The sequence below is a fragment of the Oncorhynchus kisutch genome, linkage group LG1, assembly GCF_002021735.2.
Source record: "Oncorhynchus kisutch isolate 150728-3 linkage group LG1, Okis_V2, whole genome shotgun sequence".
Lineage (NCBI taxonomy): Eukaryota > Metazoa > Chordata > Actinopteri > Salmoniformes > Salmonidae > Oncorhynchus > Oncorhynchus kisutch.
The window spans coordinates 68,970,560-69,114,738 of NC_034174.2; the positions used below are offsets into that span (position 1 = coordinate 68,970,560).

The 144,179-nt window shown below is 41.7% G+C and overlaps 1 protein-coding gene across 1 annotated transcript; it reads right to left on the reverse strand.

The window, feature by feature from the left end:
* Positions 1-49,422: 49,422 nt before the first annotated feature.
* LOC109908728 (VPS10 domain-containing receptor SorCS1-like) lies at positions 49,423-115,434 on the reverse strand. Its single transcript, XM_020507790.1, has 8 exons — positions 115,420-115,434; positions 115,224-115,366; positions 111,219-111,236; positions 109,248-109,371; positions 84,416-84,483; positions 56,673-56,780; positions 55,209-55,381; positions 49,423-49,610 (listed from the first exon to the last, which is right to left on the reverse strand). Exons 1-8 carry the CDS (start codon positions 115,432-115,434, stop codon positions 49,423-49,425), a joined length of 837 nt encoding a protein of 278 aa, XP_020363379.1.
* Between the last annotated feature and the right edge of the window lie 28,745 nt (positions 115,435-144,179).

Genomic DNA, 144,179 nt, shown 5'->3' on the forward strand with positions numbered 1-144,179 from the left:
GATATCAGCTGATGTACGAAGGACTATATAAATACATTTGATTTGATTTGATGAATGTTTAATATGACTATTTATGTAGCGATCACCGTATGTTGTGGAATTTCAGCCCGCTACCGGGTTCCATGCGCAGAGAGGTTAATGCAACCGCTGTGTCAGATTTAAAAAAAAGTTTACGGAAAAGGCAACACATGCAATAATCTGAGACGGCGCTCAGAACAGAAGCCAAATTAGCCTCCATGTTAGAGTCAACAGAAACCAGAAAATAGTTGATAAATGTTTCCTTACCTTTGATGAACTTCATCAGAATGCAGTCCTAGGAATCCCAGGTCCACAATAAATGCTTGATTTGTTCGAAAATGTCCGTTATTTATGTCCAATTAGTTACTTTGGTTAGTGCTTTTGGTAAACAATTCCAAAGTCACAAAGCGCGTCCACTATAACGTGACGAAATGTCCAAAAGTTCTGTAACAGTCAGTAGAAACATGTCAAACGATGTACTGAATCGATCTTTAGAATGTTGTTTACATATATCTTGAATAACGTTCCAACTGGAGAATGAAGATGACGTCAGATGAGCAATGGAATGCAGGTCCTTCATCTGTGAACGAGTATAGTGAATGCATGGTCAACTCATGGCAGTGGTGACTATTTCCTGTGTCATTCGACCCCCCTTCACATGAGAGTGATCAGACAAAATTCTAATGACTGTTGACATCTAGTGGAAGGTGTAGGAAGTGAAAACTCATCCATATCTCGCTGTAATTTCAATGAGAGCTTGGTTGAAATTCTGCCACCCCAGAAAAGAAAAAACAGGAAGTGGAATTTCTCAGGTTTTTGCCTGCTATACGAGGTCTGTTATACTCACAGACATAATTCAAACAGTTTTAGAAACTTTAGAGTGTTTTCTATCCAATACTAATAATAATATGCATATATTAGCAACTGAGACTGAGGAGCTCGCCGTTTACAATTGGCACCTTTTCATCCAAGCTACTCAATACTGCCCCTGCAGCCATAAAAAGTTAAAGAATGAACACTGAACAAACTAACAAAATAACGGAACGAAACGTGAAGCTATACAAACGAGTGCTGACATGTAACTACAGATAGACAAGATCCCACAAACACCAAAGGGAAATGGCTACCTAAATATGATCCCCAATCAGGGACAAAGATAAACAGCTGCCTCTGATTGAGAACCATATCAGGCCAACATAGAAATACAAAAACCCCTAGACCTACAAAACACCCTAGACATACAACACCAGAGTACCCACCCTAGTCACACCCTGACCCAACCAAAATATAAAGAAAACAGCAACATTTAAGGTCAGGGCGTGACAGTACCCCCCCCCCCCCCCCCCCCAAAGGTGCGGACTCCGCAAACCTGAACCTATAGGGGAGGGTCCGGGTGGGCATCTACCCTCGGTGGTGGCTCCGGTTCAGGACGCAGCCCCCCCTCTTTATGCTGATCCCTCCGCCTTTGTAGAACCGGACCGTGGATCATCGCCGGAGGCCACGGGCCGGGGACCGTCGCCGGAGACCCCGGATTGGGGACCGTCGCCGGAGGCCCCGGATGGGGACATGGAAATACAAAAACCCCTAGACCTACAAACACCCTAGACATACGAAACCCTCACAATGGATTTCTTAAATCGCAGGCTTTAGCCTGGAAATAATATAATAATACATTTGTGTTCCTTCTTAGGCTACCTGGCTTGCTCCTGACTGATTTTAGAATCAGTATGTTGTTCAACAGCCTGTTGAAATGTTGAACGTCATTTGATAGTGACAGAATCAAATTTTTTCCCTCAGCTATAGAAGGTTGTAGCACAGCCTCTGAATGTCATAGAGACAAACAAAATAAATCCCATATGCATTGGAGTCAGGTCTTTACCTGGGATTTCAAAGCTTGTTTCTAGCATAAAGAATTGCAGACTTAAGCGTCATTATAGATCACTTTATATAATCAGCTCCATAAATCTTTTCCCCAAAATAACAAGCTAACAAGAGGGTAGACCTATGCTTTTTGCCATTTTCTTTAACAAACGCAACAATACCCTCACATACCCCCTCAATTTGAGTTCTGGTTTTAACTTAATACACCAAGATTTTCACTGACACAGATATGAGTGTATGGTGACTGAAGGACTTGACTGACAAAGTCTATGGATAGTAGACTATAATTTAATCTGTCAAACAGGTATCTTATTTCTTAAATAGGAAGAAATAGGCAACAACACAAAGCCCTCTTGTTGTTTGTAGCCTAAAGTCAAATTAAACTGCTGCTGCGTCATAGTAATGTAAATTACTTAAACATGTCTTATTGTAAGGTCAATAAGTCTGAGAAATAGATTCAACTATACCAGTAGCAAGCTCACCTCCAGTCTTCCTTTTCATCTTCACTCTCTCACAATCTTTGTTTTAATGGACAAATAAAAAATCCAGAAGATGTCACGTTCTGACCTTTATTTCCTGTGTTTTGTATTTAGTTAGTATGGTCAGGGCGTGAGTTGGGTGGGCAGTCTATGTTTGTTTTTCTATGATTTGGGTATTTCTATGTTTCGGCCTAGTATGGTTCTCAATCAGAGGCAGGTGTCATTAGTTGTCTCTGATTGAGAATCATACTTAGGTAGCCTGGGTTGCACTGTTTGTTTGTGGGTGATTGTCTATGTTGTAGCTTCACGGTCGTCATTTGTTTATTGTTTTGTATACAGTGTCAGTACTTTCTTTATTAAAGATTTACCATGGACACTTACGACGCCGCATTTTGGTCCGATCCTTCTCGCCTCTCCTCTTCAGATGAAGAGGAGGACGACCGTGACAGAAGAAGCCTTTGACTCACCTCCTAAACTGCATTCGTACACAGCACAGTCATTTGTTAGGCACCACAAAAGGGTTTACATCAGCAAAAGCAGGGCAGGCTCAACACTGGAAAAACAACACTTCGAATAGAAATGCCTATCCATTGCAGTGTGTAATGCAGTGTAATGCAGTGTAACTTTGTTTTATATACACCATCCCAGCAGCACAAGGAAATAAATTTTCTTCTAAATATAACTTTGACCTTTGCTTCTCCTTGCATGCTATTCGTATAGCTTATGCCTGTAGCATACTGTATACGGTGCCTTCGGAAAGTATTCAGCCCACATTACTTTATTTTGTTATGTTACAGGCTTATTCTAAAATTGATTAAATTGTTGTTGTTTTTTATAATCAATCTACACAATACCCCATAATGATGGAGCAAAAACAGGTTTTTAGAAATGTTTGCTACTTTATTAACTACAAAAAAAAAACGAAATATCACATTTTCACATCTGGCTGAGGATGGCACACAATTGGCCCAGCAGTCATTGTAAATTAATTTGTTCTTAACTGACTTGCCTAGTAAACTTTTTTTTAAAATACTCTCAACCTCTGCTGCACAGCTATTTTCAGGTCTCTCCGGAGATGTTGATCGGAATCAAGTCCGGGCTCTGGCTGGGTCACTCCAGGACATTCAGAGACTTGTCGCGAAGCCACTCCTGTGTTGTCTTGTCTGTGTGCTTAGGGTCGTTGTCCTGTTTGAAGCTGAACCTTCGCCACAGTCTGAAGTCCTGAGCACTCTGGAGCAGGTTTTCATCAAGGATCTCTCTGTTAATCTCCCAGTCCCTGCAGCTGAAAAACATCCCCATGGCATGGTGCTTCCACCACCACCATGCTTCACTCTAGGGATGGTTCCAGGTTTCCTCCAGACCAAAGAGTTCAACCGTAGTTTCATCAGACCAGATAATCTTTTTTCTCATGGTCTGAGAGCCTTTAGGTACCTTTTGGCAAACTCCAAGTGGGCTGTCATGTGCCTTTTACTGAGGAATGGCTTCAGTCTGGCCACTCTCCCATAAAGGCCTGATTGGTGGAGTGCTGCAGACATATTTGTCCTTCAGGAAGGTTCTCCCATCTCCACAGAGGAACTCCAGAGCTCTGTCAGAGTGATCATCGGGTTGTTATTCACCTCTTTGACCAAGGCCCTTCTCCCCCAATGAACAGAGAGCTGGTTTCAACATACACGGGAGGAGTAAATTACGGGAAAAACAACACTTCGAATAGAAGTGTGTCACAAAACAAACAATGCCTCACAATGATGGGGTGCAAAGAACTGAACTAAATGTCTGTGATAATGACATACAGGAGTGTGAACAGGGGATCAGAATTCAGGTGATTGGGATCTGGAGAGTGAGCTGCGCTCATGGGATCTATGTGTTTGAGAGTGTGAGCTGGAAAGTGGGCTGGAAAGTGAGCTGCGTTCTGGGGATCCACATGTTTGAGAGTGTGAGTTGGAAGCAGATGTTACACCCGTTTGGGTGGGCGGTTGTTCAAAATTTCTTACATTTAAGAATGATAGAGGCCACTGTGTTCTTGTGAATCTTCTTACATTTTTTTTTTTTGTTTATTTTACCACTTTTCCTCCCCAATTTCGTGGTATCCAATTGGTAGTCACAGTCTCATTGCTGCAACTCCCGTACGGACTCAGGAGAGACGAAGGTTGAGGGCCGTGCGTCCTCCGAAACACAACCCAACCAAGCCGCACTGCTTTTTGACACAATGCCCACTTTACCCGGAGGCCAGCCGCACCAATGTGTCGGAGGAAACACCGTACACTTGGCGATCGTGTCTGCATGCACTGTGCCCGGCCCGCCACAGGAGTTGCTAGTGCACGATGGGACAAGGACATCCCTGCCGGCCAAACCATCCCCTAACCGGGAAGACGCTGGGCCAATTGTGCGCCGTCCCCATGGGTCTCCCGGTCGCGGCCTGCTGCGACAGAGCCTGGACTCGCTTGTGAATCTTCAATACTGCAGACATTTTTTGCTACCCTTCCCCAGATCTGTGCCTAGTCACAATTCTGTCTCGGAACTCTACGGGCAATTCCTTTGACCTGAAGGCTTGGTTTTTGCTTTGACATGCACTGTCAACTGTGGGACCTTATATATATATATATATATATATGTGTGCCTTTCCAAATCATGTCCAATCAATTGAATTTACCACAGGTGGATTCCAATGAAGGTGTAGAAACTCTCAAGGATGATTAATGGAAACAGGATGCACCTGAGATCAGTTTCGAGTCTCATGGCAAAGGGTCTGAATACTTATGTAAATAAGGTATTGCTGTTTTAGATTTTTTATACATTGGCAAAAATGTCAAAAATCTTGTTTTCACTTCGTCATTATAGGGTATTGAGTGCAGATTGCTGATATATTTTTTTTATATTTAATCCATTTTAGAATAAGGCTGTATAGCAAAATGTGGAAAAAGTCTAGGGGTCTGAATACTTTCCGAAGGCACTGTAGTGTTGGCTATGGATCATTTTATTGAGTCAATACTAGGCGCACTTGATATTGTGCGTCCAGCAGAGAATCAGTGATGAGGGGCATCATCGGGCACACATCGAGATACTATAATAAGCAACTAATTCTCAAACCTGAGCAAATTGGCATTTAATCAATACAAAATTCCTGATACTCCCCTGGACTAAATACAAAAATTATAAACCCTCCCCCTGACTGAAATTGAAAAAGCATGACCCTCCCCCATTTTCCTCAGGGTAACAATGTTTTTACATGGTAGATGGTGTACTTACAGTGTTTGCGTAGTTCCAGTAAGCTCAATAGGTTAACATAAGAATGGTTTGACTTGCTGTTCTATGCAAATTTGACATTTGAAAATGATATAATGTCATCCCATGTGCGTTCACTATATGGATTAATATCCTGTATGTGTTTCACAGGGCGAGCCGTGTGTGATGGGCCAGAAACAGATCTATATGAAACGCAGACCAGGAAACTATTGCATGCTGGGAAAAGACTAAGCGAAACTCCTCTCTGCTGAGTCGTGTATCTGTTGGACCCACGATATTGAATGGTAATTATAGTATACTAGTATAATAACTCACAATTGCAGTAAAATAGAAGACATGAAAACATATCCTTTTATCTCAAATCTAAACATGAGTAGATCAAGAGAAGTTTCATTGTCCATAAAAGAGAGAGACATGTTGTATGATGCTTTGTGTATGTTGTCCCATTTAAGCCAATTTAGGATTTATTACACTATTTCAGGATCCCATTAATTAGGTTCATTTTTGGTGTCAGCGCTTCCAATTATCAAATATATTTGGGGATCATTTTACGCAATTTGCTTCTAATGGCTGTCTCTCTGGCTGAGCTTGTTTTGCTATGTTTATAATAATGTAGAGAAGATGAAGGTTGTTAATAGGACTGTGGGTTGTTGTTGTTTTTATCTTCTAAAAGCAGGAAAGAGAAAAGCAATGATACATTTCTATGTAAATACCAGTGGTGTCAGGTCAAACTGTATGAGTTTTAATTAGAATCCATTAGTCTCCTGTGATAGTTGTTTATAATTATTTTGGGACTGAAATTATTATATGCTACATTTCACAAACTTCCTGACCACATGGCATGACATGTCTCTCTGTCTCTTTCTGTCTCTCTCATGCTCCTTCTTTCTTTCTCTCTCTCTCTCTTGCTCTACAGCTGTTTTTTTTTAAAACAACAATCTCGTTGAGAAACTTCAACGTTCAGAGTGAACAACAATAAAACTTTTAATTGACTTTGAAGTGTACACAAAGTCAAGGTCTGAAATGTTTACTGATTCCGTAAAGCATAACAGGGTGACACTGCACCGGCGTGTTGTTCTGTTGGGCTGTGAACAAAAGGTCCAGGGGTTGATTCCAAAGTGGGACAATGACGAGACTGAAATCAGAGGTTATAAACTGAACAAAAATATAAATGCAACATGAGGGTATCAGTCAATTGAAATAAATAAATGAGGCCCTAGTCTATGGATTTCACTTGACTGGGTATACAGATATGCATCTGTTGGTCACAGATAGCTTAAAAAAATGGGCCTCACAATGGGCCTCAGGATCTCGTCACGGTATTCAAATTGCCATAGATAAAATGCAATTGTGATTGTTGTCTGTAACTTATCCCTGCCCATACCATAACCCCACAGCCACCATGGGGCACTCTGTTCACAACATTGACATAAGCAAACCTCTTGCCCACACGACGACATACACGTGGTCTGCAGTTGTGAGGCCGGTTGGACGTAGTACCAAATTCTCTAAAACGACATTGGAGGTGGGTAGAGAAATTTATGTTCAATTCTCTGGCAACAGCTCTGGTGGACATTCCTGCAGTGAGCATGCCAATTGAACGCTCCCTCAAAACTTGAGACATCTGTAGCATTGTGTTGTGTGAGAGAACTGCACATTTTAGAGTGGCCTTTTATTGTCCGCATCACAAGGTGCAGCTGTGTAATTATCATGCTGTTTTATTAACTTTTTGATATGTCACACATGTCAGGTGGATGGAATATCTTGGCAAAGGAGAAATGCTCACTAACAGGGATGTAAACAACTTCGTGCGCGAAATAAGCGTTTGTGCGTATGGAATATTTCTGGGATCTTTTATTTCAGCTCATGAAACATGGGACCAACACTTTACATGTTGTGTTTATATTTTTGATCAGTGTATACATATAACATATAATATAACACTTGATATATTATACTAATAATAAGCGAGGAGGGATTAGTATTAATATGTAACCAAAACACCCTGGGAGTCTGCATGACTGTAATGTACTAAACTGGACACCATACTTTTGTTTGACTTACTGGAAAGAAATTGAATCAATGCATTCCCAAAGCTGTGATTCAGTGGTGCTGTAATGCCCTTAACTATACACTGTACCCTCATTGTCACGTCCTGTTAAGGAGAGGTATATCTATAATTCCATGTGTATAACTTGTATTATCATCTACATTTATGATGAGTATTTCTGTTGAAACAATGTGGCTATGCAAAATTACTTGATGTTTTCGGAACAAGTGAATCTAATAAGCCAATGTAGACTCAGATTTTTTTTATATAAATATGAACTTTATCAAACAAAACATGCATGTATTGTGTAACATGAAGTCCTATGAGTGTCATCTGATGAAGATAATTGAAGGTTAGTGAATCATTTTATCTTTATTTATGCTTTTTGTGAATGCTATATTTTGCTGGAAAATGGCTGTGCTTATTGTGGTTTGGTGGAGACCTAACATAACCGTTTGTAGTGCTTTCGCTGAAAAGCCTATTTGAAATTGGACACTTTGTTGGGATTAAAAACAAGTTTACCTTTAAAATGATATAAAACACATGTATGTTTTAGGAATTGTAATTATGAGATTTCTGTTGTTTGAATTTGGCGCCCTCTATTTTCACTGGTAGTTATCATATCGATCCCGGTATTGGGATTGCAGCCATAACAAGTTAAATAAATAAGAATGTACGCATACCACACTGCGCCTTGGTCCGAGCTTTACAACGAGCGTGACAGAAGAAGTTAGAAACACAGAATTGTCTAGAATGTCCTTGTATGCTGTAGCGTTAAGATTTCCCTTCACTGAAACTAAGGGAACTAGCCCGGACCATGAAAAACAGCCACAGTCCATTTTTCCTCCTCCACCAAACTGTACAGTTGGCACTATGCAGTGGTGCAGGTAGCGTTCCCCTGACATCTGCCAAACACAGATTCGTCCATCGGACTGCCAGATGGTGAAGCGTAATTCTTCAGTCCAGAGAATGTGTTTCCTCTGCTCCAGAGTCCAATGGCGGCGAGCTTTACATCCCTCCAGCCGACGCTTGTCATTGCAAATGGTGATCTTAGGCTTGTGTGTAGCTGCTCGGCCATGGAAACACATTTCATGATGCTCCCGACGAACAGTTATTGCACTGACATTGCTTCCAGAGGTAGTTTGGAACTCAGTAGTGAGTGTTGCAACTGAGGACAGATGTGCTTCAGCACTCAGCGGTCCCATTCTGTGAGCTCGTGTGACCTAAACTTTGCGAATGAGCCGTTGTTGCTAAACGTTTCCAGTTCACAATAACAGCACTTACAGTTCACTAAGGCAGCTCTAGCAATGCAGAGATTTGAAGAACTGACTTGCTGGAAAGTTGGCATCCTATGATGGTGTCATGTTGAAAGTCACTGAGCTCTTCCGGAAGGCCATTCCACGGCCAATGTTTGTCTATGGAGATTGCAAGGCTGTGTGCTCAATTTTATACACCTGTCAGCAACGGGTGTGGCTAAAATAGCCGAATTCGCTATTTTGAAGGGGTGTCCACATACTTTGTATATATAGTGTAACTCTGAGTAGGCTTTTAGATCATAATGAATTAGGTTATACGGACCTATGCTGAATATAAGTCCAGATGCTCTCAATTACAGTGTGTCAACTGGGTTCATGGAAGATCATTGGAGTGAGTCGTCTCCATAGACAGTCAGTCGCTGAATCTCAGGTTGGGTCTAATTGACTACAGTTAACAAACGTTCTGTTGAATAGAAGAAGAATAAAACAACAGAACTGTGTTTGACTATCAAAGCGTGGAGGCATAACAACTTGAAGAGAAAACAACAACGTCATAGGTCTTGAGTTTACTAACAGTCTACAGTGAAGTGATGTAGAAGAAAAAACAACACACAAAACAAAACTAACCAGAATACAACTGTTTCATCTATCTCTCTGATTTGGTCCTGCCGTACATACCTACACGTACGCTACGGTCACAAGACGCAGGCCTCCTAATTGTCCCTAGAATTTCTAAGCAAACAGCTGGAGGCAGGGCTTTCTCCTATAGAGCTCCATTTTTATGGAACGGTCTGCCTACCCATGTCAGAGACGCAAACTCGGTCTCAACCTTTAAGTCTTTACTGAAGACTCATCTCTTCAGTGGGTCATATGATTGAGTGTAGTCTGGCCCAGGAGTGGGAAGGTGAACGGAAAGGCTCTGGAGCAACGAACCGCCCTTGCTGTCTCTGCCTGGCCGGTTCCCCTCTTTCCACTGGGATTCTCTGCCTCTAACCCTATTACAGGGGCTGAGTCACTGGCTTGCTGGGGCTCTCTCATGCCGTCCCTGGAGGGGGTGCGTCACCTGAGTGGGTTGATTCACTGTTGTGGTCATCCTGTCTGGGTTGGCGCCCCCCCCCCTTGGGTTGTGCCGTGGCGGAGATCTTTGTGGGCTATACTCAGCCTTGTCTCAGGATGGTAAGTTGGTGGTTGAAGATATCCCTCTAGTGGTGTGGGGGCTGTGCTTTGGCAAAGTGGGTGGGGTTATATCCTTCCTGTTTGGCCCTGTCCGGGGGTGTCCTCGGATGGGGCCACAGTGTCTCCTGACCCCTCCTGTCTCAGCCTCCAGTATTTATGCTGCAGTAGTTTATGTGTCGGGGGGCTGGGGTCAGTTTGTTATATCTGGAGTACTTCTCCTGTCCTATTTGGTGTCCTGTGTGAATCTAAGTGTGCGTTCTCTAATTCTCTCCTTCTCTCTTTCTTTCTCTCTCTCGGAGGACCTGAGCCCTAGGACCATGCCCCAGGACTACCTGACATGATGACTCCTTGCTGTCCCCAGTCCACCTGGCCATGCTGCTGCTCCAGTTTCAACTTCCACCTGACTGTGCTGCTGCTCTAGTTTCAACTGTTCTGCCTTATTATTATTCGACCATGCTGGTCATTTATGAACATTTGAACATCTTGGCCATGTTCTGTTATAATCTCCACCCGGCACAGCCAGAAGAGGACTGGCCACCCCACATAGCCTGGTTCCTCTCTAGGTTTCTTCCTAGGTATTGGCCTTTCTAGGGAGTTTTTCCTAGCCACCGTGCTTCTACACCTGCATTGCTTGCTGTTTGGGGTTTTAGGCTGGGTTTCTGTACAGCACTTTGAGATATCAGCTGATGTACGAAGGGCTATATAAATAAATTTGATTTGATTTGATTTGATTTCATGTTCTAACGACTACAAAACAGGGGCAGAGAGGTGTGGGGAGACAAATAGAAATAAATAACAAGAGATTGGGCAACTTTCATCCTCCAGGCCTGTTCTCTATTGATTCTGACATCTCATCAACATCACTTCAGATGTGAGAACACTGGAGTACTGTGTGTGACAAGGTTGGGAACAACACTCAACAATGCACAGTCTTGCTCTAGGATGGAAGAAGCAGCAGCCCCCTTGTTGCAGCTTCCATCTAAACCTCCGTCAGTCAGCATGCCTTCATCTGGCTATAAACTCAGACAACAGACAAAGCATTTATACACATCTATTAGGAGGATACCAGGGTCAGGAAACAGAGACAGAGACAGAGACAGAGAGACAGAGACACAGAGAGAGAGAGAGAGAGAGAGAGAGAGAGAGAGAGAGAGAGAGAGACAGAGAGACAGAGACACAGAGAGAGAGAGAGAGAGAGAGAGAGAGAGAGAGAGAGAGAGAGAGAGAGAGAGAGAGAGAGAGAGAGAGAGAGAGAGAGAGAGAGAGAGAGACGATTGGTTCCTACAGCGTTTTCCTGGGTTCAAATAGTACTTGCTATTGGATCCGATGGAATCTGCCCGAGAGTGCAAACACTGCCCATCTGGCACTCCAGACAATTAAATGGCTCAATTAAACGTGGAAAGAAAACAAATACTATTTCAACACTGGTCTGCTATGAAGGCTTCAACTATGTTCCTTTCCTCCACTAGTGCACTTAAATCATCTAGGAGACACAACCAGGAAGGAAGGAATCATCCACACTTGACTGGTGCTAAAAGTAATTTCTAAATATTTTCCTAAAGTGATATAAGAAGAAGAGGTTTCAGTTGAGTTGGTCTTCACTGGGGCAAAATGTGGGCGCTCCAATTTAGAATAGGATGGTCAGTGTTAAAGTACTAAAAGGGGGACTTTCAGTATATTTATTGCATACATTTGTACTTTGCAAGTTGTTCCAAACTCGAAAACGGCATTTAATAATCAACAGATAGTGAAATTAAAAAAGTTTTCTTGAAATCAATAGAAGTACTAACGTATTACAGTACCCACTTTACATAGATACAAACACTGATTTAGGTTATACCTACTGTAAATGTCTGGTGGGGACAGTTGGTTGTTCTACAGCGACTAGGGCCCCTCCTTTATCCAGAAACCAGACGTTGTGCTCCTCCTCGAATATATGAAAGAGGACTCACATGCAATTCAATATAATATAATATTTACATACAGTTTTTACCATATATCTCTGGATGTAATAAACTACAGCAGTATACAGCTGAATACTGAGAGTTTCAAAACACCTCATGATCAAAAGGCAGAGACAGCAGTACACGTCCATAATACGTATCTCCAGACTAGAATATTCAGTGTTTTCCTTGATTAGAATGCCTTAGATTTTACCCCCAGATTCAGTACAAATTCACCTGTCTCCAGTTGTTACCAGCATCAGATGAGATGAACATGGTAGGAATAGAGCAAAGCATGAGTTTTGAGTTGCATCATGTTTGTCAGGTTCACCAACTGATCTCTCTCTGCACCAGCTAACCTATGTGTGTGTGTGTGTGTGTGTGTGTGTGTGTGTGTGTGTGTGTGTGTGTGTGTGTGTGTGTGTGTGTGTGTGTGTGTGTGTGTGTGTGTGTGTGTGTGTGTGTGTGTGTGTGTGAGGGTGCAAGGCCGAGTGATGAACTGGGCCAAATCAGAGGGTTTTGAAGAGATACCCAAACACACACAAACATAATAAATTGTGTCATGTGTTCTCAGTCTGCACTGGCCCACTTAAATAAACCGGGTCACCAAAACCTAAACGTCTGTGAGTAAGGACAACATCAGAAGTGTTATAGTGTGCCTCTGGACAGATTCAGTACATTTATACAGGATCACAGTGGCATAGGGATGTCACAGATCCAGTAAGAGATTAGAGGATAAGAGGAGGGGACAAACTATTGTTTTAGTGACAGAGCAAATATTGTTTGAGGACAGAGATCAAGAAAGCAGATTCATGGATGTAGGTAATTTTTGTTGTCGTTGCTAAGATACAATATTTTCCCACACGGTTGAAGATGAGTTGTTTATAGCAAGACATGCAGATCCCTATCAGTAATGTTAGGGTTTGGATAACCATCATAATAATCACAATCAAATGGAATTTCAGCACTGACCTGGAAAAGATAGACAGCTATTCTCCGTTTGTACCATTACCTGAATTGAATAGATGTCTCTCTATTTAGCCACATTCATATCCACATAAGTGCACAATAAAGTAGTCTAATCTAGTGTTACAGTGGGGCAAAAAAGTATTTAGTCAGCCACCCAATTGTGCAAGTTCTCCCACTTAAAAAGATGAGAGAGGCCTGTAATTTTCATCATAGATACACTTCAACTATGACAGACAAAATAAATAAAAAAATCTGAAATCACATTGTAGGATTTGTAATGAATTTACTTGCAAATTATGGTGGAAAATAAGTATTTGGTCAATAACAAAAGTTTATCTCAATACTTTGTTATATACCCTTTGTTGGCAATGACAGAGGTCAAACGTTTTCTGTAAGTCTTCACAAGGTTTTCACACACTGTTGCTGGTATTTTGGCCCATTCCTCCATGCAGATCTCTCTAGCAAACTTTAGACGGGCCTGGCTTAAGCAGCTCCCAGCTCTCTGCAGGTCATTCACTAGGTCCCCCCGTATGGTTCTGGGATTTTTGCTCACCATTCATGTGATCATTTTGACCCCACGGGGTGAGATCTTGCGTGGAGCCCCAGATCGAGGGAGATTATCAGTGGTCTTGTATGTCTTCCATTTCCTAATAATTGTTCCCACAGTTGATTTCTTCAAACCAAGCTGCTTATCTATTGCAGATTCAGTCTTCCCAGCCTGGTGCAGGTCTACAATTTTGTTTATGGTGTCCTTTGACAGCTCTTTGGTCTTGGCCATAGTGGAGTTTGGAGTGTGACTATTTGAGGTTGTGGACAGGTGTCTTTTATACTGATAACAAGTTCAAACAGGTGCCATTAATACAGGTAACGAGTGGAGGACAGGAGCCTCTGAAAGAAGAAGTTACAGGTCTGTGAGAGCCAGAAATCTTGCTTGTTTGTAGGTGAACAAATACTTATTTTCCACCATAATTTGCAATTAAATTCATTAAAAATCCTACAATGTGATTTTCTGGATTTTTTTCTCATTTTGTCTGTCATGGTTGAAGTGTACCTATGATGAAAATTACAGGCCTCTCTCATCTTTTTAAGTGGGAGAACTTGCACAATTGGTGGCTGACTAAATACTTTTTTGCCCCACTGTATCTATCAAATGTTCATTCTGTATTCTCGTACCTGTGGCCACTATGATTCCCGGTGCTGAAGCCTTGTTTGATATGCTTCCTGACAGTTAGGGATTTTCAGACATCTGCAGTTGGAGATGGAGGGAACAGAAGGGCTGAGGGGTGAGAAATGACAGACACTCCATTATATTTGACGAAGCCATTATGCCAGCCAGGGGTGAGAAATGACAGACAGTCCATTATATTTGACGAAGCCATCATACACTGGTCAATCAAATCACCAATAGTACATAGAACAATACAGGGTTGATCTTTAAAGGTGCACAAAGCATGTGCTTTTTATTTCAAGAGAAGGTCCTTTAGATAAGGAAAATAAATCTGCCATGCTGTCTTTATCAGGCTTTCATGTCAGAAAGCCCGAAGATAGAGCTTAATAGAATCCTTTTGATGCTGAAGTCTTCCAGCGAGTTACATTTACACCAAATGCTAACAACAATGCTAACATAGGCAGTTAACTATACAACAAAACATGAATAAAACTAAACACAAAACCATGCTGTGCCTCCATAGTTTGTTGTAATTTTCGTTATCAGTCATTAAGTGAAGTCTCAGGGGCGAGCCGAGAACAAAGGACAATTATATCTGTTCACGGAGCGCCCCAATTTTTTTTACTTTCATCTTTGTCAATTAATAGCATGACATTGCTGTAAGGGCACCAATATTTCTCTACATAGTCATCCTTTACGGTCCCCTCATGTGGGATGAAAGGAAAGAAAGGGCACATTAAATAATATGGAGTTTGTACACAATTCATCTCATATCATAGCTTAAATGTGATTATGTAAAGTAAATCCATTTCAGTTAAGATGAGTAAGCAAACTCCCTTGAGTGTGTGACATAACGCGACTGTTATCATATATGTATATAACTTGAAGGGACCAAACACATATTCCTGGACTAAAATTAACTTTCAATAGAGATTATCTATTGGGTATGCTTTTTTAGTCCTGGACTAAGCTTAATCTGGGTCTGGTAAGCACCTCAAAGTGTTCAGGCAGTCTTAGATCATGTATGATCAAGACAGCGATGAGCCTTCCCTGTTAGCGTCAGTAAAGTATAACTCACCAGTATATAGTGGATATTGTTGCCAGCCAGGTCTGGCACAGGGGCCTGTAGCAACCTCCAATCATGACCCTTGTTGTAGGTGATGTAGGTCTTCACCTGGTTGTCTAGCCTTCTGTTTGCGATCAGTGTGCCTTTGATACCTGCTACCTAGGGAGAAATAGAGAACAAATTCTAAAACAGAGGCTAAAACTAGCCAATCCAACCACCAAACCACTTGGCATGGTGTTTTAATTCCTTTTCTTTTTTCAAGCACTAAACAGTACCAAAAATAACCCCTGACAGAAATAGCCAAAGCAAGTAGGGTTGCTGAGGGTACTGCAGCACCCCCTGAAAAATCTGAATAAAAAAATAATTACAGAATTACAAAAATATATACAGATGAGGTCAGAGGTTTACATAGACTTAGGTTGGAGTCATTAAAACTGGTTTTACAACCACTAATTCACTGTATCACAATTCCAGTGGGTCAGTGGTTTACATACACTAAGTTGACTGTGCATTTAAACAGCTTGGAAAATTCCAGAAAATTATGTCATGGCTTTAGAAGCTTCTGATAGGCTAATTGACATAATTTGAGTCAATTGGAGGTGTACCTGTGGATATATTTCAAGGCCTACCTTCAATCTCAGTGCCTCCTTGCTTGACATCATGGGGAAATCAGAAGAAATCAGCCAAGACCTCAGAAAAATAATTGTAGACCTCCACAAGTCTGGTTCATCCTTGGAAGCAATTTCCAAACGCCTGAAGGTACCACGTTCATCTGAACAAACAATAGTACGCAAGCATAAACACAATGGGACCACGCAACTGTCATACCGCTCAGGAAGGAGACGCATTCTGTCTCTTAGAGATGAACGTACTTTGCTGCGAAAAGTGCAAATCAATTCCAGAACAACAGCAAAGGACCTTGTGAAGATGCTGGAGGAAACGGGTACAAAAGTATCTATATTTACAGTAAAACAAGTCCCATATCGACATAACCTGAAAAGCCGCTCAGCAAGGAAGAAGCCGCTGCTCCAAAACCGCCATAAAAAAGCCAGACTACGGTTTGCAACTGCACATGGGGACAAAGATTGTACTTTTTGGAGAAATGTCCTCTGGTCTGATGAAACAAAATAGAACTGTGTGGCCATAATGACCATCGTTATGTTGGAGGAGAAAGGGGGAGGCTTGCAAGCTGAAGAACACCATCCCAACTCTGAAGCACGGGGGTGGCAGCATCATGTTGTAGGGGTTCTTTGCTGCAGGAGGGACTGGTTCACTTCACAAAATAGATGGCATCATGAGGTAGGAATATTATGTGGACATATTGAAGCATCATCTTAATTAAGAAATCAGTAGTTAAAGTTAAAGCTTGGTCACAAATGGGTCTTCTAAATGCACAATGAGCCAAAGCTTACTTCCAAATTTGTGGCAAAATAGCTTAAGGACAACAAAGTCAAGGTATTGGAGTGGCCATCACAAAGCCCTGACCTCAATCCTATAGAACATTAAGTTGAGGGCAGAACTGAAAAAGTGTGTGCTAGCATGGAGTCCCACAAACCTGACTCAGTTACACCAGCTCTGTCAGGAGGAATGGGCCAAAATTCACCCAATTTATTGTGGGAAGCTTGTGGAATGCTTCCGAAACGTTTGATTCAAGTTAAACAATTTAAAGGCAATGCTAACAAATACTAATTGAGTGTATGTAAACTTCTAACCCACTGGGAATGCGATGAAAGAAATAAAAGCTGAAATAAATCATTATCTCTACTATTATTCTGACATTTCACATTCTTAAAATTAAGTGGTGATCATAACTGACCTAAAACAGGGAATTTTTACTGGGATTAAATGTATTTGGCTAAGGTTTATGGAAACTTCCGACTTCAACTGAGTATTGAAAATTTAAGTAGTACACTGAGCCTTTACTATTTCTTTATTAGCAGACTGATATACCAGTCTGTAGCGCGGGCAAAAAAAACTCTACACCCACTCCACTGCCCCCGTCGACAAAAACAATTCAGCACCTCCAACCCCTTCCCGCAGCTATGCTGACACACATCAGACTGGTCACAAACCAGTCTCCTTTTCCTTTAATGATCTCAATTTAATTGAGTCTCCATCTCGAGAGAGAGAGCGAGAGAGCGAGAGAGAGAGAGAGAGACACTTGCCTACAGTCTTCATATAATAACCTGGACATGTACTGTTAAGCAGGGGGACACGTCTGGCACTGCAGGATTTGAGTCCCTGGCGCTGTAGTGTGTTACTGATGGTAGGCTTTGTTACTTTGGTCCCAGCTCTCTGCAGGTCATTCACTAGGTCCCCCCGTGTGGTTCTGGGATTTTTGCGCTCACCGTTCTTGTGATCATTTTGACCCCACCGGGTGAGATCTTGTGTGGAGCCCCAGATCGAGGGAGATTATCAGTGGTCTTCTATGTCTTCCATTTCCTAATAATTGCTCAGTTGATTTCATCAAACCAAGCTGCTTACCTATTGCAGATTCAGTCTTCCCAGCCTGGTGCAGGTCTACAATTGCGTTTCTGGTGTCCTTTGACAGCTCTTTGGTCTGAGCCATAGTGGAGTTTGGAGTGTGACTGTTTGAGGTTGTGGACAGGTGTCTTTTATACTGATAACAAGTTCAAACAGGTGCCATTAATACAGGTAACGAGTGGAAGACAGAGGAGCCTTTTAAAGAAGAAGTTACAGGTCTGTGAGAGCCAGAAATCTTGCTTGTTTGTAGGTGACCATATACTTATTTTCCACCATAATTTGCAAATAAATTCATTTTTTTTCTCATTTTGTCTGACATAGTTGAAGTGTACATATGATGAAAATTACAGGCCTCTCTCATCTTTTTAAGTGGGAGAACTTGCACAATTGGTGGCTGACCAAATACTTTTTTGCCCCACTGTATGTGAGAATGCTATTCATTGACTACAACTCAGCGTTCAACACCATAGTACCCTCAAATCTCATCACTAAGCTAAGTGGAGCAGGTTGAGAGCTTCAAATTCCTTGGTGTCCACATCACCAACAAACTAGAATGGTCCAAACACACCAAGACAGTCGTGAAGAGGGCACGACAAAGCCTTTTCCCCCTCAGGAAACTAAAAAGATTTTACATGTGTCCTGAGATCCTCAAAAGGGTCTACAGCAGCAACATCGAGAGCATCCTGACCGGTTGCATCACTGCCTGGTATGGCAATTGCTCAGCCTCCGACCGCAATGCACTTCAGAGGGTAGTGCGTAGGCCCAGTACATCACTGGGGCAAAGCTGCCTGCCATCCAGAACCTCTACACCAGGCGGTGTCAGAGGAAGGCCCTGAAAATTGTCAAAGACCCCAGCCACCAAAGTCATAGACTGTTTTCTCTACTATCGCATGGCAAGCGGTACCGGAGTGCCAAGTCTAGGACAAAAAGGCTTCTCAAAAGTTGTTACCCCCAAGCCATAAGACTCCTGAACAGGTAACCAAATAGTTTCCCAGACTATTTGCATTGTGTCCCCCCCCAACCTCTCTTTTATGCTGCTGCTACTCTTTGTTCATCATACATGCATAGTCACTTTAACTATGCATTCATGTACATACTACCTCAATTGGCCCCACCAACCAGTGCTCCCACACATTGGCTAACCAAGCTATCTGCATTGTGTCCCACCACCCACCAACCCCTCATTTACGCTACTGCTACTCTCTGTTCATCATATATGCATAGTCACTTTAACCATACCCACATGTACATACTACCTCAATAAGCCTGGCTAACAGGTGTCTGTATGTAGCCTTGCTACTGTTATTTTCAAATGTCTTTTTACTGTTGTTTTATTTCTTTACTTACCTACACACACACACCTTTTTCTTTCACACTATTGGTTAGAGCCTGTAAGTAACCATTTCACTGTTGTATTCGGTGCACGTGACACAGGATGGAAGTGTGATGGGGGGGTAACCTGATGACTGGACTTTAAATAAGACCCATACTGCAGCATACAATGAGGGCCTCCAGTTGTATCACACTTCCTGAGGGGCCTCAGGGTCCCTTCCAGTATGAGTGGCTCTAATAGGCGACACGTTTGACATCGTCATAGAAACACGGCGGGCCAGGATGGACACGGCTAATGAGGCGGGAGGTGGCCCCTCCCAAACCTGACCAGACGTGTCAATCACAGCGGTAATAATTGATCATCCCCCACACCCATCCCTCTATCGCCTCTTACTATGATGATTGTTGGCATCAATGTCTCATTGACTATAAGAGTGATATCTAGTGATATGTGTCGACCTATGTATGGCTGTCATCCAGGAATATTACATATGGACCTACAAGTAACTGCCAAAATAAAGGAAACACTTGAGTAAATGAGGATTCTGGCGGCTCTGTTATGGTGTGGGGTGCTTTTTCCTGGCATGATTTAGGTCCACTCAACCCCTTAGAGGGCAAGGTAAATACCAATAAATACACAACCATTCTGAGGGATAAACTTCAACCTATGTTGAAGCAGATCTATCCTGATGGGATGGGACATTCTGTAGCGGCGCCTGAGACGGCGTTTTCCACCACCCTCAACAAAACACCAAATTATGGAATTTATTGTGAAATAATGCTTTCGCATCCCTCCAATAGAGTTCCAGACACTTTTAGAATCTATGCCAAGGTACATTGAAGCTGTTCTGGCTTGTGGTGGCCCAGCGCCCTTAAGATGCTTTACGTTGGTGTTTCCTTTATTTTGTCAGTTACCTGTATGCGCACGTGTGGAAACATCTACGTAGGCAAAATAAATTACTTACAGCACTCTAGTAATATTAAATATCGACGAATATATGCATGTGGATCAATCTACATAGACAAACAAACAACACAACTTTCAGCACAGTAGCACTAGTATGATAAATGACCACTGAGATACCAGATTTCCCTCAGTACATGCACTCGGTCTTCCCGCAGACAGCCTTTTACAATCTCTCAATATGCACTAATGAAGATTTCTGAAATCTATTAGAAATATGGATCCACTGCTGAGTCAGGGAATCTGAGGCTCCAAATGGAGGGAGGGGTAAAGAGTGTTGGCAGAGAGCTAATACACAAACACACACACACACACACACTCACACACACACACTCACACACCGCTAGACTAACAGAAAGGAGCATCATCATCATGACCATTACATTACCTAAATCATCTAGCTAACCCTCCCTCCTTCCAGCCCTATGTTTCCTCCCTCCTACTGTATCAGGCACTCATTCAAAAGCTATTTATTGCTCTGAGTAAGGTGGGAATCAGGTAGTTCATCATTGGACTGTAGGTGATTTGTAGGCCTACCCAGAGGGTTAAACTAGTTAAAACAACATCATACTGAATGGAGAACAGGATTGGCATCATTTCAACCAGTTTTACCCACTGGGTGTGACCATCCATTTTAATACTAAGCCCGTTTTTGTAAACCATTAACACGTATGTTAGAAGGAGCAGCAGTAGTACTTTACCGCTACCTACATGTACAAATTACCTCGACTAACCTGTACCCCTGCAGATTGACTTAGTACCTGTACCCCTGTATATATCTTTGTTATTGTAATTTAATTGTGTTGTTTATTAAATTTTTTACTTTAGTTTATTTAGTAAATATTTTCTTAATAAAGACCTATATCCATCCTGCCCTGTCTTTCTAAAATCTTCGAAAGCCAAGTTAATAAACAGATCACCGACCATTTTGAATCGCACCATACCATATCCACTATGCATTCTGGATTCCGAGCTGGTCATGGGTGCACCTCAGCCACACTCAAGGTCCCAAACATTATCATAACCGCCATCGATAAAAGACAGTACTGTGCAGCCGTCTTCATCGATCTGGTAAAGGCTTTCGACTCTGTCAATCACCACATTCTTATCGGCAGACTCAATAGCCTTGGCTTCTCAAATGATTGCCTCGCCTGGTTCACCAACCACTTCTCAGATAGAGTTCAGTGTGTCAAATCGGAGGGCCTGTTCGCTGGCAATCTTTATGGGGGTGCCACAGGGTTCAATTCTCTTTACTCTGTAAATATCAATGATGTCGCTCTTGCTGCTGGTAATTCTCTGATCCACCTCTACGCAGACGACACCATTCTGTATACATCTGGCCCTTCTTTGGACACTGTGCTAACAAACCTCCAACTCTTTTAAATGCTAGTAAAACTAAGTGTATGCTCTTCAACCGATTGCTGCCCGCCCCCTCCCACCCGACTAGCATCACTACTCTGGACGGTTCTGACCTAGAATATGTGGACAACTACAAATACCTAGGTGTCTGGTTAGACTGTAAACTCTCCTTCCAGACTCACATTAACCCTTTCACACTTACCATCACACGGGTGTGATCGTTCAACAGTGGTCCCTGAAGCGTACAATCACAGCTGTGTGATTAGAACGCTGATTTAGAACGGCCAGTTTTGAATGAGGTAACAATCAGCATTTGAGCCGGCCACACTTTTTTCAGAAACTATTTACACAAACACAGTCCTTACAAATTTATGTCCAGAATGTTCAGATATTCACAGAAGTATCTATAGCATAACACAATCATCCTAACAGGAAAAATGTTGGCTACATTTGTCCTAGTGCTAACTGAAAAAATATTGATGCAACACAAGCGGTCATATTTTCAAACTCTTGGCTGACATAAACTACAATTACTCTGTATAATTAATCACATCACGGGTGAGCTCACCATTGATCGAAATAATTGAGTAAAACACTTTCTAGAAATCGAAAGTATTTTAACAATGATTAATTTCAGCAAGCAGCCATACTTTTTTCCTCACAGAAACCAAAGATAATAAAAGAAGACAAGATGAGTTTAGTCTGTTTATAGTATGCATATTGAAGGGGTGTGTCGTCTACCATCATTCACATCCCACCATTCACTTCCTGAAGTTCTCAAAAAAATTGTGAATCCTTACTCACCTCATTTTTGTTGTAGCATCTTTGTTCCAACAGACGATTACGTGAAACCCAGAATGCATTGTATGTCAACAAACATGGCTCCACACATAGCTGGAATTAGCTAAGCTCATCATAATCAGTACAACCTTCAAAAAAGTATTTTACACACATACTATGTGCCCATTACAATCTATGCAAGAATTGGAATGCAAGATTTATCACCGGTAATTGAAAAACATGTGAATAAAACAATAAATATATAAATAATTACCACAAAACATTTTCTGATATTGATTTAATGACACAAGTCGCGTGTGCAGGCAGCCAATCACCTAACCAGCTAGTCCCACTCTGAGACATTCAGTGTTGTTGTTTATGTATGTAGCTAGTGAGCTAAGCTTTAGCGTTAGCAATGTCTTTCAAAAGGAGACAACTCACAAAATGCGGAAATTCTGTTGATTAAAAATAATTCTGACAATGAGTCTGAAAGTCACAAATCAGATTCTGACAGTGACAGTGAGGATCTGCCCCCCCAGCCATTGAGAACCCTGAATCTGAGGACCCCTTGTCCACTGACAAAGTCCCAGTTCCCTTTGAAGATGCTGGTGGTGATGGAGGCAGACCAACAGTGGATGAAGTACAGGAGTTCTGTGGTAGCTGGAAGGCTGCCAGCCATTTCACCCCTCCTGGCCCTGCTGTTTGCTTTGAGTCCCAGTCTGGAGTGCATCCCCCTTGCCATTTCCATCTGAGGCAGAGTGCTTCAAGTTGTTTGTGACAGAGGAGCTGGTGGGAGACATAGCAGAGACCATTTGCAATGCCTTGGAGATACAGGAGAAGAGAGAGCTAGGAGTAGGGGGGACAACCACAATTAGTGAAATGTATACCTTCCTGGTGACAGTCCTTCTCATGGGGATAGTAAAGAAGAACTCCCAAAGAGAATACTGGAACAGAGATCCTATGTTTGCAACTCCCTTCTTTGCCACACTCTTTTCCCAAGACTGCTTCCTAGTTCTGCTGAGATGACTGCATTTCATCAACAATGCTACTGTCATCCTAAATGATCCTTTATACAAAATAAGAAATGTCAACAGCTGGCAGTAAAGTGACATGACAAACGAGACATCCATGTCCTCTCCACTGTCCATACACAACCATTGCGGCCACAGGGAATGTGGACCACCTGACGGTAGAGAGAAAAATCAAACCAGACTGCATGCTTGACTATAACCTCAAAATGGAGGCAGTGGATAAGGCGGACATGATAAACAGCTTTGTGTAATGCAAGCCAAAACTTCTCTGATGCAATTAGCATTGTTTTACAGAGCTAATAGAAGTATGTAGCTAGCTACATAAGCACGATTGAATATAACACCATAAAGGAGTAACATTACCTTGCGTGTCCACGGTTGTAAGGAATATACACAAATATATTATGCTCCATACACACAGTGAGCTACAGTAGAAAAGGTATAACACAACATACATAAACTATTATAAAGTAATAAGGCACTTACTTTGACAGAAACGCAATCTAGATTTGAGCCTGGGTGTCTGTAGTGACGCCTCTAGCACAGAGACTGTGCCTTAGACAGCTCGCCATTTGGGAGTCATAAGGCCAGGGTAGCTTCAAAATACAACACATGCTAATGCTTCTCTGAAGCAAAACCTGAACCTATTGGGGAGGGTCTGGGTGGGCATCTGTCCGCAGTGGCAGGTCTGGCGCTGGACGTGGCCCCCACTTCACCATAGTCTTAGTCCACTTTAGTAGCGTCCTTTGAGTGGCGACACTCGCCGCCAACCTAGGACTGGCAACCCTACTAAAGGACCCCACTGGACTGAGGGGCAGCTCGGGACTGAGGGGTAGCTCGGTACTGAGGGGTAGCTCGGTACTGACTGACGACTCTGGCGGATCCTGGCTGACTGACGGCTCTGGCGGATCCTGGCTGAATGGCGGCTCTGGCGGATCCTGGCTGAATGGCGGCTCTGGCGGATCCTGGCTGAATGGCGGCTCTGGCGGATCCTGGCTGAATGGCGGCTCTGGCGGCTCCATGCTGACTGGCGGCTCTGGCGGCTCCATGCTGACTGGCGGCTCTGGCGGATCCTGGCTGACTGGCGGCTCTGGCGGATCCTGGCTGACTGGCGGCTCCATGCTGACTGGCGGCTCTGGCGGCTCCATGCTGACTGGCGGCTCTGGCGGCTCCATGCTGACTGGCGGCTCTGGCGGATCCTGGCTGACTGGCGGCTCTGGCGGCTCCGTGCTGACTGGCGGCGCTGGCGGCTCCGTGCTGACTGCCGGCTCTGGCGGCTCCGTGCTGACTGGCGGCTCTGGCGGCTCCGTGCTGACTGGCGGCTCTGGCGCCTCCGTGCTGACTGGCGGCTCTGGCGCCTCCGTGCTGACTGGCGGCTCTAGTGGCTCATGACAGATGGGAGACTCTGGCGGCTCATGACAGATGGGAGACTCTGGCGGCTCATGACAGACGGGAGACTCTGGCGGCTCATGACAGACGGGAGACTCTGGCGGCTCAGGACAGACGGGAGACTCTGGCGGCTCAGGACAGACGGGAGACTCTGGCGGCTCAGGACAGACGGGAGACTCTGGCGGCTCAGGACAGACGGGAGACTCTGGCGGCTCAGGACAGACGGGAGACTCTGGCGGCTCAGGACAGACGGGAGACTCTGGCGGCTCATGACAGACGGGAGACTCTGGCGGCTCATGACAGACGGGAGACTCTGGCGGCTCATGACAGACGGGAGACTCTGGCGGCTCATGACAGACGGGAGACTCTGGCGGCTCATGACAGACGGGAGACTCTGGCGGCTCATGACAGACGGGAGACTCTGGCGGCTCATGACAGACGGGAGACTCTGGCGGCTCATGACAGACGGGAGACTCTGGCGGCTCATGACAGACGGGAGACTCTGGCGGCTCATGACAGACGGGAGACTCTGGCGGCTCATGACTGACGGGAGACTCTGGCGGCTCATGACTGACGGGAGACTCTGGCGGCTCATGACAGACGGGAGACCCTAGCAGCTCTGGACAGATGGGAACACCTGTAGGCGCTGGAGAGGAGGAAGGTTCTAGCAGCGCTGGACAGGCGAGGCACACTGTCGGCCTGGTGCGTTGTAACGGTGCTGGTGGTACTGGGCCGAAGACACGCACAGGAAGCCTGGTACGGGGAGCTGCCATCGGAGGGCTGGTGCGTGGAGGTGGTACTGGATAGACCGGACCATGCAGGGGCACTGGAGCTCTTAAGCACCGAGCCTGCCCAACCACGCCACTTGGTCCTGTTGTGGTGGGTGATTCTGTCACGATCGTCGTATGAAGCAGACCAAAATGCAGTGTGGTATGTGTTCATGATGATTTTATAATAAGAGAAAGCACTGAACATCGAATACAAACTATATAAAACAATAAACGAATAAAGACCGTGAAGCTATAATGAGAACTGTGCTGACACAAGCAACTAACAGACAATCACCCACCACCCACAATGACAAAACAGGCTACCTAAATATGGCTCCCAATCAGAGACAATGACTAACACCTGCCTCTGATGGAGAACAATATCAGGCCAAACACAGAAACAGACAAACTAGACATCCAACATAAAATGCCCACTCAGATCACACCCTGACCAACCAAAACATAGAAACATACAAAGCAAAATATGGTCAGGGTGTGACATACACTCGTAAATTGCAATTTCTTTCAGAAAGAGTGTTTGTTCATGTAAGGTATTAGCAATGTCTATGAGTGTAGTTATAAGCTATGAGTTTTCTCTTGAGCGGTCCACACCCCCTTTCCTTTGTCTACCAATCTGTCACATTCCGTCACTTTTTCTTTGTATCATGTAATACCCCATGTATGAACTAATTGTGTGTGTTTTCATGTATTTCTGTGACTTGATTAGTTAGTTAGTAACTAAATAATTAAACCAATTTGTACATTGCTGATTCATAATTTATGCTAGGGTTCGTAGAGATAACCAATCATTTACAATGTTCAGGTGAGACTGATAGAAGGTAAAGAATAAATAATGACAGATTGATGACTGAAATGTAAGAGATCTTTAGATCTCTAAGAGTTCATTCAGAAGACGGAACTCCTTAAATAAACTTATCCGTGGTGCTCCAGGTTATTAATGAGTTAATTGTTCCATGATTTAATTAAATCACGTAATCAATTAAATGTTAGGTAATCGATTTGATAAAATAGCATGTCATCACATTAAGGATACTAAGGACACAAAATTTTTAACACACTTTTATGAACTGATAACAGTCCATGACTAGATTCCCTGTGTCCGGCATTGTACTTTTACTACAAGCATGTGGAAAGTAAATATACATATGTAGTATATGTAGTATATACAGAGAGCTAACAGATATCAAAAGATAATGTGGTACATGTCCAATCATATTCCCTGTTAGATCGGAGACCTAGACATAGTGGCCCATACAGACAAAAACTCTTAGACAATACCTCATGATATAAGGGCACAGGGCGAGACCCAGATGCAGACACGGGAGGCAGATGGTTCAAGTCTCTGATATTTGTTATAATCCAAGGGTCAGGCAAGAGAATGGTCGTGGACAGGCAAAATATCGTAAACAAGCTCGGAGTCCAGGAGGTATAGAGTGGCAGGCAGGCTCAAGGTCAAGGCATGTAGTATGGTCAGTATGCTCTTTTGGACTAGCAAAAGAGATAAGAAAAAGCAGGAGAATGGAAAAACACGCTGGATGACTTGACAAGATAAGACGAACTGGCAACAGACAAACAGGGAACACCTGAATAAATACCCAGGGACTAATGGGGAAAACACGTGACACCTGGAGGTGGGTGGAGACAATCACAAAGACAGGTGAAACATCTCAGGGTGTGACACATGAAAAGTAAAACTTTAAGAAATGTACATAACCCTCTTCGTAGCTTTTGATGAAGGCTTTGATTAATTAAAGTCCATGAAATAAGACAATTAGGGACTGAACGTTTTACATTGTTTGTAATCCAAATTGTGTAACTGTAGGCCTATGTAGCTCATACTTGTAATTAAAACTTGTCTCGTTGAGTGGATTGATTTCAAAATGTATCGCATAGATGCCATCAAACAAGGCACCCATATTCTTCAGTATAAATCAGGTCCAAGCTATTAAGATTGGGTTTGTGTTTGAGAAATTACAAAAGAAACCAAAAACGTTATTTGAGAACAAATTCTTATTTACAATGACGGTCTACTACAATGACGGCCTTTAAGTCTGTACACATTTGTGGAGTTCCTTCACCAGCTAGTACAGTTAAGAATCTCCCTTGTGCTCTTGCGGGCATTTCCACTCCACTGGCAGGAGAGGCTTTGATGCCTGTGAAACAAATAACTACTTTGACATTGATACGGCCTCTTAATTACTGGGGTTTCATTACAATGTCTTATCAATGCTCTTAAGCTGTTGTTTCATGTGTGGCTGTCTTATTGGCTTGTTTGTTTCTTTCCTACCAGTTGATTTCTTGTAAAGAAACAATATAGACTTTATAACACAATGTAGTGTATACACTGCATGTCAAAGGTCAACATTGTTATACATGGATATATGAGCCATATGTGTTACAGTCCAATAAAAGTAATTTGGACAATGTAGGTGTAATATTGGGGGGGTCTTTCTCAAAAAGGAAGATCAATGCCACCAAATCAGCAACTTGCAAATAACACAATAAACAATGATTTATCAGACTATGTATCTTACGTTTTACCCTGGTGTCCATCTCCTTCTCCATGACTTATTTGGGCACAGAGAACTCACTGAGGGTGATCTTATGTGTGCTGTCACTCTGGTTGACCGAACCGTGCACTGTATATGTTCATCCAGGGGATTTTTCTGCAAGATTGGTAAATGTAGACAGACAAAGCTATGTTAAAATAGGGAATGACTATTCAATGATGGTTCATCCCATTGCCAGCATTTCTCAAAGATGTATATTTCACATTTTTTTCAGAGTTTTTTGACCAGGCTAAATGAAACCCTGGACGTGTTATTATCATGAAGCCAATAGATTTCTATGTAAGAAAATCAATCGATCATTAAATTCCCATATGACAACAATATCTAGTAGTAATATAAGACTGTAATCAGAATGCATATACATTTTGCATAATCTCTGAAAAATCTTTCTTCATTCATATTTATGATTAGAGATATGTGGTTCATCCACTCATATTACAAGTCATTTTGTTACTTAATTGTTTTTCTTTGTCGTGTGTGACATTTCAATACATCTGTTTCCTCTTTAGATTAATGTGGGAATTTCCATATCCATAATTGATGTGTTTTTCACAGACTTTTTCACTATTTCAATAATTCAGCTACTAATAGCCAAAGCACGGCAATAGCATATAAAGCAATTTAATGATAGTTTTCTTCACATAACATCACTGATTCACATGTGCCTCATGTATCGAAATCACTCTAAATCTGTTTACTACAGTACATCTGCAGTATGAATGTCACGCCCTGACCTTAGAGAGCAGTTTTATTTCTCTATTTGGTTAGGTCAGGGTGTGATGTGGGGTGGGCCTTCTATGTTTTTTATTTCTATGTTTTGGCCGGGTATGGTTCTCAATCAGGGACAGCTGTCTATCGTTGTCTCTGATTGGGAATCATACTTAGGCAGCCTGTTTTGCCACCTTAGGTTGTGGGATGTTGTTTTTGTTAGCTCTGTAAAGCCTACAGAACGTGACGGTTGTTATTCTGTTGTTGTTTTGTTTAGTGTTGTGAGAAAATAAAGAATCATGAACAAGTACCATACGACGAGCGTTACAATGAAGGAAGTTAGAGAAGTTACTTCAAAGGAACGTCTTTAGTTTACTGTCGATTGATGCAGGCCCTACCGATCTAGCACATTATTATAATAATACCTATTATTAATGATGATGGCAGGTGATTAGAGCAGTGCTGCGATATAGTGTTTAAAGATATAATAATACAGCACTGTACATACCTCTTGAATTTGTAGATGAGAAACACTGCTAAACCAAGGAATACTACTGATAGGAGCATCCGCATGGCTGAACTGCTGTGTCTCGGGCTGGAATCCACCAATGACCAATGGTGCTGTAACAAAGGGTAGAGGAAGATGAAGGTTAAACATAACAAGAACAGACCAACACAATAAAGGCTAATCTGGGAATGCCTCAGAGATTGACTTGCTTCATTGCCAATACTGATCCTGTACTGTATATCAATGTGTCACTAATAACAACCATGGAGTACAGTTGAGATATACATTTTGCATCACAAGAGTCTGCTACAGTAGGGCTACATACAGTCAATGCATATGCTTTACTATAATCAATTAGTTGAAAACAAAATGGTTTTATACAGGACCACATTGTACAATAAAGAGCTTTGGCGCCACTACATAGTCAAAAAATTATTCCCTTCCGGTGGACCGTATGCAGCACCAAATTGTATTTATTTTGTCTGATGTGTGTGATGATGTAGTGTAGGCCCAAAACAACAGAGCTGGAACAAGGGACATCTCACCTGCCAAGTTTATTCAACAGTAAATAAATCCGGCTATGGATTATGGGTAGATCCACAGCAATGATAGTGTGTTATGAGAACCTGCCCTGTTTTTAATTTCCCAAATTTAGAAGACTGTGGTAGCGTGATATTGCTATTTCTAAATGGTTGCCTTTACTCCAACTAAAAGCCATCTGCTTAAAACAAGCATAGCAACATTCATATTATGGTAAAAACAACCTTTTACAATGACAACTGTCACAAATAAAGTGCAACACAGCAACACTTACTGTGGAATAAACTGGAAGTATGTGGTGCTGATTATACTATATAAAAAACTGCCCTTAGATTATATACATATTTAATATGTTTGAAATCAAAGGAGAGGGAGGTGACAATTAAATAATTTTGGCCTTGACCAAGATGTGGTAATAACCAAATGCAACCTACTCATTCAAGGGTTTTTCTTTATTTTAATTATTTTCTACATTATAATATAGTGAAGACATGAAAACTATGAAATAACACATATGGAATCATGTAGCAACCAAACAAGTGTTAAACAAATCAAAATATTTTTTATATTTGAGATTCTTCAAAGTAGCCACCCTTTGCCTTGATGACAGCTTTGCACACTCTTGGCATTCTCTCAATTAGCTTCACCTGGAATGATTTTCCAACAGTCTTGAAGGAGTTCCCACATATGCTGAGCACTTATTGCCTGCTTTTCCTTCACTCTGCGGTCCAACTCATCCCAAACCATCTCATTTGGGTTGAGGTCAGGTGATTGTGGAGGTCAGATCATCTGATGCAGTACTCCATCACCCTCCTTCTTGGTCATATAGCCCTTACACAGCCTAGAGGTGTGTTTTGGGTCATGGTCCTGTTGAAAAACAAATGATAGCCCCACTAAGCGCAAACCAGAATGCTGTGGTAACCATGCTGGTTAAGTGTGACTTGAATTGTAAATAAATCATAGAAAAATAAAGAAAAAATCTTGAATGAGTAGGTGTGTCCAAACTTTTGACGTGTACAGTATATTTCAAGATTTTACGGCTGTTTATTGATTTTCATTTAACCTTTATTTAAAGACATTTGTGGAGTGGTTGAAAAAGTAGTTTTAATGACTGCAACCTAAGTGTATTTAAACTCCTGACTTTAACTGTACATGTCTGACATCAATGTGTGTTTGTAATTTAGATGGTCAATTTTAGAAAATGTAATATATCATTAACATACTATTTACAAGTAGGCTACGGTGTAATGGAATGATTTGCTTTGTGTGGTAGGTTTTGTAGGTTTTGACACTCATGTAGGTGTCATAACCAGCCTTAAAATCACACAATATGTCACAACATATAATGACACAGTTTATGAAAAGTTGCTTCAGCTGTTAGGACCCACTATGTCCAGGTGTCAAATAAAATGTTATCCTTTTTTCAATCTAATATCAGCTTCCATGTTGTTTTGCAAAAGTATTTCTTTCTTGATGGGAAAAGTATATCTTGCCAAACAACATCTTTTTCCAAGCCTTCAAAATAGCTACTACTAAATGTCTTTCTTTATAATGGCCTTTATTCACTTTAGATTACCAGCTAGGCACGGGTTCCAACCAAGCAATCAGTGTCCATTTTAAAAGCTACTAATGTTTTTATGGGTACTCTATGCGTCTATCGGCGGAAAATGGAGTGGCATAGTAGATGAGTCACATACACTTGACAAACATCAATTATCAAGCCATAAAATCACTATTTGAGTAGCAAAGTAGTGGACAAATAGAGAGCAAGGGAATGACTCACAATGAGGGGAAAGAGGCATAGAAGGAATGGGAGAGGGAAAGGGAAGGGGATGGGATGCAATAGCCACTGTAAAAATCAATACACTCAGGCCATGTTTGTTCTCTTTGCGATCGATTGTTACTCTAAAAAGCCTTCTGGCTCTGTGTGCTTGGGTAGCGCTGGCATTTTATGCCCCCCAAACTCATTGGCTGAAGTGAAAAATCTGATCTGGGTTAGAGGAGGAGAGTAGGTGAGTCAGTCAGATAACTGAATGTTTTGGAGAGAACTTTGTCCATGCCCAATTTTGATTGAAAAACCACCTTTGCAGGGCTGTATCTTGTCGCTTTAATATCGAACAGCAAACAGCAAATGTTTTTGGAGAGGCTTCCTCACAGTCTTACTGTATTCAAAGCTAAGTAAATAAGATGAAACAGTGGTCAATTACTAATTACTATTGTAAACACACCATGATGTGGATTGTGTTTTTCATTTGTCATGAACTTGACAATAATGGGTTATTCAATTTTCATAACTCCTTCCATAGTGCATTATTTCCAACACTGTTGTTAAATATATTCTGTGAAGTAAAGCACTGTAGTTACAAAGGAAAGGAAAGGAAAGGGGGGGGGGGCGAGAGCGAGAAAGGGATGCCCAGAGGAAGTGCATTCTCTTGGGGAAAAAAGAGGACATGTTAACCTCCTGGTGAAACCAGCGGGGGGCTTCTGTGAAAACATACTAAATTATATGAATTTGCAAACAGTCACATTAGGCCATCTTCCATGTTCCACAGGGGGAGGAAAGAAGTATCCGGAGAAACCGGAGATGGAATGAATTCTGAAAATAACTTAAAATAGCCCCTATTACTGAACTCCCCATTCAAACCTCTATTAGGCATTGGGTTGGAATCAGCTGAGGAGCAACAGTGCATCCCTGCCTGACTCTCACTATTGTCAGCCATAGAGCTGTACTGTAATACGGCAACACTGCAGTTTAATGGACCCTGACTTTAATTGCGATGTTGATGCCCCTTCTTCTCCTCAACGTGGCTTTATTGTGTGGAGTTATAGGTTTCATCTTGAAGGTGAACTGAATGCGAACAGCAGAAAAATTCAAATTAATGAAGAAAACAGAATAACACTTTGTATGGTGGTTGTTGCACAATATCTAGGCTATGAACCCTATGTCAACTCTAGCAGTACATGGATTCATAGGCCTGAATATGATTTTCTTTCAGAGGAAGGGAGAAAGAGTGAAAGGAGGGATGGTTTTATAGGATTAAACTGTATATGGACAAGGACATGACACATGAACTAGTTTTCATAAACTCATAGACCCATATACCATATAAAGTATCTATTGTAGGTCCTGAAAGGTTGTATAACAAAATGTTTTATATGAAAAGAGGTGCTGTAACACTCTATTGAGGCTAGCAATTAACAGCCCAAGCTAGATCTCTAGCTTTCTATAACTGAGTGAGCCCCTCAGTTCAACACAGTTCAATTGGCTGGTGCTATACTATACTGCCATGAACATACTATGTGGCTCCCAGGCACCCAGGTGACAAAGTGCACTTTATCCTTCACAAAGCCTCACTGTGACCTCTATCACAGTAGCTCCCTCCACTGGCTCTCAGCCTAGCTTGCCTGAGTCGCCTCTCATGTCAAATCCACTGAGTTGTTGGTGAAGACACAGAGAGACCACAAGTCACACGCAATAGGCCTAAACCTCCACACAAAGTGGAAGAATAACACACTTAACTATGTCATATCAGCGCTAGCCCTCCTCTGCAGATACTACTCACATTCAATGTCACAGTAATGGCTAAGATCTCCTTCATTCCAGGCTAATTCCAAAGAATACATTTCATCTCTCCAACTTCTGAAAATAAGTTATTAATGCTCGTCAAGCTTCCTCGCATTGGGAAGAAGAAGCCGAGCCTCTCGCACCGATGTGATAACGAATCACAGGACAACCCGAGGGCAAACGTTGAGGTGTCTGAGCAGATAGAAAAGGAGAAAAAGAAAGAAGGAAGGAATTTACACTTACTTGGAGCAGAGCCTTCTTAATGACTCTCCCCACATCCTGTTTCCACTCGGGGACGTCGGGGTTGTACTCGTCCAGATTAGGGGAGAAAGATAAAAGCAGAGATTTGAAGAACTCTGTCAGAAAGAGAGAGAGACCCTGGGGAGAAACAGAAACAGACCGTTAATTCAGCTCCTGATCTCGGTGCATTATTCTTAAGGTATCCTGTCCATTCCCCACTGTCATTCGTTCTGGTTGTGTCCCTCCTCTAACTGCATTCTGATGGGTGGGAAAGCTGACAGAGATGTTGGTGTGTGTGACTGTGGGCGTGTGCTCATGTTTTGACAAGGGGAGACGATTGCTCGCACAGTTGCTTTCTTAAATCATTTTGGAAATGTCCCCTTTCGCATATATCCTGACATATTCTAATGTAAAGTACTCCCAACTGTTGCATACGAAGTGAGATGGCTTCTAGAGGTGATAATTAGCATTACATCAAGCAGAATAATTAGGGAGATCTGAGAGAGAGAGAGAGATCCTGATCCTTACCCTGGACTTCTATCGTCTTGGTTTCTTGCAATATTGCGATTGCTGAAGACACTTGGACCGTAACAGTGTTCATTCCCTCGCTGGTGAAGGGGTACGAGATGCTCCCATCTAAGCTGATCACCGGCTGGAGGAAGAAGGAACATGGACAAAATGGATGATCACACTTTGATCAGGTAATAATCCCTTCACCTAAAACATTTACCTAAAACCCCGGACCATGAAAGAAACCCATTTCAGATGATAACAACTTCTCCTCCAACTTCTCACTTAGAGTAGTTGGAGCTTCTGACTTGAGTAAAACCCTACAAAAAACATCCTCCACATACGACCTAGAACCAATGCAGCTAAGGTCATAACTTATGACATACTAATAAGACGTCTGAACAAGATCAGAGACTGCTCCACCTCTATCATAGTCATCTTCAATAATACCATATACATCATGTATACCTCATATACATCATGTATACCTCATATACAGTATATATATATATATATATATATATCCGATACAGTATATATATATATATATATATATATACACACACACACACACATCAGTGGAGGCTACTGAAGCGAGGATAGTTCGTAGTAATGTCTGAAGTGGAATGGAACTGGAAACCATGTCTTCGGTATCATATTTAATACATCATATGTTTTATTATTTTTAGCTTTAATATGAAAAGCACTAGTACATCCAAAATGTATTTTTACAGGTGTATGGGAAAATAGAAATAGCAACGAAGGTAAATTAAGAATTAGAGAAAAGAAGAAAACACTATCAGACCTTAGGATAAGACCCAGATGCAGAGAGTTCAAAATAACAATTGTTTATTTAAGAAACAGGGGCATGCAACAAAAAAAATATATATATATTATTTTACCTTTATTTATCCAGGCAAGTCAGTTAAGAACAAATTCTTATTTTCAATGACGGCCTAGGAACAGTGGGTTAACTGCCTGTTCAGGGGCAGAACGACATCTGCTTGATGACAGGTCAAAGGCAGGAGACAAATGGCTGTGAGACATAGTTTATATGTAAGGTATGGGGCAACAGAAGATGAAAAGCAGAGGGGCTAAGAATCTTGGAGATGGGGAAAGGGTCGGTAAAATAGGTGGAAAGTTTGCGGGACTCAATCCGGAGGGGCATATCCCGAGTGTCAGCCATACCCACTGCCCGAGATGATACCGGGAGCTGGGGTCCGGTGGCAGTCTGCCTGTCGTCAATACCTGGAGGTGGTCTTGACAGGTCGTGCAGGCAGCGACAAACACAGAGACGTCAGGGACCATGGTAAGCCACCAAAGGCGTTGTCACACAAAGGCCAGGGTGTGATGGAACCCCAGGTGGCAAGCAAGCCGGGAGGAGTGGGCCCACTCCAGGACCAAGGGACAGCGTCAGGTACCAACATCCGGTCATCTGGGTCCCCAACCAGATTCCCCTTCCTATGGCTTGCTCAAAGTGTCAACAGTCTTTAGACATAGTTTCAGGCTTTTATTTTGAACAATGAGCGAGAAAGATAACATCGCATCAGTGGAGTTTGCTTGCACAACAGAGTGGGGCAGCCATTGTCTCTCCCTCTCCTATTGAAAAAGCGACAGTCCCGGTTGATATATTATAGATTATATATTTTAAAAACAACCTGAGGGTTGATTATAAAAAACGTTTGACATTTGATACAATTTGGAATCTTCGTCTGCGATGTCATGACCTCTCGAGCCTGTGGATTTCTGAACATAATGCGCCAAACAAATGGAGGTATTTTGGATATAAAAATAATCTTTATGGAACAAAAGGAACATTTATTGTGTAACTGGGAGTCTCGTGAGTGAAAACATCCAAAGATCATCAGAGGTAAGTGATTTAATCTATTGCTTTTCTGACTTTCGTGAGCAATCTACTTGGCTGCTAGGTGTTTGTAATATTTTGTCTACTGAGAGAGATGTTCTAACATATACGCTTGTTATGCTTTTGCCCGAAAAGCTGTATTGAAATCTGACACGCCAGGTGGATTAACAACAAGCTAAGCTGTGTTTTGCTATAATGCACTTGTGATTTCATGAAAATGAAATATGTTTAGTAATGATGATGATCCCGCTAACGGGATGGGTGCGTCAAGAAGTTAAGATGATAGGAGAAGAAGGTGCAGGGATGCAGCTTGAGGTCCAGTGCAGAATGCTGGGTCAGGACATCCCCCACTCCGACATCCGAAGCGTCGGCCTCCATCACGAACTGACGGGACGGGTCAGGATGAACTATTATGGGAGCTTTGGCGAAGCGGTGCTTGAGGCCCCGGAATGCTCGGTCAGCAGCTGGGGACAGCGTGAACGGAACCTTGAAAGAGGTAATTGCAGACGGGGGAAGCCAGGGTGGTGTAACCCCGGATAAAGCAGCAATAAAAATTGGCATATGCCAGGAAGCGTTGCAGCTGCACTCTGGATGTAGGTTGGGGCCTTTCTGGGATCCCTCTGTACATTCCCAGTAGTGATGATGTAACCGAGGAAGGGGTGGGTGGAACGATGGAATTTGCACTTTTCCGCTTTCAGAAAAAGCTGGTTTTCCAGGAGGCGCTGGAGGACATGTCAGATGTGGAGCTCGTGTTCTTGGGCCGAGCGGGAGAAAACTAGGATATCGTCAAGGTAGACGAAGACGAACCTGCTCAACATGTCACGGAGAGCATCATTAATCAGGGCCTGGAACACAGCTAGAGCGTTGGTTAGACCAGATATTTGTAGTGACCACTGGCCATGTTAAAGGCTTCTTCCACTCGTACCCTTCCCGTGTCCGCACCAGGTGGTAGGCGTTCAGTAGGTCCAACTTGGAGAAAATGGTGTCCCACTGGAGCGGCTCGAACGTCGAGGAGATGCACAGGAAAAGGTTTTTGTCCTTCTTCTCCACTAAGAAGAACCCTTCGCCGGCGGGGGAGGCAGAAGGATGAACACACCTTGCAGCCAGGGAGTCCTCAATGTAGGTCTCCATAGGCAATGGTCTCTGGATCTGTCAGTGAATATAGTCGTGTATAGTCGTGAATATAGTTGTGAATATAGTCGTATAGTATAGGGTGGTGTCATAGGATAGGGAGAAGGTCATAGGGTAGGTGTGGAGGAAGCGAAGTAGCCCGGGCCTTACTGAAAACCTCCCAGAGGTCCTGGTACTCTGCAGGAATGGCGGAGAGGTCCGGGGCAACTTCTGAGCACACAGGAAGACGTCCCGGGGCAGGCTGTGCCGACTTTAGGCAATGATGGCACCAGCAGTCCAGTCAATGAGGTGATTGTATCGATAGAGCCAAGAAAACCCCAATACAATGGGAACCTGCGCAGACTTCACTTTTTAAGTTCCTCGGCGTACACAACACAGACAAACTGAAGGTCCACCCACACATGCAGCGTGGTGAAGAAGGCGCAGCAGCGCCTCTTCAACCTCAGGAGGCTGAACAAATTTGGCTTGTCACCAAAAACACAAACTTTTACAGATGCACAATCGAGAGCATCCTGTCGGCTGTATCACCGCCTGGTAAGGCAGCTGCTCCGCCCATCACTGTAAGGCTCTCCAGAGGGTAGTGAGGTCTGCACAACGCATCACCGGGGGCAAACTACCTGCCCTCCATGACACCTACACCACCCGATGTCACAGGATGGCCAAAAAGATCAATGACAACAACCTTCCGAGCCACTGCCTGTTCACCCCTCTATCATCCAGAAGGCGAGGTCTGTACAGGCGTATCAAAGCAGGGACCGAGAGGCTGAAAAACAGCTCAAGGCCATCAGACTGTTAAACAGCCATCACTAACATTGAGTGGCTGCTGCCAACCTACTGACTCAATTCCAGCTACTTTAATAATGGAAAAATTGATGTAATAAATGTACCACTAGCCACTTTAAAAAATGCCACTTCATATAATGTTTACATACCATACATTACTCATCTCATATGTATATACTGTACTCTATACCATCTACTGCATCTTGTCTATGCTGTTCTATACCATCACTCATTAATATATTTTATGTACATATTCTTATTCATTCCTTTACACTTGTGTGTGTATAAGGTAGTTGTTGTGAAATTGTTAGGTTAGATTACTCGTTGGATATTACTATATTGTCGGAACTAGAAGCACAAGCATTTCGCTACACTCGCATTAACATCTGCAAACCATTTGTATGTGATTTGATTTGAGCTGAAGTAACTTCAGGGCAGACTCTCTCCCAGACAATGGAGAATCTTTAACCTTATTTATCAGTAGCAGTAGCCCAGGCGAGAGCCCTCCCAGACGTCAGTGTGATGAGGTACGTAATCTTTGAGTGGTCTGAGGGGAAGGAGGAGGGCTGCAGCTCAAAGATGAGGGAACACTGAGCGATAAACGCCCGAAGCGTTTCGTTGGCGGTAGGCTGGGTTCCCGGGAAGCCAGGGGGGACAGGAGAAACACGCTGCTGACAGCCTGGTTACTGAGGGGCTGGGAGGTTACCGTCATGGTAGGTTGCCTAACCGACAAACCGCGGAATTGCTCCAACAATGTATCCAACGCGCGGTCATGGCATTCGGCCAAAGGTCCCGAAACCTTCCGTAAGACCACAAAGCAACTCCCTGTGCCTTACAATGGTGGCTCCTTGGGAGGAGATGTAGATTTAAATTTTTACATTTGATTTATTTTTCCTTTATTTAACCAGGCAGGCCAGTTGTGAAAAAGTTCTAATTTACAACTGCGACCTTGCCAAGATAAAGCAAAGCAGTGCGACAAAAACAACAACACAGAGTTACACATGGATTAAACAAAAGTACACTCAATAACACAATAGAAAAACTCCTATACACAGTGTTTGTAAATTAGGTAAGATTAGGGAGGTAAGGCAAGCAATAGGCCGTAGTGGCGAAGTATTTACAATTTAGCAATTAACACTGGAGTGGTAGATATGCAGAAGATGAATGTGCAAGTAGAGATACTGGGGTGCAAAGGAGCACAAGGATAAATATCAATATGGGGATGAGGTAGTTGGATGGGCTATGTCCAGGTGCAATGATCTGTGAGCTGCTCTGACAGCTGATGCTTAAAGTTAGTGAGGTTGATATGAGTCTCCAACTTCAGTGATTTTTGCAAATCGACCCAGTCATTGGCAGCATAGAACTGGAAGGAAAGTCTGCCAAAGGAGAAATTGGCTTTGCGGGTGAAAAGTGAAATATATCTTCTGGAGCGCGTGCTACGGGTGGGTGCTGCTATGGTGACCAGTGAGCTGAGATAAGGCGGGGCTTTACCTTGCAAAGACTTATAGATGACCTGGAGCCAGTGGGTTTGGCTGCGATTATGAAGCGAGGGCCAGCCAACGAGAGAGTTTTATTTATTTTATTTTACCTTTATTTAACCAGGTAGGCTAGTTGAGAACAAGTTCTCATTTGCAACTGCGACCTGGCCAAGATAAAGCATAGCAGTGTGAACAGACAACACAGAGTTACACATGGAGTAAACAATTAACAAGTCAATAACACAGTAGAAAAAAAGAGAGTCTATATACATTGTGTGCAAAAGGCATGAGGAGGTAGGCGAATAATTAAAATTTTAACACTGGAGTGATAAATGATCAAATGGTCATGTACAGGTAGAGATATTGGTGTGCAAAAGAGCAAAAAAGTAAATAAATAAACAGTATGGGGATGAGGTAGGTAAAATTGGGTGGGCTATTTACCGATAGACTATGTACAGCTGCAGCGATCGGTTAGCTGCTCAGATAGCAGCGATTTTTGCAATTTGTTCCAGTCACAGGCAGCAGAGAACTGGAACGAAAGGCGGCCAAATGAGGTGTTGGCTTTAGGGATGATCAGTGAGATACACCTGCTGGAGCACGTGCTACGGGTGGGTGTTGCCATCGTGACCAGTGAACTGAGATTAGGCGGAGCTTTACCTAGCATGGACTTGTAGATGACCTGGAGCCAGTGGGTCTGGCGACGAATATGTAGCGAGGGCCAGCCGACTAGAGCATACAGGTCGCAGTGGGTGGTATAAGGTGCTTTAGTAACAAAACGGATGGCACTGTGATAAACTGCATCCAGTTTGCTGAGCAGAGTATTGGAAGCTATTTTGTAGATGACATCGCCGAAGTCGAGGATCGGTAGGATAGTCAGTTTTACCAGGGTGTGTGTAGAGGTGGATCAGGGAATCGCCCGCAGCAAGAGCAACATCATTGATATACACAGAGAAAAGAGTCTGCCCAAGAATTTAACCCTGTGGCACCCCCATAGAGACTGCCAGAGGACCGGACAGCATGCCCTCCGATTTGACACACTGAACTCTGTCTGCAAAGTAGTTGGTGAACCAGGCAAGGGAGTCATTAGAAAAACCGAGGCTACTGAGTCTGCCGATAAGAATATGGTGATTGACAGAGTCGAAAGCCTTGGCAAGGTCAATGAAGACGGCTGCACAGTACTGGTCACAGTGGTGGGAAGTGTATATGGGGCTTTGGTGACAAAACGGATGGCACTCTGATAGACTGCATCCAATTTGCTGAGTAGAGTGTTGGAGGCTATTTTTTAAATGACATCGCCAAAGTCAAGGATCGGTTGCATAGTCAGTTTTACGAGGGTATGGGGGGGTAGCCAGGTGGAAAGCATGGAATCAAGGCGTAATGTACAAACAAGGGTATGGTAGAATGTGAATACAGTGGAGGTAAACCTAGGCATTGAGTGATGATGAGAGAGGTTTTGTCTCTACAGACACCATTTAAACCAGGTGAGGTCACCTTATGTGTGGGAGGTGGAACAAAAGGGCTAGCTAAGGCATGTTTAGCAGGGCTGGAGGCTCTACAGTGAAATAAGACAATAATCACTAACCAAAACAGAAATAGACAAAGCGGCATGGTAGCCTAGTGGTTAGAGCGTTGGACTAGTAACCGGAAGGTTGCAAGTTCAAAAACCCCAAGCTGACAAGGTACAAATCTGTCGTTTGCTCCTGAACAGGCAGTTAACCCACTGTTCCTAGGCTGTCATTGAAAATAAGATGTTGTTCTTAACTGACTTGCCTAGTTAAATTAATAAAGGTAAAGGCAGAGCTGGCCTGAGGCTGCTGGGTCAGTCAGTGCCAGTTCGTACTATCAGAGCTCAGGATAAGACCTGGATGCAGACAGCTCGAAATAACAAATGTTTATTTACAAAACAGTGGGCAGGAAAACGACAGGTCAATGCCAGTAATTTAGGGCAGAGTCCATAAGGTACAGAACAGAAAGCAGTCTCAGGGTCAGGGCAGGCAGAATGGTCAAAAACCAGGAGAACTAGAAAACAGGAACTAACAATAAACAGAAGTACAGGAAAAAACACTGGTAGAGACAAGATGAACTGGCAACAGACAAACAGATAACACAGATACCTGGAGGGGGGTGGAGACAAGCACAAAGACAGGTGAAACAGATCAGGGTGTGACACACTGCGCTTGCCAGTATCACTTATCATTATCACTGGGGTAGTGCTGTGGGATCTTCTTTTCAAAATGACTACTTTAGCTAAAAAGGGAAGGTGAATGAAATCTTAATCAACAATTATCATAACTGTCATAATGTTTTATAGTTTTGATGGAATTTAGTTGAAGAACAAGATTTATTCTCGACTTAAAACACATTGGCGTTATCGTGTTTTTGACATGACACCTTGTGTGTAATACTGTTGTCTGACATGCTGAGACCTTAATGGGAGTTGACGTGGGTGTACGTGGCATTACCGTGATCTAAGTGGTGAAGGTTCCTATAGCAGAGAGATATAACACGGTATTTTAACAGTAAAAAACTGAGCTTCTGTTAACTCTTATAGCTTTCAAACGCATGTGTGTGTGTGTCCCTTTCCCATGTCTATGCAGATGTGTATGTGCGTATGTGTTGTGTGTGTGTGCGTGTGCGAGTGTGTGATGTGAATCATTTGGACAGCCTGTGTTTCGTGTTAAAAATATTTAATTTTGAATTCTGGCGGCATCGTGCTTGGCCAGCGCTAAAAGCATCACCTGCATTCTCTCTCCGCTGTAAATGACCACAAAATGGCACCTTCACTATTTGACGAAAGCCTCCCTGTTCAAATCAAGAGCCGAGGGGGCAATTCAAACACTGCACCTCAAAGAGCTGGATAATTCTTGAAGCCTTTTAGACATAAGCATGTTATATTTGTCGCTATTATTTACTTGACATTTGGCTGACTTGTTCATTACAAGATGAAAAGAGAGAGGGCATCAAAGTGCTGTACTATGTTGAAAGCATTCTGGTACTTTGCCTTTATCTGGCTCCATTGAACACAGCTGTATACTTAGTAAGGTGGTAATTTACAGAAAAATATGAGGCAGAGATATTTAATTATGATCCTTGAGAACCAAAGCACTGTTGTTTTCCATCCTTTCCCTCCAATCAGGGACTGATTCAGACCAGGGTCACCAGGTGTTCGACCACTGTGCCCAATCAATGTCCAACGTCACAGTAACTGACCAATTATTTACCAGGTACAGTAGAAAATAAAACCAAAAGTACTTCAGTCCTCAATGGTTGGAATTGAATAGCCCTGACACAATAGATGAATGTATAGAGGTGATGCACATATAACATGGATATACAAGGTGGTGGAATCAAATCCCAGGGTGTTCTCCGCCAAGGCTGAGAAACGGAATATCCCAGCCATCTTGTAAACATCCCCTCTTCGATCCAGCTCAGGTTGGAGCAGGAGACTGCCGTGCCATCTTCGGAATCCAGTTGGATGTTGGTTCTCATTTAGTCCCCCTGGAAAACAAGTAAAGTCTCAAGTAAGGACTACAGATGAAGAAAGATAAAGAGTCTCAAACATCATCATAAATAAAAAATAAAAAACACACTTCCATTGTAGTTGAGAGCCCAGCCAGATGCTTGTACTTGTGTTTCGTCTAGACTTAAATACATATCATTGTTGAAATTGTGATCTAAGTGATCTAAGTGGTGAAGGTTCTGAGTGTCTGGTTCCTGTGGTGTGTGATGGAGAGAGAGAGCCACAGGGAGGTCGAAGCAGTGTAGTAATCAAGAGACAGTAGGGTGGCAGGTACACTAGTCAACAGACTGCTGGACTACATTCCCACACAGACACAAGCAGTCATTACCAACCCAACATTGGGGTTGCATCATATTCTACCCCACCGTGAGAGCAGTGTGTTTTTCTGTTACTGCTAATGAGGTGTGCATGTCAGTACTCTGTCGCTACAGTATCTGCAGCAGGTCTACTCAGGGGGGTTACATCTGGCAGTTCCCTAGGATCAACACACACACACACGTGTTTTTGGGAGCTCCAGCTGCTGCTGCGACTGAACTCTCCCACTTATCCCGCCAGTATCCTGCGAGCAAGCACAACTAACTCCCAGCCTCCTCATGGCACATTGTAGTGCAATGCAATTGGGATCTTTATTTGTAACACTGCATTAGCACAAGGGGGCTCCGGTCCAGCAACAAACACAACTATAGCCAAATGTAAAACCGATTATCATGTGTCTCTATCTATCTCTGTCTCTCTGCTTATTCTCTATCTGTTTAACTTCTTTTCAAGCGCAGCAGAGTGTGAAAACACGGGAAGGTTGGCTTTGTGTGGGAAAAGGCTTCTGGGGGTATATTTCTCACAATTATACCCAGAAAATGATAAACTATGAATAAGCTAAAATAAAGAAAGGTAGAATAAAATGGAAGAAAAGAGATAACAGTGGTGGCTATTGTGTGGAACTGTAATGGCCCACAATCCTTTGATAAAATGTCATTCGGAATGGGTTAGGTCTTCGGTGGTAAAGGTGTCTCTCTGGCTTTTGTTTGTGTCCACTGTTGACACTTTCTGGACAATTCCAGATCTCTATCGAGGTGTCCTGGGATCACTAGCTAATCAGCATGAGACTGATGCTGGCCTGCTGGCTAGATGTCACGCTTTGTGTCCGTGGCTACGTGTGTGACTCAGAGGGCCACCAAATCCAAAACGCATAATAAGGTAAGCGTCATGGTCTGGACAGCAGTGTCATGTATTCTGGTTAAGGTGAATGTCAACACACTAAGGATGGTGTAAACCAGGGATTCTCACCTTAGGTGTCATGGGGTCTGGGGAGGATTTTAAGGGGTTGTGGGACTTTTGTAAGAATATAAAACATTTAATATATATTTTTGAAAGGATACGGCCTCACCGCATATTGTTGCTTACTTTCTCTAACGTTACCGCTACACATAGGCGTGCGCTACACCAATTATTGCACTGCGTTAGCAGTGTTGAAATGGCTTGCTACGTTCAGACTTGGAGGGTTTTTGCGCTGCACACACTCACTGACCCCCCCCCCCCCCCCCCCCCCCCACACACACACACTGATCCAATAAATATGTTTTAAATGTGACATGTCCAATCAGATAATACAGATCTTCTTCTGACAGCTATTTAGATTGATAGCTACCTATGCAGATGGTTCTGCAGGCATTGCACGTGTGTATAGTTAGCTGTCATTTAACTCATGTAGGCTAGCTGTCTTCATCTACTGCTGCTTCCAATGTCAACAACAAGGCAGACAAGCGGGTCCCTGTCAAGAAGAAAAAATACGAACCCGAATTCATCAAATATGGTTTTACATATACTGAAGACAGGCTGGGTAAGTGTAGATGTCCTATGCAACGAGCTGTTAGCTAATGAGAGCATGAAACCCTCCAAAATGAAAATCTGGACACCAAGCATCCAAGTCCAGGACATGTCTGAGGGCATAACACGCCAGACATAACACGCCTCAGTGAAAATGGCCATTAAGCACTGCAGCTTGATGAATCCACAGATGTGGCTAACCATGCAAATGGTCTAAGCTAGACACGTGTGGGATAATAACTTCGAGGAGCAGTTCCTTTTTAGTGCTGATTTGCCCACCACCGGCATTGCAGAAGCTGTCTTTAACACAATCGATATGCACCTGGGCTCTGTGGAACTGGTCTGAGATGGATGCGTCGGTGTGACCACTGCCATGACGGGAAAGCACTTCGGAGAGGTAAAGCGTATCCTGGAGAGAGCACCAACTGCTTCCTACACAGGGAGGCATTGGCAGCGAAGGACATGGTGCCTGAGGTCCACGCCACTCTGCAGGATGTGATCAAGTGTGTCAACTATATCAAAAAGAGTTCCACGAAAATCAGGTGTTTCCAGGACTTCTGCAGAGATATGGGGAGCGAGCACCAGCAGGTGTTTCCAGGGCTTCTGCAGGGATATGGGGAGCGAGCACCAGCAGGTGCTTTATCACGCAAAGGTCCGCTGCCTTTCCAGGGGTAAAGTGTTTATTTTATGAGCTTCGAGTGGAGATTGCTGCGTTTCTTGCAGAAAACAAGTCATCTCTGGCCAAACATTTCAATTGTGAGTAATGGCACACCCATGTTGCCTACCTGGCAGATATTTTTGATCACCTGAATTCGCTCAATGTGTCAATGCAAGTGAGGAGGCACAATCAAAAAATGCTACCTATTTGAACAGAGGGACGAAGTGCATGCCTTCTATATGAAGCTTATCATTTGGGTAAATCATGTTTCTAACGGGAGTATTGACATGTTTCCCAATGCTGGTTTCAAGATTCAGAATCTGACCAACAAAGCGCATGGCGACACACTCAAAAAAAACATTGTCAAGTTACAAGGAAAGTTTTGAGACTACTTCCCGGAACACAACAGGAGACAAGACAACTGTATACGGGACCACTTTCGAGTGGAGATGGGAAACGTCACGTTGCCAGGCAACGAAGAGGATCAGCTGGTGGAGCTGTCATTTGACTGCGGACTGACCATGCGCATCCCGGAAATGACATTGCCACAGTTCTGGTGCAACTTGGTGGGAGAGTATCCTGCTCTCGCCTGTCATGCAATCAGAATCATGCTACCGTTCAGCACTACCTATCTGTGTCCAAGTGGGCTCTCTGCTATGGTCACGCTGAAAATTAAAAGCAGAAACAAACTGGACAGCCAGCTTGACCTTCGAGTTGCCCTGTCAACCATCACCCCAGATTTCAAACTGAAAAACACCCCAGCTTTCCCACTGGTAGGCCACGCACGCGAACACGCGCACACACACACAATAAATAAACAGTTTAATGAGTTATTGTCCCACGATCGTCATGAGAAGCGGACCAAAGTGCTGTGAATGCATCATTTTAATGGATGACGAAAACACGAAGTAAACTGAACAAAACAATAAATGAACAACGACTGTGACACTATATATGAAATGTGCTGACACAAGCAACTAACATAGACAATCACCCACAATGACAAAACAGGCTACCTAAATATGGTTCCCAATCAGAGACAACAACTAACACCTGCCTCTGATTGAGAACCATATCAGGCCGAACACAGAAACAGACAAACTAGACATACAACATAGAATGCCCACTCAGATCACACCCTGACCAAACAAAACATAGAAACATACAAAGCAAACTATGGTCAGGGTGTGACATATTATTATGACATTATGACATGTTATTGAACTGGTTAAAAATGTACACCTTTAAAATACTTTTAAGGTTGTTTATTTTTTTTATTTATTTAACCTTTATTTAAGGTTCTGAAACGATTGACATGGTAATTGATGATTGCTGTTTTCTCTATTTTAAAAACCGGTATGTGTTACTGTTCATTAACATTATTGGACTGGTTTTGATGTCATGTTCTGAGTCTGATAACGCATTACACATTGAATTTATAATAAATGTTTCCTCCGTTAGTATGGCTGTGTAATTACTTTCTTTAATACCATAATAGCAGACCTGTGAGACAGAGTCTATTTTGCAAGTGAAGCCTGTCCAAGAAGGCAGCTGCAATACAACATTACAAAATTGAATAATCAACAGTCCATAATATTGGGTCGCGACTCAATTGTCATTTTCAAATTTTGGTCCCCAGGCAAAACCAGTTGAGAACCATTTGTGTAAACGGTGTGATGTCAGTGCTGTCGTGCTGATGGTGTGTCATACCTGGATTCAAATAGTTTTTTCTTTCTTTCAAATGCTTTGAGCGTTTGATTGAGCCTGCCTGGAGAGCTAGATGGATGAATTTGCACTTTTGGTTCGATTCGGTGGACACATGACATGCTATACGGTAGCTAATGGACAGTACATCTGGACAATATGATGACTCCGTACTATGATGTAGTTGACAAATCCACAATCAAGATTTCCACAAATTAGAAACATTTTTGAAGAGGGACTCTATGGAATACAGCAAGTCTGAGACATGTTCTATTTATGCGATATTCAGACAAGTCTACCACCAACAGTGCCAATCTACAATAATTAATCCCTGCATATTACGTAATCCAAGGTTAACACAAGGTCACTTGACATACTGTATGACAGTGCAGATCCTCTCTCAAAACATCAAACGTTCTTCCACTTCCCTCTCCTTCCTTTTGTTATCTTTTTCTGAACAGCCATGTTTACTACCTCGAGTAGCAGTACCACACATTAAATATTTAGGCCCATTTGCTCTCCCCAAGAAATACTGCCATCTCGGGCTTCATGAATATAAATTAAAGTCTGAATTCAACGGGAATGAAGGATTTTCCAAATGCATAACACCGCCCCACCTCTCTCTCTCTTTCATTCCCCCTTCACCTCCATCAGAGGAATCCTCTCGTAATGAAATAAATAGACCCTCATTTCCTCAACTCATCACACTGTAATATGACTGCTGGGCCCGGGAGAGACATTGTGGGAGAGACACTTACTTCTTAGCTGCAGTGCAGGGGGATAGCACCGCCACACCGAGCACTGCCCTACCGCACTTTTTCCACCTGAATTTAATGTGAGGTGGTTGAACAATGTATTGGGAGTGAGGGGAGCGAGGCAAGGTTCTGGCCCCAGAAGGAGGCTACTCTGAGTTTATCACTCTATAACAGGGTCTCCAGGGTGCATCTCTCTAAGGTCTCTCAGCTCGGGGCTCCGGGTCTGTAGCTGTGTGTGGGTGGTGCTATGTTGCAAGTGGCTATTAAACTTTCAGGAGTTGGTGTATATGGGATAATATAACAGGGAAATCATTTCAGGCTTATGTCTGGAGAAACAGCCATGTCAAACATATGGGCAACACATCCATATTTCACTCAGTAACAGGCCTACAGTGAGTGTGTTGTGCACCACAAGCTAGGCCTACTTTTACAACAATGCAGAACAATACAAAACACAGATTTTTCATTCCATTGCTTAAGGTAAAAATCAATGCAACTCATAACATTAATGTATACAATGGCGTCAATTTAGGCTCCTAGGCAGCAGAACAATTAGGAAGCCATTTCGGCTTTTGGCCCAGTCCTACCTCCTCCAGATGCACCAGGAAGGTGACGTTGGTGTGCAGGTTGCCCTATCTGGTGGAGAGAGAAAGGCCTTTTGGAGCATTGTTGGGACACATCTGCTTCCTGGGTGTGTACATGTCCTTGACTCCCTTGATGCAGTTGTTGGACATCACTTTTCGGTACCTTAAGAAGATACTATTTGAATGATTTAGTACATGTTTAGTATGGTTTACTGTGGTTATGGCTTCATGACACTGCTAATTAAAAAGGCTAAGGCATTGGTCACGTTCATCAATGAAGCTTGACATGAAATCGCAAAAATATAATTTTTTACCTCAGTGATTGTGGAAGTGACAGAGCTAGTGAACAAGACTTGCTATTCTTTGACTAAACTTAAAAATGCTTAGTAGTTACTAAACAAAACATGATTTTTAACCCTGAAAGTTAATGTGTGACACAAGACGTATAGTAGTTGTCGGTCACTTTGACAAAACTCCAAAAGGTTTTCTAACTCCGAGACAAAACTTGACTTTTAACCTTGGGGGATTTTGAAATGTGTGATACCTATTCAGGCTTTGTTAACATTGACCATATTATGAACATAATAATGATTTACAAAATGTAATGGAAAACATTTTTAAAAAACTGAAAGATATTTTACCTTTCATTGAGCAGAAATATACAAAAGGGTTGCCTTCACTTAGAATAGACAACATAGAAACGTTAGAAAATAGTGTCCCTATGTGTCACGACTCACGCCGAAGTCGGTCCCTCTCCTTGTTTGGGCGGCGTTCGGAGGTTGACGTCACCGGTCTTCTAGCCATCACTGCTTCACCTTTCATTTTCCATTTGTTTTGTCTTGTTTTTCCGCACACCTGGTTTACATCCCCTGATTACTTTACATGTGTATTATCCTCTGTTCCCCCCATGTCTGTGGTTTTGTTAGTTTAGATTCGTGTGTGACGCTACAGGCTAGTTTTGCGCAGGGTATTGTTTGTAACCCGTGGTTTTGATACTTGTACCTATTTGTGTAATTTCTGCACTCGATTTTTCCTTGGGCCAGAGTGTTGTGATGGAGTTGCGTCCGGCTGTTTTCCTCTGCCTGAATAAATTGTGGCTGTTCACTCATCTCTGCTCTCCTGCACCTGACATCCTTCGACCAGTTGCGCATACGCTGACACTATGTGCAACTCACCCTGTGCCGATGAGGTACTTCTGTCCTTGGCTGCAGCTCCTTGATATGACAGCTGGGTTGAACCAGAATGCTGGTAGACAGTTCCCTTCTCTACGCCGTTCATAGCTATAATCACTATAACAAATCACATACAGAATGTGATCAATATCAACACTTTACCTCTACCTACTGTATATGTACATATCTACCTCAATTACCTCATACCCCTGCATGTCAAATCAGTAAAGGTACCCCATGTATATAGCCAAGTTATCGTTACTCATTACGTATTTATTATTATTGTTCTACATTTTACTCTCTGCATTGTTGGAAAGGGCCCTTAATTAAGCATTTCACTGTTAGTGTCACGCCCTGACCTTAGAGAGACGTTTTATTTCCAATATTTGGTTAGGTCAGGGTGCGATTTGGGTGGGCATTCTATGTTGTCTATTTCTTTGTTTTTGGCCGAGTATGGTTCCCAATCAGAGGCAGCTGTCTATCGTTGTCTCTGATTGGGGATCATACTTAGGCAGCCCTTTTTCCCACTTTCTGTTGTGGGATCTTGTCTTTGTTTGTTGCATGGGTTGCATTCCTAAGCTTTTCGTTCGTTGAGTTGTTCATAGTTTTTTTGGTGAACATTTATATATTAAAGTAAATATGCCTACCACGCTGCTCCTTGGCCTCATGCGAACGCCGGACGTTACAGTTAGTTTACACCTGCTGTTTACGAAGCGTGTGATAAATACAATTTGATATGATTTCTATCGAAAGGACATACAGTATTACTGTGTTATATGTTATGGCTTCTCTTTTCTATCCCTTCAGCACAATACTTATAATTGTCATGACAGATTTCCTCCTCCTTTGAAGAGGAGGTGTAGCAAGGATTGGACCAATATGCAGCGTGGTAGGTGTCCATGTTATTTAATAAGAAAACTCAACATGAACACAAATACAAAATAACAAATTGAACTGGCAACGAAACAGTCCCGTGTGGCACAGACAAAGGAAACAATCACCCACAAAATACCCAAAGAACATGGCTGCCTAAATATGGTTCCCAATCCGAGACAATGATAAACACCTGCCTCTAATTGAGAACCAATCTAGGCAACCATAGACTTACATAAACACCTAGACTAGAAAACACCCCATAAACATACAAAACCCCTAGACCAGACCAAACACATAAATCCCCCATGTCACACCCTGACCTAACCAAAATAATAAAGAAAACAAAGATAACTAAGGCCAGGGCGTGACAATAATAGCAATTGTTTGCACTGCAATGCATCATTATTATATATTGATCATCAGAGGTAGGAAGACTGAGCCCTGGGGGACACCATGTCAATACAGGCTGACTTCCACCGGCTGACGTTAGCTACCTCCCAATCATAAAGTGATATACATCGGGCTAAGCAGGTTAGGCAAGTGCCCATTCTAATGATGACACTGTCATTGATTGATCAATTAATTACCTAGCCTGAATTAACAGGAAGCAACCAACCCTGAGGTCCCTCTAGGAGCCTATGGCCTGTTTTGGCCTCAATGTGATTAGGAACCTCCCCCAATTTATTGACAGGCTGTCAAGTGAAGTTATGGTGTTATGGTTTGTCGGGATAATAGTTATAAGGGACCAAGTGAGTCCAATGAAGGTACAGTGTCCAGTTAAGGACATTACAGCACCACTGAATCATAACTTTGGTAATGTATTGATTCCATTTCTTTCCAGTAGGTCAAACAAAAGTATGGTGTCCAGTTTAGTACATTATAGCCGTGCAGACTCCCAGGGTGTTTTGGTTACATATTAATACTAATCTCTCCTCACTTATTATTAAAAGAATATATCAAGTGTGATATCTATGTGTATACACTGAACAGAAATATAAGCAACTGAAATTAAATATTACAAAAATGTCCATAGATACAAAAAGATGATTTATCTCAAATTGTGTGCACAATTTGAGAGCATTTCTCCTTTGCAAAATGAATCCATCCACCTGACAGGTATGGCATATCAAGAAGCTGATTAAACAGCATGATAATTACACAAGTGCACCTTGTGATGTGGACAATAAAAGGCCACTCTTAAATGTGCAGTTTTGTCTCACAACATAAAGCCACAGATGTCTCAAGTTTTGAGGAATCGTGGAATTGGCATGTTGGCTGCAGGAATGTCCACCAGAGCTGTTGCCAGAGAATTTAATGTTAATTTCTCTACCATAAGCGAACTCCAGCATCGTTTAAGAGAATTTGGAAGTACGTCCAACCGGCCTCACAACGTCAGGTTTTCTGCTGTCAACGTTGTGAACAGAGTGCCTCATGGTGGCTGTGGGGTTATGGTGTGGGAAGGCATAAGCTACAGACAACAAACACAAGTCCATTTTATCGATGGCAATTTGAATACACAGAAATAGCATGACAAGATCCTGAAGCCCATTGTGAGGCCCATTTCATTTTAAGGTATCTGTGACCAACAGATGCATATCTGTATTCCCAGTCATGTGAAATCCATAGATTAGGGTCTAATCATTTTTTTTTCAATTGAATGATTTCCTCATATGAACTGTAACTCAGTAAAATCTTTGAAATTGTTGCATGTTGCATTGATATTTTTGTTCAGTATCAGTATTTCTGTCTAGTCAATATCCCACTTTGGAATCAACCCGTGGACCTTTTGTTCACAGAACAAAAGGCCGCTGCATTGTCACCCTGTTACACAATAAGTAAACATTTCAGCCCTTGACTTTTGTGTATACTTCAAAGTCAATTAAAAGTTGTATTGTTATTCACTCTGAACGTTCCTCAAAGAGATAGTTTTCGTATTTTTTAATTTCAATGTCTATCACCAGAGAGAGAGAGAGATAGAGAGAGAGATCACTGGAGACTAATGGATTCTAATTAAAACTCATAGTCTGACCTGACACCGCTGCCATTTAAATACAAATGTATCATTGCTTTTCTCTTCCCTCCGTTTGAGGATATAAACAACAACAATCTACATTCCTATTAACAGCTCTCATCTTCTCTACCTTATTTTAAACATAGAAAAACGAGCTCAGCCGAGAGACAGACGTTAGGAGCAAATTGCGTTAAATGGTCCCCAACCATATCTGATAATTGGAGCACTGACAACGAAAATGAACTAAATGAATGGGATCCTGAAATAGTGTATTAAATTCAAAATTGGCTTAAATGGGACAACATACACAAAGCATCATACAACACGTATGGACATTATGGACAATGAACTTCTGTTTATCTACTCATGTTTAGATTTGAAAAATAAATACTTTGTGATAAAAGATGTGCTCGGACATGTGTCATATTACACTGCAATTGTGAGTTATTATACTAGTATACTATAAGTACCATTCAAAGTCGTGGGCCCGACAGATACACGACCTAGCAGAGAGGACTTTGGCGTAGTCTTTTCACAGCATGCAATAGTTTCCTGCTCTGCGTTTCATATAGATCTGTTTCTGGCCCATCACACACGGCTCGCCATGTGAAACACATACATATGGGATTACAGTATGTCATTTTCAAATGTCAAATTAGCATAGAACAGCAAGTCAAACCATTCCTATGTTAACCTATTGAGCTTATTGGAATGACCCAAACACTGTAAGTACACTGTATCTAGCATTTAAAAACATTGCTACGCTGAGGAAAATGGGGGAGGGTCATGCTTTTTCAATTTCAGTCAGGAGGAGGTTTTAGTATTTTTTTGTTTAGTCCAGGGGAGGTTCAGGTAATTTGGAATCGATTCAATATCGTATTGCTCAGGGATTGAGACTTAACGGCTTATTATACTGAGTGCCCGATGCTGCCCTTCATCCCTGATTCTCTGCTTGGCGCGCAATATCAAGTGCCACTACTGTGGTCTCAATAAAATGATCCATAGACTATACTATATGCTATAAGCCTAGGCTATATGAAGAGTATGCTAGGAGAAGCACAGGGCAAAGTTATATTTCTTAGAAAATGTACTTCCCTCCTGAGTTTTTGAGCTGCTGGGATGGTGTATAAAAAACTAGGTTAAACTGCATTACACACTGCAATGGATAGGCGTTCCCAATCATGAGCCCCGGCTAGCCCTGCTCTTGCTGATGTAAACCCTTTTGTGCTGCCTAACAAATGACTGTGCTGTGTCAGGTGGCCCCTTAAGAGGCGGGTCAAAGGCTTCTTCCGGATTTGTCCAAAAAATGATATATCGCACGGACTAGGCCTACTGATGCCCTTTTCAGTTTGAGAACGCAAAGATTAAAAGGAGGAGCAGAGGTAAGCTTGCTACTGATATAATTGATTTTAATAAAACTATATATTTTGTTGCTCATAATGAACCTATTTAGCAGAGTTATTGACTTCACGTTAAGCCATATTCAAGCAATTTACATAACCTAAATTACTATGTAGCAGCAGCAGTTTAGTTTGCTTTAGGCTATTAACAACAAAAGAGTTTTGTGTTGGAGCCTATTTCTTCCTATTCAAGAAAGAAGAGATAGGCCTACTTGTTTGACAGATGAAATTATAGTCTACCTTTCATGGACATTGTCAGCCATTTCCTTCAGTCACCATACACTCCTTAAATATCTCAGTGTCAGTGGAGAGCTTGGTATGTTAAAGTTAAAACCAGGGCTCGATTTTCAGGGGGTATTTTGAGGGTATTGTGGCATTTGTTAAAGAAAATGGCTAAAAGCATAGGCCTAACACCTTGTTAGCTTGTTATTTTTTATTACATAAAGCGATCTATAACAACGCTTTAGTCCGCAAACCAGCAGTAAAATGCTGGGGGAGGACGGGACTACAATGCATATGGGATATCTTTTGGTTTGTCTATTTGACATTCAGAGGCTGCACTACAACATTCTAAAGTCGATGAGACAAAAAATGTAGTGATTTAATTGACGTTCTACATTCCAACAGGCTACAACATACTAACTCTAAAATCAGTCAGCAGCAAGCCAGGCAGCCTAAAAAGGAACAATAATGTATTATTGTTATATTATTATTATTTCCAGGCCTGCCATTTAAGGAATCAATTGAGAAACATTTGTGACACGCTACAAGCTGGCAGGGATGCTCAGCATAAAAAAAACACATAAACAGTACTTCAACAACATTTGTTGGTAGTTAGAATTAAATAGAAACACAAGTTTGGCCAGTCTTTGGTTTGAGGATTAGGCTGTGAGCTATGGATGCCTACTTTGTTAATTGAGCCTTTTTTAACCTTTATTTAACTAGGCAAGTCAGTTAAGAACAAATTCATATTTTCAATGACAGCCTACCAGCTGATAAAGGTCCTAGGAAGAGTGGTTTAACTGCCTGTTCAGAGGCAGAGTGACAGATTTGCACCTTGTCAGCTTGGGGATTTGAACTTGCAACCTTTCGGTTGCTACTCTAACCACTAGGCTACCCTGCTAACTCAGCAGAAGCCTAGCAGATGCTCTTATATGCCTATGCCCTAATCCCAGCCAACACAAATCTGTTTTGTAACAACAATATCATGGAATAAAATAGAACATTCTAAGTGCATGTAGGCCTACGTGATGATATGGGGCTGCTGTGTAAATTAATTGATGATCAGATACTTCGGTTGTAACTTGTTCTGTTGTGTTCACTTTTTACAGTTGATAGACAACTTTAGCGTTGTTCCATACTTAGACTATCCTCTTTTTTAACAATAGTCTGTATAGATTCATGCAGTGTTTTTATTATAATGGATACCTTTCACCCCTACCCTTTCATCACTACTCATGTCATCCCTCCATTCCTCCATCGTCCCTAGTCCTGTGATGATCTGGATCTCTGTCCCGGCCTCCACCAGCATCCCTTCCACGAACAGAGGCACCAATGAGAAGCTGTGTCTTGCCCACTGCCGCCCCTCATCAAAAATGACCCTGGAACAGAGTCACAACACAATAATACATTGAATGAATGCCCCAAATGCCACACAAGACCTATAGGGCTCTGGTAGTGTAGGCTACTAAAGTAGTGTAGGCTACTAGTAAATAGGGTGTCATATGGGATGCAACAAATCCTATCCCATACACTACATGACCAAAAGTATGTGGACACCTGCTCGTCGAACATTTCATTCCAAAATCTTGGACATTACTATGGAATTGGTCCCCCTTTGGTCCCCCTCCAATCTTCTGGGCTTTCCAGGAGATGTTGGAACATTGCTGCGGGGATTTGCTTCAATTCAGCCACAAGAGCATTAGTGAGGTCGGGTATTGATGTTGGGCAATTAGGCCTGTTTATGTTTTCAAGCGTTCAGGGATGGTCGGGTAAAAATATATCTTACTGAAGGTTGGGCCAACCATTTTCATTTCAGATAGGTCCGATTTTCTCCAGGTAACCCTCATTAACTACTATGTAAATACGTTGGTATTATGTAATCAGGCCACATATTGATACGTTGGACCTACTTCCTGTTGAAGAGGTCTTACCTTATTGTGAAGGTGCCACGTCTGAAAGTCTCCTTCTGTATATATCCTGTTGAAGATTGACTCGAACCTATGGCTAATGTGTCTGAAAAACCTTGAATAACCAAAGTGAGATACACTGTTCCTTCACAATGAACATGGCAACTGGATGGATACACAAGTTAATATAACTCGACAGGGGTGGTTAGCGCCACAAGTTTTCAACAATTACCTCAAGTCTATGTGTAATTGAAAATTCCTTGTTAAATATGTCTATCAGTCCTAAGCTAACAGACTGACAACCCTTATTAATCAAACCTCATCTCCCATTTTGACGTCTGTTAATAAAAACGAGACATCAGCATTCGTTGAATAAAAATTCCTCTCTCCACCCCCTATATTCATTCCTCCCCATCCTCTCATACCTTCTCTCCAAGAAGAACAGGGTTCCCAAGAGAACGAGGAGAGAAAATACATAAATCCTCCCTTTCACCAAAAGGAACAGTCCCAAAAGAATGGAAGAAAGAAAGATTTAACACATCATATCATTTCTCTCTCCCTTCATCTCCAATAATCCCTCCCCCTTAAAAAAGAATGGGACAGTGAGTTGAAACATATCATCCCTCCATTTCTCCCCACTCCCTCTGCCTCCTCACCAAAAGGAACAGGGTCCCAAAAGAACGGAGGAGAACATCAACCCCCATCTCTAGATCATTCATCACTACTCATGTCATCCCTCCATTCCCCCATCGTCCCTAGTCACGTCATGATCTGGATCTCTATCCCGGCCTCCACCAGCATTCCTTCCATGAACAGAGGCACCAATGAGAAGCTGTGTCTGGCCCACTGCCGCCCCTCATCAAAAATTACCCTGGAACAGAGTCACAACACAATAACACATTGATATAATAACACACTAGAGATACTACTAAAGTAGTGTAGGCTACTAGTAAATAGGGTGCCATTTGGGATGCAACATATCCTATCCCATACACTACATGACCAAAAGTATGTGTACACCTGCTCGTCGAACATTTCATTCCAAAATCTTGGGCATTACTATGGAATGGGTCCCCCTCCAATATTCTGGGCTTAACACTAGATGTTGGAACATTGCTGCGGGGATTTGCTTCCATTCAGCCACAAGAGCATTAGTGAGGTCGGGTATTGATGTTGGGCAATTAGGCCTGGCTCGCAGTCAGCGTTTCAGATGGTGAAGCGTGATTCCTCACTCCAGAGAATGCGTTTCCACTGCTTCAGAGTACAATGGCGGCGAGCTTTACACCACTCCAGCCAACGCTTGGCATTGTGTATGGTGATCTTAGGCTTTTCTGACGTTGCTTCCAGAGGCAGTTTGGGACTCAGTAGTGAATGTTGCAACACTTAGCGGTCCCCTTCTGTGAGCTTGTGTGGTCTACACGTCGCGGCTGAGCCATTGTTGCTAGACATTTCCACTTCACAATAACAGCACTTTCAGTTGACCGAGGCACATCTAGCAGTGCAGAAATTCTATGAATTGACTTGATGGTAAGGTGGCATCCAATGACGGTGCCATTTTGAAAGTCACTGAGCTCTTCAGTAAGACCATTCTACTACCAATGTTTGTCTAAGGAGATTACATGGCTGTGCGCTCAATTTTATACACCTGTCAGCAATGGGTGTGACTGTAATAGCCAATTCCACTCATTTGAAGGGGTGGTCACAGACGTTTGCATATACAGTCCCTTCGGAAAGTATTCAGACCCATTGACCTTTTCAAAATGTTGTTAGGTTACAGCCTTATTCTAAAATGTATTAAATCGCCCCCCCCCCCCCCCCCCCCCCCTCATCAATCTACACACAATACCCCACATTTAAATAAGTATTCAGACCATTTACTCAGTACATTGTTGAAGCACCTTTGGCAGCGATTACAGTCTCGAGTCTTCTTGGTTATGTCGCTACAAGCATGGCACACCTGTATTTGGGGAGTTTCTCCAATTATTTTCTGTAGATCCTCTCAAGCTCTGTTAGGATGGATGGGGAGCGTCGCTGAAGTGTATTTTTCTGGTCTCTCCAGAGATGTTCGATTCGGTTCAAGTCCGGGCTCTGGCTGGGCCACTCAAAGACTTGTACTGAAGTCACTCCTGCGTTGTCTTGGCTGTGTGCTTAGGGTCATTGTCCTGAGCGCTCTGGAGCAGATTTTCAACAAGGATCTCTCTGTACTTTGCGCTGTTCATCTTTGCCTCGATCCTGACTGGTCTCCTAGTCCCTGCCTCTGAAAAACATCTCCACAGCATAATGCTGCCACTACCATGCTTCAAGGGTAGGGATGGTGCCAGGTTTCCTCCAGATGTGACTCTTGGCATTCAGGCCAAAGAGTTTAATCTTGGTTTCATTTGACCAGGGAATCTTGTTTATCATGGTCTGAGAGTCTTTAGGTGCATTTTGGAAAACTCCAAGCAGGCTGCCATGTGCCTTTTACTGAGGAGTGGCTTCCATCTGGCCACTCTACCATAAAGGCCTGATTGCTGGAGTGATGGAGTGATGTGTCCTTCTGGAAGGTTCTCCCATCTCCACAGAGGAACTCTAGATCTCTGTCAGAGTGACCATCGGGTTGTTGGTCACCTCCCTTCCTTCTTCCCCGATTGCTCAGTTTGGCCGGGTGGCCAGCTTTAGGAAGAGTCTTGGTGGTTCCAAACTTCTTCCATTTAATAATGATGGAGGCCACTGTGTTCTTGGGACAATCAATGCTGCAGGCATTTATTGTTTGGTACCCTTCCCCAGATCTGTTGCCCGACACAATCCTGTTTCGGAGCTCTACGGACAATTGAGCTCAATTTCGAGTCTCATAGCAAAAAGTCTGAATACTTATGTAAATATCAAATCAAAATCAAATAAAACTTTATTTGTCACATGCGCCGAATACAAAATGTACAAATACAACAACCTTACTGTGACATTCTTACTTACAATCCCTTAACCAACAGTGCAGTTCAAGAAGAGTTTAGAAAATATTTACCAAATAAGCTAAAGTAAAACATTATAAAAAGTAACCCAAAAACATAACAATAACGGGGCTATATACAGGGGGTAGTCAGTGTGTGGGTCAGTGTGTGGGGGTACAGGTTAGAGGTAATTTGTACATGTAGGTAGGGGTGAAGTGACTATGCATAGATAATAAACAGCAAGTAGCAGCAGTGTACAAAACAAATGGAGGCGGGGGGGGGGGGGGGGTGTAATATTCCGGCGGCCATTTCATTAATTGTTCAGCAGTCTTATGGCTTGGGGGTAGAAGCTGTTAAGGAACCTTTTGGTCCAAGACTTGGCGCTCCGGTACTGCCTGCCGTGACTTGGGTGACTGGAGTCTCTGACAATTTTATGGGCTTTCCTCTGACACGCCTATTATATAGGTCTTGGATTGCAGGAAGCTTGGCCCTAGTGATGTACATACACACGTCTTAAAGAAAAACTAACAGGTCTGTGAGAGCCGGAATTCTTACTGGTTGGTAGGTGATCAAATACTTATGTCATGCAATAAAATGCAAATTAATTACTTAAAAATAATACAATGTGATTTTCTGGATTTTTGTTTAGATTCCGTCTCTCACAGTTGAAGTGTACCTATGATAAACAATTACAGATCTCTACATGCTTTGTAAGTAGGAAAACCTGCAAAATTGGCAGTGTATCAAATACTTGTTCTGCCCGCTGTAGGTGTTCCTTTTGTTCAGATGGGAAAGGGCAGTGTGGGTTGCGATTAAAATTGTTGGGGCAACATGCGAATTGGAATTGGTCTAGGGTATCCGGGGGAGGATGCTGTTGATGTGAGCCATGACCAGCCTTTCAAAGCACTTCATGGCTACTGACGTGCGTGCTACAGCGCGGTAGTCATTTAGGCAGGTTAGTTTCGCTTCCTTGGGCACAGGGACCATGGTGGTCTGCTTGAAACATGTAGGTATTACAGACTCAGTCAGGGAGAGGTTGAAAATGTAGGTTAATGAGATTGTCTTCACATTTTACAGTAGAAAAAGTCGATATACATTTTGTGCAAATAAGGTAAGATAAGGGATATAAGGCAATAAATAGGCCATTACAATATAGCAATTATCCACTGGAGTGATAGATGTGTAGAAGATCAATGTGCAAGTAGAGATACTGGGGTGCAAAGGAGCAAGATAAATAATTAAAACAGTATGGGGATGAGGTAGTTGGATGGGCTATTTACAGATGGGCTATGTGTACAGGTGCAGTGATCTGTGAGCTGCTCTGACAGCTGGTGCTTAAAGTTAGTGAGAGAGATATGAGTCTCCAGCTTCAGTGATTTTTGCAGTTTGTTCCAGTCATTGGCAGCAGAGAACTGGAAGGAAATGCGGCCAAAGGAGGAATTGGCTTTGGGGCTGACCAGTGAAATACTGGGCAGCTCGTGTCTGGGTTTCCCTTTGTAGTCCGTAATAGTTTTCAAGACCTGCCACATCCGAAGCGTCAGAGCCGGTGTCGTAGGATTCAATCTTAATCCTGTATTGACGCTTTGCTTGTTTGATGGTTCATCTGAGGGCGTAGTGGGATGTCTTATAGGTGTCCGGATTAATGACCCGCTACTTGAAAGGTATATCTGTTTGTAATTCTTTTCAAAATTGTCTAAAAAACCTGTTTTGTCAATATTGGGTATTGTGTGTAGATTGCTCAGGATTTGTATTTATTTAATCCATTATAGAATAAGGCTGTAAAGTAACAAAATGTGGAAAAAGTCAAGGGGTCAGAATACTTTCCGAAGGCACTGTGTAGTGTAACTCTGAGTAGGAGTGCTGATCTAGGATCAGTTTGGTCTTTTGAATGAGATTACACGGACCGGGGGATCTGATCTTAGATCAACATTCCTACTCTGAATACGCGCCCTAATGCTCTCAATTACAGTGTGTCAACTGGGTTCATGGAAGATCAGCGGAGTGAATAAACTCCATAGACAGTCAGCTGCTGAATCTCAGGTTGGGTCTTATTGACTACAGTTAACACATGTTCTGCTGAATAGAAGAATAAAAAACATAACACTCTCCGACTATCAAAGCGTGGAGGCATAACAACTTGACGAGGAAACACAATGTCATGGGTCTTGGGTTTACATACAGTCTACAGCGAGGTGGTGTAGAAAGAAAAAACACGACACACAAAACAAAACAAACCAGAATACAACTGTTTCATGTTCTAATGAGTACAAAAACAGGGGCGGAGAGGTGGGGGGAGAGAAATGAAAAACATAAAAAGAGATTGGGAAACTTTCATCCTCCGGGCCTGTTCTCTATTGATACTGACAGCTCATCAACATCATTTCAGATGTGAGAACACTGGAGTACTGTGTGTGACAAGGTTGTGAACAACACTCAACAAGGCAGAGTCTTGCACTAGGATACAAGAAGCAGTAGACATCAGACTGGAGAGAGAGAGAGTCAAACTGTCTTCCTACGATAACCCATCCAGGATAAAGTGTGATGGGGGGAAACCTGACGACTGCGCTTTAAATAAGACCAATACTGCAGCAGACATTGAGGGCCCCCAGATGTATCACACTTCCTGAGGGGCCTCAGGGGCCCTTCCAGTATAAGTGGCACTAATTGGCACCACGTTTGACATCATCATAGAATCACGGCAACCCGGGATGGACGCGGCTAATGAGGCGGGAGGAGGCCCCTCCCTCCCCTGACCAGACGTGTCAATCACAGCGGTAATTATTTATCATCCCCCACACCTATCCTTCTATCCATTGGTGGAAAAAGTACCCAATTGTCTTACTTGAGTAAAAGTAAAGATACCCTAATAGAAAATGACTCAAGTTAAAGTAAAAGTCACCCAGTAAAATATGACTTGAGTAAAAGTCTAAAAGTATCTGGTTTTCATTTCAAATTCCTTATATAAAGAAAACAAGATGACATCATTTTCTTATTTTGCTCCATCACTTGGACATAATTTACAAATGAAGCATGTGTTTAGTGAGTCCGCCAGTTCAGAGGCAGTAGGGATGACCAGGGATGTTATCTTGATAATTGTGTGAATAAGACCATTTTCCTGTCCTGCTAAGCATTCAAAATGTAACAAGTACTTTTGGATGTCAGGGAAAATGTATGTATTAAGAAATGAATAATACATTACGAATGTAGTGAAGTAAAAGTTAATGTTTTCAACAATGTAAATAGTAAAGTAAAGTACAAATACCCCCCAAAATTACTTAAGTAGTACTTTCAATTATTTTCACTTAAAACTTCTTCTGGATCGTAAAGTACCCTGTGGGACGTTGAGCTAATGTAGGCTAATGTAATTAGCATGAGGTTGTAAGTAGCAAGAAAATGTATCAGGACATAGTATCTGATATTGGCAGAATGCTTAAATTCTTGTTAATCTAACTGCACTGTCCAATTTACAGTAGCTATTACAGTGAAATAATACCATGCTATTTTTTGAGCAGAGTGCACAGTTTTAAACATGAACAGTTATTAATAAACCGATTAGACACATTTGGGCAGTCTTGATACAACATTTTGAAGAGAAATGCAATGGTCCATTGGATCAGTCTAAAACTTTGCACATACACTGCTGCCATCTAGTGGTAAAAATCTAAATTGCCGCTGGGCTGGAATAAAACATGATGGCCTTTCTCTCGTATTTCAAATAATCCCTTTCAAATGGTACCAAGAATATGCATATCCTTGCTTCAGGGCCTAAGTTACAGGCAATTAGATCTGGGTATGTCATTTTAGGGGAAAATTGAAAAAAAAGGTCAGATCCTGAAGGGTTTTTAAATACTTTACACCACTGCTTCAATCCCCTCTTACTATGATGATTGTTGGCATCAATGTCTCATTGATTATAATAGTGATATCTAGTAATATGTGTATAGCTATGTGTGGCTGTCATCCAGTAATATTACATATGGACCTACAGGTAACTGCCAAAATAAAGGAAACACTTGAGTAAATGAGGGTTCTGGTGGCTCTGTTATGGTGTGAGGTACTTTTTCCTGGCATGGTTTAGGTCCACTCAACCCCTTAGAGGGCAAGGTAAATACCAATAAGTACACAACCATTCTGAGGGATAAACTTCAACCTATGGTGATGCAGATCTATCCTGATGGGAATGGTCTCTTCCAGGATGACAATGCCCCCATCCACAGGGCATGAGTGGTCACTGAATGATTTGATGAGCATGAACATGATGTAAACCATATGCCATGGCCTTCTCAGTCACCAGATCTCAACCCAAATGAACACTTATGGGACATTCTGGAGCTGTGCCTGAGACAGCGCATTCCACCACCCTCAACAAAACACTAAATTATGGAATTGATTGTGGAAGAATGGTGTAGCATTCCTCCAATAGAGCTCCAGACACTTGTAGAATCTATGCCGAGGTGCATTGAGCTATTCTGTTGCGAGGTGGCCGAATTCCTCATTAAGATGCTTTACGTTGGTGTTTCCTTTATTTTGGAAGTTACCTGTACAGTGCCTTGCAAATGTATTCACCCCCTAGGTGTTTTTCCAATTTTGTTGCATTACAACTTGTAATTTAAATGGATTTTTATTTGAATTTCATGTAATGGACATAAACAAAATTGCCCAAATTGGTGACGTGAAATGAAAGAAATAACTTGTTTAAAAAAAATCTAAAAATTAAAAAACGGAAAGTTCTGCGTGCATATGTATTCACCCCCTTTGCTATGAAGCCCCTAAATAAGATCTGGTGCAACCAACTACCTTCAGAAGTCACATAATTAGTTCAATCAAGTCCACCTGTGTGTAGTATAAGTGTCACATGATCTGTCACATGATCTCAGTATATATAGACCTGATCTGAAAGGCCCTAGAGTTTGCAACACCAGCAAGCAATGGGCACCACGAAGCAAGCAGCACCATGAAGACCAATGAGCTCTCCAATCAGGTCAGAGACAAAGTTGTGGAGAAGTACGGCTCAAGATTGGGATATAAAAAAATATCAGAAACTTTGAACATCCCACGGAGCACCATTAAATCCATTACAAAAAAATTGAAAGAATATGGCACCATAATAAACCTGCCAAGAGAGGGCTGCCCACCAAAACTCTCAGACCAGGCAAGGAGGGCATTAATCAGAGGCAACAAAGAGACCAAAGATAAGCCTGAAGTAGCTGCAAAGCTCCATGGCGGAGATTGGAGTATATGTCCAGAGCTGGGCTTTACGGAAGAGTGGCCAGACAAAAATAAGCAAACACGTTTGGTGTACACTAAAAAGAATGTGGGAAACTCCCCAAACACATGGAAGGAGGTACTCTGGTCAGATGAGTCTAAAATTGAGCTTTTTGGCCATCAAGGAAAATTCTGTTTGGCACAAACCCAACACCTCTCATCACCCGAGAACACCATCCCCACAGTGAAGCATGGTGGTAGCATCATCATCATGCATCATGCAGCAGGGACTGGGAAACTGGTCAGAATTGAAGGAATGATGGATGGTGCTAAATACAGGGAAATTCTTGAGGGAAACTTGTTTCAGTCTTCCAGAGATTTAAGACTGGGACAGAGGTTCAACATCCAGCAGTCCAATGACCCTAAGCATACTGCTAAAGCAACACTCGAGTGGTTTAAGGGGAAACTTTTAAATGTCGTGGAATGGCCTAGTCTAAGCCCAGACCTCAATCCAATTTAGAATCTGTGTTATGACTTTAAGATTGCTGTACACCAGCAGGAACCAATCCAACTTGAAGGAGCTGGAGCAGTTTTTCCTTGTAAAATGGACAAAAATCCCAGTGGCTAGATGTGCCAAGCGCATAGATACATATCCCAATAGACTTGCAGCTGTAATTGCTGCAAAACGTGGTTCTACAAAGAATTGGCTTTGGGGGTTGAATAGTTATGCACGCTCAAGTTTTGTCTTATTTCTTGTTTGTTTCACAATAAAACCTTTTTTGCATCTTCAAAGTGGTGGTCATGTTGTGTAAATCAAATGATACAAACCCCCCAAAAATCTATTTTAATTCCAGGTTGTAAGGCAACAAAATAGTAAAAATGCCAATGGCGGTGAATACTTTCGCAAGGAACTGTATGTAGAAACATCTACGTATGTAGGCAAAACAACAATGTCCAGCACAATAGTAATATTAAATATAGACTGATGTATGCATGTGGATCCATCTACATAGACAAAACAAACAACACAACTTTCAGCACACAGCACTAGTATGGTAAACAACGAGAAACCAGACTTCCCTAAGTACTTTTTTTTCACCTTTAGTCAAACAGGTAGGCCAGTTGAGAACAAGTTCTCGTTTACAACTGCGACCTGGCCAAGATAAAGCAAAGCAGTGCAACACAAACAACAACACAGAGTTACACATGGGATAGACAAAATCTATGTCCAGTGTGTGCAAATGTGGTAAAGTTAGGGAGGTAAGGCAATAAATAGGCCATAGTGGCGAAATAATTACAATTTAGCATTAACACTGGAGTCAAAGATGTGCAGATGATGATGTGCAAGTAGAGATACAGTGGTGCAAAAGAGCAACAATAAAAAATAACAATATGGGGATGTGTAGTTGGGTGTGCTTTTACAGATGGGATGTGTACAAGTACAGTATAAGTCTCCAGCTTCAGTGATTTTTTTGCAATTCGTTCCAGTCATTGGCAGCAGAGAACTGGAAGGAAAGGTGGCCAAAGGAGGTGTTGGCTTTGGGGATGAGCAGTGAAATATACCTGCTGGAGCGCGTGCTACAGGTGGGTGCTGCTATGGTGACCAGTGAGCTGAGATAAGGCAGGGATTTACCTAGCAAAGACTTATTGATGACCTGGAACCAGTGGGTTTGGCCACGAATATGTAGCGAGGGCCAGCCAACAAGAGCATACAGGTCACAGTGGTGGGTAGTATATTAAGCCTAGGCATGCTGCTAGCAGGACATCTTCCGATGAAACTGGAGGACGCTCAATTCAAATAAATAATCATAAAAAAGTATGGATATTAAACATTTAGGAACATACAAATGTCGTATATCGGTTAAAAGCTTAAATTCTTGTTAATCTAACTGCACTGTCTGATTTAGAATAGGCTTTACAGCGAAAGCATGCCATGCGATTGTTTGAGGATTCACAGGAGTCAGGATTCATAAATTCACAAATAGCGATTAAAATATTCTCTTACTTTTTGAAAATCTTTCTCTGATTGGTCGTCCAAAGGGTCCCAGTATGTAGTGTTGTTTTATAAGATAAAATCCTTCTTTAAATCCCAAAAAGTCTGTTTAGTTGGCGCAATCGTTTTGAGTAATCCACTAGTTCAACATGCCAAGATAGGAATCCTAAAATATTCCCCTAAACTTTGTTTCAACAAGTCAAAATATGTTTCTATTTAGTCCTCAGAAACCCTAAAATGTAATTAACTTACAATAAAGGAAAGAAGTTTGTTCAATAGGAAAACAATATTAGTAGGTGCGTATCCTCTTCCCCGCACGCACATACACACATTTCCAAGTCTGGTTCCCTGTGGTAAAACGTATTATTCTTCCTCGTTTTGGAAGAAACAAGCCTGAAACATTGATCATTGAGTGCTGACACCCAGTGGAGAAAATAGGAATTGCATCCTGAGCTAGATTTCAGAATGCCCCTATAGTTTCCATTGTAAGAGCATTGGCTCTCCAAAAAAATATGGTTGGTTTTTCTTTGGACTGTCTCCTACCATATCTATTGTGTTATCGTCTCCTACATGATTTTCAACATTTCTACAAACTTCAAAGTGTCTTGTTTCAAATGGTACCAATTATATGCATATCCCGGATAAAGGTCCTAAGCAACAGGCAGATTACTTTGGGCATGTCAGTCAGGCAGAAATTGAGAAAAAAGGACCATAGCCCTCCCAAGATATGGGGCTTTGGTGACAAAACAGATAGCACTGTAATAGACTACATCCAATTTGCTGAGTAGAGTGTTGGAGGCTATTTTGTAAATGACATCACTGAAGCCAAGGATCAAATCAAATGTAATTTGTCACATACACATGGTTTGCAGATGTTAAAACCTCTACTGACTCCCCATCCCGCATGCGGGAGTGTAATCATCGCCTGACACTAACTAGCATAACACAATGGACATAAATATCCCTAGAAAATATTCCTATTCATGAAAATGACAAATGAAATATACTGAGACAGCTTAGCCTTTTGTTAATCACCCTGTCATCTCAGATTTTCAAAATATGCTTTACAGCCAAAGCTAGACAAGCATTTGTGTAAGTTTATTGATAGCCTAACATAGCATTATACCTTGCTAGCAGCAGGCAACCTTGTCACAAATCAGAAAAGCAATCAAATTAAATCGTTTACCTTTGATGAACTTCGGATGTTTTCACTCACGAGACTCCCAGGTAGATAGCCAAAGTAAAAATTTTCCAAAAATATTATTTTTGTAGGCGAAATAGCTCCGTTTGTTCTTCACGTTTAGCTGAGAAATCATCCGGAATTTGCAGTCACGAAAACGGCAAAAAATAATCCAAATTAGCTCCATAATATCGACAAACATGGCAAACGTTGTTTATAATCAATCCTCAAAGTGTTTTTCAAATATCTATTCGATAATATATCCGTCGGGACAATTCATTTTTCAGTAGGACCGATTGGAGTAATCGCTACCTCTGCATTTTATGCGAGAGTCACCCTGGGAGCCATCAGGTGACCAATTACATAATGTAGCCGCCTACGGCTATTCTTTAACATAAATGCGTAAAACTACGTCACAATTCTGTAGACACCTTGGGGAATACGCAGAAAGCGTAAGCTGGTTGATAGTACATTCACAGCTCAATAGGGACTCATTGGAACGCAGCGCTTTCATAATATGGGGCACTTCCGGATTGGATTTTTCTCAGACAATATCTTTACAGTTTTGGAAACAGTAGAGTGTTTTCTATCCAAAGCAGTCAATTATATGCATATTCTAGCATCTTGTCCTGACAAAATATCCCGTTTAAAACGGGAACGTTTTCTTCCAAAAATGAAAATACTGCCCATAGAGTCGCAACATTAATGCAAGTGTAGTGAAATGCTTGTGCTTCTAGTTCCGACAATGCAGTCATAACCAACGAGTAATCTAACCTAACAATTTCACAACAACTACCTTATACAACAAGTGTAAAGGGATGAAAAATATGTACATAAAAATATATGAATGCAAAGGCAAGATGCAGTAGATGGTATTGAGTACAGTATATAAGTATATGAGATGAGTAATGTAGGGTATGTAACATATAAAAGTGGCATCGTTTAAAGTTGCTAGTGATACATTTTTACATATATTTTTCCATTATTAAAGTGGCTGGAGTTGAGTCAGTATGTTGGCAGCAGCCATTCAATGTTAGTGGTGGCTGTTTAACAGTCTGGCCTTGAGATAGAAGCTGTTTTTCAGTCTCTCGGTCCTTGCTTTGATGCACCTGTACTGACCTCGCCTTCTGGATGATAGCGGTGTGAACAGGCAGTGGCTCGGTGGTTGTTGTCCTTGATGATATTTATGGCCTTCCTGTGACATCGGGTGTTGTAGGTGTCCTGGAGGGCAGGTAGTTTGCCCCCGGTGATGCGTTGTGCAGACCTCACTACCCTCTGGAGAGCCTTACGGTTGTGGGCGGAGCAGTTACCGTACCAGGCGGTGATACAGCCCGACAGGATGCTCTCGATTGTGCATCTGTAAAAGTTTGTGTGCTTTTGGTGACAAGCCAAATTTGTTCAGCCTCCTGAGGTTGAAGAGGCGCTGCTGCACCTTCTTCACCATGCTGTCTGTGTGGGTGGACCAATTCAGTTTGTCCGTGATGTGTACGCAGAGGAACTTAAAACTTACTACCCTCTCCACTACTGTCCCATCAATGTTTCCTGAAGTCCACTGTGGTCTCCTTTGTTTTGTTGACGTTAAGTGTGAGGTTATTTTCCTGACACCACACTCCGAGGGCCCTCACCTCCTCCCTGTAGGCTGTTCGTACATATTTTGTACACATTTAGATGAGATGTTGTTACCTACCCTCACCACCTGGGGGAGGCCCGTCAGGAAGTCCAGTACCCAGTTGCACAGGCCGGGGTTGAGACCCAGGGTACACCACAGGATGTTTTTGTGCTGGTCAAGGGCTGTCAAGTCTGGAGTGAACCAAGGGTTATATCTGTTCTTAGTTCTACATTTTTAGAATGAGGCTTGGTTATTTAAGATGGTGAGGAAGGCACTTTTAAAGAACAAACAGGCATCCTCTACTGACAGGATGAGATCAATATCCTACCAGGATATCCGGGGCAGGTCGATTAGAAAGGCCTGCTCGCTGCAGTGTTTTAGGGAGCGTTTGACAGTGATGAGGGGTGACCACGGGCCCATTATGGAGCCAGGCAATGAGGCAGTGATCACTGAGATCCTGGTTGAAGACAGCAGAGGTGTATTTAGAGGGCAAGTTGGTCAGGATGATATCTTTGAGAATGTCAATTTTTACAGATTTAGGGTTGTACCTGGAAGGTTCCTTCATAATTTGTGTGAGATTGAGGGCATCTATCTTAGATTGTAGGACGGCCGGGGTGCTAAACATATCCCAGTTTAGGTCACCTAATAGTACGAACTCTGAAGATAGATGGTGGGCAGTCAATTCACAGCTTGGGGCTGAGGGCGGTCCATAACAAGCAGCAACAGTGAGAGACTTATTTCTGGAAAGTTGGATTTAAAGAAAGTAGAAGCTCGAACTCTTTGGGCACAGACCTGGATAGTATGACAGAACTCTGCAATATATTTTAATAATTAGAACTGCCAAAGGGGGCAGAGTTATCTTGATGGAAAATGTTGTAGTTGGGAATAGAAATTTCAGATTTTTCAGACTTTGCAAGTACATCAGGGTTGGCAGAGTGTGCTAAAGCATTGAATAAAACAAATTTAGCTAGGAGGCTTCTGATGCTAACATGCGTGAAAGCAAGGCTTATACAGTTACAGAAGTCAACAAATGAGAGTGCCTGGGGAGTAGGTGTGATGCTTGGAGCTACAGGGCCTGAGTTAACCTCTACATCACCAGAGGAATAGAGGAGGAGTAGGGTAAAGGTATGCTAAAGGCTATAAGAACTTGTCGTCTAGTGTAGTGGGAACAGAGAATAAAAGGGACAGATTTCTGGACGTGATTGAATAGACTCAGGGCATAATGTACCGACAAGGGTATGGTAGTATGTGAGTACAGTGGGGGTAAACCTAGGCATTGAGTGACGATGAGAGAGCTTGCATCTCTGGAGACACCAGCTAAGCCAGGTGAGGTCTCCCCATGTGTGAGGTGTGTGACAAAAGAGCTATCTAAGGCATGTTGATCTGGACTAAGGGCTCTACAGTGAAATAAAACAACAACTAACCGAAACAGCAGAAAACAAGGCATTTTGACATTAGAGAGAGACATGGGTAGCCGAGTGATCATAGGGTCCAATGAGCAGCAATAGGTGAGTCCGGGAGCTGTTCGGTAGTCGCTACTATGCTAGGCGAGCGAGAGGCACAGCGTTCAGAAAGCTAGCGAGCCGGTGATAGCAGATTGGTCTTCGGTGACATCGCAACGGAAAAGCCTGTTGAAACCACATCGGTCGTTTACGTCGGCAGACCAGTCGTGATGGATAGGCGGGGCTCTGTGTCGGCAATAAAAGGTCCAGGTCAATTGGCAAAAGAGGTATTGATGCCCACAAATTACACCTCTTCGGCTAGCCGGGAGATGGGCCTAGCTCGAGGCTAGCTCAAGGCTAACTGGTGCTTGCTTCGGGACAGATGCGTTAGCCACTCGATTGCAGCTAGCTAGCTGCGATGATCCGGTGTAATGGCCCAGAGCTTGCGGCAGGAATCCGATGATGTGATCGAGAAAAGCAGTCCAATATGCTCTGGGTTGATATCACGCTGTGCAGGCTGGCAGGTGTTGACCGAACTAAAGGTGAAGACTGCTAGCTGTGGCTAACAGTGACTACTAGCTAGTAGCTAGTTAGCTGACTAGCTTCTGATGGAGGTTCCAGTTATAAAGTATAAAAATATCTGGTCCGTACCACATTGTGTGAGGCGGGTTGCAGGAAAGTATACTTAGATCGTAGATGGAAAGTGAGATTAAATATGTATGAAAAAACCCTGATGAGATCGACTATTTACACGGGACAAGACAAACACACGTCCGACTGCTACGCCATCTTGTACATGCACTCAGTCTCCCTGCAGACAGCCTTTTACAATCTCTCAATATGCATTGACACCTCTAGGGTAGCTGAGACGCTCACGTCCCACCAGGCCAACATCCGGTGAAACTGCAGAGAGCTAACATTTTAAATGCACCATGCGTTGTTTTAAACATTCTTGTAAATACATGTATCTTACATAATTTCAAATATTAACGTCTTATTAATCCAGCCGCTGTGTCAGATTTCAGAAAGCCGTTACTGTGAAAGCAAACATGTTATTTTCTGAGGACGACGCCATGCACACACAAGTATTACTAGCATTTTCCAACCAAGCATTAGCGTCATGAAAGTCAGAAATAACAATAAAATAAATTGCTTACCATTGAAGATCTACCTCTGTTGGCAATGCCAAGTGTCCTAACTACACAGTGAATGTTCGTTTTGTGTGATAAAATCCATTTTTATAGTCTAACACAAAACATTTGTAAACCGCTTGCGTCATGATTTCTGTCTCATTCAACTTTGGAAGATGCATTCGTGGTAATTGCACACACTAAAGAAATGTTTATCCAGTCATGGTTGGTTTCATTGCAATCCTCTGGTTGTTACTTATACACCATACTTCATGGTTCTTTTCCCGGGACACATATACCGATTTGAAGACACCAATCAATGACATCTTGCGCCCCAATGGTAGGACCGGTCTATCGTTGATTGACTATATTTTGGCCCAATGACCACTGATCATCTTGAAATCTAGCTTGGAAGATAGCCAATGAGCTGAGGTAAACGGCAATATGTAATGGTTATACGTTTGAAGACCAGCCTTTGTCGTAAACTCTGGCGCAAAATAGGTTCATTCACCATTGCAAATCTTACTTGACGGAGCTACGGGTGTTACGCATAGCAGTACATATTAAATAGCCTTTTCAACAAGTTTCTATATTTAAAATATGGCGAATAAATCAGGAAAAGCTAAAACAAAGTCTAGGGATACAGATTTATCCCAAATTATAGAGGAAATAGATAGATACGTCTTCAGGCGTATGAAGGATGGTGCCGGGGCATGGACCACAAAAAATTTCCCCATTCCAGCTGCTGTGAAGGACTACAACAAGAGCATGGGAGGTATGGACCTGTCATATGCGCTGATAGGATACCACAATGTTCTCCACAAGACCATGAAATGGTACAAGACATTTTTCTATCATTTCATTGACATTGCTGTGGTGAATGCCTTCATCCTCCAGAAGGAAATGGCTAAGAGCTGTGGACAGCCCCCCATCTCACAGCTAGCCTTCAGGGAGCTGCTCATCCAAGAGCTTGCTAGCCACAGCAAGTCCACTGTAGCACCTTCTGTCCCCTCTATCTCTGTCCCTTCTGCTCCAACCAGTGGTGTTCACCTGCCCAGATTCATCTCTGCAGGCAAGAATGTGCCTCAGGGCAAAACGGGCACAGTAGGGAGACGTCGTTGTGCCCTTTGTCACAGGAAATGCTCCATCACCAGCACCACCTGTTTAGTAAGCCTTTGCTTTACAGCAGAAATAGACTGCTATGGGCAATGGCACCAGCAGCACAATATTCTCTAGAGGACTGAGGGTCTTCACAATATTGTAAATAGAAAATATGTAATTAGTTACCCTTGTTAATTGTTTGTATTATTTTTTATATATTGTGTTTTTATTTATATTGTGTTAGAATAGCATTTATGTATTTTGTATATAGTTCTTTCCTTCAAAATGTATCACTGTACCAATTCAGCCACTTGGGTACATTTGGGTACATTTGTGTGGGACACCTGGTTGACTTCATGCTCAATGTCATGTAGCTCGCTCATTTTTGAAGTTATCTGTCCAAAACTTTGCTCAGCTATTGTTGCCATCTTATGTTCTTCATTCATCCACATCATCCTATCTGTACGTTTGGCTGTTCTTGGTCATTTGAAAGATGATGCAGCAACAATAAAAAACAGAAAGTGTATGCATATTTCCTTGTATTTTCTTCTACCAGATCTATTGTGTTATATTCTCCTACATTCAATTCACATTTTCACAAAATTCAGAGTGTTTCCTTTCAAATTATACTAAGAATATGCATATCCTTGCCTCTGGGCCTGAGCTATAGGCAGTTAGATTAGGGTATGTCTTTAGGTGGAAATTGAGAAGAAGGGGGGGATCCCCCAAAGAGGTTTTTAATGAAGATTTCTGCAATCTATTAGAAATATGGATCCACTGCTGAGTCAGGGAATCTGAGGCTCCGAATGCTGGGGAAATGGGGGGAGGGGTTAAGTGTGTTGGCAGAGAGCTAACACACACACACACACACACAGACCACTAGGCTAACAGAAAGGAGCATCATCACCATGACCATTACATTACCTAAATCATCTAGCTATCCCTCCCTCCCTCCTACCACTCATTCAAAAGCTATTTATAGCTCTGAGTAAGTAAGAATCGGGTAGTTCACATCATTGGGCTGTCATTGATTTGTAGGCCTACCACTCTGATTATTAATTCTGTTAGGATGTTCTGTAATATTCCGTGTTGAAGTTCATACCTCTGGGAAATGGATTTAATCAAAACCTAACACTAAATGGCTAAGTTTAACTCGAAAAACAGAGAAATACGTTTTGATTGAAGGAAAGATTGTCCAGGTTGAATCCAACTGACACTCAAATTATTCCCATCAGGTTAAAGGAAGAATCATTTTTTAATAACAGTATATAATTGATTTGATAGAGCAAAAGCGAGAAAGAAAGAGAATACTGACGAGAAGCAATTAATTATTTAATGAGAGCAGGGAGAAGAGTAAAAGCCTGTTGCGTTCACTCAGTCTCTCTGTTCCCTGTTGAGCTCAAAGTACTTAGTGAATGATTCCTCTCTGAGACCTTGAGGCCACTGGGCTTCTGAAGCCCACAACTCCAGGGTGTGTAACAACAATACCTGTGACTCCTACAATGTACTTTGGTCAGAGTAATATCTACTATATTTTTCAGAGGATCTCTGTCTCTTTAAAAAATATAAAATATTAAAGTGAAACTTTAAAGCGATACATACAGAAAAACTTCAGTTGACAATAGTTTGTGATTAGCACATGCACGCATACGCAGAGGATTAAACTAGTTAAAACAACATCATACTGAATGGAGAACAGGATTGGCATCATTTCAACCAGTTTTACCCACTGGGTGTGACCATCAATTTTAATACTAAACCTGTTTTTGTAAACCGTTAACAAATATGTTCGAAGGAGCAGCAGTAGACCTTTACCCCTACCTACATGTACAAGTTACCTGGACTAACCTGTACCCCTGCAAATTGAGTTGGTATCTGTATCCTATTGCTTCGTTTTTGTAAGTAAGCTTGTAAGTAAGCATTTCACGGTAAGGTCTACACCTGTTGTATTCAGCAAATGGAACAAATAAAATGTGATTAAATTTGATTTGAGTAGTAGACAGCAGAGGTGATCGTTAATGCCTGCTGACTCTGAAGATGAGACCCATATCTAACTCCTCTACCTCCCTCCATCACACCTGCCAGTGTCTGTGTGATAAACTGGGATTTCCTGGTTGACAACTCCACAGTGTTCCCCTCCCAGAGTGCAAAGAACGTGTGACCCTGGAGAACACCCTGTTGTGATCTGCAAACATCAAAGCAGTGACCCACTCCTGCAGGTTCATGCTCTACAACATCTATATATGTTACCTCACACTGGAAGCGGTGCATGTCCTAATCCAGGCAGGTGTCCTCTCCTGTCTGGACTACTGCAACTCACTGTTGGCTGGGCTCCCCGCTTGTGCCGTCAAACCCCTGCAACTTATCCAGAATGCAGCAGCCCTCCTGGTTTTCAACCTTCCCAAGTAATCTCATGTCACCCTGCTCCTCCGCACACTCCACTGGCTTCCAGTTGAAGCTCACATCCACTACAAGACCATGGTGCTTACCTATGGAACAGCCCCTCCCAACCTTCAGGCTGTGCTCAAACCCTACACCCCATACCGAGCACTCCATTCTGCCACCTCAGGTATCTTGGCCCTCCCACTCCTACAGGAGGGCAGCTCCCGCTCAGCCCAGTCCCAAGCTCTTCTCTGTCCTGGCTCTCCAATAGTGCAACCAGCTTCCCCCTGAAGCTAGTCCCTGCCCATCTTCTTCAACCCTACCTCTTCAAACAGTATCATAAATAATCCTCCTCCTCACCTTTAAAAAACACTTTACCAGCACTTGACCCCCCCCCCCCCCCAACTCTGACTCTACTGACAGCTACGTTATTGAGGAATTATGTACTTTCTATGTCTGTGGTATGTGGTTGTCCCACCTAGCTATCTTAAGATGAATGCACAAACTATAAATCACTCTGGATAAGAGCATCTGCTAAATTACTGAAATGTGAAAGTAACATTTTGTAAGGCTACAGTTATTTCTGGAGCTAAATCTTTTTGTTGAAGGGAGAAAACAAGGGGGACATTGTTGGTTACTTCAAATCAAATACAATTTTATTTGGCACATAAGCCGTACACAACAGGTGTAGACTTGAAATGCTTACCTTGAAATGCTTACTTACGAGTCCTTTCCAAACAATGCAGAGTTAAACTTGGCACCACACGTCCCGCTAGGGCACCTCCCCCCACTGCTCAACTGACACAGTAGCACACAGAACGCAAAAAATATTCTTAGAAATATTTAACCTCCACACATTAACAAGTCCAATAGCTCAAATGAAAGATAAACACCTTGTTCATCTAGCCACCAAGTCAGATTTCTAAAATGTTTTACGGCGAAAACATAGCACATATTTATGTCAAACCACCACCAAAGATAGCCATTTTGTAGAACAATAGATGCAATCACAAAAGCAGGATTAAAAGTAAAATAATTCACTAACCTTTTGAAAATCTTCATCAGATGACAGGAATAGGACATGTTATACAGTACATTTATGTTTTTTTCAATAATATGCTAATTATATCCATAAATCACGGTTTACATAGAAGGTCATGGCTAAAAAATGCTACAACAATGCCTGGAGAAATTATGGTAACTCTGCCAGATAACAGAAATACACATCATAAACGTTGACTAAATATACATGTTCTACATATACTTAGAAAGATACACTTCTTCTTAATAAAACAGCTGTGTTACATTTATTTTTAACTTTACAGATTTCGTTCACTAGGCTATAATGTGAGTCGGCGCTCAGGAATTAGCATTTTGGCTCCTCTATCTCGGAGTCCACAGAAACCCAAATTTAACACATAAATGTTCCCTTACCTTTGCTGTTCTTCCATCAGAAGACCTGGAAGGGTTTATACTTACCAAAAACAGCTTTAGTTTTGAAGTCTGTGTCTTTCGGTTATCAAACACGACATATTTCGGTTGAAATGCAGCCAAAAAGTAAAGTTAGTTCGCACCAAAACGTCGAAATTACATATTATATGTCGACTAAACTTGTCAAACTTGGTTCAGAACACAGCGTTAGCATGCTATATAACTTCACCGCAATTCTCAGGACAAAGAGAAACACACGCATCGTTTAATCAATCTTGAAAGAAAGACACCACAGGCGCAGAATGCGCGTGAGTTCTCGCGCGACCGAAAGGATTCGGCCCGTCATTACTCTCGTGAGCGCGCGATTCACACAATGAGAAGCCCCATTGAAAGCGGACACCGCGCTGAAGGCATAGGAACTGTTCCCAGGACTGTAGGTGCTTGGGAAGCGTGGGGGCGATGACGTCAAAGTTGGGCCAACTTTTTGGATGACAAGAGAGAGTTTGGGAGAATGAGTGCCCTGAGAGTTCTGCTTTACTTACAGACATAATTTAAACGGTTTTAGAAGCTTTAGAGTGTTTTCTATTCAATAATATTTATTATATGCATATATTAGCAATTAAAAAAAATTTTTTTTGTCAGTTTACTATGGGCACGCATTTCACCAACGGGGGCAGTATTCTGCCCTAGCCTTAACAGGTTTTAAAAAGTAAGAAAAATTTGCGAAATAAAATACAATATTCAATCTGAATAATTGATTTACTGTATGTATCACCGCCATTCACTGGAGGCACCTGTTTGTCACTGTAAAATGAATGCTGCTTACTTTAGGCACAGAATATTAATACAGTTTGATTTTGAGGAATGGATCCCTCTGCTAGGACACATAGTAACTGGCCTGTCCTGCTGTAGTAACCTGGAACACATTGAGGCAAGACACTGAGTATTCCCTTTGTGTTCACTTCCCTTTGTGTTCTTTGTTTTCAACATGAATTAACTACTTGGATTAATCTAAAACATTCATAAATGTATCAATCGTTACTTATCTTGCAACCATCACCCAAGTGATCATGCATGACATTGTTTATGATGTAAAGATATATACTTCATTGTCAGAGAAGAACATTGTTGCATAAGAAATTTAAATGGCTATTTCCGGACTTTACTAATGAGAAAATAACTATAAAATCTCCTGGCTAGCATACAGACGAAACTGTTCCTCTCCTGTCCTTTTCTGCTGTTGATGCCCTTTGTGGTTATGGAGGCAGACTTGGGTAAATATCTCATAGGGACAATCAATAGCCTCATTATTCTCTGTCAAGAGAAATCTTTAACTTTCCCAAGCAATGCTCAGTGGCCTGTCTTAGGAAAGTCATCCTTAATGATACCAGCGCCTCGGCAAGAAAACATTTGAGCTGTTAGCCTATGCAGTCTAAGCACCGCAAGCATGGAAGAAAGTGCTAGAAACCTGTAATTAGAGCACAGGATTCGGAGGCTATCAGGATAGGAGAACATTTTTCGGCAAACAAAAGTGTGATTGTCCTAGCGTCAGCACCAAGTAGCAATTTATTTAATCCACTTCCTCTTTCGTAATTCCATAATCGAGAATTTATCCACAAAACAAGCTGCTGGCTTTCTGCGTTGGAAAAGGGGGAGGTGTAATAGGCTCATTATTACATGATAGAACCAATTAGGCCTCTTAGCGTGCTTCTAAGTGTACTGTTCAATTGAAGGGAGGGAAGGTGAGGTGAGGAGGGTGTGAGGGAGAGAGAGAAAGACACAGAGAGAGAGCAAGTGAGCGACAGAGAGCGAGAGAGGGGAAGAAAGAGAGTGAGAAATAAATAATTGGGGAGGGAAGATCAGTGAGCACAGTGAACGCTCGCCAGAAACAGTCCCACGTGCAAATTAGTTAAAAAGCTAAAAATCGATGGAGAGTAACCAGGGGCAGATTTGAACTGAAAGAGAAATTGGGATGATGGATTTTTCTTGCCCTGCTTTTGCAGAATCCATTTGTCTGTGAAGCAACGCTAGAAAACATTGTAGGTTCCCTGAATTGAAGATCCGGTCAGAGGTTTAGGTTGAGTGGTTGTGGGTTTAGTTAGGGAGAGTGTGGTCAAACATGGTTGAGGGATCTGGAAGACCACAGATCTTTATTCTCAGGCTGTATTCTGGCAGGATGATTCCAATCATTTGTAAGGCCAGATATTTTCCTGACTATAAAAAGGTTTTGGCCCTGTGTTGGCTATAACTACATGTTTTATGTTATATGTAGGGCCAGGAGTACTTCTTCAACCCCTGACATAGGCTACTAGAGGCTAGAGTTTCCCGGTCAAGCCACACGCTTGAGGAAAAACTCCTGGATCTAACTGAAATAGTTACGACAAGGAGCTTTACTTGACCATGTGACCTGACCTAGAAAAACTTCTGGCCCAAATTCATGTTCTAATAGAAATACATCCATATCTCTCCCCTTCAAATACGTCAAACAAAAAAAAAAGTTATTTATACTGGACTCGATTGGCGGGGTAATTATTCCTATTTACTTTAATTTCATGCATCCTCATTTGCACAATGTCAAACTAAATACGATGCAGATGGCTGGAGCGAAATAACCCCAAAACTGCACTAGCTCTACTTAGAATTAAGCACATTACCATTTCAGATGTCTCTCTCTCTCTCACAAATGAAGATTAATATGACATATTGGGGACTGGTGTGGAAGAATATAAAACTCCCTAGGTTTCACATCTGAATCAGAATAGTGTGCAAATGCAGACTCTTGAATGAAGGTTCAAACAAAAGGTTTGCATATTTTACACATTTTACATATGTCATCCAAGGTGCCTTTTCTTTATACAGCATGTGTCTTTATTGTTTTTTTGACAGTCGAAATGATGGAAAAAGCTACAAATAAAATACCCATTGCAGCATAACAACTGGTGAAGGTTCAGAGGCGAGAATGACATGAATCCATTTACATATTCGGATTGCAAAATGAACAATTAAAAAACGTTGCGTCTTTCAATGGTCTCCAAATCTATTCTAATCAAGAACACACTGCCGTTAATACAATGTGTCAACATCACAATGAATCAGAAATATTATAATGTTTCATGAATTACAGTTGAATCGCTCTATCATACCATTTCCTCACTCCTGAAGATCAACTAGTTGTTATATGTGATGCTGTAAAATATGCAAATCCTCTCCCAGTCCTAGCCAAACCAAGTTGTGCGTAATACAGAACACATGCTTATCCTATGCAATGCATCATGGTCCCTATACAATATGGTACAATATATTCTCCTCAGACAGAGCCTTACCTGTATAAACATATAGTCATCTTGGACCACCAGTGAACTGATGTCGATGTATCCAGGGAAGGGGTAGTTTCTGTTGGGCTCTGAGCACGTGAGAGCCTGGCATGTTACATACTGTATACCTGCCAGATGAGGAGATAGAGATTACTGGAGATCTGGATTAATATAGCTGTGGATCATGTCCCTTATTCCTGGGAATGTGAGGATGCCTGGAAACCGAGGCTATATGTCTGTTGATCTCTGAGCACGTTAGAACTGGCATGTTAATTACTGAATACCTGCAAGATGAGGAAACAGAGAATACTGTATATCTGGATGAATACAGCTGTGGGTCATGCCCCCTATTCCTGGGAATGTAAGGATGCCTGGAAACCGAGGCCATATGTCTGTATGAATTGATCGAGGGAACTTTTGTATGGTTTGTGATTGACATGCAATAGAGGAGTGTTAAACTTGTGACAGTGTACAGATCTTTTTTTATATATACAGTATATATATATAAATACTTGTTCTCCCCACTATATATATATATATATATATATATACATATATACTGCATATATATACAGTGGGGAGAACAAGTAAGTATACAAATGAATTACTTAAAAATCATACAATGTGATTTTCTGGATTTTTGTTTAGGTTCCGTCTCTCACAGTTGAAGTGTACCTAATGATAAAAAATTATAGACCTCTACATGCTTTGTAAGTAGGAAAACCTGCAAAATCGGTAGTGTATCAAATACTTGTTCTCCCCACTGTATATATTTAATAATATCACCCAGCAGTGCTATTTTCAGAGTTAGATCCAGGTAAACGTTGCAATTCTTTATCCATTCCTGAACATGCGACCAAAAAGTATTCAGACCACTTGACTTTTTCCACATTTTGTTACGTTACAGTCTTAGTCTAAAATTGGTTTAACCTGTTGAGTGTAAGGGGCAGTATTTTGATGAAAAAAGTACCCAATTGAAACCTATTTCTGGGCCTATTTCCCAGGCCCAGAATCTAGAATATGCATATAATTGTCAGATTAGGATAGAAAACACTCTAAAGTTTCCAAAACTGTAAAAAATATTGCAGGCGAAAACCTGAGGAAAATCCAACCCGGAAGTACTGTTTTTCCTGAAAGCGCTCTGTTCCATTGCCTGCCTTCTTGGCTGCTAGCTGTTTGTAATGATTTGTCTACTGAGAGAGCTTGGTATGCTATCGCCGAAAAGCTTTTTTGAAAGCTGACACACCAGGTGGCTTAACAACAAGCTAAACTGTGTTTTGCTATATTGCACTTGTGATTTCATGAAAATGTAATATTTTTTGTATTTTTTAATATTTTGGCGCTCTGCAATTCAGCGGATGTTGACGAAAATGATCCCGCTAACGGGATGGGTCATCAAGAAGTTAATTGGTTTTCTCTCTCATTAATCTACACACAATACCCTATAACAACAAAACCAACATGTATTAAAAATACTCAACAGACATACCTTAATTACATAAGTATTCAGACCCTTTGCTGTAAAAATACAAATTTAGCTCAGGTGCATCCTGTTTGCATTGATCACCCTTGATGTTCCAGGCCAAACTGAGTTATCGGGGGAGAAGGGCCTTGGTCATGGAGGTGAACAAGAATCCGATGGTCACTCTGACAGAGCTCCAGAGTTCCTTAGTGGAGATGGGAGAACCTTTCAGAAGGACAAACATCTCTGCAGCACTCCAGAAATCAGGCCTTTATTGTAGAGTGGCCATACGGAAGCCACTCCTCAGTAAAAGGCACATGACAGCCCGCTTGGAGTTTTCCAAAAGACATCTTAAGGACTGCTGAGATAGAAGATTCCCTGGTCTGATGAAACTAAGATTGAACTTTTTGGCATCTGGAGGAACCTAGCACCATCCTTACGGTGAAACATGGTGGTGGCACTATCACAATGTTTTTCAGCGATAGGGACTAGAAGACTATTCAGGATTGAGGGGAAGATGAATGGAGCAAAGGACTGAGAGATCTTTATTGAAATCTACTCCAGAGTGCTCAGGACATCAGACTGGGGGCGAAGGTTCACCTTCCAACAGGAAAACAACCTTAAGCACACAGCCAAAACAACGCAGGAGTGGCTTTGGGACAAATCTCTGAATGTCCTTGAGTGGCCCAGCCAGAGCCCGGACTTGAACCCGATCAAAATTCTCTAGAGAGACCTGACAATAGCTGTGCAGAGATTATCCCCAACCAACCTGACAGAGCATGAGACGATCTGCAGAGAAGAATGGGAAAAACTCTCCAAATACAGGTGTGCCAAGCTTATGGTGGCATACCCCAGAAGACTCGAGGCTGTAATCACTGCCAAAGGAGCTTCAACAAAGTACTCATTAAAGGGTCTGAATACTGATATAAATGTGATATTTCTGTTTGTTTTTTTTATACATTTGCTAATATTTCTAAAACCTGTTTTTGCTTTGTCATTATGGGGTATTGTGTGTAGATTAATGAGGGAAATACATTTGATTTGATTTGAAAAAGACAATATAATCAATTTTAGAACAAGACTAACGTAACACACTGTAGAAAAGGTCAAGGGGTCTTAATACTTTTCCACCCGTATGTTGTGAATTGTTTCATACATACAGTATGTAAAGTTGTAGGTTTGTCACTATTCAACATGATCAAATATGATAATTCTCTGTATACAGAAAACTAAACTGTCTCTGATTCTGGGACTCTAACCACAGCAGATAGTTAGAATAAACAATCTCACAATTTCCCCTATGGATGACCTTGGGTGGTGTTGCCGTGGCGAGATATGGAGCTGACACTCCCAGGGCGAGAGGGATGAGAGGAAAAGGCCATATTAATCAAGTGTCATGCACTGCATTTATCAGTTGGGTAATCCACTGTCTCTCCCCTGGGACACAACGCTCTAAACCCAGGGTGGAATTTATTCCTTGACAGACTCTCACTCTCTTCTATCATTAGAGGGCTGACAATTGGACTGCGAATGTGGGGGCATTTCTCTACTGTGTGTGTGACAGAGGGAGAGAGAGGTGTGTGTGTGTGTGGGTGTAGTGCTACTCACGTCCATTAGGGGGGTGTGCCTCCATGTGAACCAGATACAGACCTGGATTAAATAAGAAGAGAGAAGGAAGGATGAAGAGGAGGAGGGAAAAACAGGATGGGTGAAGTGAAGAGGAGGAAACAAGAGGGAAGAAGACCATAAACAGAGGGAGATGAGTCTCAGCAGGGCTATTCCACTCCAGATATTGTCACGCCCTGATCTGTTTTACCTGTCCTTGTGATTGTCTCCACCCCCTTCAGGTGTCGCTTATTTTCCCCAGTGTATTTATCCCTGTGTTTCTCTTGCCAGTTCGTCTTGTATGTTTCCAAGTCAACCAGCGTTTTGCCCGTTCTCCTGCTTTTTGCATTGTCCTTTTTCTAGTCCTCCCGGTTTTGGCCCTTGCCTGTTTCTGGACTTTTTACCCGCCTGCCTGACCACGAGCCCGTCTCTGTACCTCCTGGACTCTGATCTGGTTTTGACCTTTTGCCTTTCCACGACCATTCTCTTGCCTACCCCTTATTTTTTGTATATTTTTTTTTTACCTTTATTTAACCAGGCAAGTCAGTTAAGAACATATTCTTATTTTCAATGACGGCCTGGGAACAATGGGTTAACTGTCTTTGGATTAATAAACATTGTAAGACTCCAACCATCTGCCTCCTGTGTCTGCATTTGGGTCTCACCTTGTGACGTCTCATTTTCATCATTGTCTCAATAATGATGGCAACAAAATAGCAATGCCTTTCCTTGTGAGGACATTCTCCCCAGAGATGTGTCACAAATTGTCACATTACCCTTAGCTAACCCACAGCAACACCCAGACGCTGTAGGTTTGTTATTCCACCAAAAAGTGGTATCTGTCACAAAAGCGTGAATATGCAGCAACCTAAATATGGTATTTATTTAGTCAGGCACTGTATACCGGCAAGGCTGTGCCACATAATTCAAGTCACTGTACTGTATATCACTGTATTATGTCATTTTATTGGGTAGAGTGAAATACCTTGGACAGATTTGGCCTTCCTACAGTGTGATGTATGTAATTCCTGGTGGAGTGAGACTGATAAATTTCTTGTCGGTAAGCCTAGCTTGAGGTTGCCCAGGGTACTAATTCTGACGGCCAGAGATTAAAGTCCTTGATGGGGTTGGAACAAGGATGGCTTGAGCAAATTATTTAGGATATGTGATGAAAAGTAGAACCCGAATTCATGCAAATTACTGTGGACATAGCTTGCGGAAGCTTGACACACACACACACACACACACACACACACACACACACACACACACACACACACACACACACACACACACACACACACACACACACACACACACACACACACAAACACACACACAAACACACACCATCCCCTATCTCTAGGAAGGAAAGCAATGAGCTATATTTGTGATGAGTGTGCACTTGCTCAGAATGGGGAGGGCCACTGCGGTTGGCTGTTGTGGGGATGAGGGCTGATGTGATTAGATGAGGGACAACAGGGACTTCCTGGGTGATCTATTACTCATGCCACCGGGCAATACTTGTTATACTGTATCTTCCTATTTATGTATAGACAGTATACATGCATAACACCCAATGAAAAAGTAATGATTGCTAGTGATGCTCCAAAACAGTTTGTGAGGAGAGTCTGAGTAAACAAAGGAAAAGACCAGGACAACAGAGAGGATGAGAGGAAGCGAAGGATGATGAGAAGAAAGAAAGAAGACAAGTGTATGACTCACCAGTAGAACCTGTTCACATGCTCATGAACCAGCTGCCATTTTCTCCCAAATTCCAGGGAGGCGTACAACTGTGATGAAGAACATAAAAAGAAAAATAGAGAACATATCAGTCTACTTATCACAAGACAGGAAGTAAAGTGACAGTGGGCATGACTCATGGCAGGATAATGCTAGGGAAGAGCATACCCAGGGCAATAAAGTGTGACACTCTAAATAGGCTGACATAGCAGTAAACCGCCATCATCATTATAACTCAGACGATTCATGTTAACTTATAGTCTCCCAAATTACATATAGTCCCTATCCCGTGTCCAGTAACACTTTACTTGACACTGTGTCATAACACGTTATGACACTGAGTGTCAAGTAAAGTGTGTTTGATTCTATCTTGAAATGTACTGATTCGTGTTACCAGACTGTAACTCATTGATTACTTTACATGTATAAGGAATGGATGTGTTGGGGTCAATGAAGGGTCGATAATAATAACTAGGAATACGGAAAGTTACTGAGAGTAGAATCTTCGTATTCTGTTCCATGTTTCTGAGGAGGAAGACAAAAGGCAGTTGTTAATCTCTGATCAGGCAGGCCGGCTGCGGAACTAGGGAGGAGTGAGGGATGCGTCTCGATGTCAAATCAACAGATGAAGTGAGAAGTAACCTCTGGAAGGGGGGGGCCAGAGAGGCCCATCACATTGTCTCTCATTTTGCAGTTCTATCTCACTCATACACTTTCACACCCACAAAGGTTTTAGTAACAGGCAGGGCCTGTTAGAAGATTATAAATATATGTGCTTTGCAGGTGTATGACCCAGTGGGTGAATAAACTTGATTTGAGCTTTTTCTAGTTGTCAGTGAGTTTTTACTCTGCTTGTTCAGAACTTAACAAGTGTTACCCTGTTTCCTTTTTCCAAATGTAAATTAGAACTATATATAGATTAAGTGCTTTAAGTCCCATATGTTGATGAAAAATAGGTTTAACATTATGATTAGCTTTTCCTGGAACAGCAAAGCCGTTGGTGGATTCCCAGTGACCAAATTAAGTGGAGTGCTTATATATCAAATTATGCATCAAACAAATGGAAACAACAGGTTGGGAAAACATTTTATTTCAACCCCTGTATATCAGAGGAAGAATACAAATCCAGAATGCTACCGTAAATTATGGATATACGTGTATAAAAATAAAAATATTGTCCTGTTGACAATCAGGTGTAGTACTGCACATGGCCTAATTTCATTGGTCTAATTACATTTCCCACTTCCTGGGTGCATAATGACAGGGTGCATTTTCTTCCATTACACTGATTGATGCTACAGATGTTGCTACTTGCTGGCTATCTATATTGTTATTTTAGTCCTACAGACAGAGTCAGGTGCCCCAGTCAAACTCCATGATAATGTTCTACCTTTATCAGAGCGGAAATCTGACATTCAACTTCGAGGCCAACAATCATCAAACACCAGATGCACCTTGCCGTGTGTGCCATATTCAAACAAATTGTTATGCACAAACACATTAGTAACTAAACTGTCATCATCATAATCATACTGTTATTTATCACTGGCTTGGTACCAGATCTGATCCTATAGCTAAAACCTAAATCCCAAGCCATCTTCCACCTCATGGGATCCTGAATGTGGCAGGCAGGCGGAGCCATGTTCCTCCCAATAGGAGTCTATGGTGGCAGCCAGGTGGAGCAGGTAGTTAGGCCAGGCTCTCATCACTCTGGACAGTGACATAATGCCACTATGTGGGCTGAAGTAGCACTCATTCATCAGGCCAGTGAAATTTTAAATTCTAAAGCTCAGAGCTGTTAGAAAGTGAGCTTCATAGTTTCCCACTCGTGACGATAAATAAAAACACCCACCAGATGAAGAGCCTCTGATGAGTTCTACCCGGCGACAGCCAAGAGACTGAGAGAGCAAGAGCTTCCAAGGAAACTTCTCTAAATGGTGGTTGAAGGATTGAGGATAACAGTTGTTGGTTCCACTCATCTATTCACGTTGATAGTGGTTTTCGATAGAAATCTATATGGCGGTATGTACGTCATTGTGTTTTGAGGCTTGTTTAGTTATCGTAAGGATCGACGCTAGAGGCGAGAAGCAGGTACAGGAGTGAACATCTAATAACCACGGACAGGAACAGAATTCGGACAGCGTCTGGACAGTGGAAACGGAAACAACAATAATGCTGACATTATGGGATGAAACAGAGAAAACAAACAGATACAGGGAAGGCAATCAATATGTGAAGGAGTCCAGGTGAGTCCAATGAGCGCTGATGCGCATAATGATGGTGACAGGTGTGCGTAATGAAAGGCAGCATAGCGCCCTCGAGCGCCGGAGAGCGGGAGCAGGCGTGACAGCTATGTACTTTAGAGGGCAAAAGTAGAACATGTGGTTGACCTGGAAAGAGAGATGGAAAAAAGAGTCGTGATTGTTGTGCCTAAGCTAGGTAGGTAAACCATGTAAGCATTTGAGAATATGTCGAGTGGACTAACGAAAATGTCTGATAATCTACAAAAACAAAAACTTCACGGAGGGCGTCTTCATCTAAAGAATCATTTAGTCTAATGTGGATTCCGCAGAACATTATCAGAGCACAAACATTATCGCTTACGCATCTGGTGCATTGGGGCCACAAAGACCTGGCATCCCGCAATCTGAATCACGATCATGGCTCCAAGATCTCACACAGGCCTCTTTTACCAGACAACAACAGCTTTTATATTGTCTGCAGCCAGCCAGTCAGAACCTTTACAGCTGTGCCTTGGTCTCTAAGGGAGGGAACACATGGGCTTAATTTTAACATTGGCCATATGACTGATATCTGTTAGATGGGAATATTGGATTTCATATCTGAAGGTGCTTTTTAATGAGGGAATGTGAGCATTTTACTGTGACTGTTACATCACAAGCTGTAAGTCATGTCTCCACAAGGCAATACCATTTAGCACACTGAGTCTGTATTGGCCAGTCTGACAAGTATTGGCCAGTCTGGCAGTTTCTTGGCCAGTCTGACAATGTCTTGGCCTGTCTGACAGGGTCTTGGCCAGTCTGACAAGTCATGGCCAGTCTGATGGTGTCTTGGCCAGTCTGACAATGTCTTGGCCAGTCTAACAAGTCCAGACCAGTCTGACAGTGTCTTGGCCAGTCTGACAGTGTCTTGGCCGGTCTGACAGTGTTTTGGCCAATCTGACAGTGTCTTGGTCAGTCTGACAGTGTCATGGCCGGTCTGACAGTGTCTTGGCCAATCTGACAGTGTCTTGGTCAGTCTGACAGTGTCTTGGCCGGTCTGACAGTGTGTTGGCCAATCTGACAGTGTCTTGGTCAGTCTGACAGTGTCTTGGCCAGTCTAACAAGTCCAGTCCAGTCTGACAGTGTCTTGGCCAGTCTGACAGTGTCTTGGCCGGTCTGACAGTGTCTTGGCCGGTCTGACAGTGTCTTGGCCAATCTGACAGTGTCTTGGCCGGTCTGACAGTGTCTTGGCCGGTCTGACAGTGTCTTGGCCAATCTGACAGTGTCTTGGCCGGTCTGACAGTGTCTTGGCCGGTCTGACAGTGTCTTGGCCGGTCTGACAGTGTCTTGGCCAGAACCTTTATAGAAGCTGTACTATACAGTATGTTATCAATCATGAAAGCCATCCCTTCAATATGGACTCTTTTAGTAGCTGTACATATATACAGTACATGTTATCACCAACACATGCCTGTGCACACTGTACTATCACTACCTATTCATTATGGCAGTGGATATGAGCTGATGACTAGGAGGACTGTCATTCTGTCCATCATATCTGGATCCTGTCTGAGTCTGGGTCTTGTGGATGTTTAGCCTACAGTGAGTTCTGTATGAGGCCTTGGCCTAAGTAGCAGTCATTTGCAAAGCAGATGGCAGAATGTGTTTGACTTGTGCTTCCAATTAGTAACAGGAGGCTTCATTTACAGTGTGCTACAGGGCAACAATTAACTCTACTTATTTATTACCTTCATACAGTAGCAGATCAAGTATAGAAGGAATGAAATTGTATTTCAAAGTATAGTATCAGAGATTGTTATGTTTGTTGTTGCTGTAATTCAGGCTACATACTTCAGTTGTTTCTGGGTTTCATTCAGAGTTATTCAACTTTAATCTTTTTTTAAAAACTAATGTTCTTGCCCCTGTGGTCAAATATACAGTGCCTTGCGAAAGTATTCGGCCCCCTTGAACTTTGCGACCTTTTGCCACATTTCAGGCTTCAAACATAAAGATATAAAACTGTATTTTTTTTGTTAAGAATCAACAACAAGTGGGACACAATCATGAAGTGGAACGACATTTATTGGATATTTCAAACTTTTTTAACAAATCAAAAACTGAAAAAATGGGCGTGCAAAATTATTCAGCCCCCTTAAGTTAATACTTTGTAGCGCCACCTTTTGCTGCGATTACAGCTTTAAGTCGCTTGGGGTATGTCTCTATCAGTTTTGCACATCGAGAGACTGACATTTTTTTCCCATTCCTCCTTGAAAAACAGCTCGAGCTCAGTGAGGTTGGATGGAGAGCATTTGTGAACAGCAGTTTTCAGTTCTTTCCACAGATTCTCGATTGGATTCAGGTCTGGACTTTGACTTGGCCATTCTAACACCTGGATATGTTTATTTTTGAACCATTCCATTGTAGATTTTGCTTTATGTTTTGGATCATTGTCTTGTTGGAAGACAAATCTCCGTCCCAGTCTCAGGTCTTTTGCAGACTCCATCAGGTTTTCTTCCAGAATGGTCCTGTATTTGGCTCCATCCATCTTCCCATCAATTTTAACCATCTTCCCTGTCCCTGCTGAAGAAAAGCAGGCCCAAACCATGATGCTGCCACCACCATGTTTGACAGTGGGGATGGTGTGGTCAGGGTGATGAGCTGTGTTGCTTTTACGCCAAACATAACATTACAACACATGCTTAAGGAATTCATAGGAGGCTTAATTAGGTATGTACAGTGCTCTAAATCATCCGCGCCGGTTGACAGTGCCTTGGCTCAGACTAAAGCGGAAGAGGAGGTGATGGGACAACTTCTTCTGCAATTTATGGAGCCAGGAGAATGCAATGTGGCGGTGCTGGAGACGAACCTATGGAGGAGAGTATGTGAAAGTGTATGCAAATGAACCATCTGGATTGTTTGATCTGCCTGGGTGTTGGGGAATAAGAGGTCTCTGCTCCGGAGCACAATCTACTGCATCACTTGTCACCCCTTGTATGTTCTATAGAAATAAGACCTTGTTCAGTACCTAATGACATGATAGCTTTGCCGAGCGGTCTAAGGCCCTGGGTTAAACCTCTAGTCTCTTCTGGGGCGTGGGTTCGAATCCCACTTCCGTCAATATGCTTTGGGCTCCCGAGTGGCACTGCATCTCAGTGCTAGAGGTGACACTGGTTTGATTCCAGGTTGTATCACAACCGGCCATGATTGGGAGTCCCATAGTGCGGTGCACAATTGGCCTAGCATTGTCTGGTTTGGCTGGGGTAGGCAGTCATTGTAAATAAGAATGTGTTCTTAACTAACTTGCCTGGTTAAGTTAAATAAAAAAAGTGCACTACTTTTAAGCAGAGTCACATAGGGAATAGGGTGCAAGTTGGGGTGTATACTAGAGCTGATACTCTGTAATAACATTTTGACAGATGCCATGCTGTCACTGCAGTAATCATATTGTGGTAGGCTGATCTGTCAATACCTGTAGCATTAGGTTTAAATCAGTCTTCTAGACTTCTAGACCTCTGATACATATTACAGCACAGCATTAATTAATCTAGAAAGTAATCATCTTCAGAGTTTGATGACACATACAAAAATGAAACACGATGCAACGGCAACAGCACGTATTCTCATATAGCATACCGTATCGCTAAACATGTAAGCGGAAAATCTCATGTTGCTGGTAGTATACACATGCCAAATAAAACAATTATCTCATGAGATGAACTTCAAACTCTAATGGAGTCCACTTTACTGTAAAACCAATACCAATTCCCTCTCGCATTATGGTGACGTATTACCCACCACCGTCCCCTTGGATCTTAATGGGGCAAACATCTGCACTACCGCTGTACAATAACAAATGATAGCAGCGTTAAAACAGTGTTGCAACTGCTTCCATTTACAATGTCACCAAATGTGTCATCTCTGGTGGGGAGGAATGATGGCTGTTGAGCTCAGTCATCTATTCCGCTCGGTTGGATTCGCTCTGCAAACTCATCAACAACAACCTCCACCTAGAAACCCATCCACCTTTTGTAGGTGTAGTTTAGTGGTGTGTAAAGAGATTCATGTTGTGTTTGAATAATGTCTGTGGATGTGCAAGTAAGTATATTGCTTCTACATGTCTAGACTGTGAAACAACGTGGTGATTCACAATGCAAACTAATAATACCCAACTAAGTACTTCGGCTCAGTATGTCTGCATTGTTATCCAATTAGGCATAATTGCTCTGTGAAGTGCTATGAGGTAAACACTGAGAAAATTACACTATTAGTTCACTGCTAAAGGCAATATGGGCACTTATTAGTCCATTTTTAAAGGCAATATGGAGGTCTGTATTGTCATTGTCATGAGTGTGTTTCAAATTAAAGTCAATTAAAGGTGTCCTGAGAGGACCTGCTGGGTCCAGTGAACCACAAGGGGAGTCGACTTGTTGCAGCTTCAGCTGACATATGGGCTGAGTACTAAAGATACCTGCCATCTGGAGGGGCATTGAGCTGAGAAATGCACCACAGTGGAGGAGGTGGAGGAGGAAAAGGAGGAGGAGAAGCATCAATTTTGTCTCTGGCTCAGCAATACCTTGCAGTGTTGCATCCAGATCTAAGGTGGGTGGGGTAGGGGAGGCATTGCAGTGGTGGTGGAGGCCATTTTGGATTTAGATCAGCACTGTTAGTAAATAAATAGACAGGAGTGTGTTTTTATTGTGGAGGAACCATTTTGGGGTCTGACTCCACAGCACCTTGCTGGTTGGATCATGACAAAGTGGGCCTATGCACTGCAATATTGGCGACTGTGAAGGCCATTTTGGCTCAAGATCAACATCACCTTCCAGGACCATCTTATGAGGACGAGTGAAACTGCTGACGTGAGGAAGCCATTTTGTCATACAGTGTTGTTCGATTGCAGGGTTTGCACCACATTATAAATTACAACCACAGTTGGATACTAAACTTTTACTACCTGGCTAGAGTTCTGGGAGCACACATAAGGGGCAGATGTTGCTTCTGCTAACACAACACAAGCTCCTTAATCAGAAATATGGTTTACTGCTCTCTCTGTCTGTACTATAGTGCATCTATTTAAGTCTTGTCGATGTCAGAAACGGGAGGTTTTAGAATGAAGAATCAGTATTGAGCAGCAGAAAGGTGTTAGCCGTGGATTACAATGACAAGAGATGATCCTGTAAGCGAAATCACTCTAGGATTTATAAATTCACTGACTCCTATTAGACAAGGATTGATTTAAACCAGCTTATCTGAAGGAGACTCCTCCAACGACAAGAGCTGAAACCCATCCACAGAAAGGCAATATCCCAAATATTACTATTACCACAGAATTGAAAATGCTAATGCATTTTTATAGGGTCAAAGTTATGCAAATGAGGACAGAACATCCTGAATAATGTATTTTTTCTATTTATTTTCTCGCTCTGCATACTTTATTGAGATGGATGTCCTCCGTTACATTTGGGATAACGTCTAGTGGCGATACGATTCTGTGTGGAATATATTTAACCGCATACATTTGCATCATTAGCGTGGATTTAGTCAAGCAGTGTTTGCTTAAAGAAGGACTGGAGGGACTGTGTGGCACGCTCAACAAGGCTGATTCCTACCATTTTCTGATTTGTTTTTTGGTAGCTGCTCCCCTGGGAGAAGGGATTGGAGAAAAATGATCCATTCTGCTAGCAAGTTAAGCACCAACAGCCAACATTCGTTAAATTTATTTGTTTCCTGTGTGTTTTGAAAAGAAAAAACAATGGTAAGTAACAGATGTTGGAGAAACCTAATCGACAAGGTTAATGAGGTAGAAAGTGTCAAGAGAACGACCACATGTTATTTTGATGATATAACACCTTAGTGACGAGCAACATTTTACCTCTCCCTGAGCCTTCTCCGTTTACACAACTTAGTTCTGCCACAAAAGTTGTGCCCATTTTCCTCAACAGTCAGAGTGCAATTTTTTTTATTTCCCAGCCTGCCTCTCTCTCCAGACTAATAATACCTCCAAATCCTAAGACCCTGACAGACTAACGATGGGTTTGCCCAGATGTGGGCCGCACCTGTTCATTATGATCCCTGTGAATCCCAGAGAAGTCAAACTATCCTCCAGACATTTTCACATGCCCTTGAAGTGTATGGTTTGCTCTGGGCCGCACTCAACTCCTGTTCATGACTTTATCTGAATAACAGAGAGAGGATGATAGAATGAGGTGGCGATAGGGGTCCATCTATCACTTACAAAAAGTAAAAGGTACATTTCGGGGTGTTCCCTCTTTCATTATTCAGCCTCCATGATTTTAATTTGCCCTCCATCCAAAATGCACCCTGATGTTTCTTAAAATCACTATTCTTATACTTCCAGGTCACCTTGCTTGGTAAGTGTAGAGTACAGTTGAACAATATGTCATATCCTGCTGGGTTTCAGAGGATATTTCCTTCCAACAATGACCTGAATCACACAAACTAGTATACTACAAAGTAGGCTGTAATATGACATATTGGCAACATTATCTACAATGTTTGTTTCGATACTCAATACAATACTAAATATAAGAGTACATGGAATATGCCATATTGAAAGGGTGATGTGGCTATATAGTATTTTGTATGGTAGACTACTATTAAACAATAGGTTTGTATTTAAAGCTGGAATCCTTAATGATGAAACTGCTATGTCCATTTGCAATGTTACAACATCAAAGTTACTTCAAGCAACAAATACTGTTTAGTTTTTTTCTGACATCATTGCACGCACAATAGAACAGCAGATGATGTACTGTGATTTATTTTTACTGCGATGCTGGATGTTCCTCTCCTCTGTTACTTCAACTAAACAAAAGCAATAACAAATGTGCTGGGTGGAACAGTGGCACTTTTTCTCCTTATGGGGAGTTCAGCTTTACAATAAGCTTGGGACTATATATTTGTATAAAAAGACATACTGGTTTATGTCTCCGTGGTGGCACGATATTATGAATGCACATGCAGTTGTTAATGTGAAAACCATCTTGCCATGGACCTCCAATCGGAACTGCCTAACACATAGGGAATGAACTAACAGCAACAGTATTATACCACAACCCAAAATGGGCCCTGTCAACTTCAGTCACCATAATGCAATTTACCTCCTTATGTCAAAGACAACAAAATGGCACGAGGATGCCATTAGTAAAAATATATATAGAAAAAGCTTACGGAAACTTCATTGTGCCCCTACTGCTTAGGACATATGATAGATTTTCCCTGAGAGAGGATAGGTGGAGACCGCATAATGATGAGACACTTAGTTTCACTACTGTACCCGATTTATAGGTTCCTGGGCAAGTTATGATCATTAGGGGAAATGTGGGGGAGTGGACGGGGGTACGACTAGAGCTGGGGTGGGGTGTTTGGGAAATTACACAAAGGTTTTTTCTGGTGAACGCATTTTGATCTTCCCTCTGCACTATTTGTGCAATGACGACTCCCTATAATTTCACACTCCAATTAGTATATTACTAATGTTGTCCGAAAGAGCCAATCTCCGGGCACATTAAACAAATACTGTTGGTTCTAAACCTCAAGGGCATCAAAGGTTCCCCATCCAAATAAAACTGGCACTGAATGTATGTCTAAGTGGAATATATGTGGGAAAGGAATTGCAGCGGAGAGCGAATGAAAATGAAAAAGTATTCTCCTGGCATTTAATTGTGTTTGGTTATTAATGTCAAGGGGTAGGTAGATAATTACTCCCAGGTGTGTAGTATAACACTACGGTTAGATCTACGGGAATTGACGCTCTGGAAAAGTAAAATCAATAATGTGGAGTACAGCTTTGCTGGTTCAATTTGTCTTGCTGTCCAAATCTACAGTACGAGGCAGAATCGCCCAAGTTTAGTATATGATTGGAAGTTTTAGCACAGACCAACCATGCACTACTGCGACAAAGTAAAGTATTCTGTATCAATAAAGTATAGTCCATCTCCAGTATAGACCAACTCCAGTATAGTCCAACTCCAGTATAGTCCAACTCCAGTATAGTCCAACTCCTGCATAGTCCAACTCCAGTATAGTCCAACTCCTGCATAGTCCAACTCCTGCATAGTCCAACTCCAGTATAGTCCAACTCCAGTATAGACCAACTCCAGTATAATCCAACTCCAGTATAGTCAGACTCCAGTATAGTCCAACTCCAGTATAGACCAACTCCAGTATAGTCCAACTCCAGTATAGTCCAACTCCAGTATAGACCAACTCCAGTATAGTCCAACTCCAGTATAGTCCAACTCCAGTATAGACCAACTCCAGTATAGTCCAACTCCAGTATAGTCCAACTCCAGTATAGTCCAACTCCAGTATAGTCCAACTCCAGTCCACATCAACATTCCACTGATAATCACCTATTTCTAACAGATGAGGAAACCAATACTGTTGGCTGGCAGCTTCAAACGACCATAGACACTAATGGTTTCAAAATGGCTTCCCCTTTCACTATCGCTCTCCCTCAGACTTTATCATACTGATAAACAAGAATAAAATGCAGAGCGGTTCATGTTAGCAACATGTGAAAGTGGAGCCGGCCACAGAACGAGGCTGTTGGAGTGTCGTTAAGAGGCGAGGTTCAGCAAGAGGCAGAATCCATAACGTTGACTATTACGTCTTCCCCACAGAAAAATCCTGGACGGGTGGCAGCTCTGGCACTGATACCCAGCTAATCTTATTTGTAAAGGTAAATGTCAGCCTTGTCCCTGGCCGAGATACTGAGATACACACTCTGACTTCTGTCTGTGACGGAGGAGAACAGGGGGAATCAAAAGGCAGGGACAGGGTGAAACAAGAGAGGGAGTGGGAGAAGTGTAATAAAGTGTCAGATCACCATCAGTGCAAGTTCAGGGAAGGGACGTATGCAAACCGTGTTTTCTCCCTCACTGTCACTGCAATATGGGCCAATATGTTTCATTAAAATTAGGCGATTTTGACCCAGTGTCAAAGAGATCTCAGATAGTTGGGGGTTTGGAGGGTAAACTGAGAGAAAGAAGTGAGAATATTCTGGAGGCCCTGTTTCAAAACAAATTGACAAAATCGATCAACTGATATCAGCTCATCCACTGCAAGCAACAAATAACAGCAGAAGTAAAATAAAGAACACCTCTAACTGAAATAAATGCTTGGTTTACAGTATCTCAATCGATTTGGTTCATTTTCTGAAACAGTCTTAACATGCTCTAAACTCTAAGTGCAATTGCCACAACTTTTATGGGACATCACAACTCCATTGCTTGTCTGAAAAATGTAGTAACTCACCCAAAACATTTCATTCATGCTTCAAAACCTTGTTATTGTGTCAGTAAATTGGCTAATGCCACCAAAATTATTTTTCTTTTGTCATCGTGTGAGTCGTACTGGTGAAAATGTTTAGATGTTTTTTCACCATTGGAAATGTTTGTTATTTACACATTTCAGTTTTGTTCAAATTTTTTGTGGACACTGACTGCTTACTGTACTATACTGAAAAAGGATATGCACACATTTGTATGTATACAGTATATTTATTTTTGTAGCAATGTGTTACATTTAAACAGAAAATTCACATTTGCATGTCCATTTTTACATATTTCATACAGTAAAGTCATATATAGTGAAGAGAAAATCTGCCACAAAATGACCCATGAAAAAAAACATTTTTTTTTTTTTTTACCTCACAGTACAAAAAAATGCAGAAACGCGTTACTGAAGACAGAGTCATCTATGATTCTCCAAATTATATTTTAAAAGAGGAAGCTAATTATTTTAGGCAGATGTTCTCATTTCCGTCTCATCCTTTCCCACTGAATGAAGATTATAGTAAGAAATGATTTCCAAATAATATAAAAAATGGAAAATTAACAAAAGAAAGATCAGTGCGAAGGCCAAATTACAGAAGAATAACTTCTTGAGGCTATTAAATACTTTCGGTCTAGAAAAAACCCAGGGCTTGATGGCATACCAGTAGAGGTACAATGCCTTGCAAAAGTATTTTTGCCACATTTCAGGCTTCAAACATAAAGATATAAAACTGTATTTTTTTGTGAAGAATCAACAACAAGTGGGACATAATCATGAAGTGGAACGACATTTATTGGATATTTCAAACTTTTTTAACAAATCAAAAACTGAAAAATTGGGTGTGCAAAATTTTTCAGCCCCTTTACTTTCAGTGCAGCAAACTCTCTCAAGAAGTTCAGTGAGGATCTCTGAATGATCCAATGTTGACCTAAATGACTAATGATGATAAATACAATCCACCTGTGTGTAATCAAGTCTCCGTATAAATGCACCTGCACTGTGATAGTCTCAGAGGTCCGTTAAAAGTGCAGAGAGCATCATGAAGAACAAGGAACACATCAGGCAGGTCCGAGATACTGTTGTGAAGAAGTTTAAAGCCGGATTTGGATACAAAAAGATTTCCCAAGCTTTAAACATCCCAAGGAGCACTGTGCAAGCGATAATATTGAAATGGAAGGAGTATCAGACCACTGCAAATCTACCAAGACCTGGCCGTCCCTCTAAACTTTCAGCTCATACAAGGAGAAGACTGATCAGAGATGCAGCCAAGAGGCCCATGATCACTCTGGATGAACTGCAGAGATCTACAGCTGAGGTGGGAGACTCTGTCCATAGGACAACAATCAGTCGTATATTGCACAAAGCTGGCCTTTATGGAAGAGTGGCAAGAAGAAAGCCATTTCTTAAAGATATCCATAAAAAGTGTTGTTTAAAGTTTGCCACAAGCCACCTGGGAGACACACCAAACATGTGGAAGAAGGTGCTCTGGTCAGATGAAACCAAAATTGAACTTTTTGGCAACAATGCAAAACGTTATGTTTGGCGTAAAAGCAACACAGCTCATCACCCTGAACACACCATCCCCACTGTCAAACATGGTGGTGGCAGCATCATGGTTTGGGCCTGCTTTTCTTCAGCAGGGACAGGGAAGATGGTTAAAATTGATGGGAAGATGGATGGAGCCAAATACAGGACCATTCTGGAAGAAAACCTGATGGAGTCTGCAAAAGACCTGAGACTGGGACGGAGATTTGTCTTCCAATGATCCAAAACATAAAGCAAAATCTACAATGGAATGGTTCAAAAATAAACATATCCAGGTGTTAGAATGGCCAAGTCAAAGTCCAGACCTGAATCCAATCGAGAATCTGTAAAAAGAACTGAAAACTGCTGTTCACAAATGCTCTCCATCCAACCTCACTGAGCTCGAGCTGTTTTGCAAGGAGGAATGGGAAAAAATGTCAGTCTCTCGATGTGCAAAACTGATAGAGACATACCCCAAGCGACTTACAGCTGTAATCGCAGCAAAAGGTGGCGCTACAAAGTATTAACTTAAGGGGGCTGAATAATTTTGCACGCCCAATTTTTAAGTTTTTGATTTGTTAAAAAAGTTTGAAATATCTAATAAATGTCGTTCCACTTCATGATTGTGTCCCACTTGTTGTTGATTCTTCACAAAAAAATACAGTTTTATATCTTTATGTTTGAAGCCTGAAATGTGGCAAAAGGTCGCAATGTTCAAGGGGGCCGAATACTTTCGCAAGGCACTGTATATCAAGTATTTTGATATACAAAAAGCTCCATTGTTAGATTGTTTTAACTACTCTTATAGAAATGGCAGTCTGTCAGGTACTCAGCAGGAAGGTCTGATTTCTTTATTATTAAAACAAGACCCAGATGGAAGACCCAGTCTATCTAAAAAACTGGAGGCCCTTTACACTTCAATGTTGTGATGCAAAAATACTAGCAAAATTCATAGCACTCAGAATTAAAAGGGTTTTATCAGGTATTGTTCATCCTGATCAGACAGGTTTTTTACATGGACGATGCATCGGAGATAATATACGGCAACTAATATAAATAATAGAACATCATGAAACATATAAGAAGCCAGGAATGGTATTTATAGCGGATTTTGAAAAGGCATTTGATAAAGTAAAACTGGATTTTTTTCAATTTCGGTAATTCTCTTATAAAATGGGTCAAAATAATGTATAGCAACCCCAGGTGTAAAATAGTAAATAACGGAGTTTTGAATTGTCAAGAGGAGTTAAACAAGTGTGTCCGCTGTCACCATATCTATTTGTTATGATCCAATAACAACAAACGAGGATGAGAAATCCAAGGCTTAAAAACAAAGGTGTGAACTGAAAAAGCGTGTGCGAGGAGGCCTACAAACCTGAAACAGTTACACCAGCTCTGTCAGGAGGAATGGGCCAAAATTCACCCAACTTATTGTGGTCAGCTTGTGGAAGGCTTCCTGAAACGTTTGACCCAATTTAATGGCAATGCTACCAAATACTAATTGAGTGTTTGTAAACTTCTGACCCACTGGGAATGTGATGAAAGAAATAAAAGCTGAAAGAAATAATTCTCTCTACTATTATTCTGACATTTCATGTTCTTAAAATAAAGTGGTGATCCTAACTGACCAATTTTTACTAGGATTAAATGTCTGGAATTGTGAAAAACTGAGTTTACATGTATTTGGCCATGGTGCATGTAATCTTCCAAATTCAACTGTAGATGGGATGGGCTGAGGGTAGCTGAGGGTTGATATGTGGATTTGGAGACAAGTGGGAGTGGAGTTGCTCTGTGGGAGATAGAATGATGGTCAAAATAAAACATAATAAAAAGTACATTTGAATGACACTAAGTGGCATTGGTTTTACAACTAATGCCGGTTTGCCTGAGGCTGATGCTGTGCAGGTGTTTGTACCCATGCATATACACACACTCTCATTCAAATAAACACATACAAGAACACACACATACATGTAATCGTGCCAGACATGCACACAAACATATACAGTTGGCATTGCTGTTATGATTTTAGTTGTCCTTGATGTCCTTTATTTTAAATTAATTATTTTGAAAAATATATATTTTTTGCATTTTGCATTGTTGTTTTCTGTTTTCTTCTGTCTTTTCATTTTTTCTTTTTAGTTCATTCTCTTGGTTGCTGGTGCATTGGGGGGTTCTTGGGGGAATGGAATTACTTTTATTTTCCTGGGGGGGACTGTGGGAGGGGTCTCGAATGGTTGAGGGACAGCTATTTGGGAACTGTGGGGGGATCTTAGATGGTTCGGGTTCACGTTTTTTGGCCTGGTGGTAGATCGGTCAACATGCCCTTTTGCAGGGCATTGACCCTGGATGCTTCTGTGTCGCTCTGAATGGGAATCTGTTGGATGATTGGTATGATGTAGTTGTTGAGCGGCTTCACTGCAGGTATATTTTATGTTTTGAATATTCAATAAATAAAATGCATATATGCTTCCAAACTTGATTGGTTGATTGGTAAGATTGTGATTCCTATTTCATTACTATGGCACCTGGCAGGTAATTTGACAGACATCACAAACATTCCATGTCATAGATAAATAAACAATAACATTCCCAAAGTAAACAGCCTATTTCTCAGGACCAGATGCTGGAATATGCATATAATTGACAGCTTAGGATAGAAAACACTCTAAAGTTTCCAAAACTGTAAAAATATTATGTCTGTGACATTATTGTCTTCCAATCAGGAAGTGACTCTTATTTTGAAACCTCTGTGTTCCTATGCATCCCTATTGACCATTTTAAGGGATATCAACCAGATTCCGTTTTTATGGCTTCCCTAAGGTGTCTACAGCCTTTAGACATAGTTTCAGGCCTTTATTTTGAAGAATGAGCGTGAATGACCCCATTACGTAAGTGGTCAGGTGGGGGCTCTGAGTGATTTTTGCGCAAAAGTGAGAGGTGGCCATTATTCCTCCCGGTCCTAGTGAAAAGCCAACTGTCCCGGTTGATATATTATTGAATAGATATTTGAAAAACACCTTGAGGATTGATTATAAAAAACGTTTGCCATGTTTCTGATGACATTATGGATATCATTTGGAATTTTTGTCTGCGTTGTCATGACCGATATTTCCGGTGGATTCCTGAGCATAACGCACCAAACTAACGGAGGTATTTGGATATAAAAAAAATATTTGTGGAACAAAAGGAACATTTGCTGTCTAACTGGGAGTCTCATGAGTGAAAAGATCCGAAGATCATCAAAGGTAAAGGGTTATTTTGATTGCTTTTCTGATTTTCGTGACCAAGCTTCCTGATGCTAAGTGTACATAATGCTATAAACTTACACAAACGCTTGTATTGCTTTTGCCGTAAAGCATAATTTCAAAATCTGAGACGACAGGGTGATTAACAAAAGGCTAAGCTGTGTTTCGCTATATTTCACTTGTGATTTCATGAATATGAATATTTTCGAGTAATATTTTTTGACTGTTGCGCTATGCTATTCAGCGGTTGCTGATGACAAATATATCGGATCCGGGATCGGTATTTCTAAGATTAAGAAACTCAAATCTGGTGTGAACAAGAAACTAATTGTTCAGAGATTTGTACTTGTTTTAAAATATATACGTATAATTGAGCCAAAGCAATTGAGAAACTGTAATACCATTTCAATCATCCTTTAATCAAAGTCAATCTCCCTTTTCCCCAGTCTTTAAATAATCATCTTCACTCCCACTTCCTCTTCTTGTCACACACACACCGTATCCCCCCACATGACTTGACAGACGAATACCAATAAACTGAACCCCCCCCCAACATAAAGGTTATGAAGCCGCTGAAATATCAAAGTCTTCAGATGAGTCTATAGGCATTCTAAATACACCCTGTGAACGTGTGGTCTTCACCAAGGGCAAGGAGGGCTATTCATAAGACATAACCCAATACCCAATAACCCAGTATCTGTATGAAGGTAGCCTGCCTTAGCCTTGCAACTGGGGCTTGGAATGCAATAAAGAGCTGCCCATCGTAAAAAGACAAATGGATGTCATACCCACATACAGTCAGGTACAACATTTTTGGCACCTTTTGAGAAAGATGAGCAAAGAATACTGTATGATGTAAAAAATACAAATGCAAAAAAAATGTAATTATGCATGGCCAAAGAGCTCTATTTTCACGTCATCTGAATGTATCACAGGTTCCAATTCAGGTGCAATTCCATTTAGCAATCTCTAGGCATTTACATTTGTTGGATGAAAAGAAAATATAGCTCTTTGGTGTCTAAAGAAATATCCATTTAAAGAGAAGAACCCCATACTTACTGTAAAATATGGTGGTGGATCTTTGATGCTATGGTGATATTTGGCTTCCACTGGTCCTGGGGAACTTGTCAATGGTCAACGGCATCATGAACTTTACCCAGTACCAGGACATTTTAGCTGAAACTTGGCCGAAAGTGGATCTTCCAGCAAGGCATAACCCCAAGCACACATGAACATCCATAAAGAAATGGTTAATTGTGGCAGTTCATCAACTGGGGCTTTGCACTTAATATAAATAGGCTGACACATGCTGAAATACCAAAAGGATGTCACACCTCCACAATATCACCAAAGGAAAACATGTGCATGGCAAGACGGGCCCAGCAACGACAAAAAGGTATGTTTCTCACACACGCTACAATCTGTTTCCTTGTTGTTGGCACATTGGCTCCTCACTCCTCTCTCTATTTAACAGCACACATCCATCTGATGTTGTGACAATGCATATCTGCTATTCTATTAAAAGAGTAACTCCCCTCTGTTCGCGCACTCTCTCTCCTCGCTGTATCCATAATTTCACTTTGATTTCAGTCCCCTGTGCCAGTCCTGCCAAAACTGCATTCTATTGAGTTTGAGTTTCACCAGGCCTGTGCTTTCGAGTTTATTCTTGCCTGTCTAAGTTTTATGTTTGTGTGATGCATGCATACCAGGCCTGTGCTTTGTATGTTTGTCGAACAGATGTGTGTGTGTGTGCGTGCAAATGAGTGTTTGTGCGATTACATCCCTTAAGCTACATATACATCCTCCAAAAAAACACATTCTCCAGCTTTATCTTCACCGGGAAGTACCCACTCCACAACACCCTTTAGTTATACAGTATATCACAAAAGTGAGTACACCCCTCACATTTTTGTAAATATTTGAGTATATCTTTTCATGTGACAACACTGAAGAAATGACACTTTGCTACAATGTAAAGTAGTGAGTGTACAGCTTGAATAACAGTTTAAATTTGCTGTCCCCTCAAAATAACTCAACACACAGCCATTAATGTCTAAACCGCTGGCAACAAAAGTGAGAATGTCCAAATTGGGCCCAAAGTGTCAACATTTTGTGTGGCCACCATCATTTTCCAGCACCGCCTTAACCCTCTTGGGCATAGAGTTCACCAGAGCTTCACAGGTTGACACTGGAGTCCTCTTCCACTCCTCCATGACGACATCACGGAGCTGGTGGATGTTAGAGATCTTGCACTCCTCCACCTTCCATTTGAGGATGCCCCACAGATGCTCAATAGGGTTTAGGTCCAGAGACATGCTTGGCCAGTCCATCACCTTTACCCTCAGCTTCTTTAGCAAGGCAGTGGTCATCTGGAGGTGTGTTTGGGGTCGTTATCATGTTGAAATACTGCCCTGCGGCCCAGTCTCCGAAGAGAGGTGATCATGCATCTTCAGTACGTCACAGTACATGTTGGCATTCATGGTTCCCTCAATGAACTGTAGCACCCCAGTGCCGGCAGCACTCATGCAGCCCCAGACCATGACACTCCCACCACCAAGCTTGACTGTAGGCAAGACACACTTGTCTCTGTACACCTGGTTGCCGCCACACACGCTTGACACCATCTGAACCAAATAAGTTTATCTTGGTCTCATCAGACCACAGGACATGGTTCCAGTAATCCATGTCCTTATGTAACAGTATGCATTTAAACCATCCCCTCGCCCATACCCGGGCGCGAACCAGGGACCCTCTGCACACATCAACAACAGTCACCCACGAAGCATCGTTACCCATCGCTCCACAAAAGCCTCTGCAAGGGGAACTACTACTTCAAGGTCTCAGAGCAAGGGACGTCACCGATTGAAACACTATTTAGCGTGCACCACCGCTAACTAAGCTAGCGTTTCACATCCGTTACACTTAGTCTGCTTGTCTTCAGCAAATTGTTTGCGGGCTTTCTTGTGCATCATCTTTAGAAGAGGCTTCCTTCTGGGACGACAGCCATGCAGACCAATTTGATGCAGTGTACGGCGTATGGTCTGAGCACTGACAGGCTGACCCCCCCACCCCTTCAACCTCTGCAGCAATGTTGGCAGCACTCATACGTCTATTTCCCAAAGACAACCTCTGGATATGACGCTGAGCACGTGCACTCAACTTCTTTGGTCAACCATGGCGAGTGGAACCTGTCCAGTTAAACCGCTGTATGGTCTTGGCCACCGTGCTGCAGCTCAGTTTCAGGGTCTTGGTAATCTTTTTATAGCCCAGGCCATCTTTATGTAGAGCAACAATTCTTTTTTTTCACTTCCAGTGACCAGTCAGTATGAGGGAGTGTGAGAGCGATGACACCAAATTTAACACACCTGCTCCCCATTCACACCTGAGACCTTGCAACACTAACGAGTCACATGACACCAGGGAGGGAAAATGGCTAATTGGGCCCAATTTGGACATTTTTACTTTGGGGTGTACTCACTTTTGTTGCCAGCGGTTTATAAATTAATGGCTGTGGAGTTATTTTGAGGGGACAGCAAATTCACATTGTTATACAAGCTGTACACTCACTACTTTACATTGTAGCAAAGTGTCATTTCATTAGCGTTGTCACATGAAAAGTTACTGTAAATATCAAATATTTACAAAAATGTGAGGGGTGTACTCACTTTTGTCATATACTATAATCTATTGGGCTCTGAGCTATCCTTCCTCCACTTGACTAATGACACTAATCCTGCTTTCTGTAACAGGCAACAAACCTAATGCAGACAAAGGGCTAATCAAATCCCCATATGCACTGTAGGGCAAGTGAGTCAGAGACTGGAGAAGTCACAAATAAACCTGAGATAAACTAACGCTTTATTCAAGCGATGCTGTCTGGCTATACTGATTGTTTCCCCCAGTGGCAGGAATAACAAATAACCACATAATGAATTGTTTAGCGTTCGATCCAAATGGGGCATCGGCAGTGTGTTGGGTTGCCTGCAATGTAATTGTGGTGCTGGGTGACTAGGCTGAAAATAGTGTATGCTGGTGATTGACCCAGGTGAGTGACATCAGGTGATATTGGTAACTGTGAGCTCGTTTGACTGTGAAGAGATATGACTTGTTTCTGTTGATACATCTGAAGTGGAACGTTTTTTGCTCACTTTTTTCAAAGGTTGGACATCTCCAACATGTCAACTATCTAAGAGCAGCATGATTTGGTTGTTGTACAGAATGCAGTGGACTGATGTTCTTCATCTGACATTGTGCGTCTGACTGGGAGACTAAAGGGGGCTGACAGGAACATTATTTGGGAAAAACAAAGTTATGTCAGAACCTGGGGTTCTCCTCTTGACATACACAACACTAAATGACTTGAACACCAGAAACCTGAATAAGGGTATCATTAAAACTTCTTCAGGCTAGGGTCCTTTTTTCTGAATTTCAGCCTGATTGACGTGCCCAAAGTAAACTGCCTGTTACTCTGGCCCAGAAGCCAGGATATGCATATAATTGGTACCATTGGATAGAAAACACTTTGTAGAAATGTTAAAATAATTATGAGACTATAACACAATTTATATGGTAGGAGAATATCCAAAGAAAAACCAACCAGAATTATTTTTTCTTTGAGAGCCCATGCACTTACAATGGAAAGCATAGGGGCATATGCAATTCCACCTCCCAGATTGCAATTGCTATGGCTTCCACTAGATGTCAACAGTCTTTGTTCATGTTTTCAGGCTTGTAACTTGAAATATGAGTTTTAGTATGAAGACATCAGTTTGGAAATCTGTGTTTGAGTGCACGACAAAGAGGACACGCACCTGCTAATTTTGCCTTCCGATTGAACATACTTCTTTCTGTATGAAATATTATAGTTTCATTTTAGGGTACATGAGGAATAAATAGAAATGTATTCTGACTTGTTGAAACAAAGTTTAGGTGTAGTTTTTCGGATTCCTTTCTCTGCATGTTAAATCGATGGATCCAACTAAATTGACTTTTTGGAATAAAAATAAGTATTTATCTAACTAAACGACACTACATGTTATAGCTGGGACCCTTTGGATTGCAAATCAGAGGAAGATTTTCAAAAAGAAAGTGAATATTTAATCGCTATTTGTGATTTTCTGAAGCCTATGCCGACGGAAAAATATGCTCTTCCCCCCTTTTTCCTCTCTCTACCCTACTGGTGTTACATTTGCAAACACCTTGGTTAACATAGAGATTCTGGGAACATCAAAAGATGGGGGGAAATGAACTATATTCTGGTAATCCGACCAATTGAACATATGCGGTGGTACTTAATGAATATGATGTCAGTTCGGTTGTCATCTGAGACATTCTCATCAATGATAAGATGACAAACTCTACAGTGGAAACTCTACACAGAGTTATCGGATTCACATGGAATTGTTGTTCAATTTAAATGTTTGAATATGAAATTATTCGTGATGGGATGAAATGTGATTTTAGCTTCTAAAATGTGAGATTTAGGTTTTCATAAGGTAGGGCTCTGCTCGAACAGGGTTCCGCCCCTGAGAAGGGACATGGGCTATAAAACTTTTCAAATACGCCCTCCTCTCCCTTCCTATATAAAGCCTTGACGACAATATAACCTCGAGGATGTGAGGACGACAGTCCGATGTCAGAATGGTTCAGATAATAACTACAGAACGAAGCCAACATCAGCGTGGGCTTTGGTTGTGAATGGTCTGAACTTTGAACTCTTATTCACTACAGAAGTGATACCTCCTAACCATTGAGTTAGCAACAGCAGCTGCAAACGCAGGTTAGGAAGAAACAGACAGAGTATCCCGTCTACCACACAACGATGTTACTACAACGTATCCAATTACCAGCTTATACATTCTTCAAAGGACTCGGTTGGGCAACACGGCCTTCCATCTACCACCAACCTACTCAAACGCAGCTCAGAGTAAATATTTATTACATTTTCCTTTTCCAAATGGGTGGTAATTTAGAATGCATAAGATACTGTATTTACGATATCACAGCTTCACCCTTTGTTCCTCAGTCTTCCCGCTCTTTCACTCAGCCCCTTTTCTTTTGTGTAACAAGCTGTCATATCTGTTCCGCCCACTAGGGACGTTTTCCTTTATGACGTAATTTGTAATCAAGTTATGATTTAATTATGTGTATGTGTAATTCTGTGTGATTAGTTAGGTATTTAGTAAATAAATAATTAAACCCAATTTTGTATTGCTGATTCAACTTGTTATCCAGAGTTCGTGCAGATAACCAAGAATTTACAACTTTCAGATGAGACTGAATTAAGATGACGATTAATATTGACTGCTATTGATGTAAAATATTACTAGGTCTTTAAAAGTTTATTCGGAAGATAACAGCTCTATAAATATTATTTCGTGGTGCCCCGAACCTCTAGTTAATTACATTTACATGATTAGCTCAATCAGGTAATATTAATTATGGATAAATTATTTTATAGATTAGCATGTCATATCACTTAATCCGGCATAGTCAAAGACACGACAACTGTATAGCCTATTGTAAATTGGACAGTGCAGTTTAATTAACACAAATTTAAGCTTTTAACCAATATAATATATTTGTATGTGCCTAAAAGTTTAATATCCATAATTTCTATTATTTGAATTGCGCGCCCTCCAATTTCACCGGAAGTTGTCGACAGGTGTCCCGCTGGCGGGACACCTAGCCTACTTGGTGCTAAGTGATCTAAGGTTGAACTTAAATAGATTAGATATTGTTAGGCTTCGTCATAGACTGGCAATAGATAAATGGACATCAACTGGATTTTTTTTCACAATCAATGTTCATTGTCTGTCTGTGCTAATGTCATTTTATCTACACTAGCAGCTTGTTCTGAGGTGAACTGTCTGCTGTCATAAATACTGAAACGACATCATGAAACCCAAATCCCATATTCCCAAGTGACCACATTAACTTCAATGTGTACTGAATTCTTGAACTCAATGGTCCCACCAGGTTTACACTTTGATGAACATATCCATTACACAATCCTTTAGGGACCGAAGGCCTTGTCTCGCAGGTTCAACAAGGTTGTGTGCTGACATGCAATATGTTAAGAATGGAATACAACTTGAGTCGAGGGGACTTGTGTTTTTTAAAAGGTTTGTCTTCACTTCTCCCTTCAGACTTCCAGCACTAGCTTCCCAACCCAATACATCTCAGACTATAAATGCATTCAGAAAAATACATTTGCTTTCTCTCTTTGTATCTGACGTCAGGGAGGGCATTAGAGGAATAACTGAACTGCACTAAACTACCTGGGCCTGACGTTGTCAAGCATAACAGCTCTTGTCAAAAGATGTGTAAGACAAGCAGCTCTAATACTGAAGCCAATTAGGAGATTGAACAGATGTAAAGACCCAGACGAACACAGAATAACAAGAAAAAGTTATATTATGTTGAGTTGTTTACGTACTTTCCATCCTCAAACTTTTTGAGACGTGTCACAGACTCCCGAATTGTATCGCCCTTCGTCAGAGAGAGAGAGAGAGAGAGAGCGAGAGAGGAACAGCTAGATCAACGGTAATCATAACTTTACACTGTCCATACGTTCTGAGATAAGAGTCAAGAGAGGTCTTCCAGAATTCTAGAACTCAAAATAGAACAGTTCACTCCAGACATTGAGTAAAGTAGAGTGATCAGACAAAGCTTGAGACACAGCTGTTTGAATATAGAAACATTCAATGTTATCATTACAGAACAGATAGTTTTAAAGTTGCACTTGTATGGACTCCCAACTAAATATACTCCATATCAAATTTACTAATCACCATTGGATTCCACGTTGCATCATTGCTCAAGGACTCGTTTCATCAGAACTGTACGTATGTTGTCTAAGAGTGTTCCATGTCCATAAAGTTAGGTCTTCTGAGAGTGTTCCATGTCCACAAAGGTATGTCTTCTGAGATTGTTCCATGTCCACAAAGGTATGTCTTCTGAGAGTGTTCCATGTCCACAAAGGTATGTGGTCTGGGAGTGTTCCATGTCCACAATGGTATGTGGTCTGGGAGTGTTCCATGTCCACAAAGGCCCATCCTTTTAATGCAAACAAAATATCACCAACATCTATACTGTACATTACATATTGGGGTTAGTTTGCAACCCAAGGTGTCATTCTTCTCCCTCCTCCAACTGAACCATTCTCCCCTGTTGTGATAGTCATCTTGGTAGCCAGGTCATACTCATTGACCATAGTGTTAAGTCTTCTTCACAGGGGGTTATATATAGGATGTGACCTGAGTGTAAAACGGGGGTGCAGAGCTCTTCACAGCATGAGGTAATATCTAACTAAAGTATCATCAAACAGATAACAATAATCAATATTCTAAGAATATTCTGAAGAATATTCAATAAAACAATACAGCGCTGTTGGAATCGGGATAAAAAAATATAAACATTAACAGCTTGGAGTTTTATCCAACTGTGTATCACAGGTCCAAATCCAAAACGTACTGTATCAAACAATCAACTGTGGTGAAACAATGACAGGGAGCTCACCTTCTGGCCATGGCTATAGGCTAGGTCCCAATCATCCTGTGTTGGATGGAACATAGGGCTTAGGATGTAGAAGCTGAGGTGATAATTCTGATAGCTCGCTCCTTCATCTGAGCTGATGAGCACACTGTCAGCACCATTATCGTAAAGAGAGGGAGAGGGGGGTGGAATTGAGAGAGAGAGATGGGGGTTGGGGTGAGAGAGGGAGGAGATGGAGAGGAATAAAGAAGGAGAGGGAAGTTATGAGTAGAGATTGAGGGGAAGATTGAGAGAGAGAAAGTGATACAGAGGAGTAAGAAAGAGAGTGAAGGGGTCACCATGTCACCACTCCAGGTCTAGGTTGGCATGCATCAAGCTGCTACTAGCGCTACACATTAACTTTGTTTTGGACTTCATTTTACAAATGTGCCTCTCACCTCTGTTGCCATGATTTTTTGGACTCTTCCAGTGCACTCACAGGTCTGCACTTTGGTGCACTTTGGCTTCCACTCACCTCTCTCCAAATGCATTCTCTTTAATGAGATAGAGGTGGTTGAGAATAACCCTGTGGATTTATAAGTCAACCGCGAGGGGCCACAACACAACTACAACAAAAAAATCGCTATTTTAAAGAATATAATACGTTTTAAGAATATAGTGTAGATCAATAGGCTGATGTGCTATGGTATTCTTTAACACACGTGTGGCAAGAGAGAACGCCATAACTTTTCGTTTACAGTGCCTTGCGAAAGTATTCACCCCCTTGACATTTTTCCAATTTTGTTGCCTTACAACCTAGATTTAAAATAGATTTTTGTGGGGTTTGTATCAATTGATTTACACAACATTCCTAACACTTTGAAGATGCAAAATATTTTTTATTTTGAAACAAACATGATATAAGACAAAAAGGAACTTGAGCTTGCATAACTATTCACCCCCCCCCCCCCCCCCCCCCCCCCAAAGTCAATACTTTGTAGGGCCACCTTTGGCAGCAATTACAGCTGCAAGTCTCTTGGGATATGTCTCTATAAGCTTGTGTGATTTAATGAAAGTTTGAGTTTTATCGCGTTTTATTTGAATTTGACGCGTTATGCATTTCCTGAGGCTATTGGCCACTTGAGACGCTAGTGTCTCACTAGCCCTAAGAGGTTTAAGCAATACCAAAGATTCTTAATTGGATTGAGGTCTGGGCTTTGACTAGGCCATTCCAAGACATTTAAACGTTTCCTCTTAAACCACTCGAGTGTTGCTTTAGCAGTATGCTCAGGGTCATTGTTCTGCTGGAAGGTGAACCTCTGTCCTAGTCTCAAATCTCTGGAAGACTGAAACAGGTTTTCCTCAAGAATATCCCTGTATTTAGTGCCATCCATCATTCCTTCAATTCTGACCAGTTTCCGGTCCCTGCCGATGAAAAACATTCCCACAGCATGATGCTTCCACCACCATGCTTCACTGTGGGGATGGTGTTCCCGGGGTGATGGGAGGTGTTGGGTTTGCGCCAGACATAGCGTTTTCCTTGATGGGCAAAAATCTCAATTTTAGTCTCATCTGACCAGAGTAGCTTCTTTCATATGTTTGGGGAGTCTTCCACATGCCTTTTGGAGAACGCCAAATGTGTTTGCTTATTATTTCGTCTTTAAGAAATGGCTTGTTTTCTGGCCACTCTTCCGTAAAGCCCATTTCTGTGGAGTGCATGGCTTAAAGTGGTCCTATAGACAGATACTCTAGTGTCCTCTGTAGAGCTTTGCAGCTCCTTCAGGGTCATCTTTAGTCTCTTTGTAGCCTCTCTGATTAATGCCCTCCTTGCCTGGTCTGAGTTTTGGTGGGTGGCCCTCTCTTGGCAGTTTTGTTAGGGTGCCATATTCGTTCCATTTTTTAATAATGGATGTAAGGGTGCTCTGTGGGATGTTCAAAGTTTCGGATATTGTTTTATAACCCAAACCTGATCTGTACTTCTCCACAACTTTGTCCCCGGCCTGTTTGGAGAGCTACCTGGTCTTCATGGTGCCGCTTGCATGGTGGTGCCCCTTGCTTAGTGGTGTTGCAGATTCTGGAGATTCTGGGGCCTTTCAGAACAGGTGGATATATAGTGAGATCATGTGACATTTAGATTGCACGCAGGTTGACTTTATTTAATGAATTATGTGACTTCTGAAAGTAATTGGTTGCACCAGATCTTATTTAGCAGCTTCATAGCAAATCGGGTGAATAGGTATGCACGCACGCATTGTTTTTTGAAACTCTTTTTTTTTTTTTTTACTTCATTTTTTTTGCATTTCACATCACCAATTTAGATTATTTTGTGTATGTTCATTACATAAAATCCAAATAATAATCCATTTAAATTGCAGGTTGTAATTCCAAAAAATAGGTAAAACTCCAAGGGGGTGAATACTTTTGCAAGGCACTGTGCCATGCGTGACTAAATGTCTAGACAAAGCTATTTGTTTTGAACAATATCTAAATCTGTGATAAAGAACAGACATTTGTGCAATAAGAAATAATGTCTTTGTGGAATGCTCAATGTTACCACAGCGAGAGGAATTATACCATTTCTACTTTCATTTCATCATGATTTCAGTGAAAAGGGTAAACGTTTTGTTGCATATTTGTTAGAAATTAGCCCCTTGAGAAAGCAATAACAGAGCAAGATTTGTAAAACTAAAACCATAATAGCAATGTAAATACATATTAATTACAATTATGTAAAATGGAGTACATGGTCATACTATAAAATCAAAGATAATGTGAACGTACACAATGTTAATACAACTTAATTCAGATAAGGCCCTTTGTTTGGAAGCCAGTATGAGATGTATTATATATATATATATATATATATATATATATATATATATAGAATACACCTCATATGAAGACCTATCTCTATTGAGGGCTTGTGTATATATATATAATATGAACAACTACATTGTATCAAAATCGGACCTTATTGGTGTAGTATCTATATCTTGGTATAATATGATTCATTTGAGTGTGTGTGTGTGGGGGGGGGGACACCTGGCTTTAATGATAATTAACTACGAAACCCGGACAGAAAAGGAGAAGGGAAAAGCGTGACTTGGATAGTGCCATAGCCAAAATCGACTGTGTTTTTTCCACCCTGTATCAGATTTGAATTGGAAAAACAGCAGTACATTTGTCACTGACAAAAATACCACCCTCTTTCCCCAGCTTTAACTAGGAATCCTCCCCACCCCTCTTTCCCCAGCTTTAACTAGGAATCCTCTCTGGTGGTGATTTAGATTAATTGTTTTTCATTAAAGCCAATAAATAGACTGTGGATTCTGTGCTAGTTTTTCTCTTTTTTTAAATGTTCCTTCAATTTTTTTTGTTGTTGGCCTGATCTTCCAATTTTGCCATTCATTGCCCTCACTGAGGGACAAGGGACCGGGAATGGCCCCTCTATTTCTCCCAATGTCTTAGGGCCTTGTCACATATAATTTATAGTTTCTAATGTCAGGTCTAATCATTTTCCATAATATTGTATTAAGTGACAGTGTTTATTATGAGTGGAAATTGCATTTCACCTTGCATTTTTGATTCTTCTGTCTGACCCTTTCTCTCTGTCTCATCACTTGTGGGTGGATCTGTGTTTCTTCACCACTGAACAGGGAGACACTGAACATTTCTCAGCTCTCTAATAATAATTTAGGCGAGTCCTTTTCAACCAGGCTTCCTTTATATTTACTGTAATACACTGCATATTAAAATCTATCTCTATTGAGGACTTGTTGTATAGCTGCACTCAGTATATCCACTATATCACTGTTGCATTTATTGGAAGGAATAATATACACTTTATATGTTGAGAATAAAAGGAATTGGAGAAGTCTAGAAATGTATTAATTAACTGCCAAAGATGATTCCTCTTTTACCAACCTGATTTAATTTCCTTCATGGTAAATATTATTTGCCATGTGCAATAGTCTAGGATAAACCCTATTTAAACATAATTTATATTACAAAATTTAGAAAAAAGATATTGGACAAATACCATAACTGGACTAAAAACTTCTCATAACCCATCTCTCAGTAGATTTAATTAATTTCCCTTCAGAGATTTTTTATGTGGATCCATATGGATTTGGGCATGTCCATCTGTTCCGGAATCAGTTTTAACAGGCACTAAATTCCACAAGGGGAGCTTACGTAACAGCTCACATCATCGTCAAAAACGTGCACATTATCAAATATACCATCGGCAGGTAATTAAGATTTCACTCCACATCCACTTGGCAACTGATCACCAATGCGTCTCCCGGGAACAAAGGGGAGTGAGGTTGGTAAAAAAGCTTAGATCAATACAGGTTGTTAGGATAACCTCTGCATGTTATCTGCTGATGTTCAGCTAGTTGGTGGGAGTCCAGCAACCAGGCTAATCATCATGCGAGGAGTGCGATAGTTTTTGCTGTGTTGTCTGAGGGGCTGCAGCCTACTGTTGGATGGTGCTCGAGCCATCTGATGACTGCAAACAACGGGAGGAGAGGAGGAGATGATGCCTCACAGCAGATGAATCATGTCAAACCCAGATCAATTGCATTCTATCTGTGAGTGAACACTCTATAGGGAAGGTATAAATAGGTATAAATAGGCTCATTGTGATTGGGATATCAACTTGTCTAGCTACAACCATAGAAAGAGAAAGTCTATTAATTATATTTCTATGTCTAGAATGATACTCTTCATTATTAGCAGTGGTTGTGAGTCAAACCATGCAGAAGACCTCGGCAATAAGGCTGAACATGCATAAGGACAATTCATGATGCATGTCTTCTTTAAAAGCTTGAAGATAAATGTCAGCACCATCATTCAAATCTATTATCTGCTCTTAGAAAGGTCAAGCCTCTGGATTTGTTGCTTTAGAGATCATGTGAGAATATAGTCGGTGACGTTAACAGAATCTTGTGAGAAAAACAATCGATTGTCATTATATATTCACGTGGGAGACAAAAACACCCTTGAGGATTAAATACACAAAAATATTGTCACAATTATTTAAGGGTCATTACTGCCTCATTTCAACAGAGACAGATATTACTGTCTCCTGATTTTCCCACACTAGACACACAGATGCTAAACTTTGCCATTTGAATGCAACGAGGAAAAAACAAGTCCCAGCTTATCCAAGAGAGAGTTGGGCACATCCATAATGAGATAAGGTTAGGAGGATTGTGTGGCGGTTGAAGCCAGAGGTGAATGGCGGTTGTTCACAAAGCGTGGCTCTAACGAGGGCATCCGGACATCCTAGGATCTCGCGACTAGCTTTTACTACGATGTAATTCCCTAACTGGGGTGAACCAAATGGCAAAATCCTCAGTGTATCAACATGATAGGGAAATGGTAAGGCACTTTTAGCACATCTGCTGTCTGTCCTGTGGGTCTTTGACTTGGTTAGACCTGTATCTGGGAAATATTCTGGATACTCTGCCTTCAAGTAGACTATAGGGTCTATCGGCAAGTCCGGCCAGCTAGTGGGGAAATATATTCCCAGGGTCAGAGAAGATGCACCTTCTTTGTTTAATTTGTTTTTGCTTCAGCATTTATCTACACACCAACAATACATTTTCTCTTTCTAACAGGTCTTTCTGGTCTCTGTGTTGTGTCATGGTAAATGTTCTGAGGCTATAACTACAGTATGAGTAAGTGTTGCTTGGTAACACTCTTACTTTCCTAAGTGCAGGACGGCTGCCAGTATAAGGCAATGTAAGCTAAATAAGGTCATTCAACAACTGGGCATCTCACGAATTACAAAAACATTTAAATGCTTGAAAGGAAACAATTATTCAAACCATAAAACCTCTTTTTAACAGTTTGTCTACCGTATAACCTTCACTTCGAGTTAACATTTGATTTGATCAGAAAGAACAAACAGCGGTAGCAGAGAATGGACAACAAACAGTTCAGTTCCACTTTAACTCAACTAAATGTAATTAAGTCCTTCTGTGTCTTAGTCATTACTGTGTTATTGAAAATCACTCTTTTGAAGTTTGTCTTACCTTTCTCTTGTTGGATGGACAGACATACAGGTAACTGAGCACCGTCTTAGATCCCACTTTGTCATTCATCCTCTCATAGGTGGAGCCATAGTCTGTTGATCTGTAAATGAAAAAAAATTGAGACTGAGCGAAACACAGACAGACAGGCAGTTCAATGTATAGACAGACAGACATACAGACTTATAGACCATGCTTATTTACCAACACATGCTTCCAACCACAACCAAATTCAATGATCTTGGCTTTGAACCATATCATGTGAAATAGCCCTGTTATTATACATCTTACAGTACTTGGCTTTCTCACCCGTATTACTACAGGAATCTAGAGTGCTCAAGGGCCTATGATCCTATAACATGTTAACTAAAGTTTTCTTTTGTCTCAAGCTGTGCACAATTGGAATGGTTTATTAAACGCCATCAAGCAGTCTTATTTACCTTGAATAACTAACTTCTTTACTATGGTGAAAGCGTTTCATTAATAATAGCCACACTACCTCAGGGTTTCTTCCTCGATGCAGGCTGACACAACAACAGCAGACAGTGCAACTACTGCAGTGCCTAACCCCCTCTGATAGTCAAGGAATATTTCCGACTGCTGCCATCTTCCATTAACATGTCAAAACCCCATTCGTTTCAGATGCAAGGGAAGTATTGTGATATTTTATAAATTGCTACTCCGACAAAAAGGGGAAATATTAATTCTTTACTGATCTGCTGAAGGCACTTAAGCTACATTTAGGTTAGAATTGAAAGTATCAAGGCAATCCAGACCAGAACCTAGACATAAACACCTGAAGACCAAACACCAGATAAACAACTGTCTCGGTGGACACGGGCTGATGAAGATGAAATTACTGAATAAAAAATTAGGAAGGAGGGGAAGCTCTATTGCATGGCAGTGTAGCCAGGTTTAAACACTGCAATTGCATGCTTATTATGAGTACAGCTTCCTTCCCCACAGACAGTCATGAATATGCAGTCATTCTAGGTTTTGAATGAACAAAAAAGGTGCATCAGAAATCAGACTAACTGTAGGAGGCACTATGCGCTTTGGTTCGGAGGTTTGATTGAATGCATTTCTGTCTGATTGTAGTCTGTTTGTGACACTCTCACATCAGAGCCTTAGTACTTGAGGATAGAACTAAGAGGTGAACAATAAAATGGATGCATAGTCTACATACAATACAACACAGAAGCTATATATCTCTTCAGTTTATACTTGACAAGCCACTCAGGCAGGCAGCATTCTGTGTCTGGTCTGTAATGTCCCTGCCTGCTGCGGACATGAGAAGACTCCAACAATATAACGTAGCCCTTGGGGGCTCCTTAGTGCTCGGAGGCCCGTTCCACATTATATTTCCCTCTCCAATCAGTCATCGCCCCGTTCAATTCCCCAACTCTCTTTTAATATCCTGTAGAAACTGTCAGCACACCCTCATGCAAGGTCTGACTCTCTCGTTATTCTACTTCGCAATCATCGTGACCGTCTCTCCCCAGCACTCAGGAAAGAACTGGAATGAAAAAAGATCTTACTGTAATTTCACCTGAATCTCTATTACTGGCAGAGCTGCACTACTCTCTATCGATTACACCACCAGGAGAAAAAAAACCTGAAGAGTTATAAAATAATAATCTGTTGACACATCCATATTTTAAATGTCATTTCATTTCAAAGTAGTCTTCGGGAGAAACTATCAGTTATTAAAGGTGTTAGGCCCCCAGATGTCTGTGAACGATTTGTTTACGTTAGCACCTATCAATGATTGGTTAACCTCTTTTATTCTGCTGTCGCAGAGGTTATAACATAGGACAGTTTTTTTGCCCTGTGCAACATGGTCGTATATTTAGTTAAAAACTTCTTGACGCTACCAATCCCTGTAGCGGGATACTTTTCATCTGCAACTGCTGAATAGCATAGCGCACAGTCAAATAATATTACTAGAAAATATTCATATTCATGAAATCACAAGTGCAATATTTTGAAACACAGCTTAGCCTTTTGTTAACCTGACAAAGATGTTGGTTCCCAATTGGGGATCAGCCCTCCCACCGTCAGCTGGAACGGTGGCGCACGGAATGCAAAAATATTCTTAGAAATATTTAACCTCCACACATTAACAAGTCCAATAGCTCAAATGAAAGATAAACAACTTGTTTATCTGGCCAGCAAGTCAGATTTCTAAAATGTTTTACGGCAAAAACATAGCACATATTTATGTCAAATCACCACCGAAGACACACCGAAGACACAGCTAATTTCCATAGCCAAATTGAACAAAATATGCAATCACCAAACGCAGGATTAAAAGAAAAATAATTTCACTAACCTTTTGAAATCTTCATCAGATGACAGTAATGTAACATGTTACACAGTACATTTATGTTTTTTTCAATAATATGCTATAAATATCCATAAATCTCTGTTTACAATGACGCCATGTTAAAAAAATGCTACTCAAATGTCCGGAGAAATTACGATGGCTTCTGCAGATGCCGTCAGCTAACATGGAATACACAACATAAACTTTGACTAAATATGCATGTTCTACATATATATAGAAAGATACACTTCTTCTAAATGCAATCGCTGTGTTACATTTATTTTTAACGTTACAGAATGCGTTCACTAGGCTATAATATGAGTCGGCGCTCAGGAATTAGCATTTTGGCTCCTCTATCTCGGAGTCCACAGAAACCCAAATTTAACACAGAAATATTCCCTTACCTTTGCTGTTCTTCCATCAGAAGACCTGGAAGGGTTTATACTTACCAAAAACAGCTTTAGTTTTGAAGTCTGTGTCTTTCGGTTATCAAACACGACATATTTCGGTTGAAATGCAGCCAAAAAGTAAAGTGGGTGCGCACCAAAACGTCGAAATTACATATTATATGTCGACTAAACTTGTCAAACTATGTTCAGAACACAGCGTTAGCATGTTATATAGCTTCACAGCAATTCTCAGGACGAACAGAAACACACGCATCGTTTAATCAATCTTGGAAGAAAGACATCACCGGAGCAGAACGCGCATGAGAGTAACCTGTTTTCTCGCGTGACCGAAAGGTTTCGGCCCGCCAAAACTCTCGTGAGCGCGCGATTCACACAATGAGAAGCCCCATTGAAAGCGGACATCGCGCTGAAGGCATAGAAACTGTTCCCAGGACTGTAGGTGCTTGGGAAGGGTGGGGGCGATGACGTCAAAGTTGGGCCAACTTTTATGATGACAAGAGAGAGTTTGGGAGAATGAGTGCCCTGAGAGTTCTGCTTTACTTACAGACATAATTTAAACGGTTTTGGAAGCTTTAGAGTGTTTTCTATTCAATAATAATTTTTAATTGCATATATTAGCAATTTTTGACAGATTTTTTTTCTGTTTACTATGGGCACGCAATCACCCCAAAGGGGGCAGCAATCAGCCCTATCCCTTAATGCAACCGCTGTGTCACATTTTTTTTTTTACGTTACGGAAAAAGCCTAACATTGCAATAATCTGAGATGGTGCTCAGACGTAACAATATTTCTCCGCCATGTTGGAGTCAACAGAAATACAAAATTACAACGTAAATATTCCCTTACCTTTGATGATCTTTCATCAGAATGTAGTGCAAGGAGTCCTAGTTCAACAATAACTCGTTTTGTTTCATAACGTTCAATTCTAGTGGCCAAGTAGCAGCATTTGCTACCACTTTCAGCTCACATGCCCAAAAAATGACTTCTGGTCCAGGATAACTTTGCATGAAAACGTCCAAAAGACATATTACAGGTCGAAGAAACTGGTCAAACTAAGTGCAGAATCAATCTTCAGGATGTTAAAATCATATATCCAATAGCATTCCAACCGTATCATTCGTTTTCATCTGGGGCCGATTGGAACAGCCGAAGCACTCAAAGACAAATGCGCCACAACAAAATGGCATTCTTTTGCGACACCGACTACTTTCCTTCCCATTAGGTCAAAGTTCACAGCAAATGCTCCATTACACTTTCTACTGAATGAGGACATCTAGTGGAAGACGTAGGAAGTGTTTCCAGATCCATAACTTGTTGGGAAGGGAGGGGGCGATGACATCAAAGTTGCCCCAACTTTCAGGAATACAAAACTTGTTTGGAAGATTGCCTGCCCTGTGAGTTCTGTTATACTCACAGACTTCAGAGTGTTTTCTATCCAATATTAATAATAATATGCATATATTAGCAATTTAGGACAGATTTTGATGCAGTTCACTATGGGCACGCAATTCATCCAAAGTGGAAATACTGCCCCCTATCTCTAACTGGTTTAAACTCTCATTTAATATGAGCTTCACTCCTGGAACAAGCAATGCAAGACAGTTGCTTCAGAATACAATACACCTACAGTGAAAGAGATAAGTATCTAAGCACTAAGTAATATTGTTGTGCTAAAGTATACAATGAGGGGTAATATAGTGACTCTAAAAACGTACCCAAACCAGAAACCATTGACAGATGGCAGCATTCGCGCAAAACTGAAACCATGAACCACCACATTTAACCATGGCAAGGTGACTGGGAATATGACCGAATACAAACGGTGCAGTTATTCCCTACGTAAGGCAATCAAACAAGCAAAATGTCAGAATAGAGACAAAGTGGAGTCGCAATTCAACGGCTCAGACACGAGACGTATGTGGCAGGTTCTACAGACAATCACAGTGTCACACCCTGATCTGTTTCACCTGTCCTTGTTATTGTCTCCACCCACTCCAGGTTTCGCTTGTTTTCCCCAGTGTATTTATCCCTGTGTTTCCTGTCTCTGTGCCAATTTTTCTAGTATGTTCCGTCAACCAGTGTTTTTCCCCTACTCCTGCCTTTGCAATTCTCCTTTTTCTCGTCCTCCCGGTTTTGACCCTTGCCTGTTCTGGACTCTGTACCTGCCTGCCTGACCATTCTGGCTCCCTTGACCTCAAGCCTGTCTGCCACTCTGTACCTCCTGGACTCCGAACTGATTTGACTTTTTGCCTGTCCACGACCATTCTTTTGCCTACTCCTTTTTGGATTATTAAACATCTTAAACTCCAACCATCTGCCTCCTGTGTCTGCATCTGCACTGAGGCTGCACTGAGGCTAGGTAACACGGTCACCACTGATAAATCCATGATTATCGAAAACTTCAATAAGCATTTCTCAACGGCTGGCCATGCCTTCCGCCTGGCTACTTCAACCTCGGCCAACAGCTCCGCCCCCCCCCGCAGCTCCTCGCCCAAGCCTCTCCAGGTTCTCCTTTACCCAAATCCAGATAGCAGATGTTCTGAAAGAGCTGCAAAACCTGGACCCGTACAAATCAGCTGGGCTTGACAATCTGGACCCTCTATTTCTGAAACTATCTGCCACCATTGTCGCAACCCCTATTACCAGCCTGTTCAACCTCTCTTTCATCTCGTCTGAGATCCCCAAGGATTGGAAAGCTGCCGCAGTCATCCCCCTCTTCAAAGGGGGAGACACCCTGGACCCAAACTGTTACAGACCTATATCCATCCTGCCCTGCCTATCTAAGGTCTTCGAAAGCCAAGTCAACAAACAGGTCACTGACCATCTCGAATCCCACCGTACCTTCTCCGCTGTGCAATCTGGTTTCCGAGCCGGTCATGGGTGCACCTCAGCCACACTCAAGGTACTAAACGACATCATAACCGCCATCGATAAAAGACAGTACTGTGCAGCCGTCTTCATCGACCTTGCCAAGGCTTTCGACTCTGTCAATCACCATATTCTTATCGGCAGACTCAGTAGCCTCGGTTTTTCGGATGACTGCCTTGCCTGGTTCACCAATTACTTTGCAGACAGAGTTCAGTGTGTCAAATCGGAGGGCATGCTGTCCGGTCCTCTGGCAGTCTCTATGGGGGTGCCACAGGGTTCAATTCTCGGGCCGACTCTTTTCTCTGTGTATATCAATGATGTTGCTCTTGCTGCGGGCGATTCCCTGATCCACCTCTACGCAGACGACACCATTCTATATACTTTCGGCCCGTCTTTGGACACTGTGCTATCTAACCTCCAAACAAGCTTCAATGCCATACAACACTCCTTCCGTGGCCTCCAACTGCTCTTAAACGCTAGTAAAACCAAATGCATGCTTTTCAACCGGTCGCTGCCCGCACCTGCATGCCCGACTAGCATCACCACCCTGGATGGTTCCGACCTAGAATATGTGGACGTCTATAAGTACCTAGGTGTCTGGCTAGACTGCAAACTCTCCTTCCAGACTCATATCAAACATCTCCAATCGAAAATCAAATCAAGAGTCGGCTTTCTATTCCGCAACAAAGCCTCCTTCACTCAAGCCGCCAAGCTTACCCTAGTAAAACTGACTATCCTACCGATCCTCGACTTCGGCGATGTCATCTACAAAATGGCTTCCAACACTCTACTCAGCAAACTGGATGCAGTCTATCACAGTGCCATCCGTTTTGTCACTAAAGCACCTTATACCACCCACCACTGCGACTTGTATGCTCTAGTCGGCTGGCCCTCGCTACATATTCGTCGCCAGACCCACTGGCTCCAGGTCATCTACAAGTCTATGCTAGGTAAAGCTCCGCCTTATCTCAGCTCACTGGTCACGATGGCAACACCCATCCGTAGCACGCGCTCCAGCAGGTGTATCTCACTGATCATCCCTAAAGCCAACACCTCATTTGGCCGCCTTTCGTTCCAGTACTCTGCTGCCTGTGACTGGAACGAATTGCAAAAATCGCTGAAGTTGGAGACTTTTATCTCCCTCACCAACTTCAAACATCAGCTATCTGAGCAGCTAACCGATCGCTGCAGCTGTACATAGTCTATTGGTAAATAGCCCACCCTTTTCACCTACCTCATCCCCATACTGTTTTTATTTATTTACTTTTCTGCTCTTCTGCACACCAATATCTCTACCTGTACATGACCATCTGATCTTTTATCACTCCAGTGTTAATCTGCAAAATTGTAATTATTTGCCTACCTCCTCATGCCTTTTGCACACATTGTATATAGACCCCCCCTTTGTTTTCTACTGTGTTATTGACTTGTTAATTGTTTACTCCATGTGTAACTCTTTGTTGTATGCTCACACTGCTATGCTTTATCTTGGCCAGGTCGCAGTTGCAAATGAGAACTTGTTCTCAACTAGCCTACCTGGTTAAATAAAGGTGAAAATAAAATTTAAAAAAAATAAAAATTTAAAATCTGGATCTCGCCTTGTGTCATGATACACAGACTACAAATGAAAAACCGGCCCCCATCATGGACAGCAACATCTTGCTTCCAGACAAGATAAACACCTTCTTCGCCCACTTTGATGATAACACAGTGCCCCCGACGCGGCCTGCCACAAAGGATTGTGAGCTCTACTTCTCCGTGGCCAACGTGAGTAAGACATTTAAGCATGTTAACCCTCTCAAGGCTGCAGGCCTAGACGGCATACCTAGCCGTGTCCTCATAGCATGCGCAGACCAGCTGCCTGGAGTGTTTGCGGACATATTCAATCTCTCCCTATCCCAGTCTGCTGTCCACACATGCTTCAAGATGGCCACCATTGTTCCTGTTCCATATCACCTTTACCTTACCTGACACCCTAGACACACCCCAATAGATCCACGATGCAAACGCCATCACATTGTACACTGCCTTATCCTTATCTGGACAAGAGTAATACCTATGTAAGAATGCTGTTCATTGACTATGGCTCAGCATTCGACACCATTGTACCCTCCAAGCTCATCATCAAGCTCGAGGCCCTGGGTCTGAACCCCGCCCTGTGCAACTGGGTCCTGGACATCCTGACGGGCTGCCCCCAGGTGGTGAAGGTAGGAAACAACACCTCTACTTTGATGATCCTTAAAAGTAGAACAATTAAGTGGTTGGTGTGCAGAGGCACTGTGTGGAGACCAGGCTCTGGGGAGAGAGGAGAACGCTCAGTACTTCAAAGCGAGAGGGGGACCAAGCTCCCAAACCAAATCACTTCAGTCTGTGGTAAAACACAAAAAAAAGAGATAAGGACTGGGGTGTTCAGGAGCACAACCGACTCAGAGGTCCTACTCCTGTATTGTTCGGGCAGGGAAACTAAAGGTTGGTGATCTATCTTGCACAGCTAGCTCACAGACCAAGGTATTTTTTGGTCTCTTGCAGCTGACTTAGCTGGCCACTGACTAAACCAAAGAGATAGTAACTGCATGATTGAATAACAAAGACACCAAACAGACTAGCCAGGAAGAATATCTGGAAAAACCCTTTCAAAAAATTCCACCGGGGCCCAAAAATCTGACATTGTCGGGTTGTTCGTGTCACATGTGGGATTAACAAAAATAAACAACTTTAACTGACATTGCAACTGTGAGGGAGGTGAGAAGATACAAAAGTTCTTAACTGAAGACCCTGATGCAAGTTCAAGCCTTCAGGGTCTAAACATAATCTTTCCTCTGATTGATATGCTTAAACATTGATCTGAACATAGACGAATCCCAGGCATCCAGGCTTAAAAGGGTCTGAACACAACGTCTGAATCCACAGTGAAACATTTCTACAGTTACTACTAAGTCATTTTTGTTCCTATCCAGACAGAAGGGGAATGACAGATGCAACATGGGTCCAAACACCAGATCCAAGCCCCAATGAATCTACTGTTTGAATCGATGCTGAGACCTCTGGTCGGCACAGGAAATGAGAGTTTAGCGACTGAGATTTGGTTGGCAGAGGCAAACCACAATGGGCATGAATTGGGCAATACCTTACCATCATTGCTCTGATAGATAATACTGGATACCAGAGAGACTGTGGGCACATAGATCTTAATAAGAGACATATTAAGAGAGGTAATGTGAAAAGGTTATGCAAAAAGTGAATAGTTGAGGGGAAAGAGGAAAAAAGGGAGCAGAAAATGAAGAGGGGGAAAAAAAGTGAAGAGAATGCATCAGTAGAGGAAGGTGTCTAGAGAAAAGGCAGCAAATATATTTTTTGATCATCTATGCTGCCATCCGCATACCTTATCTCAGGAAGGGGACCAGCATTGTACAAGCTGTCATAGTGTTTATCTGTTGGAACATATACACAACGCAGAGGCATTCAGACACACACACACACACACACACACACACACACACACACACACACACACACACACACACACACACACACACACACACACACACACACACACACACACACACACACTTCTCACCCCTAAGGTACATTAGCTGTAGAATAATCTCTCCTCTAATAACAGAATCCATTGAAGCATAATTGAAAATAACTTTTGGAGAATTGACACATTAAGGGTACGTAAAGATATTTGCAGGTGTTTGCGGGAAGATCACAGTGGATCGTTGGTGAGACATGTAGGAGGGTGGGAACTCGAGCGTGAATGAATAATGGAGGGAAAAACATTCACATTTACAGACTGGGTCAGTGAGAGGAGATGTGTTTTTTCTTATTTATCTCGACACTTGGAGTGACCTTGAGAAGTGGCAAGCAGGCAACAGAGACAGGAAGAGGAAATATGAAACAGTCCACGCATGAAACAAAACTACAACAGCAGGAACAGGGAAATGTGTCTGATGCACAAACATATTCACTACACCACCTAGGCTCTCTGGCTTTTTGATAATAAACTAGGAAGTCAATAAATATTCCCACTGTGTGAAATGACGATGTCAGATAAGAACCAAGAGTAAGCACTGTAGGTACTGAATAGAAACTGCAGGTAGCCTGGAGGTTTACAGCGTTGGGCAATGTCGCTGGTTTGAATCCTGGAGGTGAAAAATCTGTTGCTGGGCCCTTGATCAAGGCACTTGACCTGGCCGTAACCCAATTCCCTGCGGGTGTCTCAGGGGGAGTTGGGATATGCAATAAACACATTTCCAACACACACTTGAAACAGGACAGATATAAGCACCTCCTAAACGTATTATTACTATTTGTCAAGTGTTCCTGAGCACAGTGCGGAGGACAAATGCTATGAGACAGGAATGTTTCAATCTCCCAATGTACCTAACCCTAACTTTCATGAAAATGTATGAATATAACAACCAAGAGTGAGTACAAGATACAGCATGTGTCAGAAGTTACTGGACACAGGGGAAAACTAAGCGACATGAAAGTTTACATATCACAAATCATTATTTTAACGCACTTTGTGCAAGTTACTGGACAGGGAAAAACTATGAGACATTCTCATCAATGATAAGATGACATAAACTCTACAGTGGAAAGTCTACACATCAGAGTTATCAGATTCACATGAAATTGTTGTTCAATTTAAATGTTTGAACATGAAATTATTTGTGATGGGATGAAATGTGATTTTAGCTTCTAAAATGTGAGTTGTGGGTTTTCAGAAGTTAGGGCTGCTCACTCAGTGGCCCACCTCTGTGACGGGACAAGGGCTATAAAACGTTTCAAACACACCCTCCTCTCCCTTCCTATATAAAGCCTTGACGACAACATAACTTCCTGTTCCAATGAAGTAGGATGACGATCCTATGTCAGAATGGTTCAGATAAAACTACAGAACAAAGCCAACATCAGCATGAGCTTTGGTTGCGAATGGTATGAACTTTGAACTCTTATTCACGACAGAAGTGATACATCCTAGCCGTTGAGTTAGCGACCGCAGCTGCAAACACAGGTTAGGAAGGAACAAACAGAGTATCCCATCTACCACACAACGACGTTACTACAACTTATCCAAGTAACCACCAGAGACATTCTTCAAAGGACAGAGGACTCGGTTTGGCAACAAGGTCTTCTATCTACCACCAACCTACTGAAGAGCAAATTTTCTATTTTCCAAATGGGCGGTAATTTAGAATGCATAAGATACTGGATTTAAGATAGCACAGCTTCGCCTTTGCTCCTGTCTTCCCGCTCTTTCACTCAACCCAGCCCCTTTTCCTTTGTGTACCAAGCTGGCATATCTGTTCCACCCGCTAGGGATGTTTTCCTTTATGACGTAAAGAATTATCCAGGTATAATTCATTCTTTGTGTATGTGAATTCTGTGTGAATAGTTAGGTATTTAGTAAATAAATAATTAAACTCCATTTTGTATTGCTGATTCAACTTGTTAGCCAGGGATTTTGCAGATAACCAAGAATTTACAACTTTCAGATTATGAGACTGAAGTAAGATGACGAATGATATTGACTGCTATTGATGTAAAATATTACTAGATCTTTAGTTTATTCTGAAGATAACAGCTCTATAAATATTATTTTGTGGTGCCCGACTCTCTAGTTAATTACATATTGATTAGCTCAATCAGGTAATATTAATTAATTAATAATTTTATAGAAAAGCATGTCTTAGCAATTAATCCGGCATAGCCAAAGACACGACAGCAGACATGAGGAAGTAAGTGAGTTCTCCAGTGAGGATGGATCCTGACAATAAAGTGTCTGGGTTTGGTGGTGTAGACTGTATATTAAAGAGTTCAATATAATTATTAGTTGCAGAGGGAAGACAATGCACGATACAGTAGATTCATTTGCGTTTTCATTTTCTTATGTAATGTACAGGTAACTGCCAAAATTGTCACGGATCCCCCCGGTCCTGCTGCTCATTCTATTCACCAGTTCCAGAGATCGACTTCACCGGTCTTCTAGGCTGCACCGTTGTTACGCACAGCTGGTTCCAATTCCTCACTGATTGTATTTGTATAAATGTGCCCTATGTTTCCCCATTGGGCTGTCAATTATTGTTCCCATGTCAGTTGGTCGGGTGAGTACCAATGCGTTGTCTCAGCCTGTGCTGCGTGCTTTTTGCATTGTGTTTTAAGGGTCTCGTCCCCTGTTGTTCTACGAGGTTTACCCTCGCTCTTTTGTTTGGGTACATCTCAGTTTTTTGTATGCATGTTTGTTTTGGATGTATTAAAAACCCAAATGATGTATTCCTGCGCCTGTCTCCAAATCCTTTATACCAGCGTGACAAAATAATGGAAACACTAGTAAATGAGGGCTACAAAGTCCATTGAAAGGAGGTGCTGCCACACATTTGTGGTTCCTAAATTAATTATGCAATTAACATCCCAAAAAGCTTAGGGTCCTAAATAAAAATGCCCAGTTGCCTATTAGTTTGGCTACCATGGCTAGAAGTAATTTCAGTAACTTTGAAAGAGGAGTCTCAAAGGTGCATAGGGAGTTTAGATTGTGTCTGTCTCAGTAGCCAGATCTCATCTCAATTATACACTTATGGGAGATTCTGGTGGGAGAATCTGGAGTGGCGCTTGAGTCCCGCGTTTTCACACCACCATCAACAAACTTTCTTGTGGAAGAATGACGTTTGCATCCCTCCAATACAGTTCCAGACACTTGTAAAATGTTTTTTTTAAGGTGCATTGAAGTGGATATGGCAGCTTGTGGTGGCCCAATGCTTTATGTTGGTGTTTCTTTTATTTTTTGCAGTTATCTGTACTTTACATTTTCATCAGGATTGATTTTGACTGTTTCTGTGACCATTTAAAGGGTATCTTCACTGCCCCCAGCCCTGCTGCTTTTCCTCTGTGGATTGAAGAGTTCAAGGCCCCATTTCTCTTCACTAAAACATTGGGGGGTGATGTAAAAAAGGTGTGTTACTTCACACGATTTGTTCTAACCTGCCCTTGGCATTTTGGGTAAGTCAATAAACCACCTCCCTTTAGTTGAATGCTGCTGAAGTACCTCTACGCCTATCTAAAGACTGCCACTCTTTCGAAATATTACAGAAATCACACAAACATATGGCTAATCAGAGTGAGTGAAATAGGTGGTTTGTCCCTTTCTCAGTGTGCACTGTCGTGACTTTACTTTAATTAATCTGATGACTGTTATTTATCGAATCAACTAACTATAATTTAATTCAACTAACTTGAATTGTTACCTGATTAAATGAATAATGTAACAATTAACTCAATAGGAATTTGGGGCTCCACAAGAGCGGTTGTTTAGAGTTACCATCGCCCAAATTAAACTCTAAAGGTATTTACCTATCACATCCATAAAACAGTCAACGGATTAATCATAACCTCTTATCATATGATAATTCTGAACAGTCGTAGCCTCTTGGATCTTCAAACACCCCATATGATTCAGTACTATGGTGACTTGAGAAGAGCAGTACAGTGGTCCCACTTAAATTCACTTTTCTAGACACTTGACTTAGGACAGCTAATCAGCTGTACCAGTGATTGTCTGAGAGGTGAGCTTCTCACCTCTTCCTTGTGTTGATATTCAGAGTTCAAACCACTTTAGACATGGGCTGCAGCTCCCCGTCTTTCCTGGTCTGGGAGATTCGTTTATTTTCTTCACCTCGTGTTGAGGTTCAGAGTTCCAACCATTTCAAACGCATAGTTACCACTTCACGTTTTTCTGGTCTAATGTTAATTTATTTACCAATCCTTTTATGCACTGTGGGCGGTTCTGTCAGGTTGACATGCTCTCTGACCTCACTCGGGGCGTGGCTACTTACTATGCACAGTGTATAGGAGATATGAATGCGATTTTAGGATCCATCTTAACAAAACTGCTTTCATAATTGTTCCATATAGAATGTTAAGGATGGAGACTTCATACATGTAGTGTATATACTTTTCAAGTTACAGTATTTCCTTTATAACGAGATCACAAAATAACAACCCATATGACATTAGTCCTCTATAGCTCACCATTCCCCACATTCTTATGTTAGGAATATTTTTCCAGTATTTGCTTTAGAATGTGTTAGAGTTTTGGCAGGAAACCTCTGCATAGACAAAGCACATTTCTCCGTGAAATTTTGAAGAGGGAGACCCTAGATCTCCTCTCCTTTAATATATGAGCTTTCAAACCTACCACAGTTCCCTCTTTTGTGGGTGATAGAAGGTCTGGTTACTGTCATCCATTGCCAAGCTGATCTGACCCATTCGGATCCTCACAGGACAGTCATGACAGCACTTGAGCATTTACAATGATTGTACGGAATCTTGTCAGGCTTTTCAAAGCCATGCCATAATGAACGAGGGGCCACAAACAAACTCTTGATTTATATCTAGCCATAACTCTGGTTGGCTGATGGGCATCATACTATGCAGAATCCAAAACTAAATAATTTCCCCCTCGCTGTAGACTATAAATCACATTGTGGAATGTATGGCACAAGTGCAATTGTTTAGCTGCAACCAGGGTTGTTTTTCAGGCTGAGATATGTGGTTAAATACAATGGCTAAAAGGCAATGGGGAAATATAAGATGTCTCCACTCATGCTTTCTAAAAGCGGTGTTTGATATTGTACTATCAAACATATTCATTGACTTACATCCTGCTGCGTTCCCCTTAAAGGGTATGTGTTTTGTTGTTTTCAGCAACTCTCCAAAGAGACATAGAAAAAAAGGAGAACTCTCAGAGAGAGTGGAAGTGAGAGGAAGAAATATTCCACCTCTTACATCCTTGATCTGTTTCCTCCTTATCCCTCTCTATAAGTAGTTTCAGAGCCAATCATGTGGAAACGTATAACTCAAGAATGGTGAGATGGGCTGAGTTGATCTGAAGGAGGAAGTAAAGAAAAAATAAGGAAAAAGGGGAAAAACTTCCCAAAACTTCAGGAAGAGAAGGGTGAAGAAGTAAGGTTGTGGCTCATCTGTTTCATTGAAACGGATAATGTTGTTTTCCAAGCCAGATTCACAGGGACCAAATAAATCCGACTGGCATTGAGGCTGTCTTGTTTTCTCCTGACACATCCCTGTTACCTTCTCTCAGTTCAGTTTGAATGCTCTTAGAACTCTGTCACAACGTTGGCAAAAGTCCATCCACGGCGTTCATGTTAGCTCTGTGGTTTCACTATCGTGTGGTAGGGGTAATTGGTAGGCAAATCAAAAACAACACACCCACCTAGGCCCACATCACCAACTAGCAACCACAGACAATCATTCAGGATTCCTCACGACGGTTGTCAGAAAGTAGCATTTCTTGTAGTATTTATGTCAGAATACCAGTGGTGTACTCAAGACTTCTAAGGCCACACACAGCATGACTTGTAGGTCTGATAGACTAAAAGACATTGCATCATCATGTCTGAGGCAACATGTACAGTCTGCATACACTGGTCATTGTACAATTTGTACAAGTACACACTGGCCTGTACATATATTTCACTGGTCATCCCCAAAGCCAACACCTCCTTTGGCTGCCTTTCCTTCCAGTTCTCTGCTGCCAATGACTGGAACAAATTGCAAAAATCACTGAAGTTGGAGACTTATATTTCCCTCACTAACTTTAAGCGTCAGCTGTCAGATCAGCTTACCTGATTGCTCCAACTGTAAATAGCCCATCCATTGATTTTTGATTTTTGATTTTTCTGCTCTTTTGCACACCAGTATTTCTACTTGCACATCCTCATCTGCACATATATCACTCCAGTGTAAATTGCTAAATTATAATTACTTCGCCACTATTAGCCAATTTATTGCCTTACCTCCTTACTGAATTTGCACACACTCTATACCGATTTTTCTATTGTGTTATTGACTGTACGATTGTTTTTCCCATGTGTAACTTGGGATAAACAATCGTACAGACAATAACACAATAAAAAAATATAAAAACACAATTGTTTTTTGGCCCACTGCTTTGCTTTGTCTTGGCCAGGTCACAGTTGTAAATGAGATCTTGTTCTCAACTGGCTTACCTGGTTGAATAAAGGTGAAATAAATAAATAAAAACATCCTTGAACCAATGACAAAGTCCACATTTCCAATTTGGATTCATGACCAGTCCAGTGAGTTATAATATATATTTTTTTAACTAGTATCTCATCAACGAGGTAGAGGGTCGTATAAATCGAATGTCAACTTCTGTGCCGCACGAAAAAACCAAGAATTAGTCAAGCATTTGTGCTCAAGATAAATTATTTTGCCTGTATAACTGACACGTGGTGACGAGAGCGGCGGATTCAAATGGGAGCTGCTCGTCTGTCTCAATTGTGATGAAAACCCGTAATATACAGTGGGGCAAAAAAGTATTTAGTCAGCCACCAATTGTGCAAGTTCTCCCACTTAAAAAGATGAGAGAGGCCTGTAATTTTCGTCATAGGTACACTTCAACTATAACAGACAAAATGAAATATATTTTTCCAGAAAATCACATTGTAGGATTTTTTATGAATTTATTAGCAAATTGTGGTGTAAAATAAGTATTTGGTCAATAACAAAAGTTTATCTCAATACTTTGTTATATACCCTTTGTTGGCAATGACAGAGGTCAAACGTCAAAAGTCTTCACAAGGTTTTCACACACTGGTATTTTGGTGGTATTTTGGTGGTATTTTGGACCATTCCTCCATGCAGATCTCCTCTAGAGCAGTGATGTTTTGGGGCTGTTGCTGGGCAACACGGACTTTCAACCCCGTCCAAAGATTTTCTATGGGGTTGAGATCTGGAGACCGACTAGGCCACTCCAGGACCTTGAAATGCTTCTTACGAAGTCACTCCTTCATTGCCCGGGCGGTGTGTTTGGGATCATTGTCATGCTAAAAGACCCAGCCACATTTCATCTTCAATGAATTGCTGATGGAAGGAGGTTTTCACTCAAAATCTCACAATACATGGCCCCATTCATTCTTTCCTTTACACGGATCAGTCGTCCTGGTCCCTTTGCAGAAAAACAGCCCCAAAGCATGATGTTTCCACCCCCATGCTTCACAGTGGGTATGGTGTTCTTTGGATGCAACTCAGCATTCGTTGTGCTCCAAACACGATGAGTTGAGTTTTTACCAAAAAAGTTATATTTTGGTTTCATCTGACCATATGACATTCTCCCAATCTTCTTCTGGATCATCCAAATGCTCTCTAGCAAACTTCAGACAGACCTGGACATGTACTGGCTTAAGCAGGGGGACACGTCTGGCACTGCAGGATTTGAGTCCCTGGCGGCATGGTGTGTTACTGATGGTAGGCTTTGTTACTTTGGTCCCAGCTCTCTGCAGGTCATTCACTAGGTCCCCCCGTGTGGTTCTGGGATTTTTGCTCACCGTTCTTGTGATCATTTTGACCCCACGGGGTGAGATCTTGCGTGGAGCCCCAGATCGAGGGTGATTATCAGTGGTCTTGTATGTCTTCCATTTCCTAATAGTAGCTCCCACAGTTGATTTCTTCAAACCAAGCTGCTTATCTATTGCAGATTCAGTCTTCCCAGCCTGGTGCAGGTCTACAAGTTTGTTTCTGGTGTCCTTTGACAGCTCTTTTGTCTGGGCCATAGTGACTGTTTGAGGTTGTGGACAGGTGTCTTTTATACTAATATCAAGTTCAAACAGGTGCCATTAATACAGGTAACGAGTGGAGGATAGAGGAGCCTCTTAACTTCTTCGATATAGGGGGAGCTCTTAATTTTTGGATGAAAAACGTTCCCGTTTTAAACAAGATATTTTGTCACGAAAAGATGCTCGACTATGCATATAATTGACAGCTTTGGAAAGAAAACACTCTGCCGTTTCCAAAACTGCAAAGATATTGTCTGTGAGTGCCACAGAACTGATGTTACAGAAAAAACCCAGATAAAAATACAATCAGGAAGTGCCGCATTTTTTGAAACCGCCTCATGGCAATGACTCCTTATATGGCTGTGGAGGAGCTAGGAGTCAGCTTACCTTTTCCACGTTTTCCCCAAGGTGTCTACAGCATTGTGACGTATTTGTAGGCATATCATTGGAAGATTGACCATAAGAGACTACATTTACCAGGTGGTCGCTTGGTGTCCTCCGTTGCAATTATTGCGTAATCTCCAGCTGCAGTATTTTTCAGTTTTCTTCTGATGAGAAGCCAGCTGCCACCACTGATAGAATATCGAATAGATATGTGAAAAACACCTTGATGATTGATTCTAAACAACATTTGCCATGTTTCTGTCGATATTATGGAGCCAATTTGGAAAAAAGTTTGGCGTTGTAAGTGACTGCATTTTAGTTTTTCTTCTTAGCCAAACGTGATTAACAAAACGGAGCTATTTCTCTTACACAAATAATATTTTTGGAATAAATTAACATTTGCTATCTAACTGAGAGTCTCGCCATTGAAAACATCCGAAGTTCTTCAAAGGTAAATTATTTTATTTGAATGCTTTTCTTGTTTTTGTGAAAATGTTGCCTGCTGAATGCTAGGCTTAATGGTATGCTAGGCTATCAATACTCTTACACAAATGCTTGTGTAGCTTTGGTAAAAGCATATTTTGAAAATCTGAGATGACAGTGTTGTTAACAAAAGGCTAAGCTTGTGTTTCAATATATTTATTTCATTTCATTTGCGATTTTCATGAATAGGAAATGTTGTGTTTTTCATTTATTTTTATCTTTATTTAACTAGGCAAGTCAGTTAAGAACAAGTTCTTATTTTCAATGACTGCCTAGGAACAGTGGGTTAACTGCCTGTTCAGGGGCAGAACGACAGATTTGTACCTTGTCAGCTCGGGGGTTTGAACTTGCAACCTTCCGGTTACTAGTCCAACACTCTAACCACTAGGCTACCCTGCTGCCGCATTATGGTAAGGAGCTTGAGGCTATGATTACGCTCCTGGATACGGGATTGCTCGACGCTAGAGGTTAAAGAAGAAGTTACAGGTCTGTGAGAGCCAGAAATCTTGCTTGTTTGTAGGTGACCAAATACTTATTTTCCACCATAATTTGCAAATAAATTCATAAAAAATCCTACAATGTGATTTTCTGGATTTTTCTTCTTCTCATTTTGTCTATCATAGTTGAAGTGCACCTGTGACGAATTATAGGCCTCTCTTATAGTCCTCTCATCTTTTTAAGTGGGAGAACTTGCACAATTGGTGGCTGACTAAATACTTTTTTGCCCCACTGTATGCCTGCTGACAGTTAGAGCTGGTGATGAAATCCAACCATTTACTGTTATGACAAAGTAAATTAGAGTGTGCTTCAGGATATGGGTGGGAAACCCAAGAGTATGTAATTAAAAAGGTTTGAATGTATATATTGTGAGAAAGGAGCTACATAAATTACCTCTTCTATAATAGAACGAGTGATTTAAAATATCAGAACCCAGGAAATGGGAGGGCGGAAGGACGTGCCCATTGAAATTAATAGAAACCCTATATAGTCTTTCATAAAACGGAAGATGTAGATGTATCAAGGGATTCTTTCAAATCGTTACAATGCCATGGACTAAAGCCTATCTGTTGACGCAAAGAACTATGTTGGCAAATCCTTTGTTTTGAGCCGAGTCCAGTATGACATCTGCTCATGAATAATCTAGATTGAGCTGGTCTGTTATGGAATTTACTGTATGCACCATGACAATAACACAATATGATGAACAAAGATATTCTACAAAATACGAGAATTGTTCTGAAAACCTATACCATCAGACATGTATATGACTGTCAAAATCAGATGTCAGTCATAGTCCGTTTTGTTGACTTCCTACTTGAGGGTAGTGTGTATGGCCCAGTACATCACTGGGGCTTAGCTGCCTGCCATCCAGGACCTCGATTCCAGGCGGTGTCAGAGGAAGGCCTTAAAAATTGTCAAAGACCCCAGCCACCCCAGTCAAAGGCTTTTCTCTCTACTACCGCATGGCAAGCGGTGCCAGAGTGCTAAGTCTAGGACAAAAAGGCTTCTCAACAGTTTTTACCCCCAAGCCATAAGACTCCTGAACAGGTAATCAAATGGCTACCCAGACTATTTGCATTGTGTGCGCACCCCCCCAACCCCTCTTTTACGCTGCTGCTACTCTGTTTATCACTTTAAATATACATTCATGTACATGTGTACATAGTACCTCAATTGGCCCGACCAACCAGTGCTCCCGCACATTGGCTAACTGGGCTATCTGCATTGTGTCCCGCCACCCACCACCCGCCAACCCCTCTTTATGCTACTGCTACTCTCTGTTCATCATATATGCATAGTCATTTTAACCATATGTACATACTACCTCAATCAGCCTGACTAACCGGTGTCTGTATGTAGCCTCACTACTGCATATAGCCTCGCTACTGTATATAGCCTCGCTACTGTATGTAGCCTCGCTACTGTATGTAGCCTCGCTACTGTATATAGCCTCGCTACTGTATTTCACTGTCTCTTTACTGGTTTTATTTCTTTACTTACCTATTGTTCACCTAATACCTTTTTTGCACTATTGGTTAGAGCCTGTAAGTAAGCCTTTCACTGTTGTATTTGGCGCACGTGACAAATTAACTTTGATTGGATTAGATTCCATAAAAAAGTTCTATAGCGCCTCTGGGGTTGTTGAATTAATGTCAAAGTCCAATTGTAAAAGGTCAGAGATATAAGGTAGGTCCCCTTCTCTACCGAACACAGGCCTCATTTTATATATAGGCACTGACATGTGACACAACAGCCAGCCTGTGAGTGACATCACTCTGCAAAATGATGTCATTTGAAACAATGTCACTCCTCACCCCTGCCTGACCCCATGATGGCCCATTGGGAGTGGGGATGGGGGTCAGAAGGGTGTAAATGGCAAAGGCAGAGATGGAAGGGATGGCCCAATCAGCCTTTCTCTTTCTGTCTTTCTGTCTTTCCGTTTGTCTCTCTCACTCTGTGCTACTGCGTGACTGCAGGGCAATCATCTCCTCTCCAACTCACTAGACGTTACCTTCAGAAGACCTGTGTGTCTAGCCAGCCAAAGATTTTCCTCAGGGTACAGTGCATTCGGAAAGTATTCGGACCCCTTAACTTTTTCCACATTTTGTTACATTACAGCCTTATTCTAAAATAATATTTTAATCTACACACATTTATTCAAAATAATACACTTAAATATAAAAAGTATCCAGACCCTTTACTCAGCCTCAAGTCTTCTTGGGTATGATGTTACAAGCATGGTACACCTGTATTTGGGGAGTTTCTCCCATTCTTCTCTGTAGATCCTCTCAAGCACTTACACGTTGGACGGGGAGAGTCGCTGCACAGCTATTTTCAGGTCTCTCCAGAGATGTTCGATCAGACCACTCCTTTGTTTTCTTGGATGTTTGCTTAGGTCCATTGGAAGGTGAACCTGTGCCCCAATCAGAGGTCCTGAGGGCTCTGGAACAGATTTTCATCAAGGATCTCTCTGTACATTGCTCTGTTCATCTTTCCCTCAATACTGACTAGTCACCCAGTCCCTGCTGCTGAAAAACATCCCCATAGCATGATGCTGCCAGCCCACGCTTCACCGTAGGGATGGTGCCAGGCATCCTCCAGACGTGATGCTTGGCATTGAGGCCAAATAGTTCTACCTCGGTTTCATCAGACCACAGAATCTTGTTTCTCATAGTCAGAGTAATTTAGGTGCCTTTTGGCAAATTCCAAGCGGGCTGTCATGTGCCTTTCACTGAAAAACAGCTTCCATCTGGCCACTTATCATAAAGGCCAGATTGGTGTGCTGCAGAGATGGTTGTACTTCTGGAAGGTTCTCCCATCTCCACAAAGGAACTTTAGAGCTCTGTCAGAGTAACCATAGGGTTCTTCACCTCCCCCCAGATTGCTCAGTTTGGCCGGGCGGCCAGCTCTAGGGGACCTACCCTTCTCCAGATCTGTGCATAGAGAATGTCCTGTCTCGGGGCTCTAAGTACAATTCCTTCGACCTCATAGGCTTAGTGTTTGATCTGACATGCACTGTAACTGTGGGACCTTCTATAGACAGGTGTGTGCCTTTCCAAATCATGTCCAATCAATTGAATTTAACGCAAGTGGACTCTAATCAAGTTCTAGAAAACTCTCAAGGATGATCAATAGTTAAAGGATGCATCTGAGCTAAATTTTGAGTCTCATGGCAAAGGGTCTGAATACTTGTATAAAAAAATTTTCTCACTTTGTCTTTATGTTTTATGGTGTGTAGATTAAAAAGAAAAAATATATATAATCATCCATTTTAGAAGGCTGTAATTTAACAAAAAAAGTCAAGGAGTCTGAATGCTTTCCGAACGCAGTGTATACCGTTCACCATGGCACTGATGCTTTCTGAGTTCCACGTAGCTACAGTTGAAGTCGGAAGTTTACATATACCTAAGCAAAATACATTTAAACTCTGTTTTTCACAATTCCTGACGTTTAATCCTAGTAAAAATTCCATGTATTAGGTCAGTTAGGACACCACTTTATTTTATGAATGCGAAATGTCAGAATAATAGTAGAGATAATGATTTATTTCAGCTTCTATTTCTTTCATTACATTCCCAGTGGGTCAGAAGTTTGCATACTCTCAATAAGTATTTGGTAGCATTGCTTTAAATTGTATAACTTGGGTCAAATGTTTCAGGTAGCCTTCCCCAAGCTTCCCACAATAAGTTGGGTGAATTTTGGGCCATTCCTCCTGACAGAGCTGGTGCAACTGAATCAGGTTTGTAGGCCTCCCTGCATCGCACACGCTTTTTCAGTTCTGCCCACATATTTTCTATAGGATTGAGGTCAGGGCTTTGTGATGGCCACTCCAATACCTTGACTTTGTTGTCCTTAAGCCATTTTGCCACAGCTTTGCTTGAGGATATGCTTGGGGTCATTGTCCATTTGGAAGACCCATTTGCGACCAAGCTTTAACTTACTGACTGATGTCTTGAGATATTTCTTCAATATATCCACATAATTTTCCTCCCTCATGATGCCATCTGTTTTGTGAAGTGCACCAGTCCCTCCTGCAGCAAAGCACTGCCACAACATGATGCTGTCACCCCCATGCTTCATGGTTGGGATGGTGTTCTTTGGCTTGCAAGCCTCCCCTTTTTCCTCCAAACATATTGGTCATTATGGCCAAACAGTTCTATTTTTGTTTCATCAGACCAGAGGACATTTCTCCAAAAAGTACAGTCTTTGTCCCTATGTGCAGTTTCAAACTGTAGTCTGGCTTTTTTTATGGTGGCTTTGGAGCAGTGGCTTCTTGCTTGCTGAACGGCCTTTCAGGTTATGTCGATATAGGACTCATTTTACTGTAGATATAGATACTTTTGTACCTGTTGCATCCAGCATCTTCACAAGGTCCTTTGCTGCTGTTCTGGGATTGATTTGCACATTTCGCACCAAAGTACGTTCATCTCTCGGAGACAGAAAGCGTCTCCTTCCTGAGTGGTATGATGGCTACGTGATCCCATGGTGTTTATACTTTGTACTATTGTTTGTACAGATGAACATGGTACCTTCAGGCGTTTGGAAATTGCTCCCAAGGATGAACCAGACGTGTGGAGATCTACAATTTTTCTTCTGAGGTCTTGACTGATTTCTGTTGATTTTCCCACGATGTCAAGCAAAGAGGCACTGAGTTTGAAGGTAGGCCTTGAAGTACATCCACAGGTACACCTCCAATTGACTAAAATGATGTCAATTAGCCTATCAGAATCATCTAAAGCTATAATTTTCTGGAATTATCCAAGCTGTTTAAAGGCACAGTCAACTTGGTGTATGTAAACTTCTGACCCACTGGAATTGTGATACAGTGAAATAATCTGTAAACAATTGTTGGAAAAATGACTTGTCATGAACAAAGTAGATGTCCCAACCGACTTGCTGACTTGCCAAAACTATAGTTGTTAAAACTTGTTAAAGATAGGGCTGACGACTGCCCCCTTTGGAGGAATTGCGTGCCCATAGTAAACAGAAAAAAAATCTGTCCAAAATTGCTAATATATGCATATAATAATAATTATTGAATAGAAAACACTCTAAAGCTTCTAAAACCGTTCAAATTATGTCTGTATGTAAAGCAGAACTCTCAGGGCGGCCATTCTCCCAAACTCTCTCTTGCCATCATGAAAGTTGGGCCAACTTTGACGTCATCGCCCCCACCCTTCCCAACCAGCTACGGATCTGGGAACAGTTCCTATCTCTTCAGCGCGATGTCCCCTTTCAGTGGGGCCTCTCATTGTGAGAATCGCGCGCTCCCTCGAGTTTTGGCGGGCTGATACCTCCAGGTCACGCGAAAATACATGTACTTTCATGCGCGCGTCTGGTCCGGAGCTCTCTTTCTTCCAGGATTGACCAAACGATTTCGGTTTGTCTGTTCGAGCTAAGGATTGTTTTGCATGTTTAGAACATGCTAAAGCTTGATTCTGCACTTAGTTTGACCAGTTTAGTCGACATATAATATGTAATTTTGAAGTTTAGATGCGCATCCACTAGAATTTTGGCTGCATTTCAACCGGAATTTGTCGCGTTTGATAACCTAAAGACACAGACTTGAAAACCAAACGCAGTTTTTGGTAAGTATAACTCCTTCCACGTCTTCTGATCGAAGAACATCAAAGGTAAGGGAATATTTATGTGTTAATTATGGGTTTCTGTGGACTCCGAGATAGAGGAGACATAATGCTAATTTCTGAGCGCCGTCTCATATGGGTATAGCCTAGTGAACGAATTCTGTAACGTTAAAAATAAATGTAACACAGCGGTTGCATTAAGAAGAAGTGTATCTTTCTATCTATATGTAGAACATGTATATTTAGTCAAAGTTTATGATGTGTATTGCTTGTTATCTGACGTTATCTGCCGGAGCTATCATCATTTCTCCGGACATTTGAGTAGCATTTTGTGAACATGCCGTCATTGTAAACAGAGATTTATGGATATAAATAGCATATTATTGAAAAAAACATAAATGTACTGTGTAACATGTCCTATTACTGTCATCTGATGAAGAATTTCAAAAGGTTAGTGAATTATTTTTATTTTAATCCTGCGTTTGTTGTTTGCATTTTTTGGCTATTCAAATTAGCTGTGTCTTTGGTGGTGGTTGGACATAAATATGTGCTATGTTTTCGCCGTAAAACATTTTAGAAATCTGACTTGCTGGCTAGATGAACAAGGTGTTTATCTTTCATTTGAGCTATTGGACTTGTTAATGTGTGGAGGTTAAATATTTCTAAGAATATTTTTGCATTCTGTGTGCCACCGTTCCAGCTGAACGTGGGAGGGGTCGTTCCCAAAAGGGAACCCTACCCCGTCAACAGGTTTAACCAGAAATTTGTGGAGTGGTTGAAAAATTAGTTTTAATGACTCCAACCTAAGTGTATGTAAACTTCCGACTTCAACTGTACCTTTTCTTATTGGACATATCTAATAGCTGCCTATTCAGTAATTTTTTATGGTTTTCTTTCTTTAATAATTTAGGGACTGAATGGAAATGCAACAATCCACAGCAGGAGAGTGTAACAATATGTTGAACTTTGAACTATGATACATTTCAATTGGGAAAGTATTCATATATAAGTATGAATGATAACGTTACTACCACAACAGACTCATTTATACAAATGACCAGAAAATACAGTATGTTATATTATACAGTAGAATTACTTTCTAGTTACGCAATTACTCTAACCTTCTCACCTAACAATACCACTTAACGATTCTCACAACATTAAATAATTACCAGACTCGATATCCACTTGTACAGTGCAATCCCATTTCAGATCATTATAATATTGCATAATGTCACTTTTATCAACACTAATTCATGTCAGTTATCATAATATGACTTCACCATACAGCACATCATTAAGACCACAATCAAAAATCTAATATGGGGATGGAGATGTCACGACTTCCACCGAAGTTGGCTCCCCTGCCTTTTCGGGAGGTGCTCAGCGGCCATCGTCACCTACTAGCCGCCACCAATCCCTTTTCCTTTTTCTGTTTGTTTTGTCTTATTAGTTGCACCTGTGTCCTATTATATTTTGCTGGTGGGCGTCCTTATTTAAGGCTAGCAAACCCGCCCTTGTTTTGTGCAGGATTATTCTAGTGTTACGTGTTGGGTGTGTTCGTGCTCCGGACTGGGTACCCTGTGTTTTGGGTTGATCCGTTAATTTCGCGCCCTGTGTTTGGGCATTGTATGTTGGTGCCACATTAAAGTGCACTTCTCCCTTGGAACTCTCTGCTCTCTGCGCCTGATTCCTACCTCACACACCTAGTCCCGCGTGACAGGAGAGGGAAGAGGAGCGAGGAGCATGCTTGCATTATCAGATGGAGGAACAATTGCACTCGAGGCAAGGATGAGGTCAATTAGATGAAAATAATTCAGCTCAAATGCATCATGATCATTTGGTGTGAAAAGGTGTGTTATTAAAAAGATACATTGTTATGTTGGGGTTCTGTTATGTTAAAGAGTGTTACATTTTCAAAACCTCTGTACAACATACCGGTCCTGTTGCATTGAAGTTCAAATAATGTTGTGTAAGAAGAATACATTTTTCCGAGAAGTTATGTTGCATTGAAGAGTCAAAAGCTACGAGTTACATTTCTGTCTAGCGAAATTGAGTGTGTTGTGTTTTTGCAGCCTCTATATGTACAATATGCTGGTCCTGTTGAGTTGGAGTGGAGTCAGGGATATGATGTGTGAAGTCGGATACATACAGACAAGGCTCATCTCTAAGAAGTTTCAGCAACTAGCATCCAGGCATCTGTAGGCTGTAATTTTACCTCACATTGCTATGCTGTGGCAGCAGAGCCGAAGACTTAACTTTTCTGAATTACATCCAGACCTCCAACTGAGCGATTAAGTGACAAGGTGCATACTGCAAGTGTTTCTTCAGTAAGCATACTATAAATGCCCTTAGGAACTAAGATCTGCAGTATGGGAGATCATTTTTTGGCTACCTACACAAAAGTTGAAAAGGGTACACCAAAGCAAATTCCCCATTGATCACATGCTAATGAAATATCCCACTTGGGCACTTTATATGCAAATCATCGTACAATGCATATCAAACGCTTCTGTGTTTCCATACCAGTCTACCTATTTGATAAGACTGAATAATTAATGAGCAATAAACTGCTCAACCGCCAAGTTAAGATATTTAGATGAAGAGGAGGTAGATCTGAATAACTTTCAAGGAAGTATTGCTGCAAGAGTTCAATTATCATTGTTAGGATTACACTGTAAACAGTCTGCCTTCATTTCACTCACATCCCTGAATCATCCCATTGAGATATGGGACCACTCTTTTGAAGATTATTCACAGGAATTAATGATCTCCTTCCATAGTTTAAGGTCAGGGCGTTCAATAAAATTGACAGGCTGACTTTAAGATACTTGAAGGCGTTGGCGGGTGTCTTGACCTTTATTGAAAAGTCAGCATCTGTCCTGCCATTTGGGCCAACAGCATGGACACTGTGGTATAAACAGACTCTAACGGTCTCTCCGGAGTTGGGATCTCAATTAACAATGAATATTAATGACAGAGAGGAACAGAGCAAAGTTTATGGGTATGAACTAACATGTTCTGGAAGTTTCTGACTAGTATTTAGACTGATCTTTCTCCAACTCTATGTTTCTACATGTTTTCTCTCAACCTCCCTCTCTCTCGGTCCCACCAAGTCTCATTTGAACAAAGTTGAATATGATATTTTGTGCTCTTGATTTGATTATACGGAATCCCAGCACTGTGGCAACCATCACAGTGTTGTATCAGCAACCCAGCCAAGAAGGAGAGGTCCCATACAACGGGTGGGTTACTGCTCTAACTGCTTTCTCACGGCGGAGGGACATGACTCGGCTGAATGAATGCCAGGGCACATCTCAGAAGCTTTGGGATGTCAATGTTTTCCTAACACCCAGGACCATTTACTCCTCTTAATGACAACACCTGACTTCAAATGCTGAGAAAACACCTGGATTTCTTATCCTTTTTACTGCCCTGTAACTCATTTTGAAGAGCTTCACTGTTGGATGATGTATTTTGTTAGATTTTGAAATATCTATTTTCTAAGACAATTCATTTTAGATTTTTTTTGGAGACTGACTCATAGTAGCGGACTTTTCTCGGCTCTATAACTAATTAAAATGAGCTTTGAGATTAAATAATGTCTTAGGTTGGATACTGGATATCTATTTTGAAAGATTTTGTCACTTTGATTTCCCAGTAACTGACTCATACCTAGACATTCAACAGTACCAGGACCATTTAAAGGACATTGCTAATCTTCGCAGATATTCAAAGAGTAAACCAGCTTTCTTTCTCTAGCCTCAAGGAAAAACCAGACACACCAGTTGTCATTGTCAGACTTATTTTAGTCAGAACTTCTCTCCTCAAACCTCCTCAAACATGAAGGGTGGATTAGTTTTGTGCTCTGAAGAGAGTTATTAAGCTTGAAATCCCATTGCCAGCTACACTCTATCTGTATGTGGCGATCTAAACAATCTCAATTACTGGAGTTAAACATGGTGCAGTATTATATGTAACAAACAATAATCCAAAATGTGAATTGAACAGAACAAAAAAAGATGAAGATTGAATCCTCCCTTGTTACCCAATGGAAAACAAATGCTGTACTGAAAACACATGGAAAAGAAGCAATGCTTTTATAGTTTTCATTAAATGTAGCTCTTGGAATAAAACAAAACACAGAACATTAAATTAGGAAAGCCCGTTCATTGTATCATCTCCCTATCTCTCTCTCTCTCTTTCTCTCTCTCCCTTGTCGTCACCCTGACTCACGCAACAGAAGACAACCTGTTCGGTACTAAAATATATTGATAGTGGTTATGGCTTATATCTTCAAAGAGTAGAGACAAGTCTTCTTTCACCTGGGGCGCCCTGCCCAATGCCCAGTAGTGCAATTCTGCTTTGTGTCCAGCAGTCTTGTACAAAGCAACGAGGGAGAGCGAAAGAGAGAAGGCGCAGGGAGAGAGAAAGATGGAAGAGAGAGAGAGAGTAGAACAGAGAAAGAGGGTGGAGAGAGACTGCACTATTGTTCCTATGATGAATCTGAGTACCTGTCATGGGAGGGAAGGAAAGAGGGAGAGAGGAAGTGAGACAGAAGGAGATATGAAGAAAGATTAATGTCTTACCTCCGCAAGGTGCTCTCTGTAACACTCCCCAGGTGAAAGTCGTTGAGTTTGGTAAGAATCAGGATCACCTGGAAACAAAACACAGGTGTTTATAAGTATGTAATAAGCCTTTAAATAAATCAAATCTATTAGATAATAAATGTTTAAGAACACCACAGGTTATTTTCTCAGAAGACAAGACAGACTGGACAAA

Coding starts and splice junctions, on each gene's coding strand:
- LOC109908728 (XM_020507790.1), bottom strand. Junction 84,484..109,247: donor CCTATAGCCATGGCCAGAAG/GTGAGCTCCCTG, acceptor TCTTCATCACAG/TTGTACGCCTCCCTGGAATT. Junction 49,611..55,208: donor TGAAAGGGTAGGGGTGAAAG/GTATCCATTATA, acceptor GATTTGTTATAG/TGATTATAGCTATGAACGGC.